General features: G+C 41.7%; 20 protein-coding genes, 4 long non-coding RNA genes and 4 pseudogenes across 28 annotated transcripts; 14 read left to right on the top strand and 14 right to left on the bottom strand.

The window, feature by feature from the left end:
- Positions 1-2,589: 2,589 nt before the first annotated feature.
- LOC130703076 (cytosolic iron-sulfur assembly component 3-like) lies at positions 2,590-5,078 on the bottom strand. The gene is made up of 8 exons (XM_057524697.1): positions 5,048-5,078; positions 4,846-4,982; positions 4,669-4,773; positions 4,182-4,243; positions 3,920-4,119; positions 3,708-3,860; positions 3,035-3,649; positions 2,590-2,981 (listed from the first exon to the last, which is right to left on the bottom strand). The coding sequence occupies exons 1-8, from the start codon at positions 5,076-5,078 to the stop codon at positions 2,746-2,748; spliced, it is 1,539 nt and encodes a 512-aa protein (XP_057380680.1). The 3' UTR covers positions 2,590-2,745.
- Positions 5,020-9,415, top strand: LOC130702884 (protein HBS1-like). The gene is made up of 14 exons (XM_057524498.1): positions 5,020-5,186; positions 5,254-5,322; positions 5,394-5,482; positions 5,548-5,815; positions 6,984-7,130; positions 7,210-7,342; positions 7,416-7,664; positions 7,739-7,968; positions 8,034-8,053; positions 8,134-8,344; positions 8,416-8,595; positions 8,667-8,866; positions 8,950-9,227; positions 9,313-9,415. The coding sequence occupies exons 1-13, from the start codon at positions 5,144-5,146 to the stop codon at positions 9,202-9,204; spliced, it is 2,094 nt and encodes a 697-aa protein (XP_057380481.1). The 5' UTR covers positions 5,020-5,143; the 3' UTR covers positions 9,205-9,227; positions 9,313-9,415.
- Positions 9,416-12,026: 2,611 nt separating this feature from the next.
- Positions 12,027-14,058, top strand: LOC130702882 (transmembrane protein 205-like). Its single transcript, XM_057524497.2, has 4 exons — positions 12,027-12,395; positions 12,475-12,677; positions 13,109-13,266; positions 13,403-14,058. The coding sequence occupies exons 1-4, from the start codon at positions 12,082-12,084 to the stop codon at positions 13,703-13,705; spliced, it is 978 nt and encodes a 325-aa protein (XP_057380480.1). The 5' UTR covers positions 12,027-12,081; the 3' UTR covers positions 13,706-14,058.
- LOC130702880 (E3 ubiquitin-protein ligase HERC2-like) lies at positions 13,900-34,048 on the bottom strand. Its single transcript, XM_057524492.2, has 70 exons — positions 33,911-34,048; positions 33,425-33,846; positions 33,126-33,357; positions 32,908-33,056; positions 32,679-32,850; positions 32,465-32,612; positions 32,119-32,397; positions 31,869-32,054; positions 31,594-31,790; positions 31,107-31,534; positions 30,778-31,001; positions 30,511-30,714; positions 30,187-30,430; positions 30,030-30,116; positions 29,460-29,960; positions 29,207-29,386; positions 28,944-29,124; positions 28,621-28,833; positions 28,420-28,558; positions 27,836-28,338; positions 27,479-27,764; positions 26,811-27,410; positions 26,515-26,752; positions 26,195-26,450; positions 25,845-26,116; positions 25,535-25,777; positions 25,063-25,472; positions 24,722-24,996; positions 24,559-24,652; positions 24,352-24,487; positions 24,167-24,280; positions 23,902-24,107; positions 23,645-23,846; positions 23,405-23,575; positions 23,143-23,325; positions 22,987-23,079; positions 22,800-22,921; positions 22,575-22,736; positions 22,016-22,516; positions 21,695-21,947; positions 21,494-21,633; positions 21,343-21,421; positions 21,217-21,267; positions 21,022-21,134; positions 20,720-20,890; positions 20,429-20,639; positions 19,964-20,368; positions 19,705-19,896; positions 19,465-19,632; positions 19,260-19,346; positions 19,009-19,197; positions 18,786-18,935; positions 18,542-18,704; positions 18,354-18,474; positions 18,085-18,200; positions 17,794-18,011; positions 17,519-17,720; positions 17,245-17,438; positions 17,049-17,168; positions 16,879-16,926; positions 16,618-16,800; positions 16,495-16,532; positions 16,319-16,408; positions 16,077-16,240; positions 15,790-15,976; positions 15,439-15,646; positions 15,097-15,368; positions 14,525-15,027; positions 14,399-14,450; positions 13,900-14,276 (listed from the first exon to the last, which is right to left on the bottom strand). The coding sequence occupies exons 2-70, from the start codon at positions 33,822-33,824 to the stop codon at positions 14,043-14,045; spliced, it is 14,553 nt and encodes a 4,850-aa protein (XP_057380475.1). The 5' UTR covers positions 33,825-33,846; positions 33,911-34,048; the 3' UTR covers positions 13,900-14,042.
- A 3,621-nt stretch (positions 34,049-37,669) lies between these two features.
- Positions 37,670-38,845, bottom strand: LOC130703075 (FK506-binding protein 5-like). Its single transcript, XM_057524695.1, has one exon. It carries the CDS (start codon positions 38,843-38,845, stop codon positions 37,670-37,672), a length of 1,176 nt encoding a protein of 391 aa, XP_057380678.1.
- A 1,500-nt stretch (positions 38,846-40,345) lies between these two features.
- LOC130702881 (NADH dehydrogenase [ubiquinone] flavoprotein 1, mitochondrial-like) lies at positions 40,346-42,467 on the bottom strand (annotated as a pseudogene).
- A 596-nt stretch (positions 42,468-43,063) lies between these two features.
- LOC130702883 (tribbles homolog 3-like) lies at positions 43,064-45,312 on the top strand (annotated as a pseudogene).
- Positions 45,313-45,524: 212 nt separating this feature from the next.
- On the bottom strand, positions 45,525-51,595 carry LOC130702975 (sodium-independent sulfate anion transporter-like). The gene is made up of 5 exons (XM_059495347.1): positions 51,428-51,595; positions 51,174-51,335; positions 46,367-46,507; positions 46,144-46,289; positions 45,525-46,056 (listed from the first exon to the last, which is right to left on the bottom strand). The coding sequence occupies exons 2-5, from the start codon at positions 51,301-51,303 to the stop codon at positions 45,991-45,993; spliced, it is 483 nt and encodes a 160-aa protein (XP_059351330.1). The 5' UTR covers positions 51,304-51,335; positions 51,428-51,595; the 3' UTR covers positions 45,525-45,990.
- LOC130702974 (vitellogenin-2-like) lies at positions 46,963-49,520 on the bottom strand. The gene is made up of 9 exons (XM_057524600.2): positions 49,059-49,520; positions 48,838-48,983; positions 48,654-48,779; positions 48,398-48,535; positions 48,025-48,333; positions 47,760-47,952; positions 47,529-47,695; positions 47,271-47,473; positions 46,963-47,207 (listed from the first exon to the last, which is right to left on the bottom strand). The coding sequence occupies exons 1-5, from the start codon at positions 49,117-49,119 to the stop codon at positions 48,106-48,108; spliced, it is 699 nt and encodes a 232-aa protein (XP_057380583.1). The 5' UTR covers positions 49,120-49,520; the 3' UTR covers positions 46,963-47,207; positions 47,271-47,473; positions 47,529-47,695; positions 47,760-47,952; positions 48,025-48,105.
- Positions 50,323-50,971, top strand: LOC130702976 (L-threonine 3-dehydrogenase, mitochondrial-like). Its single transcript, XM_057524603.2, has 3 exons — positions 50,323-50,501; positions 50,589-50,689; positions 50,757-50,971. Exons 1-3 carry the CDS (start codon positions 50,372-50,374, stop codon positions 50,787-50,789), a joined length of 264 nt encoding a protein of 87 aa, XP_057380586.1. The 5' UTR covers positions 50,323-50,371; the 3' UTR covers positions 50,790-50,971.
- Positions 51,596-54,785: 3,190 nt separating the features above from the next.
- On the top strand, positions 54,786-56,115 carry LOC130702950 (uncharacterized). Of its 3 annotated transcripts, none has more exons than XR_009004481.1 (4): positions 54,786-55,001; positions 55,061-55,192; positions 55,628-55,667; positions 55,757-56,115. It is a non-coding gene; the product is annotated as an uncharacterized LOC130702950 (long non-coding RNA). The 3 variants fall into 3 exon arrangements; XR_009004480.1 differs by having other exon boundaries at positions 55,491-55,667; XR_009004479.1 differs by having other exon boundaries at positions 55,277-55,667.
- Positions 56,116-56,240: 125 nt separating this feature from the next.
- On the bottom strand, positions 56,241-56,761 carry LOC130703074 (bystin-like). The gene is made up of 2 exons (XM_057524694.2): positions 56,552-56,761; positions 56,241-56,472 (listed from the first exon to the last, which is right to left on the bottom strand). The coding sequence occupies exons 1-2, from the start codon at positions 56,653-56,655 to the stop codon at positions 56,268-56,270; spliced, it is 309 nt and encodes a 102-aa protein (XP_057380677.2). The 5' UTR covers positions 56,656-56,761; the 3' UTR covers positions 56,241-56,267.
- Positions 56,762-57,427: 666 nt separating this feature from the next.
- LOC130702943 (sodium-independent sulfate anion transporter-like) lies at positions 57,428-63,776 on the bottom strand. Its single transcript, XM_057524572.2, has 6 exons — positions 63,609-63,776; positions 63,355-63,516; positions 58,552-58,692; positions 58,330-58,475; positions 58,078-58,201; positions 57,428-58,008 (listed from the first exon to the last, which is right to left on the bottom strand). Exons 2-6 carry the CDS (start codon positions 63,482-63,484, stop codon positions 58,001-58,003), a joined length of 549 nt encoding a protein of 182 aa, XP_057380555.1. The 5' UTR covers positions 63,485-63,516; positions 63,609-63,776; the 3' UTR covers positions 57,428-58,000.
- On the top strand, positions 62,264-63,944 carry LOC130702948 (L-threonine 3-dehydrogenase, mitochondrial-like). Its single transcript, XM_057524579.2, has 3 exons — positions 62,264-62,684; positions 62,772-62,872; positions 62,940-63,944. Exons 1-3 carry the CDS (start codon positions 62,555-62,557, stop codon positions 62,970-62,972), a joined length of 264 nt encoding a protein of 87 aa, XP_057380562.1. The 5' UTR covers positions 62,264-62,554; the 3' UTR covers positions 62,973-63,944.
- Positions 63,945-65,906: 1,962 nt separating this feature from the next.
- Positions 65,907-67,090, top strand: LOC132087964 (uncharacterized). 2 transcript variants are annotated; one of them, XR_009420973.1, is made up of 2 exons: positions 65,907-66,501; positions 66,684-67,090. It is a non-coding gene; the product is annotated as an uncharacterized LOC132087964 (long non-coding RNA). The 2 variants fall into 2 exon arrangements; XR_009420972.1 differs by having other exon boundaries at positions 66,558-67,090.
- LOC130702936 (NADH dehydrogenase [ubiquinone] flavoprotein 1, mitochondrial-like) lies at positions 66,658-68,704 on the bottom strand (annotated as a pseudogene).
- A 659-nt stretch (positions 68,705-69,363) lies between these two features.
- Positions 69,364-71,387, top strand: LOC130702939 (tribbles homolog 3-like; annotated as a pseudogene).
- A 1,005-nt stretch (positions 71,388-72,392) lies between these two features.
- Positions 72,393-77,891, bottom strand: LOC130702944 (sodium-independent sulfate anion transporter-like). Its single transcript, XM_057524573.2, has 4 exons — positions 77,724-77,891; positions 77,470-77,631; positions 72,666-72,806; positions 72,393-72,588 (listed from the first exon to the last, which is right to left on the bottom strand). Exons 2-4 carry the CDS (start codon positions 77,597-77,599, stop codon positions 72,413-72,415), a joined length of 447 nt encoding a protein of 148 aa, XP_057380556.2. The 5' UTR covers positions 77,600-77,631; positions 77,724-77,891; the 3' UTR covers positions 72,393-72,412.
- Positions 76,380-77,222, top strand: LOC130702947 (L-threonine 3-dehydrogenase, mitochondrial-like). Its single transcript, XM_057524578.2, has 3 exons — positions 76,380-76,800; positions 76,888-76,988; positions 77,056-77,222. Exons 1-3 carry the CDS (start codon positions 76,671-76,673, stop codon positions 77,086-77,088), a joined length of 264 nt encoding a protein of 87 aa, XP_057380561.1. The 5' UTR covers positions 76,380-76,670; the 3' UTR covers positions 77,089-77,222.
- An 889-nt stretch (positions 77,892-78,780) lies between the features above and the next one.
- On the top strand, positions 78,781-104,488 carry LOC130702946 (small ribosomal subunit protein uS13). Its single transcript, XM_057524576.1, has 6 exons — positions 78,781-78,790; positions 103,601-103,634; positions 103,782-103,967; positions 104,033-104,134; positions 104,190-104,281; positions 104,340-104,488. Exons 2-6 carry the CDS (start codon positions 103,632-103,634, stop codon positions 104,413-104,415), a joined length of 459 nt encoding a protein of 152 aa, XP_057380559.1. The 5' UTR covers positions 78,781-78,790; positions 103,601-103,631; the 3' UTR covers positions 104,416-104,488.
- Positions 81,317-84,524, bottom strand: LOC130702940 (E3 ubiquitin-protein ligase HERC2-like). Its single transcript, XM_057524570.2, has 11 exons — positions 84,326-84,524; positions 84,027-84,258; positions 83,811-83,959; positions 83,582-83,753; positions 83,368-83,515; positions 83,022-83,300; positions 82,772-82,957; positions 82,598-82,702; positions 82,361-82,536; positions 81,887-82,300; positions 81,317-81,802 (listed from the first exon to the last, which is right to left on the bottom strand). The coding sequence occupies exons 2-9, from the start codon at positions 84,218-84,220 to the stop codon at positions 82,519-82,521; spliced, it is 1,251 nt and encodes a 416-aa protein (XP_057380553.1). The 5' UTR covers positions 84,221-84,258; positions 84,326-84,524; the 3' UTR covers positions 81,317-81,802; positions 81,887-82,300; positions 82,361-82,518.
- LOC132087996 (uncharacterized) lies at positions 88,945-116,116 on the top strand. Its single transcript, XR_009421045.1, has 6 exons — positions 88,945-89,119; positions 89,176-89,307; positions 89,560-89,599; positions 89,675-89,834; positions 91,178-92,176; positions 116,104-116,116. It is a non-coding gene; the product is annotated as an uncharacterized LOC132087996 (long non-coding RNA).
- Positions 100,948-102,920, bottom strand: LOC130702937 (hydroxylysine kinase-like). 2 transcript variants are annotated; one of them, XM_057524567.2, is made up of 8 exons: positions 102,650-102,920; positions 102,429-102,586; positions 102,234-102,366; positions 102,069-102,176; positions 101,860-102,005; positions 101,582-101,795; positions 101,291-101,508; positions 100,948-101,219 (listed from the first exon to the last, which is right to left on the bottom strand). In XM_057524567.2, exons 2-8 carry the CDS (start codon positions 102,582-102,584, stop codon positions 101,028-101,030), a joined length of 1,167 nt encoding a protein of 388 aa, XP_057380550.1. In that variant the 5' UTR covers positions 102,585-102,586; positions 102,650-102,920; the 3' UTR covers positions 100,948-101,027. The 2 variants fall into 2 exon arrangements, with proteins under 2 accessions (XP_057380550.1, XP_057380551.1); XM_057524568.2 differs by having other exon boundaries at positions 101,860-101,981; positions 102,650-102,918.
- On the bottom strand, positions 104,332-106,119 carry LOC130702938 (endophilin-B1-like). Its single transcript, XM_057524569.2, has 8 exons — positions 105,922-106,119; positions 105,709-105,850; positions 105,519-105,647; positions 105,326-105,450; positions 105,165-105,266; positions 104,992-105,105; positions 104,717-104,932; positions 104,332-104,663 (listed from the first exon to the last, which is right to left on the bottom strand). Exons 1-8 carry the CDS (start codon positions 105,982-105,984, stop codon positions 104,547-104,549), a joined length of 1,008 nt encoding a protein of 335 aa, XP_057380552.1. The 5' UTR covers positions 105,985-106,119; the 3' UTR covers positions 104,332-104,546.
- Positions 107,436-108,313, top strand: LOC130702949 (large ribosomal subunit protein P1-like). The gene is made up of 4 exons (XM_057524580.2): positions 107,436-107,590; positions 107,728-107,893; positions 108,073-108,159; positions 108,222-108,313. Exons 1-4 carry the CDS (start codon positions 107,513-107,515, stop codon positions 108,233-108,235), a joined length of 345 nt encoding a protein of 114 aa, XP_057380563.1. The 5' UTR covers positions 107,436-107,512; the 3' UTR covers positions 108,236-108,313.
- LOC130702945 (uncharacterized) lies at positions 109,195-110,752 on the top strand. Its single transcript, XM_057524575.2, has 3 exons — positions 109,195-109,496; positions 109,602-109,836; positions 109,902-110,752. Exons 1-3 carry the CDS (start codon positions 109,306-109,308, stop codon positions 110,010-110,012), a joined length of 537 nt encoding a protein of 178 aa, XP_057380558.1. The 5' UTR covers positions 109,195-109,305; the 3' UTR covers positions 110,013-110,752.
- On the bottom strand, positions 112,039-115,865 carry LOC130702935 (uncharacterized). Its single transcript, XM_057524566.2, has 16 exons — positions 115,678-115,865; positions 115,372-115,613; positions 115,197-115,308; positions 114,934-115,130; positions 114,766-114,875; positions 114,543-114,700; positions 114,322-114,419; positions 114,147-114,252; positions 113,974-114,080; positions 113,833-113,905; positions 113,633-113,769; positions 113,449-113,573; positions 113,233-113,374; positions 113,045-113,165; positions 112,892-112,983; positions 112,039-112,333 (listed from the first exon to the last, which is right to left on the bottom strand). Exons 1-16 carry the CDS (start codon positions 115,754-115,756, stop codon positions 112,259-112,261), a joined length of 1,974 nt encoding a protein of 657 aa, XP_057380549.1. The 5' UTR covers positions 115,757-115,865; the 3' UTR covers positions 112,039-112,258.
- Positions 116,117-117,503: 1,387 nt separating the features above from the next.
- Positions 117,504-118,665, top strand: LOC130702953 (uncharacterized). The gene is made up of 4 exons (XR_009004484.1): positions 117,504-117,715; positions 117,769-117,850; positions 117,958-118,019; positions 118,081-118,665. It is a non-coding gene; the product is annotated as an uncharacterized LOC130702953 (long non-coding RNA).
- Positions 118,666-134,597: the final 15,932 nt, after the last annotated feature.

The following is a 134,597-nucleotide window of genomic DNA, read 5'->3' as shown; positions in this document are numbered from 1 at the left end:
CGAGCGCCAACGCTACGTGCGTCGCATCGAGGAAAGGACGACCGCGCTAATACGCCAACTGAACGCAGACCTTTTCGCCGAAGATTAGGGATGCGCAGTAAATACCCTGAAGTTAATTTTGGACCCGGACCCCCCGAAACGTCATCCTCATCTTTACAACTGGTCCTCAGACCTGTGGGACACAGCTCGAAAACGACAGAGGCGCGACCCTAACATCCAACACTAAGGACCACAGCAAGAAAAAAAGGGGGCGAAAAGGACACTGAAAAATTTTATATACTCCCACCCCAATAGCAATGTGTATATTCCTTGTAGTCTAGGACTCTCTCCCTAAACTTTTCCACCTTCACATTATATTCACTATCCTAACGCAACAAAAATAAACACACTAGAATGCATACGCTACCACTAATTATTCATTGTAGGACATACATACAGAAAAAAAAGGTTACGGCGGTGTTAGAAAATTAAAATAAGCTTAAACTAATAAAAGAAGCGGAGAAGAAGAAAAAAAAACTGAAGAAAAAAAATGTCCCTCGCGTCTTGTCGTTCGTAGATATAATTTTTTTGGCTAAATACAACATAAAGGAATATCAGTTTGAGGTAGCTCAACAACGCCTTAGGCGAGCATTGAACCAAGACTCCCGAGACGTAGTCAAGGGCTATGCCTATAAGCCATCTAGCCATATAGCAAGCCGACTTCAATAACCAAAGCAATGTTAAATCGAAACATGATAACTAAGACTTAAAATATTAAATGATAATCAACCCACAATGCATTAATTAGGAATTAGTTTACCTCACAAACTCAAGAGGAATCTACCAGTAAATTTCCAGTCAAGGTCACCGCGTGAACCAAAACTAAGACTCCCGAGTCGCAATCGGAAAAACATGCCAATAATAACAACAATCTAAGATGGCCGACGACGATTCACGCTGGCCATGGTTGCCCTCTGCTAAACGTGTTCGCCGCGACTGCGAAGACGATGACGGCATCCTACAAGAGGCTTCCAGCACCGCAACTACGGAAGAAAACGCTTCCAACACTACAAGAAACAGATGGGAAGCCCCGCGTAGGAAGACGGCGATGTATCCAATAATACTGAACACTCTGTGAAATTATTTACCCCTATACCGGAAAAACAAGTTTCCACGATGCCCTATATACGTATTTTTACTCGCTCGCATTCATCTGCAGCTGTTGAGAAGCCGACGAGAGATCGTGGACCTTTTTACATTTTGTTTACACATTACTCTACATCACCCCTGCTGCACACAGGGTAAACACGGAATAAAATTTGACTTTTTACTTAACACATGCACACTTACACCGATTTAAAACAAAATGTCCGCCAGAAATAATAAAATGGAAGTCACTACAATGCCCGCATGACAGGCTTTGCTATCTAAAGTTCTACTATGCTACTATTTATCCATTTCTGACAAGAGTAGCGGAGCAGAAAATTTGAAAACAAAGCATCCCATCTGAGCATTTATCAGAGACTGAGAAGCAGCAACCGAATTTCGAGAACAGCCAAGAACAACCAATGCAACACACCTCTGGAGCGACTGGAACAGCAATACGTGCTGCAATGGTTATCTGCCAGACGAATTCTCTTAAAGCGATTCCTATTGGTTGAAGGGGCGTTTTACTCATAAAAAGAGGGTGTATTCCTATATCGCCAATCCTAGCATTCTAGAAGGACTGGTACAGACTTCAAAAGAAAAGTTCGTTTTTAAAAAATGTCTGCAGAAGGCCTTAATGACACACACGTGTGCAGTATCTATATATAAAGCTTTGACATTGAATACCTCCTGAGACTAGACTTCCAGGAACGTAAAGCATGGACGTTCCATTATCGTATAGTCGTTAAACGGCTGCTCTGACCTTGTCTAAAAACGGAGGGAAGGCTTTCATTTCACAAAGCACAAGTTCCCTTTGGACTTCTCTATTCTTTAACTCTTGGCTAGCCTATCAGGCAACCTATGGCAGTAATAAAACTTGTTAATTTGTAGTAAAAATTGGCTAGCAGCATAAAGCACAACCGGAAAATATAGCGTTATCAGAGCTTAACCGTAATTAAACTGAAACACTGGACAAATAGAATCTGGAAAATTCACAAGTGTGTCCAGCTGGTTACCCTAGAAAGCTCAGACTGGAATTCAACTAGCACAGGGGTCCTAGATTTTAGTGCAGAAAAAGTTTTAAATGGCCAGAAAGCTTTTATTATGAGTGGGGGGAAAAAACCGGATCTGCTAGCTCTGATTAAATGCCGGTATACAGATTCGCATAGATTCGATTAATAAGTGAAGTCAGTTAAGCTACATCTACATCTGGGCTAAAGATGGTAACTGAAAGAAGATAGTGGACTCGAAAGAGAATGATTCCAACAAAGCCGAAACGGAAGGCATTCATCAGAGGAGTCCATCTTCCAAATCCAGCGGCGGCGTCACATACAGTGGCTTCTTACAAGAAGATATAAAAATATTTAACCTTTCTCCACAATATGCCATAGACAGCAATATGGCCAGCCATTAGGGTGTACGAGAAGTTTCTAGTTTGTAGTAACCATACGGCAAAACCAAATGTACCTAGACTCTGCCCCTATATTACGCGAATACAACAATGTAATATAGATTTTCAAAACGCTGTTTAAACGCCAACACTATTTGTTGTGAATAGGATTGTCTGTCAGTTACTTGATCACTTCAAAAAATTAAACAGACACACTAACAATTTGTTTGTTACCACTTCACAGTTAAGGCATTTGTTGACTTTTGTACAGCGTGATAGCTGGTTCTCAACTTATTCAGGTGTTCCTCAGGTGACGCCTTACCAAGCCAGACATGATTTAATTTATTTACTCTAACGTCATCGACTTGTCGGTGCTCAAGCTTAGCATGAAGAGCCTCCATGTTAGCTGTGAGTGTCTTCGTTTCCATCAATTCTGTCCGCAATTGTGCTCCGCCATTTAAACAACCTAAAGATTAAAGTGTTACTAAATGTTTACTCAAATGTAGGCTGAAAACTTACCGGATGGACAGGCCATAATTTCGACATAATCATATGTACGTTTCTTTCGCTTCATTTTTTGTACAAGGTTTTGAATATTTCGGAATCCGTTGACAATAGCCACACTTAAAACGTGCTCTCCATCTTTTTCAACGAAAGCTTCTCGGATGTCCGAATTTTTTAGTGGCTGAAACTTAACATGTCCCAGTGTCATGCCGTAAAGCTCCTTGGCAGCAAAACGTAGAACATGTTCGGCATAACCTCCTGAACCAGATCCAGACGGTACGCTCCATGATGTATCCGTTGTACCACCCAGAGAATCAATTTGAGATGGACTTAAGTCAACGAATTCTATAGCTAATTCTTCCAGTATCTGCTCGATTTCTACGGGAGTTATAACAAAGTCGACATCTTTGCTTTGTTGGTCGTCGCGAAAGAAGTCACTTCTCGAAGCCTCCAGTTTTTTATCGAAGCATGGCATAATCATGACGACAGCCAGACGAGAAGCACTCGTTTGAAGTTCGTTGGGCAGTACATCTTTGATAAGGACGCCCGCTATTTGCTGTGGAGACTTGACCTCGCTAAGATGTGGCAAAATCCAATTTCCATGAGTTTTCTCGGCGTAGCATATCCAGCCTTGACGTAAAAGATATGTCAGTAAATCTGATATAACATTAGAGTAGGGCTATGGTACCAGGGCAAGCAGATGCAAGTACAGGAATCGAAGTTGAATTGGTTGATTGTTCTCTGTATCGATGGACAAAGTCCTGTCCACACTCAAGTAAACACAGGTCTGAAAATGATTCCACATCAAATACTTTTGCGGCGCCCAGTTGCCTAAAAAGAGCTACGTTCCATTAGATCATTTTTGAGTTTTGGACAACAATCTAATAGACAGAAAGATACTTGAAAGTTTGGCTCTTGCTTCTTCAGGAGGTATCTGAAACTTGTTTGCAAATGAAAGAATAGGTTGGCATGAGAGTCCCACTACAATTTTATCAAAGGATCTGCTGGGTGATGATAGCTCAATGTCTTTACATAGCTTCAGGAACTCCATATGGTTTTGTTGGCCAATCAAAACACTCTCAGCCGATGTTATACAACCACTATAATTTAGAATAGTATTATTACACCTACAACTTTAATTCTACTCATCATTAAAAATCACCTGCAGGCCAAACAGTCGTTAAGTGTTATTTGTGCTTTTTGTAATTTTTCAGGTCTTCCCTCCTTAAAAAAAAAATAGAAAAGTAACATTTTTCATTCTGATTTTTTGTTGAAGATTAAGCAGAAATGCATGCTAAATTATCATTAAAGTATGAAATCATGAACTCAATCCAAAACTGTTACTTATTTTTAAAAGAGAAAAGTATTCACTTCAATGTAGATAAATTAAAATGTATCTTAAATGACCTATAACAATGGAATTTGTCTAACTGCACATAGCCCAAAATTTGGGTGCACCAATACTCTTTGCAGGCGTTGGTCTTCTTTCTACCCTTAAGGAAGTTTGATAAATTGCTCAAATTACATAATCTAACTGATGGAAACGTGTGACATAACCAAACACTTTACGGTTGACCAGAATATTGGTGTCATCTCACATAAAAATAGATTAAACTAAACTGCTAAAAATAAAATTATATGAATTCCACCTTGTTCAGTTGCGAGTAAGAGCCATCATCCCCAATTTGGATTTTGGCACTTCCTGAAGATGTAACTTGTCTAGCATTTTGTGTTTTAGCTGGCTTGATGCACTCCTAAATAAATAAATTTGCATAATTTCTTTTAGGTATTTGGAACCATTTTTTGCCTCATATTTGAAAATATACTTGTGAAGGAGTTATGAAGTCATCCAAGTCTGTCAACTGTATAACACTGCTAAATCTTGAACTGGTGGCCATGCTGTTTGATAGTTTGTTGTTGTTCAGTTTCGCTGGCTGGCGTTGCTCATTTGTTTTTTCGCATGCTGTTTAGTATATGTCTGCTACAAGATCCACAAGAAGAAATTCACTATCGTAACGTCTTGATCACATAAGAATTCCTTGGAAGGAATAGTTTTCATCCTGATAATTTGTTTTTAATAATTCAATTTATTTCAATTATCCTCAGACGATTCACCATAACAGTATGGCTAGACATAGGAATATTCGAACTATGAATTACGATGAAGGTATAATTGGCATAGTTTTAAGTAATGTAAATACCATTTACATTCATTGTTAACACTTGTATTCTAGAGTATGATGGGTATGATGACGTCTATGGCCATTCTGTTGAAGATGATTATGCCTCCTCGCCCAGCATGCGTAATTTTCATAATTCAACACTTATATCTTATTACAATTGTGCTGTTTACAATGTTGCTTGACCTATGCAGAGCACTTCCTTTATGATAGAAGTCAAGAACATCAGATGTCTGCATATATTCAGTCAGATATTCCAGAGGAAGATGAACTGATTACAGATGTACATTCCAATATCCTTTCTTGAAATTTTCTGTAAACAAAAAATTAATAACTTTGTTATATTAGGAATCCAAAAATGGAAATGATGTTGGTGCACCTTCTAGAATACCCCCCTTAGGTGAATTAGAACAAGCCCAATTGTATTCCTGCCTTGATCTTCTTCGTGACAGAATGGGGGATGCACTTTCAGAACAAGCTGGCATTGATGCCATTCTAGCATGTAACTTTGATGCAGAGAAGGCTCTTGACCAACTGTTGAAGACTTCTGTTGCTTCCTCATTAAGCAAACCCACAAAATCAATCGTCAAATCAAAACCAGCGCCTGTGATTCAAGGTATTAACATTGGGGTACATCAGGCTCTTACCATTTTTTGTAATCAGTCTACCATTTATCATAAAAAGTCATTTCTATTTAATATTTCAGACTCTGTTAGTGATTGCTAGATATCATGTAAATTTTTATAGTCTAATGTTTACATGATTCATTTCTTGTTGATTTACATTGAATTAATCGTTTCTTTTTACACGTTTTATTTTTCTATATGTTGGTTGGGGCGTCTTCTCGTGTCTGTTTTCCTTGGGATGCTGTTCAATAAGGTAAGATATCACATCTAGTTTAAGTACAGAAAAATTAAGCATGAGTCAACTTGCCACGCTTCATTTATCAAAGAGAAATCCAACTTTGCAGAGGCCGACTCCTAATCCTATAGCGCCTTTTAAACAGGGTTCAATAGTTAATACAGGGAATGGTCAGGTTCTTGCTAAACCAAAGTTAGCTGATTTGGCAAAAATAAGCTTAGGTCAACCGAACCAGTCTAAAAGCCTAGGGACAAGTATAACTCGTCCTTCTTTATCTGAGTTGGCAAGAGTAAATTTGCAACCACATAGTCGGCCGGGGGTGCATGCGCCTCGCCTTCATCGACCATTAGCCAACCAATTTCCGAACAGCCAACCAGAAATTCAAAGCGTTGAGAGGAACTTTGATTTGGCCTTGGCGTTGCGAAGCAAATGCGCGATAGCTGAGGGACGGAGAAACGTCCAGTCAGCTAGAACTGCAGAAATCCTTCCGAACTTACCACTTGTAGTCGACTCTAGTCCACTGGATATGGCACTAATTTGCAAGCAAGCATCGCCGTTAGGGCGCGTAATGGCCACAGACGGCCAACACTCTAAAACTCTCTTTCGTAGATTTGATCGATCCGTGATGACATCTAACGCATCATTACCTTTAAAACCATTCGATTTTACGACCCCTTCGCCGGATGATGTTATTAAAAGTCGCCTCCGTGTCATTTAAACAGCCCCCTTCTAAACTCGTCTTACACATTTTTTAATTTTTTTTCGTCTTCAATTATTCTTCGTCGGAACCAAGTCTGCCCCTTTTTGTTGTTAAGTGATGTTGATCGTCAATACAGAGCTCACTTTTTCAGCCCATCGTATCCCATTTGGTATTGATCGTACCTTAAGCTTATCGATTTCGTTTGATCCTCAACGGGTAATAGTGGAAAAAATCAGAGGATCAGAGTTTCGAGATGGAAAGACTCCAGTGAAAGTCGTGTCTGCAAAGAAAGTTGTTGCCACCGGGTTTTCGTTGCCCTCGACTAGCACCGAAGCCAGCAGCTCAGCCGACCGCCAGCCAACAAAACAAGGTTGTATTATTATGAATGCGACCTGTTGTTGTACGAAAATGTTAACATTTTTCTTCTCTAAAAACATGCGGATGCTCAGAATCGGCCGTAGAAGAAACTAGTCGACAGCTGGGCTACCTCCGAACTCCAGGCGCCACTCCACGTTCCACATCTCCGGCAGATCGAGAAGCTACACCTTCAGCTACACCTTCGGCCACTCCCAAATCTCAACCGTAATTTTCAACTAATCGTATATTTTGGTTACTAATTAATTGTTTATTTATGTGTAACTCACTGCGTGTGCAGTCGCACGCGCGAGAGTCGCGTAGATGTTGCCAGCGAGTACGTGAAGGAGAGAAGTGGGACCAAGGCATTGCTCAACTTAGTCGTCGTAGGGCATGTCGACGCAGGCAAATCAACGTTGATGGGCCACATGCTATTTCGCTTGGGACAAGTGTCTTCCAAGCAAATGCACAAATACGAACAAGAGTCTAAGAAACTTGGCAAACAATCTTTCATGTACGCATGGGTGCTCGATGAAACTGGCGAAGAAAGGTCAGTGTTAACCGCTAGAATGTCTTTTTACAAACTTAAAACAGAAGTATCTGAATGTCTCCGTTAATTACTAGATCGCGTGGTATCACGATGGATGTGGCCCAGTCACAATTCGAAACCGAAACCAAATCCATAACGCTTTTAGATGCGCCCGGCCACCGCGATTTCATACCCAATATGATTTTCGGAGCAGCTCAAGCCGATGTCGCCCTCTTGGTTGTTGATGCCACTACCGGCGAATTTGAAACGGGCTTTGAAAGTGGAGGTCAGACGAGGGAGCATGCCCTTCTTGTCAGATCCCTCGGTAAGTTTACTTTTCTTACCTATTTTAACAGGGCTTTAAAACTAACGGATTTTTTATTATCGTAGGCGTCAGTCAGTTGGGAGTGGTAAATAGCATTAGTTCCGGACTTTCTTTTATTGTATTTGGATTTTTTTAGGTCAAGTTCTAACTTTCAATGTTGATCAGGTTGTAAACAAATTGGATATGGTCGGTTGGTCTCGCGATCGTTTCAATGAAATTGTAGCTCGTTTGGGTGCCTTTCTGAAGCAGGCTGGCTATAAAGAACAGGATGTGTTCTACGTGCCAGTGTCTGGACTAACTGGAGAAAACTTGACAGTTTTGGATGAACCCAAACTAACTGAATGGTACAGTGGACCAACATTGCTTCAAGCTATCGGTACAACTGTGCATATCAATTCATCAAAAATTTTTTTCGTTGTTTTACAATTATTGATGTGCTTTGGCTAGACAAGTTCCGGCCACCAGAGCGTCCATTGGATCGGCCCGCTCGGCTCGTGATAAGTGATATTTTTAAAAGTGTTGGTGGCAGCTCGGGTTGTTGTTTAGCAGGTCGTCTCGAAAGTGGCATGATGCAAACTGCTGATAAACTTCTAATAATGCCGCTAAATGAAATTATTCAAATCAGAAGTAATACTTTTTAAAAAATCCTTTTTATTATTTGATTTTTTATTAATTTTATTTTGTTTTTCGATATAAAGATATTGCCATTAACGAGGTTTCAAAGGGGTCGTGCTTTGCCGGTGATCAAGTTGTTTTGACTGTGAGTGGTGCAGATCTAAGTGATGTTGGCCTTGGTTCTGTCTTGTGTGACCCTAGCCAACCGATTAAAGTAACCTCACGGATTCAGGCGCGTGTTGTGATATTCAATATTGACATACCAATCACGAAGGGTTATCCGGTACGAACAAGGAAGACAGACAAATTCTTTTTCGCAAATAGTTTTTGTAATATTTAATTTTTGTTTTTTGTTTTCACCCCCAGGTGGTCATTCATTATCAATCTCTGTCCGAAGCAGCTACGATCAGCAAATTGATTGCACAGATTCACAAGAGCACGGGCGAGGTGGTTAGAAAGCGGCCTCGATGCTTAACCAAACAAACCAGCGGTCTGGTGGAAATCGAGATTTCCCGACCTATTTGTATGGAACTCTATAAGGATTATAGAGAATTAGGTCGATTCATGATCCGAGCAAACGGTACAACCATCGCTGCAGGCCTCGTTACCGGTATTCTGTGAACGGGCTGTCTTTCGCCATTAAGGTATTTTGCGTGGGGTACTACGTCATTCTGTTAAGGATGTTTGCTTCGTTGCTGATTTATTATGTTTGTTATTTTCTTTTTACAGATTGGATAAGAGGTCTGTTTTTTTCCCATTCGGGCAGTGGTGTTGCGTTTATCTTTTGTTTTTGCGCACTGGTCTCAATATATGAGAGAAGAGGTTTCCCTAAGCATTTACTTTTTGTCTTGTGTTCTTTTGATTGTCAATCGCTGCATCTTTTTATGCTAATTGAAACATTTGTTAACACTCGCTATTGGCCGGAGCCCAGGTGCAATTTATTCATGAGCTGCGTCTTTTCGAGTCGATTTGCAAATTATTATCATCACACCGAATTTTCCAATCAGTTGTGTACATAGCCAAGCTTGTACGCGTGTGGCTTCTAAGCAAATAAAGCAAATCCCGTGGTTTCTCAATGTAGTGACCAAATTGTTTGTCCGTTCGTGAGTCCAATTCGTTTCAAAAGAAAAAAAAACGGTTCCTGATAAATCGACTTTCTGAACTGAAAATTCGAACAGGAAGTAAAAGTAAAGGCGTGAGATCTGGATTACACTTGTGCTTTTGGGTATTAAAACCAATAACGGTTTTTAAAAACACTCACGATCTATTATTATGTAAGCTTCAAGGATTTATTTAGTGTGACAGTAAAAGTGTTTTCGTTTCCTGGCGCTGGAAAACAGAGTAGAAACACGTTCTGGGACGTCAGAGTTTTCCACGAACACTCGAATCGTTTTTGAAGAGAACCTCTTAAAATTAAACCGCACAGAAATTTCGTTAAGGTTTTGAAGCTTTCCTTATAAACACAGTAGCTTTCATCACCGATGTGCTTAACGTGAAGTAAATGGATTTTAAATAAAGACAATGAAGTGCAATTGAAAGTGTGATTTCTTTCAATTTCCCTACTATCAAAGTCAACGAATGAATTCGAAAAGAAAGAAACACAAAAATTGCGTTAATCCAAAGCGATATTTTTTTTTGCTTTCCGAATACGAGTAGAGCCTTTCTATTTTTGGTTTTTGTTGCTACTCGCCGAAACGCGTTGAAAATCGCATAGATAAAAGCGTTAATTTCTTTCGTCTTTTTTTCAGTACGCCGTCCTTGTACGGGCAACGCCCTTTCAAAGCCATTTGACAAGTCGAAACAAATGAGCCAAACTTGTACGTTTTCTTTTTTACGACGTGTTGAATGCTTTCAAATCGACCAGACAATTGCCATTGTTTTTCTGCTTTGCGCCACCATACAAAACAGATGCCAAAATCAAACGATTTGCATTTGCACAGCTGCATGTCCATTCCTTGTTTATAGTACATCCCCCCCTCGCCATTTTAATTCCTAGCCACACTGAATATATTATATCCGGATTTGCTTCTTTTGGGGGGAACTAGAAATACCAAAACCGGGGGAATTACAAATCAGAGAGTAGCTCAGTTTTGGGACGGGCATTGAGTGACTTTGACGGTTAGCGAAGTATAATAGGCTAGACAGCCGGAAAGATATACGGGAGCTATAGACTTACCGACGACGCTTGGGCGACGGAAACAGTGAAATGATCCATAGATTATGGGGTATCCGGTAGCTTTCCCAATCAAGCAATGTCTCCATCCCGTCTGCCTTTCCGCTTATCACGCCCTCCTAACGTCTGCATGCATAAATAACCTAGAAACCCAATAACAAGTTGCGTTTTCATTTCTTTCAGATCCCTACACTTAATGTAATCAATAACGTATCAAAAAACGTAGGGCAGCGTGTGTGCGTAACACTTCTATAATTCAAAGAAAATTCAGCAACGGGTTGTTTTGTTTTTGTTTGTTTTTCGCGCTACGTGGTGGCGATCACGCATTCCTGATTGCATCACGCGGTGGCTTTTCTAGTGTGCCGTGTGTGATCGTGAGGGTGCGTTTGCCTTGGCCAATCAAAGTTGGAATCTAACCAAAAAGAAGTCGAAGACGCGAGAAGCGAAATTTCATGATAATTGGATACGAGCGTGCGTCAATTGATTATCTGTTAGCCTTATGCAGCGCGACGAGGTGTTATGAAAACACAACCACCAAAAAAAGAAAAGAAAAAGAACTTTCCTGTTTCTTTTCGCAGCACCACGTCATGTACCACAACTTAGACTAACAAGGAATCTTGCAAATCAGCAACCGGACTTGAGCACAGAGTGACGGCTACCGAAACACACAGCCATGAGATCAAATGGGATGTCTGTTGCTGCTCTTGGCCACAGTCCAGCGGGTTGGGCCATGTGACTGCCCCTGACTGATGGTTTGGCTTCGATTTTTTTTTTTTTTTTTTCAAAGAAAGCTGTGCACACCGTAAAAGCACTTGCTTTCGTGTAACGTTTTGGCCACTGTCCCAAAACGCCACATGACTTTAACACCAACTTGGAGTGATTCTCTCAGTTTTAACACGAGGGAACCTGCGTCACTAATTGTGTCTCTGCACTGCAATGCTTGTCGAAGATAAAGCATTCGGAAAAAATTACTGTTATCACTCGCTTTTTTTTTTATTGTTCGGGAAAGGAGAAAAAACACAGATCCACTGTCTGTTGAAATTGGATCCGTTTAACAAAAAAAGAAAAAGAAGGTATTTCTTTCTTTTTTATCTTGTTTTTGTTTCACCTTCGTCTAATTGCGTCAGAGAGAAAGAGAGAGAGAGAGAGAAAAAAAGAAGTAAGCGATTGGATGGCCGAGAAGCATTGGAAATCGAAGAAAGGGCGGGGGGAAAAGATATATTTTTTTTTTTTTTGCCGGTATAAAGAGTGGAGTGACTTGAGCCGTTTGGTTCATTTTACAGTCATTTCACAGCGCAAAGCCGAGAAAAGAACGTTCGAAAACCATGTGCCAGATCGTGAGTGGCAATCGGAGTGACGTCGAAGACTTGCCAACGTCACTCCCGGCACGCCGACTCATGCGTAGGCCTCACTTTGTAGGAAGCAATTCCAAGGATATTATGCTCTGTCCGGTGATGGGCAAACTCGCTCTGCCGCCCGACGAGTTCGAGAAGAAGAGGAAAACCGGCCCGTCCGTCCCGCCGCCCATTCCGTTTTTAGCCAAAGAGGAGAAACATTCTTGCTTGATTTGTTCCCACTTTGTCGAAGATGCATCGCCTTCGCCTACCAACACCGAAGTCACCGTCGTATCAGTTTTCAAGTAAGTACCTCGCAAAACTTTAGATCACATTTCATTCCAGATATGTGCGAATTAACGTGATATTTTTTTTCGGGGGCAGGGTACTTCGCCGATCAACTCAGCCGGCTCATTTCCTCGTCATGTCTACAGTCATAGCCTTGGCTATGATTTTTTATCCGGGTAAAACGAGCTTCGTGAAGCTTGATATTCAAACGCCCGTCGACTCTACTTTATGGCCGCTTCTCTATCTCTCGTCTTTCAGCATATTGTTCGGAGCCCAAATGTGGATGACGTTCGTTTCAGGTACTAGTCCCATGATTATTTGTCCATTAGTAAGATATACGTTGTTTTTCCTTTTTATTTTGGGATTAAGTATTTGCTTAGCCCCATCTTCCTACTAATTTAAATTCGTCAATTTAATTGGTATTCAAATGTTCAGCCGAGAAGACAAACTTTAGGCTAAAGTTACGTAACACAGAAAATTGTCGTTTTTTTTAAAATTAACTTTTGGGAACTTAAATCCATTTCTAATTTTGCAAAATGTTGTTTTTTAACTTGTTTATCTATTTACTGGGTACCTGTTGTTAGTTTGATATATATGGCTAAACACGTACTTCAGTACCCTATTCTTTTCCCGCGGTTACGTAACTTAATTTATGACGCGTCTTGTCCCTGCAACTGAACTTTCGCAAGTATTCGCAATCCTACCGGAAAACTTGTTTTTGCTTCCATAGGCCTCGTTCTACTTTTCATTTTGCCTCGTCACACCTTCGCCTGTGTGCAGAGTGCACTTTTTCCAAAGTACATGATTCTCAACGGTGTCACCGCCTTAGCCGTCCTCATCAGCTTCGTACAAACGAAGAAAGTGTGGTCTGCACAAGAGAACTACCAGGTACAAAAAATTATTATTCAAATGCCCTCCCTTATTATTTATCCGCATTGCCAGTCGAATAAAAAAACAAAAACAAATCGATCCAGATGGATATTAACGACATATTGCCATCCATATACAAGCATTTCTTTTCCAGGTTATGGGACTGACGGTGAACTGCTTATGTCCACTTATTGCTCGCATAATTGTGGTCCCAAGTTTACTTGAGCGCATCAAAGCTAAAGTGATTCTGGAAAGAGCTGCTGGACACGGACCGGAAGCCGGACCGAAGCTGACATCAGCCACGGACGCACTGCTGCAGCAGTGCTCCACTTACCGTCGAACGTGTCAACGTTTCCGCCAACTTCACGCCATCGTAGCCATCGTTAACATCGTCACGCTTGCCTGTAACGCCTTCCACTTATACTATCTCGCCTCGAAAATCTCTTTTCATCACTAACTCCGAAAAAAAAAACAACAACAACAAATTGAGCTCTAGCTAACTTGAAATCTACATTTTTTCTCAGCAATTGTTTTTTTTTTTTTTTTTTTTTACTCTCCTGCGCCCATTAATAACTTTGCAACAAAGTAAAAAGATGCCATATAACAAACGACTGGATATTATTTATGCAAATTTTTTATCATATAGGTGTATTGTAGCTTTTTTTTTTTGGGGTTTGTTTGTATTTCGTACGTGACATTAAACACATGCGATAGAAAGAGAAAACAAACTGAACATTTTTTTAAAAACCTAAATAACAAGGAAAATATTTTTCGTGGACGATTAATAAAAAGACTTAGCTTTCTGCTTCATTTTCCGCGTCTTCCTCGTGCGCAGGTGGGTTGTGCAGAACCTCGGGAGCCGCCACACGAGCATACTCGTCATTGTCAATGGATTTACAAAAATGAATTGCATAACTCAGCTTCTCTCGGAGCACAGCTTTACAAGAGTAGCGTGGCATCTTCAGCAGGAAGAAGCACGTGTAGCTTTCCGGTAGGAAATAATCGGCTGGATTATACTTATCAAGAACCTAGAAAAAACAAAAAAAAAAACGTATATAAAAGACGAGACAAACAAAAAGATTGAATAACCAAATTGATGAATTATGAACATTTTTATGAATAATTTGCATATCTGAGATTTGCATATAACCTGAAGAACAAAATCGCGGCCTCTAAAATCAGCTAACGTTCGCGGTAGACGCCTATTGAGTAAGCAGAAATTCAAAAATAATTTTTGATCAAACCAAACCGATCAAAATGAAAACAGTTTCATTACGTTCTGCCCCAGACGAAACGGAGGAAAAGGGATCGCTCTACATGGCTGTACTCTTCCATGACCTCCCAAAACCATCGGACAAGGGCACAATGAGGTTCGATTCCTTTATACGTAGTCACCGATTTGAGAAGAGCCAGCGGGATTTCGGGTGATCCACAGACCATTGCTTCCAATTCTGATCCCGTGAATAAGGAGAGTAGTGGTAACGGTACCACTTGACCTAGCCCTTGGCGGACGGCGCGTACTTGGCCGTCGAATTCGTGCAGCCGAAAATGCAGAGCCAACTTGAGATAGAGATCCCGATTGTCGCGCGTGATACGTCGATGCGCGTGCGGCGAAAGCGCGACGTCGTGGCCGGCGGCTGAACTCGTCGAAAATGGCAAATCCAATTGGCTAAGCGTGAGGTCACCGTCTGCGTCTTTACAGTCGCGGATGTGGCATAACGCCGGCCAATAATGCCGATCAATTTCATTCAGATCAATTAAACTCAGAGGCAAACCAACCTGCAATGCGATTAAAATTAATATTCATTCTCATTTGTTTGTTGTCAATTTTTGTTGATTCAAATATACCAGAGCTTTCCAGGTGGGTTCGGCTAAATTGAGACTCAATGGCGATCCAGTGCGTATGGCGATTCCCATCAGCACTCCCAAGAACTGAAACATTTTCAAGTTTTGCGCTGAATTGGCGCTTGGGTTCAAGATGAAGCAATCCCTGTTGGTTCCTGCTTCTTCCCGGCCATTCGGGGTGAGGATCAGTAGCGGCAGGCTGCCATTTTGTAATTCCTCGCACATCTCGGCTATGCTTTCACTGTAACCGCCTCCGCAATCATCGACGCTTTCTCCTGTAAAAACATTCGGCAAATGGAAATAAATTCTTGAATGTTATGGGGAGAAGAGAGGACTGGGTCGTACCGACAAATTTGACTTTCCACGTTCTGTGAGGCAACATAAGAACATCGTAAGACAATAAAGACAGTTTGTTTGCCATCTGAGCGAAGACGGTGGAATTGGGACCCGCGTTTCCTGATGTTCCAGTAGCTCGGGAACGTCGAAGCGCTATACGATTGAGTTCTACCACTGGACCGTGTTGGCGATCTCTAATCATCGTTGCCTGCACAACCTGGAAATGTACAAAAAATAGCAAAAATTAGCACAGAGTTTGTTTACGTCAACCAGCTTACGTCATCGCATTGCACAACAGTTAGGTGTGTTTGTTAAAAAGCTAAGGCAACAAAGAGGGTAGAGAAGTGCGATGTTGGTTACCTTGCGAAAAGCTGTTTCTTTCGCCGAGGCCATAAGAATTCCTCTAAGTCGGTCATGATTTCCACAAAGGACGCCTTCAGTTTCTTCCATCACACTGCCATCCATTTCCCTGGAGTGCACTGAGACAAGGGGCAACATGGGCAATATTGGGCACACGACTTCGGCAAAGTGATGTAGCAACAGCAGTCTAAGCAAACAATGGAAAAAGAACGATTTAAAATACATAAAAACAAGAGGCACTTCTAAAATATGTGATCCTGATTCTTTTTTTAAAATGAATTCCTTACCGGTTACGAAGAACAGGTATGGGGATATCCTTCAATAAATCATATTGCAAAGGTATGCTGGTTGGAAGTCGGCTACTTCCGGCCACTGGCGTCGTGCATCCTTTGCAAGTACTCCACGCCACCGTGTGCGCAGAACCGCAACTGACACGGTTAATTTTCTTGTTCTACGAACAAAACAAAACAAATAAAAATATAATTTGAGTTCATGTATCCAGTTGTTGGGCATCTATTACTGTGTTTACCTGCAACGCTGCCACAAGACGAGGCTTTTGAATGCCGGTAGTGGTTCCGTCCCCTAGCTGACCTTCATCGTTGTCTCCCCATGTGTAGACCTTTAAGAAAATTACGAGAATCGTCAGGTGACAACACGACATTAAGAATTGCAACACGTGAAGAATAAAACAAGAACAACACGTACCTCGCCTTGGTCGGTGCAGACGACGCAGTGTAACGCCCCTGTATCGGAAAAAAGATCAGCGTCATACTTTAGCGCATAAAGTGGGACAAAAACAAATGAAGGTTTTTTTTTTTGCTTGTTTACCAGTGGAGATGGAAACCACTTTCTTTCCCTGAAGGGCCATCACTTTTTTGGGTCGTCGTACGTGTTCGTCGACACCATGTCCAAGTCGATGATAGTCGCCTTTACCCCAAGTGTAAACTGATCCATTGCTGCTAAGGGCCACTGAAAATTGGCTTCCGCATTCTACTTTAATAACGGACAGACCTTTTGACATTTACCCGAAAAAATCAAAATACAAATTAGACACGGTACGCAACGATGGATAAACAAACATCGCCATACCCGATAGACTTTCAATTTTCGTGGGAATTTTGCAGCCATCCGATCCACCTATTTCGAAACAAAAAATACCCAGTATACAATTACTATCGAAAAAAAAGTAAGTAGGATTTTGCGTTCTTGACCCTAATCACGCGAAAACTGCAAAAATAAAAATAAGAAATATTTGTAACCTCGACCCAGCTTTCCATAATCGCCATCTCCCCATGACCATACAGTTCCACCGTCTTCATCGGTGATGCACAAAGTTTGCGCATCTCCAGATCCGCAAGCCACATCTTTCACGCGATAACCTAGAGTAGTATATTCGCATTAATTGAGTTCCAGGACTCAGAAAAAAAAAAAAAATAAATTCCCCAAATGAATTACCGACTAAGGCTTCGACAAGTTTCGGCTTCAATTGGTCATCTGAATCTCCATGGCCGAGTCGACCATAACGCCCTTTGCCCCACGTATATAATTCGCCCGAAGCGGTGATGGCCGCGCTGTGCGCACCGCCGCAAGCGACGTCAACTACATCTTTGCCACGAAGAGATTCGATGATCCGGGGTCGATCGCAAGGACTACAAAAAAGAAAAAATCCCGCAAATTATTCGATGCAATCGAATAAACAAACAAGACAAAACAAAAAAAAAAAACTTACAGCTTGTTGCCATGGCCCAGCTTGCCATCTTCTCCCTCCCCCCAGCTGTAGACTTCACCTTCGGACGAGAGGGCCAGACAATGTTTTCCTCCCGAATTAACGGCAACTTTCTTCACGAAGACGTGTTGCAACGATTCTAAGAGTGAGGGCATGGTCACACTTTCTGCCCCTCCAATACCCAGACGACCACCGGCTCCATAACCTATTTGAAAAAAACAAAACATTCCCAAGTCATTCGAATTTATTGTTTGAAATTTCATGCAAATTGAATGTACCAGTGGCGTAGACTCTGCCGTCGGACGTGACGGCGAATAGAGTTTGCTCTCCACCAGCTAATTGGATGGGACGAAGGGCTGACAACGCTTCGCAAACCGTTGGTACTTTTACTTTAGCACCCTCCACACCACCGAGCTGTCCACGATGATTGTGACCCCAACCGTAAATCTGTCCACCGCCAACGGCTGTCCAACTGTGAGTCCAATCTTCCGGGTGACTAAAAAAAATCAATAAATATTAATCAAAATGACTCTTGAATTTCGATAAAATCCAAGACATTTAAATGAGACCTGTTCATCCATTGCAACAACTGTTGATCGTGTTCGTGGCTAAATAAAAGCGGGTTTTCGTGATCTGCCGTTATGTTTGTGTCATCACTTTGGATTTCAGAAATTTTCCTTTTCACCTAAAATATTTAAAGATAATTATTAATTGACAATTAAGTTAATCAAAAGATTATTCATCAGTCCTTTCCATCTGTTTTCATTATCGATAGGAAGCTGCCCCTCTCCAAAAAGTCAAAAATCAAAGACAAGTGCAAGAATTTCGCGGTTCTTACATCAGCCGTAAACGATTCCGGTAGCCGCGTCCTTTGCATCAGTCCAGTAGCCGCTCTAGCAGCAGCGCAATATCGTCGGAACCAAGACCAGCGTGATCCGTCATTGGTGCAAATAGGTAAACTAAAACCAACATGATAATCAAAATATTATGATGACGGTTTAAAACGGTGAAAGGGAATTATCTAACCGATCGAAACGAAGGTCACACGCCAGAGCGATCAACACTTGAAAGAATGGACTGTGCAACAGTTGCTGTCCTCCACGAACCGCAGCTTCTTCGTACTCGTACTGTTGCAACAACATTTCAGGCAGGTTTCTCAACAGTTTTCCCAACGTTCCATGATTTATGTCTTCAATTAAAAAAATCATTTCACCATCAAAATTACATCTTTCTAGCATAACCAAAAATAATTTTTTTTTTTTTTTTTTACCTTTTGGTGACATCATTGTCGACGACACTGAAGTTCGAACAGCAGAATTCTCTGATGATTCAGAATTCGCGGACGCGGGTGCGTCACATGTTCCCGGTGTGGAGAGTATTCTACGCAAACGTTGTAGAGCCCACATTCGATCTTTGGGAGCTAATGACAACATTAAAAATATATATTTCTCAAAACCCCATTTTCCAAATATAAATAGATTCAAATGGCATACTTAAAGAGCCGCTTCGTTGGGCACATCCGGCAAGAGCCATGGCCAATCTGGTTGGTAGTCGGCCTTTTCGGGAATCCGATTGGCAGCTGAGGTATTTAATCAAAGGATCTAGCAGACAAGCAACCACCGACACTGAAGGCCGAGCTAATAAAAGCCGCTCGCTTTGCACTTCGCCACTTGCTGCGGCTCCTGCTCACATTTTCATTAGTAAATGATTGAGCAAACTGATGGTAAAACAAGTTCTATTTTACCTGGCGATATAACTGGATAGACGATAAATCTCCAACCCCAGCCATTGACAGAGCCATCACTAGTAAACCGCCATCGTAATTCATTGCCTGTGTTTGGAAATGATGAATGCTTTAGTTAATGCACTACGCGACATGACACGGGACAACGATCCACACATAAACGACTTCTTGCTGATGTAACAAACACAATAAAAGAAAAAAAAACCTTGTACGCGAACTTCCTGGGACCAGTCGGCCCAGTCCCTTCCTGATCGAATGGCTAAAATTCTACCCACTCCATCAGATAAAGTGAGGGGATCGTGACGTTTTTCTGTCGAACACTGTCGATCAAATTCAACTCGCAATGATTCCGCACCAGGCAATACCACGTGGCCTAAAATAATTAATAAAATTCACATTAAAATGAAGCCAACTGGTTGAAAAAAAAAAAGAAGCAATGAATCACCTGTCAACGTGACGTCATCAGTGTAGGGATGTGACGATTCCTGGACAATAGGTTGAGGGAAACCTAAACCTACTCCAAAGCCAGCCGCATTGAAATGATGAATGCCCGTACCTTCTCCGCTCACCTCTTCCAGTTCGGCTACGCAGAATTCGATCAGCAGTTCACGAACAAACGATTCTTTGGCCGCAGCCGCTAAAACAGAAACAACAACAAATAGTATTAAAAAAGATTTCCAAAATATTATTAAAGTTAACCCCACCAAGAAGGGCGTTTGACAGGGTCGTTCGTGCCTCAGACGATGAATGTTTGCAGTTGGAGCTGAATAATTTCAAGAGCTCCCACAACGCTGCCGTTTCCTTGTGTTTGATCAATTTGATCCCATCAAACTGTTCCATTGACCCTTCTCCATCAATTTCATCCGACGTGGGCTGTGCTGGCCCCGTCTGCGATAGCGAGTCGTCGTTTATCATCGCTCTTTGGCTGAAAATCGCTACAACAGCATCGCGACACAGTTGAATTTGCATTGAATACAAGACGCAATGCAAAGCGCGTTGCTGGGCTTCGACGCTGCTCAGTGATAACAAAGCACGGCTTAGCGATGCGCTACTTTCTTTGGCCGGCTGTACGGAATGACGGCCCATTTCAGTCGAACCTTCAGTCAACCCTGTAAACAAATAAAAGTTGACACTGTTATGTTCATTTCAAAGTCAAATGGGTGTTGTACCAGCTGCGGTGGAACCCAACGGGTCTTTAGTAGTGGGAAACGGAACCGGTTCCGGCGGGGCGACACTTGGAGGTTCCGGTGCTGTCCAAGCCACGCTGTGAGATGATCCACACGCCACTCGAGTGATCTTAATGCCATCTATTCCTTGCACTAATGTAGGACGTCGATTTACGGTGACACTCCCATTTCCTTGTTGACCGTGGTCGTTATCCTGAAAAAAACAAAAAAAAAAACAAAAGAAGATAATGAACCAATAGTTTGGGAGGTAATTCGATGGAGTTGAAGACTTACTCCCCACGCAAACACTTGTCCAGCATCTGTGACGGCCAGACAATGTAACGCTCCAACAGACACTCCAATGACCTTCTTCCCTCTAAGGCCTTCGACTAACGTAGGCCATCGAACATGTTGATCCGATCCATGACCTAAGCGGAAATAATCTCCTTTGCCCCAGGTGTAAACCTGTTTTCAACAAGGGTACAATTATTGCACGCGTCAGTTCGAAGAGGAATGCAAATGCTACAAACAAATGCCAAAACTCCCTAAAGTCCCAAGCCAACTCAAATATTAGCCCGTTAGCAATTATGGCTTACGTGTCCGTTGCAGGTCAATGCAACTGAGAATTGGGCCCCACACTCAACATGACAGACTCCTAATCCGGAAAGTTTGTCCACCAGACATGGAGTCGAGCAACCCTCAGATCCACCTTCATTTAATAGCGAAAAACAGTAAATTAAGTTTGCTAACGATACACCGGAATGATTTTTAAAATGCTAATTGAAAATTACCTCGGCCCAATTTGCCAAAGTCACCATCTCCCCATGAATAAACAAGTCCACCTAAATAAAAAAAAAAAAACGAAAGATTTCGATCAGAAATCGTAAAAATTTACTCATCTAACTAACTGAACCAACCTTCGACTAACGCCAAAGTTTGGGCATCTCTACTGCCACACGAAACCTGGAGAACGCGCTGTCCAAGCAATGCGTCCACCTAAATTTCCAATGGAATTTGCTATAAAACAATAGCTCACATTGCAACGTTTTCAAGATATAAACGTATTACGCGTTTGGGAGTGAGCTGCGTGAGGTTATCTCCATGTCCCAAACGACCGTATTCTCCGAGACCCCAAGTGTATAATTCGCCGGATGATGTGACGGCTGCACTGTGGTTACTTCCAGCAGCCACGTCTCGTATCCGCAATCCTTCAAACGTAAACATTAAATAATAATTTGTAAAACGTGTACTTAATAAATGGCATCACACCATTCAACGCTTCAATGCAACGCGGTGTGTCCAATGACGTAACATCCCCGTGGCCGAGTTTGCCATCGTCTCCTTCTCCCCATGAAAATACTCTGCCATCAGCCGTGAGAGCTAACGCATGGCGTCCGCCCGAATGCACGGCAATCTTCCGAACGACGTATTGTGAAAGAGCAGATATCTGGTGAGGAGTATTGACATTTTTCGAATGACCCAATCCTAGGCGTCCGTTGCTGCCCTCTCCGCAAGCGTAGGCCTACGAAGCCGAAGATTCAATTGCAAATTACAGAAGGACGGTCGAATCGTTGTCCAAATATATCGTACCTTTCCACTTTGCGTGACGAGGAACAGTGACTTTGATCCGCCAGCCACGTTTATGGGTTGTAGGGAAACCATCCAATCGACTGCTTGAGGGACTTTGATTTTGGAACCTTTCGGCCCGCCGAGCTGTTCTTTGTCGTTCAAGCCCCATACGTAGACTCGCTTGGCGCTATTCAATGAGCTCAGCGATTGATTCACTGATTGCTGGCTCTTGCTGAACACGGAATCCGCCTGCAATCGAACGATTGCATTAACGAAAAGCGTTGGCCAATCATCGTAATAATGATATTGAACTACCTGTTCGAATTCAAAATCTGGAGGAAGTAGACGAGCTAGGGCTGCGCTATCGTCAAGCGGCAAGGCATTACCGACGTTTCTTCCGACTAACTGGATGCCGTGGACTTTACAATCTATACCACCGTTGCGGCACTGTTTGATGGCCACCTCGATGAACCGATACGGTTGTTGCATTTGCTGAGGTGATATTAGACTGACCCAAGTATCCTATCACAAGCAAACTAAAGTTAATTTCCAATACATTCAGTGTTCCCCGATAATTTACCTGTAGTCCAACCGAAACAGCAGCCACCTCTTTCATCCCACTCAATGAATCGGATGCTGAAACAATTAGGAGCGAGGGTGTATAACTTCCATCGGCTGGATCGACCAGTACTTTCAGTGAATGGACAACGATATCCGCATGCAATTCCATTCGAATCCAATGCTAAAATGAATTGTGACAAATGATTGAAGTATAATCCCGAGGATAGCCCAACTTCACTTGTACCTTGCCCTGCATTCCGCAACTTTGCCAATAGCTGGAAGTGCGGTCAAGTAACCTGTGCGCCCAGTTCTCACGTGATGAGACCCACAGAGATTTGACGCAGCATTCCCAATCGGTGATCAGTCCTTACAATGAAAAATCAAATATTACATGCTTCTTTTCCCATTCCTTATTTAATTAGACTAGTTACCTGCGTTCGATCGCGTATTGCACACGAAATCTTTAATGGTTGGTGCTGGCTGCACTTTACGTCCAGGTCGACCGGCATAAATTGCTGCCCCTTCTAGAATTGAGCAAAAGAAAAAATAATAATTTAAAAACAACAAGAACATTTAAAACCCAATACCAGGATGACCAATTCTATTAAACGGATGACGGTGTCCAGTGCTGGTAGAATTGAAACACTGTTGGCAAAGATTGAATTCCTCACAAACACGGCAGGAGAATCGCGGCCCTCGGATGGGCATCAGGTCGCATCCGTCACACAAGACGAGCGGATGAGTAACCGCAAGAGAAGTCTCGCCGAGATCTAGTCGATTAATATCGAATTTTAATTCCTTCACACAAAATTTTCAAAAATAAATAGACTAAACTAGAACTGGACTAACCTTGCAATGTAGCGGCTACGGTTGCGCTGTCGAAAGATCCCAGTAAAGGAGACGGGGCGTTGGCGGACACGTTCGATTCCGAAGGCTCAACACGCTCCATTTCGGCCAGCAATCCAGTCCACCGATTTTGCTCGGGGAAATTGACTGTGATGTCGCCATTGCTTTCAACTCCTACAACAACAAAAAATGTGTCTTAATTTAGGACAAGTCCGAATGCGAACGGGCGTAATTAATGATCACCTATGACGACGCCAACACTGCGATGCGTCACGGATCCCCACTTGTACTTTGGCGTACCAACTTGCGCTTTAACGCGAACCCTATCGCCAACGCTAATAATTGGCTTTTGTCCATTTTTAATTGTGGTTGGATTTACAAATCCAAGGATTTCAACATGTATGTATCGCACCCAGTAAGTACCTCCCTTTTGCTGCCATTCAACCTAAAAACATGAAATTTAAATTTTAAATCTTTCTTGCATGCAACCGGGGCAATACCTGAAGATTCAAATCATGTAGTCCGTCACGGTCAAGTTGGACTACGTGACCGACGTCGCCTTCGCCAAGATCATCATAGCTGCGACAACAACGCACGTGCATTCCAATGGCTATATGATCGCGAACGTAAGCGGCGTAGTCGTCGCTACTGGCAAAGTCAGATTGGCGCAAATATGTCGATATGGGTTGCTGGCTTGTTGCTGCGGCTGATAAAAATTCATTAATGATTCGATGACAATTTTCAAATTTCAAATTCTTATCATACCCTCAATTGCGGCGGCTTCCCTTCCGTCCGATTCCATAATATCTGAACTTGACAAATCCGGATTTTCCAATAACCAATTGATGACGGCTTCAATGCTGGATTCTCTTTCACTCCCTGCAAATGCAACACACATGTTCTTAAGAACTTTAAATGGATAATTATAATTTTAAAACGAAAGTTTTTACCCAACGTTTTGAAGGCCATTTCGACCGCAGTCCGCGAGAACCCGATTTCCATGAGTTGTAACATGAGTGGAGACGGTGGGCCTCCATTATTTGGTTTCTCATCTTCGGTTAACTTTTGTTCTTCGGATGGTGGATCCTGTCGATGCAAAACGAAAAGAAAGTTCATTTTGAACTGCAACAATTTCATGGCTATGAATAAGTGCTTACTCGTAGGGGAGACCCTTCTCCTAGTACTCCCACTGTCGTAACAGTCGAAGAATCTTCCATGGGATGGGCAGTAATAGTATCTTGCGGAATTTGGCTAAATATGTGATCCAGTAAGATTTCTGATACTATTAAATGGATAAGGCATGCAATGAGGTGTGTTTACCCAGTCTGAGCAAGGTAGGACAAATGTTGTAGCAAATCCTCTGTGGCTGTTTCAAGCTCGTTTCTAGTTAACGTAGCTTTGACTGGACAAGATAGCCGAGCCTTTTGTAATAAATGATGAAGCAACAATCGATCCGTTGTCGAATGTCCGATATTAGAAGAACGCGGTTGCTGGTCTAACTCGGGTAGAGAGTGCGATTTATGAAGTCCAGTTGATTCCAACGTGGAGAAATTCGTCACGGCTGGCAAAGACGATCCCAGAGAATAAGGGCCCGACTAATGGAATAAAAAAAACATCACATTAAACATTAAAGATAAACCCCATCGAAACGCTTTTCTTACCAAACTAGCAGAGGCAAGGCGGGCAGTGACGAGTGTGGGCACAGGAAAGACGGACGAGTTCTGCACAACGGTCGATGTCTGCGACAGTTCGACAGAGAGAGGGCTTATCAACGCCAATTGCAAGCACTTTGGATGTGATAGAACAGCTCGTGAGGCTTTCAATTGCAGGGCTTTAACGAGCTGTTCCCGCAGCAAGTCCTCATCGAAACCCTCGACTTTCCCCATTTCCTCTGTCGCGGCCGTCAACAACTGTATGAAGAATGCAACGATTTCTTGCGTCAGAGGAACCGAGTGCATTTCCATCAAGCTGGGCGTCGCACGGACAGACGATAAGGGCACAAACACAACGTCCCCCGACGTCTGCAGTTGCACGTGGAGCTGTCCGTTGGGCCGAATGCACATGACAACACCTACAAGGAATGAATCAATGATTATTGAAGATCCATCAACATAAACAAAGGCAGAGCGTTACCCTGGCGGCCATCAGGAGTGACAATGTCACCACCGATCCTAGGCTTGCTAGTCACGCCACCAATGAACGCTAAAGAAGCCGCGTAATAATTGCCGAAACCAGTTCGCAGCAGCAAATGAGTTATCATGTGAGTCCACTTTGGAAAAGCGTACAGATGGCGAAGTAAGCCAACAAGAGCATCGGCAACAGTGGCATTGTAACAGCTCGTCAAAGGAACCTTTGGAACCGTAACTTCAGAATCTGCTACAGACAAAAGTCCATTTTGCATGTTAATGTACAGGAAGGTCTAAACAAAAGAGAAAAGCATCACCTTGGGCTGGCCGATTTTCCGCGTGGGCCAGTTCGAGAACGACATCGGGTTTGGAAAGCAAAACATGTTCAGCTAAAATGTCCACCAACTGGCACAAGAATTCTTTCTGTTGTTCAACAGTGCCGGACCAGTCTGGCAGTAGTACACGTAATAAGTCGATGGCTTGAAGTTGGGCCGTCAGTGGAAACGAGGTCTCCTCGCACGCTGGATCACCGCCACCAGCTTTGATCAGTTTTGTAAGCAATTGCAACCACAACGGCGAACAAAATTCTCTGCAGAAATCAAACGACAACGTGAGTTGCAAACAAACAACCTTTTTATGATACGTGAAGCGGCCGATGTGTACCGACCTGTGTAGGATCGTAGACTGGCTGCCTAGCGAAACGGACGCGATGGTGCGGATGAAAGGGAGCTCCGTCCACTGAGTGTCTTGCAATTGTTTGTGCACGTGGCGATTCTCAACGCTCGCCCGCCACGTTCTTACAGTCAATGCCAATGCGTTTTCATTCGAAGACGGACGCGTAGCAATTTGAAGAAAATGCGACAGCAAAAAGGTGTCGCAAAGCGTAAGTAATGTGTGTCGTGGATTTTTGGTATCGCAAAGGCCTTCAAATAAATAGCAGATGCTCATTAAGGATCAATTCAAAAACAATAATTTTCTGTTTCATACTTGTTGTTTGCGGAAAGCATTGGTGAAGGTGTTCATTGGTTTCATGTTGGGGGCTAATCGCATCCAGCGTTTTAGCTGCGGGACATTGAGGAGTCGTGGGATAGGCCAATCGCAAATCATATTTATCTTCCCTGCCCATCCGATACGAGTTGGTGGCTCCGTTGTACCACTGCACTCGCACCCATCCGTCTTCGCCAAGATCCCCAATGACCCGGCCTTCTCCAGGCGGAGTGCCATCCTAAAACGAACATGTTAGCATTAATTTTTAAGCATTTGCGTGACATGTTACGCAATACTTGATCTCCCCATTTCCAGTCGGGTCCTCTAACGACGCGGGCACCAATTTTCATCATGGCAGCAGCTTCGGCGCCACTTAAAGCGAGCGTTGCCAAACAGTCATTACCGGTTGATGTCACTCCTTTGCGACGGCTGACTCCTTCATCCAAAATAACTTGGACGTTGGACATGTCTGGCATCTGGGATGGGAAGGCCAAGTGTTTGCGCAAAGCGAAAACAATGGCCGGTATGCCGAGAGCGACGAGCACATCGGCTTCCTCGCCAGACAACGCGGCTGAGCTGACTATCGATAGCAGGAAGGCGACCATCCTACTCTTCTGATGGTACTCGATGTCCAAGCTTTGGCTCCTACAATCCCACACGATGGCTTGAAGTTGTTTCGCACAGAAACGAAGGAGCATTTTGCGAAGGGCAGATAAGGACATTTGATCCTGGATGGAAACGAAACGAGCAGGTTCCAGGGGTGATATCGGGCCGGCTTCGTTACATCCGAGGAAACCGACGAACAGACCAACTAAGCTGCTGTCGTTCAGCCTGTTGGCGTACAAGAGGCGCAAAAGGGTACGGTAGCCATTCAGACGAAGATTGGCTCGTCTCACCTACAAGAATTTGCACATTTCCATCGAGCGCATGTTTAAAAATGTAATTAAATAAGAGACGCATTTACCTGACAGCCTATTGCTCTGCGTACGGTTTCTACGTCGGTAATTTCCTTGTTGCAAATAAACGTCACAATGTCGTTGGTTAACGAAGGATCTAGTCGATAATCGTCTCCTTTATTGGATTCGGTTGAAAACACTTCGCGGCTCGTGTTTGTCGAAGTAGCCGAATCTTCACAAACCACAATAGAGTGCCAGTAAGATTTGATCAATTGCCGAAACCGCGAAGAATTGCCTGTCGGGGTTCCTGACTCTTGCGATTTCACGACTGGTTTAACTTCATAAAGAAGAAATCTTAACAATAAAACAAAATATATCGATTATTTAAAAACTGTAAAGCCCCAGACAAGAATGAACATCAATACCTGCATTTATCAATTACGGGACTGCAAACTTCCTTGTGTGATTGGTCTATTTTTTGGCGTTCTTGAAAGAGCTGCCACTTTAATCGCTGAACGGCCTTGAACAGCGCCATAATTTCAACGGGCAGCGCGTTCGTTTCGGCCTGTGCTTTGTTAAAAACCAGACTGGCCACACCGTGATGATAGAGCAATACGGCGATCAACAGCCAGCCAACTTCCTCCAGCGGATGATCCTGATCCAAATTGGGTGGACCCACGAGCAACTGATTTTGAACGACTACGGATCGGAATGATCGCAACGGCATATCTTCCATCTCGCAAGATTTCTCTGCCAATTGATACAACCACAATTGCAAGCGTTCGAATTCTGTTTTGGGAGGATCCAGAGTCTCTTGCGGAATCGATGGAGCATCGCCAGGAGTTGATGCAACGGACGGAGGGCAACTACTTCCACAAGTCCGTACGTCCCCTTTCTCTTCGTTGAAAGGATCAGCCGGTAATTCTTCCTAAATATGAAAACACGTGGTTTATTTAGGGTAGTACGTACGAGGATACTTCAACGATTCAAACTTGGGGCAAAGCTGTACCTGCAAGCCTCCTTTTAAAAAGGCCGCGTTTAACCATTCAGAAGAGTTATCCATGGACGATTGCAACGAAAGCGAACGGATTAATTTACGGCAATTAGCGCCGATCAAGATACTCAAATGGAAGGCCAAGTCTCTGAAACTAAGCACAGAATTTTTGTTGATATTGAAGACAGGCTTTGGCGATTTAATTTTTGAATTAACCTTTCAATAGCGGCAGCGCTAGCCAATGGGACGGAAGCGTGGCAACTGTCTTTCTCCTTGTCTTCGTCTTGTTCTTCTTCTTCAAGCGTTCCGACGCAAAAGCTTTGCAGCAAGGTCTGGGCCGATGTTGAATGGCACGCACTCGCGAACGCGTCAGTCGCATCAGAACCAGCCCATCGAATGAGAAGGTCCGCACCGCAAGGAGCTATTGTTCTATGAAGACACAGAACAGAACCATAATACTTGTCAATAACGCAATAAGCGAAACAACTTATAAACATTTACTATTCAAATTTGTAAATACGACAATGTGCAATACGTACTTAAAATCTTGAATATCATAGATTTTGCCGTTGATGATGAGCCACAGTCCCCCATCTTTATTATGGTTTTCGAACTCTGCCCGACGAATCACTGGCAGCGTTTGAAGCTGTTTTGGAACTGCGGGACGATGTCGAGGAGTGTCACTCGACTGAGAAGGTTCTCTGGCAGTTGTCGGCCAAGCTGGGACAAAGAAAATACCAAAGTTGTAATCCTGGTCAATTTATAGGCGGATACAAACAATCGAGGAAGACATTTTGCTTACCAAAGATGCCCGGCCATGACATGATTTCTTTTTCTACAAATTGTTCGGGTAGCTGTCCGGCCACTTTATTCAAGAGAACAAGTATCGAACTGAGTTTGTCCAGAGGCAAATACAAGTGATGTTCGGGACGCTGTTGTTCTAAAAGGATGAGACCGATAACGAATTCTGCCAACAGGATACCTGGACGATACAAAACGAAATGTATCCCAAACATCCAAATGTAATTCAACAGAAAAATTATGTCTTTACTTACCTACAACACTACTTCGAAGAACAGTAACCAAGCTACCCACAATGCTGGGCCGTTGACCCAGCAAAACTGAGCAAGCCTCGAGATTTTCAGTCGCGTATTCACACAGCCAAGCCACATACTTAAACAATAGACCACTGGCTGCATGATTGAAGGACTCCTCAGAATAGAGCCGAATCATCAGCAACCTTTGAAATTGCAGCAACAACTGAAGACTGGGATCGTTGGCAACAGGTGATGGCTCTTCGATGCAACACCCTATATTCCTCAACGTGACAAGCGATTGTTGGCTAAAATTCTTTAAGAGCTGGCGGACGAGCTGCGGTAGCGGAACACTGGTGGATGTCAACGTATGAGAACCACCTTCAGGAGAGCGCAGTTTGGCTTGGTTAGCAGCATCGTCCATTGCTCGTTGAGTTAATGGATTACTGCCGACCTGTGTTTGAACTCTCCATACCGCATCATTGCCAAGCCGTCCGTTCATCTCGAGATCATTGGCTTCAACTGAATGATAAAATAAAATGAATTTCAACCTTTAAAATATTTCACGCATGTGAAATTTGCACCGTTTACCTTGCAGCGATGCCTCAAAGGCTGCTTCCAATCCACCATCGGCCATCATTGAAGTCACCAGTAAATCCGCCATGAAGCGTCCACCGCCTACATAGAGCCAAACAAAGTATGAAATAATCAAAGGGTAAAAACGGAATACACAAACTGATATACATACAACTGTCGTATTCATCATTTCGTTGTAGAAGCGTAGCTAATGCTAAGGCTCTTTCAGACGCAGTAGGCAGAAGAAAACTCCAGGCTAGTTGAAGTACGCCTTGAGCAGTCACCTGTAAGGCTCCGAGATTTGGATTGCCACCTGCCAAAGCAATGACGTGATTTTTCAGGCGCTGCAGTACCGCCAACGAGCAACCGTGATGTCCACCATCGGCTTGCTCTCCATGACTCAAAAGCCATTGAAACTAATAAAATTAAAGGCACTCATTAGCAACGCGCGGTGGCATAAGCGCTAATGTGCATATATTAATGCGAGTGTTAATACTTGAAGCTTGAGTATGTTCAGTGAAGCCACGGCAATGCACTCTACATCCTGTGGGGGTGGCCAATCGGATAGCGGATCCAAATTGACACAGACACGGTCCAATAAGAGCTCCAACATCTCAAAAGTTTCGTTGGTAGGCTCTAAAATATAGGGAAGATACTCCATTGAAACGGGTTTTCTGCAAGTGCTACCCCAGGCAAAAATCTGTAAAGGAAAAACATTTAATTTTTTTCGATTTTGGTAGGCTACTTTTTCTAACTCACTAACCTCGGTGCCATCTGTGGAAATCCCTTGAAAAGACGAGTTTAGTTCGGCAATTGGAGTCACGTGGATTGGCCAACGATTTTGAAAGGCGGAATTCCACGACTGGCTCATATGTGACGCCGGCGAATTAGGGAATTTTCCGGATGGAAACCAACCAAAGACCTGACCATTTTCAGTACGGATGAGTAGAAGCTTGTAGGCCGTCTCGACCTGTGCAATTCTTCGTCCTATGAAATAACATAGCATAAATATCTTTATTTCCTTGCAACCAAAGAACAAATCAAAACCAAAAGAAATGTCAGATATATATTTTTAAATAATCCATTTCTCACCCTCAAGGCCTTTAATTGACATGGCTCCCATATGATGCATCCAGCGTTGCTGATTGAACGGAGCTGGGCAGACGTACAGTACACCTTTGTCTGTTAATCCCACTATGCAACAGTTACAGTTGAACGGGTTGCACTGGTCCAATGGAAGTAGCCAGACCCTTTGTATGTTATATTGCAACAAAGCTTCGACGGGGCTTTGTTGCGTAGCGGCAGCACGACTAATGTGGCTATTTTGGCTCCCAAATGCTTCACTGAGATGAAAACAGTGAACACTTCCCGCCTCGGTGACAACAACGGCATGATCGGAGCAGCAGTGTACGTCCACAATCCTTTGTGAACATATATTCCCAAATAACATGGCTTGCTGCATTTGACCGCCTGGCTGGGCCCCCCAAATGTAAATATCCCCGTCCTCAGACAGGGCAACGCTAGTTATAAAGAAAAATGAGATTATGAAGAAAAACAGAGAAAAAAAATTTCACGTTACCCATATTCATGTGCACAACTAATTCGAACAATATCTTGCTCTGGGATGATCATCATTGGAATGTCTTCGCTGTCTGCCATCCAAGACCATGTGTAGACCTGCCCAGCATGCGTTAGGATAACACAGACAAAAGCGCCGGCCATAAAACTAATTTCCGCAACCGAAAAAGCGGAAAAACTTTTGAGAATTCGGATAGTCTAAATGAACAAAAAAAATAAATAAAAAAAAATAAGTACGTGTGATAAACTGCGGAATTTCACGTAACGCTAACTGACCGGTTCTGGATCGGTGTAGCCGATAATGTACACTTTGCCATCGCTGGATAGAATTAATAGGCCAAGGGCAGTGCAGATCATTTGTTCGATTGTGATTGAAAGTTTGTGGACCTCGGCGTAACGATCTGTCGTCGTCAAGGCATTTAAATCCAATCGAATTAAAGTGTTTTCAATGACTGTTCGATCCTGAACACGAAAAAGTAAATTGTCATGAAACGTAAAATAAATTCGGTGAAACTGCAAATAAAACCGATAGTGGTGGATGAATAAATGGAGCTGCTAATTGATCCAAGTGAGCCAAAATAAGCACAGCTGCTTGATAAAGGTCAACGTCGACATCTTTGTCACCGTCTTCGGATTCAGGCGACAAGCTTGCCTGTCTTAAAAGACAAGCCGATGGACTAGTAGCATATTCTTCATCACTGTATTTTTCGGAACCCCCCGTCTGCTCTTGCTGTACTGCGCTCCAACGGCGGAGCGTCAGAATTAAGGGAGCAATCGCAAGACCTCGATTATTTGAACGGTTGTCCTTCAGAAAAGAAAAGGAAATCCTTTAGTAGAAGGATCTTTTCTACTTAACGCTACTGGTAAATTACCTGACCACTTTCCTCCACGTCCCATAATTCGAGCAGAAGGTGTATAGCATGTAAAACACAGAGGAGGCTTCCACGTTGTATGCTGACTTCTAAAAGAAGTTGTAGCGCCACATGTCGATCCCGTAGAGGAATGGAACACGAACTTTCTCTAAATAAGACGAGGAGTTTTCATAATTTTACTTGGTAGGAAAATTTTAAAAATTAAAATCCGTACTCGAAAATTATGGAACGCAGAAATGAGACAGATTTGTTGAGTAATCTGAACCAGAGGTCATATGTGCTATTATCCTTTTGATGTAGAAGACGAAAGATAGACGCGGGAGGTAAACCGCGAAGTGATTCTAGTGCATGAATCAGCAACTCAAAACAGGCATCTCCGTCTTCGCCTATTGCAAAACAATGTGTTAAACGTTTTGGCGGCTATACTAGAATCTGATGTATACCTGATTGCCATGCGCGACGGAAAAATGCAAATAGAAAATTAAGTGCAGCATTAGATCCTACTTCAGTTAAGGTGGTGACAATTGTGTGAGGTGATGACACAGGATTTTTACTCTTCTCTGATGAAATGCTGCCTACTTCTTCATACACCCTTGCATTTACATTCAATCGCTATTAATACAAGTGAAAAGAAAACAAGACTAAATGGAAAAACTACTACCATTTTCTCTGAACATTAGATTTATCCAGTTCGTTTTTATTCAGATTTCCAATCCCCCGAGTTCTTGCATCCTCTGAGTGGCGAACTTTCCTCACCTCTTCTATGTGTCGACGGAAAAGGGTGAGCTGTTTCGTTAAATTTTGAAGATTCAAACTGCTCTGTGAAGATTTGATGCAGAGATCCTCTAACTGAATCTCGAGATTCTTTCTACATTCTATTACATCGCCCAAACCTAGAAGTAAAAGGTGAGTAATCTTCAACCGGCAAATAATAATGTAATAAATGTAAGTCAAACCAACCAACATCCTTGTTCCATGTCCATGCATTGAGAAATTTTATAACTGGTTTCTCAATATATGAAGATCCAATTGAGTTTTGGGACACGCTTTGACATTTTAACTCACATTCCCCATCACAGCATGCACAAGGGAAATTTCCACTTGGACTTCTTATTGTTTTGTTATTGGTAGCTTCAACCAACAGATTAATCTGATCAGATGTTAGTATCCCATTTTTCACTAGTTTGTTCCATGTTTCATTTAAAGACTGCCGTTCAAGTAGTAACTGGAGATCAAACTTTATGCCAAGATCATGGCTGCTTTGAAGTGTACTGTTTAAGTGTTTTTTAGTGCTGAAACGATTGCCAAACGATCCTTTTGAAAAGGCATTTCGCTGGGATGACAAAGGACAAGACGGCATGCTCGTTTTGACACCTTTCTTTCTAAAGAAAAAAAAAAATGTCAATACTAACGATAACCCTAATTTAATCACTACACCAAATTTACCAACGATCATAGAGCAATATGACATTAGGCTGGGAACTGATTTGAAATATTCCGTTACTTATAGCTATCCATACGTCTATTGTCTAAACATAAAGTGATTTTTTCATAGTTTGAACACAAAAAATTCTGTATTTTTTAAAGAGATGTGATGCGATTAGGTACGTCTGCTAGTCTCCGGCAGCGCCTGGTTGTCAACACAAACTCCATCCGAAAACGGACCCTAGTCCTGGTGCAATCTATTGCACCGCAGCCTTTCTTGCCTTAACAAATATTTAAATTTTTAAATGTCTAAACAACGACGGTTTAGATTTCTAAATCGATCCTACTTCTGTTTTATCATTTATTTTACTTTTTTTCCTTTACAAATTTGTTGCTCATGAAACTGAAAAGAAGAAAAAAGTTTCTTTTTACCTTCTGCTCAACCAAACCGCATCTAAGAAAGAAGTACCTCATCGTATGGTATCCGTAGCATTTTTCCTATAGTGTTATACTGAATATCCGCGATTATACTGCTTCTCGGTAAATAGAAGAAATGCAGTTTTACTTCACTTAACGTGCATATCATCATTTAGAATACTATCTGCAATGTAGTTACTAATGTTTAAATAATTAATTAATTAATTATTAATGTTTTTTTATTAATGTTTATCGTGTACTTGATACAAAGACGATGAAGATGAAGAGCAAGAAGCTGGTGGCATCAGTTATCGTATAATAACAGAAATATACAACTAAACAATCTGAAAAATACGTGTATTTTCGAAAACAGATTGAAAATTAAAACAAAAAGTGCATTAAACGATTTCTTACGAAATTCATTTTTTGACATTAAAAATGAAAAAAAAATGTTTCGTCACGCTTTATCGTGCGCTACCGTTTATCTTATTCACCCTATTTGTGGATTAAACGCCTGCTATTTTATTTAATTTCAATAGCCTTGCATTCGTTTCAATTCATCGTTCAATTTCATAGAAGAGGGAAAACGCTTGATACTAGTTCAACACAAACATAAAGATGCATATCTTAAGAATTCTGTCATTACTATATTTTTTTTTTAAAGGAAGAAAGGAGGGTAGCTGTTCTTTCAGCATTCGCTTCACTGGCGCTATTTTGTCACCGCCAGCTGGAAAAGTTTGTAGATCGCCATGTTTGCAAAACTTCAGATTGGACTGTTACACCTGTACTAGCCTACTAACTTGTTGCAACCGTGGTAGATTTGGTTGGGACGATTTCTTTGAAAACTAGTCGAGTTAAGAATGTACATAAAACGGATATTTTTTTTTTTTTGAGGAAAAATGTTGAAAAATGTAATCCAGCAAGGGTACTAGGGAATGGAAAACCCGTGTTAACGAATACCCAACTAGAAGTCTGATGCACGAGCAAATGTAAAACGCAAGGGCACTCTTACACCTGGTGCTGGACGCACACGAGCTGGGACTATTGTGAACCAAGTTCGACTAGGATTCGGCAGCCTATAACCAGATGGGGAGAATATTGCATAGGTAACTTTAAACGTAGACTGTTATACGTTTATGAAGAATGTATAAAACGTGTTTAATGGAATAAAAAAATTTACAAAAAGCGATTTTTCATTTCAGGACCTTGCACTAAAGATGGGTCGGACTATTACTGGTGCAGGCGTGGATCGGCTTACGACTAGCTTGATAATTGGGACTATTGCTCACCGGAAGTGGGACTAACGCGATTCGCGTTCAAATGCAAGCCGGGACATCCGTGCGTCAAGCATGTCGGAAAAGAATACTACTGGTGTTACGTCGAATCCAATCATTTCAAATGGGATTGGGATTATTGTAGCCCGCCTTACGATCTGCATGAATTGATGGACGACTATAGCTTGAATTATGTGGGCAATTTCAACGTGCCGGACGAACAAGACTTGCATCGGAGTTGTCAAGTTAGGAGCAAACGCTCTCCGGGAGATTGGCCGAGCTATCCTTTCCTTTACCGAATTTTAGCAGGTGGGAGGATTTTACCTCAGGAACGGGACATCAACGAAGGAACTGGTCTTGACGGGATAGAAAGTAGATCGCTGCGCAACAGTCGAGAAAGACCAACTATTAACCAACGACTTCAGATTCCCATACATGTGGCGCGAAACCCAAATGACACTCCGTGGATATCAACATCGGCTAATTTTGAACTACAAGATTGCACAATTCAAAGGAACGTTGAAAATTGGAACACGCGGCAATAAACAAAAATTCTACCACTTAAAGTAAGTAAGAGATTTCGTTTAAAAAATTTGTGCTAACGGGAATTAGGGTTCTACATTTTTAGAAAAAATTGGAGGTTTTAGACTCTAAAAGTTTTCGAGCTATCCCAGAAAGTTTGTTTTTAATATAGAAACAAAAATTCTACCACTTAAAGTTTTTCGTTTAGATATCAACATCTGGTTACCATTGAATGATTCGTCGTTCATTAAGATAAAAAATAATTAATTTTTTCCTATAAATTTTATCCCCCATAAACATTAAAACTCCGTAAGGCCGTTACAAGATTGCACAATATAGTCTGGCAAACGCAGCGTATTAGGAACGTTGAATGTTGTTATTTTGTGTTTTATTTCGTCTGCTGGGTGGCTGACATATATCGTCTGCCACAATATTTGTGTTTTTATTTACAACGTTGATGAAAAAAATTAAATTTTAAAAATTAAATTACCGACATTAACAACAGGATTACTAACGGAGTTCTGATAATTCAGAGAATAATCAAATAATATTTAGTTACTATAGAGATTAAAATTCTTTATATTACTGTAAAAAAATCATCAAAATATGTATCCCATCATTTTATTTTCTCTATCTGGTTACCATAGATGTCCGTTACCTTTTTTAAACATGCTGGAAGTCAGGGCTACAAATCTATATATTTTTTAATCTAGCATCTCAATCAACGTACTGTTGTGAATTTGGATGACTATCGCATCATCGGAATGTACTACTATCATCTAATATGCAGGCACTTAATTATGCGCGTAGATGGAACGAAGTGTTAATCTATTGGGCAGTACCTTCCCAGGCAATCGTTAACAGCAGAAGATACTATTTCAATCGATACACAAATCGAGTGGAGGTTATAGAAATTTTTAATCCCAATTACTGCAGAGAAGGTTGCAACGAACAAAGACCAAAGGATGAAGATTTTTCCGATGAGGATCGCTCCTATGGCGGAGGTTACCCTAATCATGTATAGGTTAGATAATTCCGAATTGGCAAGGTTTACTCAATTAGTACCATTATGTAACTAACAATGAGATGCAATCGAGTTACTGCGCTATTTAGAAAGAGACTTAGTCGGAGAAAGTGTTCCCTAAAACTGTGAACCCTATGTTGCTTACAAAAAATTATATTTTGGTGGAACGAAAAGATGCGTTTTTTCGTTAAATAAATCAGATACGAAACTAAATGACATTTTTTCTTGTCCTTTGTGAGTTAAGCGAAATAAGCCTTAATACGTTCCCCAACCAAATCCCCCCCCCCAAACCCAACCAAAAACAATTGAAGCAACAATTTTTTTTGGTATTAAGCAGTGCATTTTCAAATTAAAACCAAAACATGATACATTCAAACCGCATTCATACTCACACACACACACACATGCACAACTCGCAATAATTTTGACTAGGATATTTACATCAAAGGAATACACATTAACACACACAGTCACTCTTACAGACATACAACAGAATTTAGTGAATGCACGCTATTAATAATTTAGGCCAATTAAAGGACAATTTCATCGCCTCGAACGTTTCTCGTCAGGAAGAGTTGCTGTAGCATCCTCTTCTCGCTTACGCTTAGCCACTGTTTGGGACGGTCCAGGATAACATCTTACGGTCAGTATCTCACCTTTAGCCTTAGCCAAAGCCTCAGCCACAGCCTTAACCTCAGCCAAAAGCTCAGCCAAAGCCTCCCGCTGAGCCTTTACCTCAGCCCAAGTCTCATCCTCATCCTCCAACTCCTCCTCCAGCTCATCCAACTGCTCCCCCATTTCCTCCAACTCCTCCTCCAGCTCTTCCAACTCTTCCGCCAACTCCCCCTTCAGCTCCTTCAACTCCTTCTCCAGCTGCTCGTCATCCTTAGCCAAAATCTCACTACAATTCTCAGCCGAAGCCTTAGTCTCTTCCTCTTCCTCTTCCTCCACATCCATATCCTCATCACTAGCCTCAGCCAAATTCTCATCTCCAGCATAAAGTAAAGCTTGAGCCAACTTCCTCACCTCATCATCCACATCCACAAGTTCAGCCTTAAACACAAACTCAGCCCAAGCGTTAGCCAAAATCCAATCCTCATCCACATCCCCATCCTCAACCTTAGTTAAATTCTCAGCCAAAGTCTCAAGGAAAGCTTTAGCCGCCTCCTTCACATCGTCATCCACATTCATAGACTCCGCCTTAATGATAAACTCAGCCCAAGCCTTAGCCGAAGCAACACCCTTAGCATCAGCCAGAGCCCAAACCTGCTCATCTTCATCCTCCTCTTCATCTTCGACTACATCCCCATCCTCAGCTTTAGCCAAATTTTTATCTCGAACATCAAGGAAAGCTTGAGCCAAATCCTTCACCTCATTGTCCACAAAAACAGGCCCAGCCTTAAGGACAAACCTAGCAAAAGCCTTAGCCATAGCCCAATGCTCCTCCTCATTGATATCCCCATCGTCAGCCTTAGCCAAATTCTCAGCCAAAGTCTCTAGGAAAGCTGTAGCCTCCTCCTTCGCCTCCTCATCCACATCCACAGACTCAGCCTTAACGATAATCTCAGCATAAGCCTTAGCCATGGCAAAAGCAACAGCCTCATCATGAGCGAAAGGCCAAGTCTCCTCTTCTTCCTCCTTCTTCTCTTCAACCTCCGTCTTCTCTTCCTGCTCCTCCACGTTTCTCTCTTCCGGTTCCGGGAACACAGGTAAATACATCTTCTTATTAGCTTGTGAATAGGTTGTTTAAAATGTGAGTTTGAATATGATAAGTAGGAGAGGTCTGCCTAGCTACTGGTTAGGTAGTTCAGCAATTTGACTTTGCTACTTTTCAAATTCAGGTAGACGATTGTTGTAATGCATTCCGCATGGCGCTCAGGCCATGCGCGACTGTTCATTCTTGAGAAGGCCAATAAGCCCTTGCCCGTGCAGTCTGTACACCATCCGGCGGACTTTAATTCAAATTGCTCATAGTCCGCCTTGGCTCGGCTCTCCCGCCACTCGCTTCCCCGTCAATAGGGGGTGGGATGGCCTGCGTGAGCAAGCAGGCCACCATTTGGGCAATTTGTACTCAAGAACGCATTGCAGACCAGGCAAAGCCTGGGTTGGGCATGCTGCAGCCAGTCTCACCTGAAGCGCGCAGGTTCGTCTTGAGACTAGCCCCATTGCCGCAGCATTAATGCTGCGGCCTAGGCCCATACCTAGGGAAAAAGAAAAAAAAAGTTTTTTAAATATTGCTCATTGGAATTTAGTCTACTTAAAATGTACGGCTAATACTTCCCGTTGGAGCGGCAGCAATCGTGTTTTTCGCCGCTTAATATCTTCGGTTATCCTCGCCAGGTAAAATATCGGGATTTCGGCGTCTTCGGTCCTCCTAATAGAGGAAAAACAGTCGTGCATTGACGATAAAGTTTGGGAACTTCCGTTTTCGGCCATCAGGTGGCACTTTCCAACGGTGTTGTGTTCTATGTTTTCGCCTGCTATTGTTTTCTTTTTCTTTTCATGCCATCAACAGCAGGCAATGCAACACCAACAGGCACTGCAAAAATAGGCACTGCAAAAACAGGCACTGGAACAACACGAACTGGAATGACACGCACTGGAACAAGACGCACTCGCACTGGAACAACACACACTGGAACAACAGGCATTGCAACACCAACGGGCCTTACGGCATCAACAAACTGCGACGCACCACAGTGGCTAACCGGGGTCGGCCGGAATTTCACCCAGTCACCATTATACTGCCAATACACAGCCTAGTAGCTCAGGGGTAATATTCTAATCATTATTTTTTTTAACCTCCTTCTCTTGTCTTGTTTCATAATTCAGGGATCGATGCTGATGACAACGGCTAAGTTTCCTTCCCTGTTAAGTCGGACTATTGTGGTGGAGTTCTGTCGACTTTGTTCTTGAAAATGACACTTTGACGAAATAGGAGTAATCGTAGTATCTCTTAACTTTTATGCCATGGTAGACTCTTTGATCTTCATTCATGCACTACATAATCAACCAGTATGATATATTTCAGCCGACTATGAGAAAATGCACCAAAGCATCAGGTAGTTCCTTTAATTATATTGTATCCGTCCTAAATTGACATTAACATTGATGATAGTTTTCTTCAATCGAGACATTCTTATGTGGTTGAACCATGGCTGACGTTCACTAGGTTCATATGAACCTATGGTTTCTAAAACAGCTTCTACTTTTCTCCCATTTATTTTTTACAATTTTTCAAGCAGCAACCGTTTGAAACTGCTGACGTTCGGCAAAACTCTTCATTCGAGCTTCGATTTCGGGGCGGAAGTGCCGGATGAGACCTTGAACGGGCCAAGCAGCACCGTCTCCCAAAGCACAAATTGTATGGCCTTCAATTTGCTTGCTTAGCTCCCATAGCATATCGATTTCTTCTGGTTTGGCGTTACCCTCAACTACGAAAAATTGAAATCCATTGATACAGAAAGCGATTAGAAAAAACAAATAAATAGATAACATTTTATAATTATTTTGCCACGTTCTTACCAAATCGATACATGATTTTGTTCATCCATCCGGTACCTGCGCGACAAGGTGTGCACTGGCCACAAGATTCGTGCTTGTAAAATTCAATAAGACGAGCGATGGCTCGGATGACGTCAGTCGGCTTGTTCATCACAATTAGGGCAGCTGTGCCTAAACCAGTTTGCGCAGCTACGAGGGCGTCAAAATCCATCAACACATCATCGCAAACTCTAAAGAAAATATTTGTAGAACTATGACTGACGAACGGCGGCTTTTTGTTCAACATACTTGCGGGGGATCATGGGTGTGGAGCTACCTCCGGGGATGACAGCCAACAAGTTGTCCCATCCACCAATCACACCACGAGCGTGGCGTTCGATCAATTCCTTTAATGGGATGGACATTTCTTCTTCAACGGTGCACGGGTTGTTGACATGACCCGAAATATTGAAAAGCTTCGTACCGGAATTTCTGGGGCGGCCAAAGCCCACAAACCAATCTCCACCTCGCCGACAAATCATCTAAATAGGTTTTCCGAATGAGTTCATATGCAATTATAAGAATTTATGACAAGCTGCGTACCGGGGCGACCGCCACCGTTTCTACGTTGGCGACGGTAGTGGGGCAACCAAAAAGACCAATATCGGTTGGGAAAGGGGGCTTCAGGCGGGGTTTACCTTGCTTGCCTTCCAAAGATTCAATCAAAGCAGTCTCTTCACCACAAATGTAAGCACCTATAACAGACCAGTTTTAGAAACTTATCGTTGCTGTAGCTATTTTGGGAACATACCTGCACCACGATGAACAAAGACATCAAAATCATATTTTGCCAATTCATCCTTGCTTATAGGCCTCATGGATTGCGACCTGTACATTAGTTCCTTCATTGTAAAACTCGCCACGAATGTAAATGTAGGCAGCGCGGGCTCCCATGGCCCGACCGGCGATGAGGCATCCTTCGATAAGCTTGTGAGGATCGTGACGCATAATCTCACGATCTTTGCACGTTCCTGGCTCGCCTTCATCAGCGTTGACAACAAGGTATTTCGGTCGACCATCTGAAGATTTATTCATGAAGCTCCATTTCATGCCGCTTGGAAAACCAGCCCCTCCACGTCCACGTAGGCCAGATTTTTTCACTTCATCTGTTTTAGTTTACATTGCCATTAACTGAAACCAACTCTTAACAACATAAATTCTCTTACTGGGTTCATATTCACCAGTTTATGTTATCACATTCTATAAAATTTCTAACAAGAACTTTAGTTTGCTTACTCAGAATCCAATCAACTCCTTTCAATAAGATTCCTTTCATTTTGTACTAGTCACCTCTTTTCAGGGCTCCTTGCAATTTCCAATCATGGCAACCATAAAGGTTGGTGAAGATACAGTCTTCATCTTTAAGTGGCCCAAATTTTGTCTGCATTCTGACAAAAGCAAAGGTCATGGTGAATGGTAAACTTGGATAACATTTTTAGCATCAATGTTGTTTCTTTTTTTACCTTAGCAGGAGGGGCAGTAGTGGTAGTATTGTATCGAGTTGAAACAACACTCAATGACTGCACACCTGAAATTAAGTAATTTACGGGTAAACATCCATCACGTAAAGGTACTGTACATGAAGTTATGCATAGCTTCAGGACAAAATTAAAATTTAATGCGTTACCGATTATCTTAAGAATTTTTGCTATGAGACATTCATGGCATGAAGAACTTACTTAGATTTGGTCTCGTAAACAGGCTCAACTTTGTTAAAGCCATGACGAAAAAAAAATTCACTCTTTCACGAAAAAAAAATCACTCTTTACCAGACCGTGAATTGTTGGAGACTGTTGGAGGCGACCGTCGACTGCAACGGTCGACGTTCGTGAATACACGTTGTTAAACCAACCGTTAGATGGCGCAAAAGCTGTTTCAAACGTCCGCTAGAAAAAAAACCGTTATTTTTCCCGCCTATTTGACAAATTGATATTCTAGAATTCTGGTTACATATCGACGTCGTCGACAGAATCTTTTTTGCGAGCAATCTACATCCTGAATAAATAAGTGAGAAATGAAACGTAAATGTCAAAAGGTCGAAGATGTAGCGTGGTGATCGTTTTGACCTCTGCATTGGGTCCAGATCAGTCGTTATGCAAATGAAAACGTAAGACGAGTATAATGAAGATGTTTTTCATCTCAAAATTTAGAAAGCATTGACTAGATGCGTTAGCAAAACTTGATCCTGATTTGGGCTTTGAGTAAATGACTTTCTACTCGTCAAACAATTGTCGGCATAATGAAATTGGCCGCAACGCTAGGTGTCGTGCAAATAGGAAAAGGGGCGTTTGCGTTCTCCTATACCCTACAGCATTTTCGTTTTATTTTTATTTTATTTTCCTTTTTCGAAGCAACAGTCTCGTTTTAGGTGGATGTGTGCACACAAACAGGATATTCTCAGCTAGTACTTTGGCAACTTCAGTTTTCTTGTGCTGTATGCCTTTTCATCGACTTCCAAGTTTTCGATAATATTTTGGGTTTTGAATTGTGTGCATAGAAATTTAACCATCTCCTTGGCATTTGTTTGTGTGTTCTTACACGTGAAACGAGAAAATATTTGTTATAGAAATGATTATATAGAACTGTATTTAGATCGTTTGGAAAGCATTCATCTTGACTTATCACGAAGAAAAACTTTAAGCAAGAAAACAAAACAAAATGCCGCTCGATTGCGGAGCTACCGTGGTGAAATACGTCCTGTGTCTGTTCAACTTTGCCCTTTTTGTGAGTATTGGCTTTATGGGAACGTTAGAGACGTGATTGGGTTACCAGATTCTAATGGATACAACTGTTTATGGGATGTAGTGGGCTGGAGCCGCTGTTTTAGGAATTGGGATCTGGTTAGCCGCCGACCAGAATTCTTTCCTCACTCTGATCAAATTTACTCAAGCTGAAAATGTGCAGGTAAAACAGACATCACTAGCAATTACAACTACCTCCATCTGTCTTTCGAAACTTACATTTTTCTTGTATTGGCACAGAATTTGGTACAGCCAGCGGTTATCACTCAAAGTGCCTACTTGTTGATTGCAGCTGGAGCTTTCATTTTCATCGTCAGTTTCCTGGGCTATTGTGGCGCTGTTAAAGAATCTCGCGTCATCAACATCCACCACGACCGAGTTGTTTCATTTGCCATTAGCAACCATGCAGGTGGCTCGACTGACTCTGCCCCCCCTCAATATCGAGCTGGCCCAAAGGAAACCATTACAAACGGCCATTCAAAAATCAGACGACGTATCGGCTGACACCACAAATGGAAATGTGATTGAAGCCATCCCACCGACGCCCCTCTCGCCGCCGACGTTCTTGTCCAAAATCCCAGCCGCGGCCCCCGAAGTCTCCCCCGCTGAAATCCTTCTGTTAAACGAACGTTATTTACTGCTGGAATGAATCGAAGGTGCCGTGTCTCCTCAAAGTCAACCACTGCGTCGCTGCATCGACACGGTCACAGAAGAGACCTACTTTTGCCGCGAATGCTCGACATCGCCTACGACGGCCACGTTGCTAGAGGCTGATCACCGCTTGAGGGATTCCGTTGTTGTGACGCCCGTCTGTCACGTCATCCATGCCGAAGGAGATGCGCACACGCCAAAGCTCTATCTCCTCTCGCCAGCCTCGTACGGCGATTTACATTCGTACTTGAGATCGAAGCGCAGATTGAAAGAGAACGAAGCGAGAAATCTATTTCGCCAAGCCGCACAGGCAGTGTTTGATTGTCATAAACACGGAGTCGTGCTAACCGATTTAAAGCTCAGACGTTTCGTATTTGCCGATCCACAAAGGTAATTCTTAAAAAAAAAAAAAAAAAAACAGTTGTGAAATTTCGAGAAGCTAATTTTGATTTCGATTTTATAAAAAGGTCCAAATTACGATTAGAGTCGCTGGAAGAAGCGATTGTGCTGGAACGATCGGATTCGGACGACGGCGTTTGGCGGAAGCACGGATATCCGGCTTACGTGACACCGGAAGTGTTGTTGAGTCGCGGCGCCCGCTACTCTGGCCGTGCAGCTGATCTTTGGTCTCTGGGCATCATCCTCTACACGCTGCTCGTCGGCCGCTATCCGTTCCAAGACTCGGAACCATTCGGACTCAATCAATGAAGTGCGGGAAGTGCAAACTAAATGCAGAATGAGTGGTTCGATTTAGTCAGTGGTTGACTGCAGATGAATGTGTCACCCACAGCTAAATTTGTTGCTTACAATCTAGCATGTTTTCTTTTTGCCAATGTTTGTTAGAGGGCTAGGCCAGTAGCCAACCTCTTACATTTATCTTGACGTAAATTTCCCATCAGAGCTTATTTCTGTTGTCACTCTATCGCACAGGCGATGGCAATTTTCTTTCGTTCGTTCAGCTACGCTACTGATGGCGATTGTAATGCATTGTACAATATGCAGGATGATACAAAATATTGAACACTTTGAATCGGTTTGTCCGGCCAGTACGTGCTTGCTGTGATCGTCAGAGTAAGCAAGTAATAACAGCTGACAAGCAAAATGTCAATGCCCAATATACATTTTGCATTTGTCTCTGAACTTGTTTCAAAATCCTTGCTGACAGGTTGTCATCAACAGATTCATCATCTGCATCGATTCTCTTTGTAGTCTATTTGGCAATATTAGGACATTAAATACCTCTAGTCAATATGCACACAAGTTCTCTTAGCCTGTTTGATTTTAAAGGCAATTGCCTTGACTCGACCTTTATTCACTGCAAATTCTTCGTCTAGTATTGGACCATACTTTTCTGTTTGAAATAGTAACAGCCTACAACTGCTTTCTAACCACTCTTCGCCCCCCACCCCCACAGAAAAAGACAAGACAATTTTGTTAGGAGGTTTAAAGCAGTGCATTTTGAAACTAGAACCAAACTGTGATATATACAAACAACATTCAAACACAAACAACATTCACAACAAGAATTTTGAAAAGATTATTCATACCAATGATACACTCATTTGCACACACACATTCACACAATTTTGCCAATACACGCTTTTACTAATTTAGGGTAATCAAAGGGGAACTTCATTTTCTTGAACGTTTCCCGTCAGGAAGGGTCGCTGGAGCATCTTCCTCCCGCTTGCGTTTAGCAACTAGTTGGGACGGTCCAGGATTGAGATGTGTCTCTGAAACAACCGTTGCTGTAGTCTTAGGCAAATTAGTATCGTTAGTTAGTCTTATTTGCTCGCATCTAGGCTTAACCACAATCTCAATCCAAGCCTCATACATAGCTTCAATCTCCTCCTTCTCATCCATATTCTCATCCCCAGCCCCAATCTCAAGCCAAGCCTTAGCCAAAGCTTTTCGTACGCTGTACATGAACTATTCCATGGCAGTGAACACTAAACTGCGATGCGGTATGATAAGAATATACTCGGTCATTGGGTTCTTTTTTTTTTTTTTAAACAAAATATTTACAGACAGATAAGAAAACATTTGAATTCTTCATTCCACCAGTATGAATCTTTTTTTTACCTTGATTTTATGGATTTTAATCCGTGGACGAGCCGTGCTGTATAAGAGCATGCCAAGATTGATAGCCGTGCCAATCAAAATGCCTTGCGACAGACCGACAAAGACGCAAAAGACGAACGTAAAGCCAAAAGGCACTAAATCAATTGCTGCGTTTCAACCAGTTGAAATTAGTCCAACGTGTGGGGGATTTCGATCGTAGTAAAAAATAAATCGTTTCACTAACTTTTTGATTTCCAAACCATCTTGACTAAGCTGACTTCCACCATGAAAATAACAGCGGAAATGATGACGGCTGCCAAGCAGCTTTTTGGAATGTAGAAAAAATAAGGCGTCAAAACCGTAATGGCCAGAAGAACAAGAGCACCTGAATAAATTCGAACAGATTTTTCTTTAAAATAAATACCCTCAAATAACGAGGTCAAGTTTCAGTTACCAGTGTAGAGTCCGCCGAAAGGCGTCCGGGCTCATTCTCATTCGTTGCGCTTCAAGCAACTATTCTTGCAACCGGTGTAACTCTAATGGATTAATACAAACGTCTAATATTAAAATATTAAATTTGCATCGCAAATAAATTGCTTACACGGAAGGTAGTCAGAATGAAATTGAGGACTTCCTTGTTGGTTTCGTCTTCAATAATACCAATCAGTTCTTGCAATTCTATCAAGTTGGGCTTGGCGCGAAACAGGGTCGAAATGGCAGCAACTCGAATCTCTGTAGTTTCTGTCGTGTTATGAATGATGGGCATTATAGCTGACAAGAATTTTTCACGATTAGAAGCGGCCAATAACTGGATGGTAATGATCACATGAGGACCAATGGTCCTTGATGCAGAACCGCTTTTTGTATGAGGAACAAGACGCTCGATAGCCGGTATCAATTTGCTGTTACGAAGTGCAATCAGCGACACCGTCATTTCCCGATGGGTCTTTGCGGCCTTAAAGGCGTCGTAAAGTATGCGAGCATATTTGTTGATGGTATCTGCCTTGCAAGGACGTTGTGTGTTTCCGCTGCAAGTAACACCAATGAGATGACCAAAAGCCAAAGTAATTGCACCTCTTAGTTCCCTATTTAAAAATTCAATTGACAGGTGAGAGCCACAGTGTATAATTTAAATCAATTTCTTTTACTTTGGCTTGATACTAGAGCTGCTCTTGAGGAGATCCTCCCAGTTGGCTAGGAGCTTCTCAGATGGCATACGCAGGTAGTAAGGTATGAGTGCTACTGTACGTTGAGCTTCGATGTCGGATATTTATCCCCGAGGATCAATCCTTTGATCATCAAAGCTGCAGGATTTGTACCCGTCAAAGGAAGAATTTCAACGTACAAGTTCCTAGATAATTACACAATCAGCAAATTTAAATTAGTATGTGGTAATAGTTTTATACTTGAGCTCATCGTCTTTTTCGATGCATTTCCATACAGCCACTAAGCTTTCCAAGCTCATGGCGGACATTAATTGAATGCAATCCGAGGTAGAGGAATCCGTCAAAACTTCTTCATTGAGAGGTGACCATCCAATGACACTATTTAGCTTCGTGAGCATCGGAACAGCCTATATTTAAACCAAATGCATTTTGTATTTACATATTTATCGATAATATTTAAAGTTCCTTTACTTTGCTACGAAGAACGAGTTGTGATTGGGGCTCCTCCGGATGGAAATAATCTTGTTCGCGAGTCAAATCAATACCATCAGCTGTTGGAATTGGATTCCTGAAGGTGTAGCGAAGATTGGCGTAGTGCTTGGTCAGACCGGGAGCGACAATGGGTTTAGTGAGAGGGCTCAACGATTTAAGCAGCAAGGTAGTGCTGCATTTCATTTTTAAAACAATGATTATGTTAGACTATTGGTTACAACAACGTGGATAAATGGTGTAATACTTAGCCCTATTGTTGAAGGGCGTTCCCGTTGGAGGGTACAGCTGAAGAGCCTGATGGCCCAATGACGAGATTGATTCAGCTTTAACCGTATTCACTGGCCGTTCCACGACTGAGCTTGTAGTAACTTTGGGTCGTGGCTAAAAGGTCGTTCTGCGCAGTTCCGCCGCAAGTAGTGGTTTCAACAGTATTGAATCCCATACTTGGGATATTGGTACATTCTCTCTGTGTGCGTTGCTTGAAAAGCAGGAAGCGACCTTTTCCATCATCACTAAAAGAATAACTTGTATTACATGTACCACTAATAGTGTCCTGCAAATCCGATAAAGGTTGGTTACGATTGATATCATGATATTTGCACTATAGTCCACTTAACCTCAACAACGCGCATGTATGCTGTTTCTTCTTTACCGATATCTCCGATGTAGAAATCCATCTGCAGGTTAGTTGCCAAGGCTTTCTTGAAGTTCACCGACCATTCGGCATCCCACGAATCGGTATAAAATCCGGTAATCTGATCAAACAAGACAAAATTGCAAATGAATAAACCTTGACAAATTTTAATTTATCGTTATCCTGTCCTTAGTTTTGAATTACGTTATTAAACCGAAAATAACAAATTGTTTTATTACTTTTCCATTTAATAAGGTGAGTTTAAGCGGTTTTTCTAATGATGCGAGATCGAGCTTCTTCAGAAACTTGATGGTGTTGAACGGCGTCTCGGGTCCATTGTGTATTCCCAAGGTCAGATCCGATAGCTATTATTCGAAAATTTATTACTAGGATTGGTAAACTAAATTTTATTGTTTGCCTTACTTTTAGAGTAGCTATTCCCGGTTGTTTTTGGATGATGAGGTTGCCACGAATCCCAAAAGAAGAGCTGAACAATGTCGGCTCACGAACACCCGTCATGGTGTACGCCTGGTAACTGTACTGATATTCTTGCCCATCTTCAAACAAACCTGTGATACATGAATTATTAAATGCCATTAATCAATGATAATAAAAGGTAAGAATAGTAAAAGTTTTGCAAATACCTTCTGCTTTGCAGCGAATGGTAAGGAAGAGCACGAGAATTAACACGCTCAACCGTGCCATAGTAACTCGTGAATGTCTGTATTATCGTCTAGTAGGGAAGAGTCAGACAAACACTGCAAACAGAATTTTCCATCGGACTCGTTTCTAGATTGGCGTTGCTCAGATTCGTTTGCCCCATTGAAACAAAGGTCATCGATACAGTTCATCGAATGTGAAACAGGAAACTTTTCCTGATCAGAACAAAAACCCAAAGATCAAAGTTTGCTGGCACTCTTCATTCGTCAAGAATCAAGTACTTGAGGAAATCATTACAACACAAGGGTCAATCAATGCCACCCTAACAAATAACATATATACTGGTAAAATTCTTTCGGCCATGTTAGCAGTATACGTAATGGACGCGAAAGAAAGATGATGTTAACTGAAAAAAGGGGCTTTCTGTAGGCTGTGGTCGTGGCCTCGTGGTTGAAAGTGTGTTTCGCAATTGTTTATTTTCCACTGTTCTTTTATTGTGCTATGTCGACCACCATACCATACCAGCCTAGCCAAATAAAGAGGACGGGTGAGGTTCTTTGGCGCGAACTCACAATGGCGCTAGCGGATGGTGGTAGACAAACATGGATAAAAGAACAGTGAAATGTACTCTGATTGCCGGAAAACTATCGATTACAATTAGTGTTGGAATGCCAGAGCTCAGATGAAGATCGAAAGCATCCACGCTCTAATGTATTAACGCTTGCACCAGCAAACGCAATTCTTTTGTCGAACCTTTCAAAATGAACAGTATTTCCATTGAAATTGTATGATATCTATATGAAGAGAAAAACGTTTGAAAACAAACGTATTGTTTCAGAGGCCTACGAAAAGAACATTGCTTGTTGAGGGTTTGCCAAAGTGCAACCCTCGTTACACAGCCGAACTTCCTAATGAGACAACTATGCGTCCTTTTCATAACGAAGAACACTCCTGTTGTAAGAGACGAGCCCCTTGCATTTGGTTCTATCCTATTGGCAACTGTTTACACCACCAAGTAAAAGCAAAGATGCAACCGTCACAATCTCGTGATATGCGTTCCTCTGCTAAAAGGACTTGGAGTACATAAAAAAAAAAGTATTTCGAGAACGTAGTTGAAAAGTGTAGATGGAAGCCAAAAAACAATATCAACTAAAATTACGCAACGGCTGTATAGCTTCCCGCTAAATAAGTCAAGACGAGAGTGTTCACAGACGTATTTCGGATCAGTCGAGACCGACCGTCTGATACGGTGAGAAGTATACCTGAAACTGTGCGAAACAGCATTTACAATTCCGCTATGGCACTCCAAAGATTGCAAATTCAACATTGTCGAGTGTTTTCTAGTTTGATCAATAACCAATTTAATCTTCGACGAAATCAGTCTGTTTTGGCAACACCTGACGAAAATCCCAGGATTTTAATCACCGGTAAGTTTTGCACATTCATCAGTTAAACTAACAGTTTTATACGTTCAAATGTTGAATTGAAAATAAATATTTCTTAAATGAATTTAGGTGGACTGGGTCAACTTGCAACTGGATTGGCTAAAATCCTACGTGAAAAGTATGGCAAAGACAATGTCATCATATCCGACATTCTTAAACCATCGAAAGAAGTAGTCGAAGCCAAATTCAATTCTTCATTCCACTACTATGAATATTTTTTTTTACCTTGATTTATAGGATTTTAATCCGTGGACGAGCCATGCTGTATAAGAGCATGCCAAGATTGATAGCCGTGCCAATCAAAATGCCTTGCGACAGACCGACAAAGACGCAAAAGGACGAACGTAAAGCCAAAAGGCACTAAATCAATTGCTGCGTTTCAACCAGTTGAAATTAGTCCAACGTGTGGGGGATTTCGATCGTAGTAAAAAATAAATCGTTTCACTAACTTTTTGATTTCCAAACCATCTTGACTAAGCTGACTTCCACCATGAAAATAACAGCGGATCTGATGACGGCAGCCAAGCAACTTTTTGGAATGTAAAAAAAGTAAGGCGTCAAAACCGTAATGGCCAGAAGTGCAAGAGCACCTGAATAAAACAGATTTTAATTTAAAATAAATACTCTCAAATAAAGAGGTAAGTTTTCCGTTACCAGTGTAGAGTCCGCCGAAAGGCGTGCGGACGCCTCTGGCGGCATTAACGACCGTGCGTGAAAATGCGCATGTCACTGGAAACGATGACGCAAACGATCCTAAAATGTTGCTAGTACCGATGGCGATCATCTCTTGACTGACATCAATGCGACTCCCTTTGGCTATCCATTTGCAATTCCACGTAATCCAGACATGATTCAAAGAAAAAAACATAACATCATCTCCGTATGGCAGCTGCTTTGATTGACCCTACCTAAGGATTTGGCAATCGCAATCGATTCAATTACGGTGACCAGTGGAGAAATGTAGAGCGAAGAGCCTAGATTTTTGCAAATGTCCACAAAAGAGTATGTCTTTCCGTCTGCCTCAAACGAAAAGGGCGGCGCTCTGAATGGAGAGAATCCGCTAGGAATCTCACCTAAATGTATACACGTTACCTATTTAAAGTTAAAATTTGCTCGTTTGCTGACTAAGAGCTGCGGCACTTTTAACAAAATGAGATGCGTTGCTTTTTAATAGCGAAATAGTTTGGTCTTCTGTTTTTGCAAGGGATTCATTTAACTAGAAATATATTGAGATGTGCGTTTTTTTTCTTTTGGTTTACTAACTTTCTTAACCCCCGCCCTATAGCAGTGAAACACAAGACAATTTTGATAAGGTGTTTAAAGCTGTACATTTTAAAATTCCAACCAAAGTGTGGTACATACAAACAACATTCATTCTCACATACACACACACATACACAACAAGTAATTTTGACTAGATGATTTGTACCAAATAAATTACACACTTGCACACACACTTGCACACACACATTCATACGCAATTTTGGAAATATAAGCTATTCTTAACTTAGGCTATTAAAAGGAAAATTGATAATTATAGTTGTAAAAGCTCTGCCGACACCATGGGGGCATACCATATTCTGGGTCAGTCTTAGGCAGCGGCGGTCGAACCGGACGTTGCGACAGCGGAACTGGCCTACTCGTCAGGTCCTTGGATGGAAGCAAACCCTCGAATAGGCTGCTATGTAGGTTTTTAATCTCCGCCTTGGTCTGTGCCGCTGAACGTCCAGCTGTAGCCTTGAAGCGGACAGGGTCTTTGTAGTCCTTGAAATTCAGATCCTTGAAGCGCTTCTGCGCAGGAAGGGTTGCTTGCGCATCCTCTTCCCGCTTCCGCTTGGCCATCGAGTCATTGGGTAATTCTCGGGATGGTGATTGGCACGGCAAGCCAGGATCTGATTTCGGCAATGATGGCAATGGTGATCGGATATGACAGTCTACCAAGGGCTTTGGCTTATCAGTCAGCTGCTTTGGTATTCTTGCTGGTAGTGGAAGCTTACCCCCAAACAGACTGGCGTAAAGACTGCCCGCCTTGGCTCTGGCCGCTACCGCTGGATCAATGACAGGTGCCTGCAAGAGATTAGGAACTTTAGTTTTTGCCACATTATTATCATTAGCGAGCCTTTGCTTAGTAATACGCCCAACCCGTTTCGGCTTAGTTTGTAACTTGTTTATATCGTCTAATGATAATAATGGTGGAAGCCGAATGACTTCTTTTGAATTGGTTCCCTCAAAACGTTTCTTATATACAAAAGGTGATGGTGCGTCATACCGCTTACGCTTAGCCGGCAAGTCGTTAGGTTTTGGAGTATCAATCAGCGGCATTGGCTTATTAATAAGCTGCTTTGCTTCTGGTTCTGGTTTCGTTGCTGGTTTTAGAACCTTATTGCCGAACATAGCGCGATGGAGACTTGCAATTTTCGCACTGGTCGCTAACACCTTACGCATTTGAGGTGCAACGGGTGCCATTTTCTTATCAGCTTATTAATCGAAGGTATAGAATATGAGTTTGAGTTTGTGGAGTAGGAGAGGTCTGCCTAGCTACTGGTTAGGTAGTTCAGCAATTAAACTTTGCTATGGAACCTTTTTTGTTGTCGTATGTGAGTTAGGCGAAATAAGCCTTAATATCCTCCCCAACCACCACCCCCCCCCTCCAAACCAACCAAATAAAATTGAGACAAGACAATTTTTTTAGGTATTAAGCAGTGCATTTTCAAATTAAAACCAAAGCATGATACATTCAAACCACATTCATACTCATACACACACACATCAAGCAATAATTTTGACTAGGATATTTACATCAAAGGTATACACATTCACACACACAGTCATTCTTACAGAATTTCGTGAATGCACGCTACTAATAACTTAGACTAACTAAAGGAGGATTTTCATCGTCTTGAACGTTTCTCGTCAGGAAGAGTTGCCGTCGCATCTTCTTCCCGCTTACGCTTACCCACTGGTTTGGACGGTCCAGGATTGGCAGGTGTCTCTGAAAAAACAATAGCTTTAGTCACAGCCAAATTATTACCGTTATTAAGTTTTTGCTTAGCCTCAGCCTCGGCCTTAGCCTCAGCCAATAGTGCTTGCAGAGCTCGCTTTCTCTTGGCCTCCAACACGTTCCTCTCTTCTTGTGATTGTTCCCGTGCCACCCGTATGCGTCTAGGTCTTACGTCCCTGTATGTTTCTTCCACAGGAAGCAATTTTCCCGGTGGTAGCTGGCGCATCGTATCAGGTTCTGGTTGCGGCAGCACAGGTATCAATATCCGTTGTAGCCGATTTAGATCAATCGAAACTGGTAGATATGGTCGAACGGTTGCCATTTTCTTGTTAGCTGGTGAATAGGTTGTTTGAAATGTGAGTTGAATATGGTAAGTAGGAGAGGTCTGCCTAGCTATTGGTTAGATAGTTCAGCAATTAAACTTTGCTACTTTTCAAATTCAGGTAGACGATTGTATGTAATGCATTCCGCATGGCGCTGAGGCCATGCGCGACTGTTCATTCTTGAGAAGGCCAATAAGCCCTTGCCCGTGCAGTCTGTACACCATCCGGCGGACTTTAATTCAAATTGCTCATAGTCCGCCTTGGCTCGGCTCTCCCGCCACTCGCTTCCCCGTCAATAGGGGGTGGGATGGCCTGCGTGAGCAAGCAGGCCACCATTTGGGCAATTTATACTCAAGAACGCATTGCAGACCAGGCAAAGCCTGGGTTGGGCATGCTGCAGCCAGTCTCACCTGAAGCGCGCAGGTTCGTCTTGAGACTAGCCCCATTGCCGCAGCATTAATGCTGCGGCCTAGGCCCATACCTACGGAAAAAGAAAAAAAAGTTTTTTAAATATTGCTAATTGGAATTCAGTCTACTTAAAATGTACGGCTAATACTTCCCGTTGAAGCGGCAGCAATCGCGTTTTTCGCCGCTTAATATCTTCGGTTATCACCACCAGGTAAAATATCGGGATTTTGGCGTCTACGGTCCCCCTAATAGCCCAATTGCCGCAGCATTAATGCTGCGGCCTAGGCCCATACCTAGGGAAAAAGAAAAAAAAGTTTTTTAAAACGGCTCATTGGAATTAAGCTATTGAAAAAGTACGGCTAATACTTCCCGTTAGGGCGGCAGCAATCGCGATTCTCCCCGCTTAATATCTTCGGTTATCGCCGCTAGGTGTAATATCGGGATTTCGGCGTCTTCGGTCCTCCTATATATAGTAAAAGCAGTCGTGAACTTACGATAACATATTATTATAACTTCCGTTTTCGGCCACCAGGCGGCACTTTCCAACGGTGTTGCGTCCTTCGCCTGCTATTGTTTTCTTTTTCTTTTCATTTTCAGTATATTTTCCAAGTTTTTTTTATTTATATTGAATTTTTATTTCGTGTATGTGGAAGATAAATGACAAGAATGTTATTGGTTGGTTCGGATTTAAGCCTTCTTTCTTTGGCGTAGTGTGAGTTGGAGCAGCCGTCGGCAAATGTGAAAAACCCCGTAAGACAAAACGTTGTATTTCTTTTGTTTTGATGAGAATAATTTAAAAAGTGTTGCAGTTTTTTGCATAGACCATGTAAAACAACAAAGCCATGCTCTTATGGTATTGACAGCAGACTGCTGCGTTTATGAAAATTGCAAGCATAATGTTGAAAGAAAGAGGCTGCAATGTGACCCTTCTCCTGACACAGGTATTAAGTTTCATTTTGTTAAGTAGTTTAGGAAGTTTTTTCTGTTTTTAACTAAGAAACTACCTGTTAAATATATTCTAACAGAAGCTACTGTGTAAGTGAATTAATATTGAGTTGTTAAATGACTCATAGCAATCCAAAATCGATAACAGGATTCCCATACAGGGAACTCAAGTACCAATGCCGATGTAAAATTATGAGAAAAATGTATAGCATTTGCTTTTATTTTCACATTTCAGTGGTATTAGAGAAAGCTAGAAGTAGAAGAAAAACCTAATTAATCATTCTTCTGTATTAGTCTGATTTGCCAGATTTTCCTGAGCCAATAGCTAGAAACAACATCGAACCTCTCAACTAATGTTTTCGTTCTTTATTTCCCTTACGCCTGATCCTTTTGATCTCTGCCTTCTTTCCTCCTTGTGTCAAAATCCCTAGAAACCATCGTCCTTCCTGCACGCAACACATTCAAATTTGGGTTTGTTTTGTTTATGTTTTTCATTTTTTGTATTTTGATTGTCAATAATTAATTTTAATAATAATAATTTTTTTTTTCTATTTCAACAGAATTCCCGCAGCTAACATATCCGATGCCTGGTGATATTTAGTCTTGGTCTTCAGATTATTATATTTCACTAAAAAAAATGGCAGCTACGTCACTTGCCCTTAAACATCTGAACACAGGACGGCGGGGTTGGTTTTCCCAAGGCTTGCTTTCGGTATTCCGTGTTCTTCGTGATGTTGTTTCTCATCAAATTGCATACATATGTGCCTTCTCTCTCCTTTTATTTTTAATATTAGCCTTAGCCATTAAGATATGAATGTAATTTTATGGCTGACAGTTTTGAAGGGATAGCGAAGAGAGGTATCTTATGTTTCTTTTTCATTCCGAAGTGCTTTGGAAATAGAGAACATACACCAACCTACCTGGTTTTTCATTTATTGTTTTCATTAATTTTACGCTATTTTTCATACTTCTGGTTTTATCCGCAGAAACGGATGAATTTTACATTTGTGTGTAGTAGAGACGATGACTAAAAGGTAGGATATCGAATTTATTGATCGCTCTATGCTTGTATTAATCAACCATTTCTTCGTCTCTGCAAGCAGAGTGCAACAGTTCACGGCGGATTTCTGGTGTCAACGTATGGTGTTTGTGAACAGTGATTAGCTGAGGCAATGCCTCTTTCTGTTCACTACTACGCTCCGCTTTGTATCGCTGACAAAACGTCAACAGCGACTGATGCCACAAAACGGGCATTTCCCTTGAATCGAGCTGAAATCTGTAAAAAAAAAAAAAAAATTTCAAAAACGTTAACTAACGAGTTTTATCGAGTTTGCATTCGACAAGAAAATACTCACGTGAAGAAATGGTGAACAGCTGCATCAACTACACGATACGGCAAAGCGTACTTTTTGTCGAAAAAGATCCGCAGGAAAATTGAATTCAATCCACCGTAGTTCATTTCAGCTAGCTTTAATATGGCCGCAGCAGAGTGTAGGACAGGAATGGAGCATCGCGAAATGACGGAGCCCACAATGATAGCTTCTCTTAAGGTGCAGGTGCCACTCTGGGATACATAATTAGAAAGAAGAAAAAAATGTAACTATTTATATTCATTCTTCCATAAAACGGCGCATTCCTGGTAAAGCAACCGTCAAAATAGAAAAAGAAAAAAAAAATAAGGAGATTGATTTTGCATTTCTCCCAAGAGGTATTTCAACCCAAGTTACCCAAGCGCCAGTACGTACCGTAATCTGCCTATTCAGCTCCACAGTGTCTTACTTAGTACACCTGCCATTACGTGTCTTAGGCGAAACTCAGGAAACGACCATTGTGACTATTACTCATGCAACAGGGACAATTATCTCGTCTTGCACACAAAATCTAGATTTCCTTTTTTTCATTGTATTACACTCACGACAGGGTGAGTGGTCGTCAACATTTCAAAACGACCTTCGCTTGACAAAGTACCGAGAAATTTGGCATACAGCTGGTAGCTATGCAAGAGGGCCACCAGCGGCACATTTCACAAGATACTGCAAGTTAACCTTTCACGGCCATTTCCTTCTAAATTCACCTGAAGTTCGTTTTTTTTTGCCCTTCTTTTGTGTTATTTTCGTGCAGCGTTACATATCGCGAAAAGCTAACTCTATTCGTTTCATTCCTTCCGTCACGATGATTTTGAAAATAAAAGATAAGAAACATGAAAATCGAAAACAAACGAGACGAATTCGAAAGACGGAAGTTATCGGAAACAAGATAGACGTCATGCTGCCAAGGTTGATGTATGTGATGCTATCGTTGTTTCGTATTATGCGCACCACATCAAGATTGGGGGGTGGGGGTTTCCGTTTTTATATTTACTCACGAGATAAGCAAATTTCACGCTGCGTGTGCAGTTTCTACACAATGTTGACACTCGTTTGTTGGGATAATTGGCTATTAATAAGTTCGACACAGATAGCAGACGAAGACGGCAAAATATTTAAAGAACAATTCACAGCGCTGTGTCGTGATTATCAACTCGTACGACGGGCGGTACTTGGTCCGTCCCGCTATTTCCATCGACGCTCGAAGAGAACTCTAGCGACGTGTGCTCTGCCACGGGAGGGTTTTTGTTTGACAATGGGTCAACAGATATACATACATCACGTGTAGAAATATCCCTGAGCAAAATTTGCATATCTTCACCTTCGTTGAGCATGTGAAAATCACACCCCATACGGGACAAAATGAGCAAAACTTCAGGTTTGAGTCGGGTCAAAATGAGTTTGTGCCCGTGTTTCTGTAGCCTCTTGATCATGTTGTCAAAGCCCTGTGTATAAACGACATTTGGGTTTGGTTAGGGGAATGATTATATCATTTTTTTAAAGTGTCATTTTACGTAAGCCGTGGTAAAATCCGCTGCGGAGACGTGGCTCATGTCGATCACTACGATAATACCAGGATATAGCGCCGAAGCTTTTCGTACGCTGGACATGAACTATTCCATGGCGGTGAACACTAAACTGCGATGCGGTATGATAAGAAGAAACTCGGTCATTGGGTTCTTTTTTTTTTTTTTAAACAAAATATTTACAGACAGATAAGAAAACATTTGAATTCTTCATTCCACCAGTATGAATTTTTTTTTTACCTTGATTTTATGGATTTTAATCCGTGGACGAGCCGTGCTGTATAAGAGCATGCCAAGTTTGGTAGCCGTTCCAATCAAAATGCCTTGCGACAGACCGACAAAGACGCAAAAGACGAACGTAAAGCCAAAAGGCACTAAATCAATTGCTGCGTTTCAACCAGCAGAAGTTAGTCCAACGTGCGGGGATTACGACGGTAGTAAAAAATGAATCGTTTCACTAACTTTTTGATTTCCAAACCATCTTGACTAAGCTGACTTCCACCATGAAAATAACAGCGGAAATGATGACGGCTGCCAAGCAGCTTTTTGGAATGTAGAAAAAATAAGGCGTCAAAACCGTAATGGCCAGAAGAACAAGAGCACCTGAATAAATTCGAACAGATTTTTCTTTAAAATAAATACCCTCAAATAACGAGGTCAAGTTTCAGTTACCAGTGTAGAGTCCGCCGAAAGGCGTCCGGGCTCATTCTCATTCGTTGCGCTTCAAGCAACTATTCTTGGAACCGGTGTAACTCTAATGGATTAATACAAACGTCTAATATTAAAATATTAAATTTGCATCGCAAATAAATTGCTTACACGGAAGGTAGTCAGAATGAAATTGAGGACTTCCTTGTTGGTTTCGTCTTCAATAATACCAATCAGTTCTTGCAATTCTATCAAGTTGGGCTTGGCGCGAAACAGGGTCGAAATGGCAGCAACTCGAATCTCTGTAGTTTCTGTCGTGTTATGAATGATGGGCATTATAGCTGACAAGAATTTTTCACGATTAGAAGCGGCCAATAACTGGATGGAAATGATCACATGAGGACCAATGGTCCTTGATGCAGAACCGCTTTTTGTATGAGGAACAAGACGCTCGATAGCCGGTATCAATTTGCTGTTACGAAGTGCAATCAGCGACACCGTCATTTCCCGATGGGTCTTTGCGGCCTTAAAGGCGTCGTAAAGTATGCGAGCATATTTGTTGATGGTATCTGCCTTGCAAGGACGTTGTGTGTTTCCGCTGCAAGTAACACCAATGAGATGACCAAAAGCCAAAGTAATTGCACCTCTTAGTTCCCTATTTAAAAATTCAATTGACAGGTGAGAGCCACAGTGTATAATTTAAATCAATTTCTTTTACTTTGTCTTGATACTAGAGCTGCTCTTGAGGAGATCCTCCCAGTTGGCTAGGAGCTTCTCAGATGGCATACGCAGGTAGTAAGGTATGAGTGCTACTGTACGTTGAGCTTCGATGTCGCATATTTTATCCCCGAGGATCAATCCTTTGATCATCAAAGCTGCAGGATTTGTACCCGTCAAAGGAAGAATGTCAACGTACAAGTTCCTAGATAATTACACAATCAGCAAATTTAAATTAGTATGTGGTAATAGTTTTATACTTGAGCTCATCGTTTTTTCAATATTTCCATACAGCCACTAAGCTTTCCAAGCTCATGGCGGACATTAATTGAATGCAATCCGAGGTAGAGGAATCCGTCAAAACTTCTTCATTGAGAGGTGACCATCCAATGACACTTTTTAGCTTCGTGAGCATCTGAACAGCCTATATTTAAACGAAATGCATTTTGTATTTACATATTTATCGATAATATTTGAAGTTCCTTTACTTTGCCACGAAGAACGAGCTGTGATTGGGGCTCCTCCGGATGGAAATAATCTTGTTCGCGAGTCAAATTAATACCATCAGCTGTTGGAATTGGATTGATGAAGGTGTAGCGAAGATTGGCGTAGTGCTTGGTCAGACCGGGAGCGGCAATGGGTTTAGTGAGAGGGCTCAACGATTTAAGCAGCAAGGTAGTGCTGCATTTCATTTTTAAAACAATGATGATGTTAGACTATTGATTACAACAACGTGGATAAATGGTGTAATACTTAGCCCTATTGTTGAAGGGCGTTCCGGTTGGAGGGTACAGCTGAAGAGCCTGATGGCCCAATGACGAGATTGATTCAGCTTTAACCGTATTCACTGGCCGTTCCACGACTGAGCTTGTAGTAACTTTGGGTCGTGGCTAAAAGGTCGTTCTGCGCAGTTCCGGCGCAAGTAGTGGTTTCAACAGTATTGAATCCCATACTTGGGATATTGGTACATTCTCTCTGTGTGCGTTGCTTGAAAAGCAGGAAGCGACCTTTTCCATCATCACTAAAAGAATAACTTGTATTACATGTACCACTAATAGTGTCCTGCAAATCCGATAAAGGTTGGTTACGATTGATATCATGATATTTGCACTATAGTCCACTTAACCTCAACAACGCGCATGTATGCTGTTTCTTCTTTACCGATATCTCCGATGTAGAAATCCATCTGCAGGTTAGTTGCCAAGGCTTTCTTGAAGTTCACCGACCATTCGGCATCCCACGAATCGGTATAAAATCCGGTAATCTGATCAAACAAGACAAAATTGCAAATGAATAAACCTTGACAAATTTTAATTTATCGTTATCCTGTCCTTGGTTTTGAATTATGTTATTAAACCGAAAATAACAAATTGTTTTATTACCTTTCCATTTAAGAAGGTGAGTTTAAACGGTTTTTCTAATGATGCGAGATCGGGCTTCTTCAGAAACTTGATGGTGTTGAACAGCGTCTCGGGTCCATTGTGCATTCCCAAGGTCAGATCCGATAGCTATTATTCGAAAATTTATTACTAGGATTGGTAAACTAAATTTTATTGTTTGCCTTACTTTTAAAGTAGCTATTCCCGGTTGTTTTTGGATGATGAGGTTGCCACGAATCCCAAAAGAAGAGCTGAACAATGTCGGCTCACGAACACCCGTCATGGTGTACGCCTGGTAACTGTACTGATATTCTTGCCCATCTTCAAACAAACCTGTGATACATGAATTATTAAATGCCATTAATCAATGATAATAAAAGGTAAGAATAGTAAAAGTTTTGCAAATACCTTCTGCTTTGCAGCGAATGGTAAGGAAGAGCACGAGAATTAACACGCTCAACCGTGCCATAGTAACTCGTGAATGTCTGTGTTATCGTCTAGTAGGGAAGAGTCAGACAAACACTGCAAACAGAATTTTCCATCGGACTCGTTTCTAGATTGGCGTTGCTCAGATTCGTTTGCCCCATTGAAACAAAGGTCATCGATACAGTTCATCGAATGTGAAACGGGAAACTTTTCCTGATCAGAACAAAAACCCAAAGATCAAAGTTTGCTGGCACTCTTCATTCGTCAAGAATCAAGTACTTGAGGAAATCATTACAACACAAGGGTCAATCAATGCCACCCTAACAAATAACATATATACTGGTAAAATTCTTTCGGCCATGTTAGCAGTATACGTAATGGACGCGAAAGAAAGATGATGTTAACTGAAAAAAGGGGCTTTCTGTAGGCTGTGGTCGTGGCCTCGTGGTTGAAAGTGTGTTTCGCAATTGTTTATTTTCCACTGTTCTTTTATTGTGCTATGTCGACCACCATACCATACCAGCCTAGCCAAATAAAGAGGACGGGTGAGGTTCTTTGGCGCGAACTCACAATGGCGCTAGCGGATGGTGGTAGACAAACATGGATAAAAGAACAGTGAAATGTACTCTGATTGCCGGAAAACTATCGATTACAATTAGTGTTGGAATGCCAGAGCTCAGATGAAGATCGAAAGCATCCACGCTCTAATGTATTAACGCTTGCACCAGCAAACGCAATTCTTTTGTCGAACCTTTCAAAATGAACAGTATTTACATTGAAATTGTATGATATCTATATGAAGAGAAAAACGTTTGAAAACAAACGTATTGTTTCAGAGGCCTACGAAAAGAACATTGCTTGTTGAGGGTTTGCCAAAGTGCAACCCTCGTTACACAGCCGAACTTCCTAATGAGACAACTATGCGTCCTTTTCATAACGAAGAACACTCCTGTTGTAAGAGACGAGCCCCTTGCATTTGGTTCTATCCTATTGGCAACTGTTTACACCACCAAGTAAAAGCAAAGATGCAACCGTCACAATCTCGTGATATGCGTTCCTCTGCTAAAAGGACTTGGAGTACATAAAAAAAAAAGTATTTCGAGAACGTAGTTGAAAAGTGTAGATGGAAGCCAAAAAACAATATCAACTAAAATTACGCAACGGCTGTATAGCTTCCCGCTAAATAAGTCAAGACGAGAGTGTTCACAGACGTATTTCGGATCAGTCGAGACCGACCGTCTGATACGGTGAGAAGTATACCTGAAACTGTGCGAAACAGCATTTACAATTCCGCTATGGCACTCCAAAGATTGCAAATTCAACATTGCCGAGTGTTTTCTAGTTTGATCAATAACCAATTTAATCTTCGACGAAATCAGTCTGTTTTGGCAACACCTGACGAAAATCCCAGGATTTTAATCACCGGTAAGTTTTGCACATTCATCAGTTAAACTAACAGTTTTATACGTTCAAATGTTGAATTGAAAATAAATATTTCTTAAATGAATTTAGGTGGACTGGGTCAACTTGCAACTGGATTGGCTAAAATCCTACGTGAAAAGTATGGCAAAGACAATGTCATCATATCCGACATTCTTAAACCATCGAAAGAAGTAGTCGAAGCCAAATTCAATTCTTCATTCCACTACTATGAATATTTTTTTTTACCTTGATTTATAGGATTTTAATCCGTGGACGAGCCATGCTGTATAAGAGCATGCCAAGATTGATAGCCGTGCCAATCAAAATGCCTTGCGACAGACCGACAAAGACGCAAAAGACGAACGTAAAGCCAAAAGGCACTAAATCAATTGCTGCGTTTCAACCAGCAGAAGTTAGTCCAACGTGCGGGGATTACGACGGTAGTAAAAAATGAATCGTTTCACTAACTTTTTGATTTCCAAACCATCTTGACTAAGCTGACTTCCACCATGAAAATAACAGCGGATCTGATGACGGCAGCCAAGCAACTTTTTGGAATGTAAAAAAAGTAAGGCGTCAAAACCGTAATGGCCAGAAGTGCAAGAGCACCTGAATAAAACAGATTTTAATTTAAAATAAATACTCTCAAATAAAGAGGTAAGTTTTCCGTTACCAGTGTAGAGTCCGCCGAAAGGCGTGCGGACGCCTCTGGCGGCATTAACGACCGTGCGTGAAAATGCGCATGTCACTGGAAACGATGACGCAAACGATCCTAAAATGTTGCTAGTACCGATGGCGATCATCTCTTGACTGACATCAATGCGACTCCCTTTGGCTATCCATTTGCAATTCCACGTAATCCAGACATGATTCAAAGAAAAAAACATAACATCATCTCCGTATGGCAGCTGCTTTGATTGACCCTACCTAAGGATTTGGCAATCGCAATCGATTCAATTACGGTGACCAGTGGAGAAATGTAGAGCGAAGAGCCTAGATTTTTGCAAATGTCCACAAAAGAGTATGTCTTTCCGTCTGCCTCAAACGAAAAGGGCGGCGCTCTGAATGGAGAGAATCCGCTAGGAATCTCACCTAAATGTATACACGTTACCTATTTAAAGTTAAAATTTGCTCGTTTGCTGACTAAGAGCTGCGGCACTTTTAACAAAATGAGATGCGTTGCTTTTTAATAGCGAAATAGTTTGGTCTTCTGTTTTTGCAAGGGATTCATTTAACTAGAAATATATTGAGATGTGCGTTTTTTTTTTCTTTTGGTTTACTAACTTTCTTAACCCCCGCCCTATAGCAGTGAAACACAAGACAATTTTGATAAGGTGTTTAAAGCTGTACATTTTAAAATTCCAACCAAAGTGTGGTACATACAAACAACATTCATTCTCACATACACACACACATACACAACAAGTAATTTTGACTAGATGATTTGTACCAAATAAATTACACACTTGCACACACACTTGCACACACACTTGCACACACACATTCATACGCAATTTTGGAAATATAAGCTATTCTTAACTTAGGCTATTAAAAGGAAAATTGATAATTATAGTTGTAAAAGCTCTGCCGACACCATGGGGGCATACCATATTCTGGGTCAGTCTTAGGCAGCGGCGGTCGAACCGGACGTTGCGACAGCGGAACTGGCCTACTCGTCAGGTCCTTGGATGGAAGCAAACCCTCGAATAGGCTGCTATGTAGGTTTTTAATCTCCGCCTTGGTCTGTGCCGCTGAACGTCCAGCTGTAGCCTTGAAGCGGACAGGGTCTTTGTAGTCCTTGAAATTCAGATCCTTGAAGCGCTTCTGCGCAGGAAGGGTTGCTTGCGCATCCTCTTCCCGCTTCCGCTTGGCCATCGAGTCATTGGGTAATTCTCGGGATGGTGATTGGCACGGCAAGCCAGGATCTGATTTCGGCAATGATGGCAATGGTGATCGGATATGACAGTCTACCAAGGGCTTTGGCTTATCAGTCAGCTGCTTTGGTATTCTTGCTGGTAGTGGAAGCTTACCCCCAAACAGACTGGCGTAAAGACTGCCCGCCTTGGCTCTGGCCGCTACCGCTGGATCAATGACAGGTGCCTGCAAGAGATTAGGAACTTTAGTTTTTGCCACATTATTATCATTAGCGAGCCTTTGCTTAGTAATACGCCCAACCCGTTTCGGCTTAGTTTGTAACTTGTTTATATCGTCTAATGATAATAATGGTGGAAGCCGAATGACTTCTTTTGAATTGGTTCCCTCAAAACGTTTCTTATATACAAAAGGTGATGGTGCGTCATACCGCTTACGCTTAGCCGGCAAGTCGTTAGGTTTTGGAGTATCAATCAGCGGCATTGGCTTATTAATAAGCTGCTTTGCTTCTGGTTCTGGTTTCGTTGCTGGTTTTAGAACCTTATTGCCGAACATAGCGCGATGGAGACTTGCAATTTTCGCACTGGTCGCTAACACCTTACGCATTTGAGGTGCAACGGGTGCCATTTTCTTATCAGCTTATTAATCGAAGGTATAGAATATGAGTTTGAGTTTGTGGAGTAGGAGAGGTCTGCCTAGCTACTGGTTAGGTAGTTCAGCAATTAAACTTTGCTACTTTTAAAACTGAGATAAGACGATTATTGGTAATGCATTCCGCATGGCGCCTAGGCCATGCGCGACTGTTCATTCTTGAAAAGGCCAATAAGCCCTTGCCCGTGCAGTCTGTACACCATCCGGCGGACTTTAATTCAAATTGCTCATAGTCCGCCTTGGCTCGGCTCTCCCGCCACTCGCTTCCCCGTCAATAGGGGGTGGGATGGCCTGCGTGAGCAAGCAGGCCACCATTTGGGCAATTTATACTCAAGAACGCATTGCAGACCAGGCAAAGCCTGGGTTGGGCATGCTGCAGCCAGTCTCACCTGAAGCGCGCAGGTTCGTCTTGAGACTAGCCCCATTGCCGCAGCATTAATGCTGCGGCCTAGGCCCATACCTACGGAAAAAGAAAAAAAAGTTTTTTAATATTGCTAATTGGAATTTAGTCTAGTTAAAATGTACGGCTAATACTTCCCGTTGGAGCGGCAGCAATCCCGTTTTTCGCCGCTTAATATCTTCGGTTATCACCACCAGGTAAAATATCGGGATTTCGGCGTCTTCGGTCCTCCTAATAGAGGAAAAACAGTCGTGCATTGACGATAAAGTTTGGGAACTTCCGTTTTTGGCCATCAGGTGGCACTTTCCAACGGTGTTGTGTTCTACGTTTTCGCCTGCTATTGTTTTCTTTTTCTTTTCATGCCATCAACAGCAGGCAATGCAACACCAACAGTCACTGCAAAAATAGGCACTGCAAAAACAGGCACTGGAACAACACGCACTGGAACGACACGCACTGGAACAACGCGCACTGCAACAACAGGCATTGCAACACCAACAGGCCTTACGGCATCAACAAACTGCGACGCACCACAGTGGCTAACCGGGGTCGGCCGGAATTTCACCCAGTTACCATTATACTGCCAATACACAGCCTCGTAGCTCAGGGGTAATATTCTAATCATTATTTTTTTAACCTTCTTCTCTTGTCTTGTTTCATAATTCAGGGATCGATGCTGATGACAAAGGCGAAGTTTCCTTCCCTGTTAAGTCGGACTATTGTGGTGGAGTTCTGTCGACTTTCTTCTTGAAAATGACACTTTGACGAAATAGGAGTAATCGTAGTATCTCTTAACTTTTATGCCATGGTAGAATCTTTGATCTTCATTCATGCACTACATAATCAACCAGTATGATATATTTCAGCCGACTATGAGAAAATGCACCAAAGCATCAGGTAGTTCCTTTACTTATATTGTATCCGTCCTAAATTGACATTAACATTGATGATAGTTTTTTCAATCGAGACATTCTTATGTGGTTGAACCATGGCTGACGTTCACTAGGTTCATATGAACCTATGGTTTCTAAAACAGCTTCTACTTTTCTCCCATTTATTTTTTACAATTTTTCAAGCAGCAACCTTTTGACACTGCTGACGTTCGGCAAAACTCTTCATTCGAGCTTCGTTTTCGGGGCGGAAGTGCCGGATGAGACCTTGAACGGGCCAAGCAGCACCGTCTCCCAAAGCACAAATTGTATGGCCTTCAATTTGCTTGCTTAGCTCCCATAGCATATCGATTTCTTCTGGTTTGGCGTTACCCTCAACTACGAAAAATTGAAATCCATTGATACAGAAAGCGATTAGAAAAAACGAATAAATAGATAACATTTTATAATTATTTTGCCACGTTCTTACCAAATCGATACATGATTTTGTTCATCCATCCGGTACCTTCGCGACAAGGTGTGCACTGGCCACAAGATTCGTGCTTGTAAAATTCAATAAGACGAGCGATGGCTCGGATGACGTCAGTCGGCTTGTTCATCACAATTAGGGCAGCTGTGCCTAAACCAGTTTGCGCAGCTACGAGGGCGTCAAAATCCATCAACACATCATCGCAAACTCTAAAGAAAATATTTGTAGAACTATGACTGACGAACGGCGGCTTTTTGTTCAACATACTTCCGAGGAATCATGGGTGTGGAGCTTCCTCCTGGGATAACAGCTAACAGATTGTCCCATCCACCAACCACTCCACGAGCGTGACGCTCGATTAACTCTCTCAGTGGGATGGACATTTCTTCTTCAACGGTGCACGGGTTGTTGACATGACCCGAAATATTGAAAAGCTTCGTACCGGAATTTCTGGGTCGACCGAAACCCACGAACCAATCTCCACCACGCCGACAAATCATCTAAATAGGTTTTCCGAATGAGTTCATATGCAATTATAAGAATTTATGACAAGCTGCGTACCGGGGCGACCGCCACCGTTTCTACGTTGGCGACGGTAGTGGGGCAACCAAAAAGACCAATATCGGTTGGGAAAGGGGGCTTCAGACGTGGCTTGCCTTCCAAAGATTCAATCAACGCAGTTTCCTCACCGCAAATGTAGGCACCTGTAACAGACCAATTTAAAAACTTATCGTTGCTGTAGCTATTTTGGGAACATACCTGCACCACGATGAACAAAGACATCAAAATCATATTTTGCCAATTCATCCTTGCTTATAGGCCTCATGGATTGCGACCTGTACATTAGTTCCTTCATTGTAAAACTCGCCACGAATGTAAATGTAGGCAGCGCGGGCTCCCATGGCCCGACCGGCGATGAGGCATCCTTCGATAAGCTTGTGAGGATCGTGACGCATAATCTCACGATCTTTGCACGTTCCTGGCTCGCCTTCATCAGCGTTGACAACAAGGTATTTCGGTCGACCATCTGAAGATTTATTCATGAAGCTCCATTTCATGCCGCTTGGAAAACCAGCCCCTCCACGTCCACGTAGGCCAGATTTTTTCACTTCATCTGTTTTAGTTTACATTGCCATTAACTGAAACCAACTCTTAACAACATAAATTCTCTTACTGGGTTCATATTCACCAGTTTATGTTATCACATTCTATAAAATTTCTAACAAGAACTTTAGTTTGCTTACTCAGAATCCAATCAACTCCTTTCAATAAGATTCCTTTCATTTTGTACTAGTCACCTCTTTTCAGGGCTCCTTGCAATTTCCAATCATGGCAACCATAAAGGTTGGTGAAGATACAGTCTTCATCTTTAAGTGGCCCAAATTTTGTCTGCATTCTGACAAAAGCAAAGGTCATGGTGAATGGTAAACTTGGATAACATTTTTAGCATCAATGTTGTTTCTTTTTTTACCTTAGCAGGAGGGGCAGTAGTGGTAGTATTGTATCGAGTTGAAACAACACTCAATGACTGCACACCTGAAATTAAGTAATTTACGGGTAAACATCGATCACGTAAAGGTACTGTACGTACTGTAGTTATGCATAGCTTCAGGACAAAATTACAATTTAATGCGTTACCGATTATCTTAGATTATCGAGACATTAATGGCATGAAGAACTTACTTAGATTTAGTCTCGTAAACAGGCTCAACTTTGTTAAAGCCATGACGAAAAAAAAATTCACTCTTTCACGAAAAAAAAATCACTCTTTACCAGACCGTGAATTGTTGGAGACTGTTGGAGGGGACCGTCGACTGCAACGGTCGACGTTCGTGAATACACGTTGTTAAACCAACCGTTAGATGGCGCAAAAGCTGTTTCAAACGTCCGCTAGAAAAAAAACCGTTATTTTTCCCGCCTATTTGACAAATTGATATTCTAGAATTCTGGTTACATATCGACGTCGTCGACAGAATCTTTTTTGCGAGCAATCTACATCCTGAATAAATAAGTGAGAAATGAAACGTAAATGTCAAAAGGTCGAAGATGTAGCGTGGTGATCGTTTTGACCTCTGCATTGGGTCCAGATCAGTCGTTATGCAAATGAAAACGTAAGACGAGTATAATGAAGATGTTTTTCATCTCAAAATTTAGAAAGCATTGACTAGATGCGTTAGCAAAACTTGATCCTGATTTGGGCTTTGAGTAAATGACTTTCTACTCGTCAAACAATTGTCGGCATAATGAAATTGGCCGCAACGCTAGGTGTCGTGCAAATAGGAAAAGGGGCGTTTGCGTTCTCCTATACCCTACAGCATTTTCGTTTTATTTTTATTTTATTTTCCTTTTTCGAAGCAACAGTCTCGTTTTAGGTGGATGTGTGCACACAAACAGGATATTCTCAGCTAGTACTTTGGCAACTTCAGTTTTCTTGTGCTGTATGCCTTTTCATCGACTTCCAAGTTTTCGATAATATTTTGGGTTTTGAATTGTGTGCATAGAAATTTAACCATCTCCTTGGCATTTGTTTGTGTGTTCTTACACGTGAAACGAGAAAATATTTGTTATAGAAATGATTATATAGAACTGTATTTAGATCGTTTGGAAAGCATTCATCTTGACTTATCACGAAGAAAAACTTTAAGCAAGAAAACAAAACAAAATGCCGCTCGATTGCGGAGCTACCGTGGTGAAATACGTCCTGTGTCTGTTCAACTTTGCCCTTTTTGTGAGTATTGGCTTTATGGGAACGTTAGAGACGTGATTGGGTTACCAGATTCTAATGGATACAACTGTTTATGGGATGTAGTGGGCTGGAGCCGCTGTTTTAGGAATTGGGATCTGGTTAGCCGCCGACCAGAATTCTTTCCTCACTCTGATCAAATTTACTCAAGCTGAAAATGTGCAGGTAAAACAGACATCACTAGCAATTACAACTACCTCCATCTGTCTTTCGAAACTTACATTTTTCTTGTATTGGCACAGAATTTGGTACAGCCAGCGGTTATCACTCAAAGTGCCTACTTGTTGATTGCAGCTGGAGCTTTCATTTTCATCGTCAGTTTCCTGGGCTATTGTGGCGCTGTTAAAGAATCTCGCGTCATCAACATCCACCACGACCGAGTTGTTTCATTTGCCATTAGCAACCATGCAGGTGGCTCGACTGACTCTGCCCCCCCTCAATATCGAGCTGGCCCAAAGGAAACCATTACAAACGGCCATTCAAAAATCAGACGACGTATCGGCTGACACCACAAATGGAAATGTGATTGAAGCCATCCCACCGACGCCCCTCTCGCCGCCGACGTTCTTGTCCAAAATCCCAGCCGCGGCCCCCGAAGTCTCCCCCGCTGAAATCCTTCTGTTAAACGAACGTTATTTACTGCTGGAATGAATCGAAGGTGCCGTGTCTCCTCAAAGTCAACCACTGCGTCGCTGCATCGACACGGTCACAGAAGAGACCTACTTTTGCCGCGAATGCTCGACATCGCCTACGACGGCCACGTTGCTAGAGGCTGATCACCGCTTGAGGGATTCCGTTGTTGTGACGCCCGTCTGTCACGTCATCCATGCCGAAGGAGATGCGCACACGCCAAAGCTCTATCTCCTCTCGCCAGCCTCGTACGGCGATTTACATTCGTACTTGAGATCGAAGCGCAGATTGAAAGAGAACGAAGCGAGAAATCTATTTCGCCAAGCCGCACAGGCAGTGTTTGATTGTCATAAACACGGAGTCGTGCTAACCGATTTAAAGCTCAGACGTTTCGTATTTGCCGATCCACAAAGGTAATTCTTAAAAAAAAAAAAAAAAACAGTTGTGAAATTTCGAGAAGCTAATTTTGATTTCGATTTTATAAAAAGGTCCAAGTTAAGATTGGAGTCGCTGGAAGAAGCGATTGTGCTGGAACGATCGGATTCGGACGACGGCGTTTGGCGGAAGCACGGATATCCGGCTTACGTGACACCGGAAGTGTTGTTGAGTCGCGGCGCCCGCTACTCTGGCCGTGCAGCTGATCTTTGGTCTCTGGGCATCATCCTCTACACGCTGCTCGTCGGCCGCTATCCGTTCCAGGATTCGGAACCATTCGGACTCAATCAATGAAGTGCGGGAAGTGCAAACTAAATGCAGAATGAGTGGTTCGATTTAGTCAGTGGTTGACTGCAGATGAATGTGTCACCCACAGCTAAATTTGTTGCTTACAATCTAGCATGTTTTCTTTTTGCCAATGTTTGTTAGAGGGCTAGGCCAGTAGCCAACCTCTTACATTTATCTTGACGTAAATTTCCCATCAGAGCTTATTTCTGTTGTCACTCTATCGCACAGGCGATGGCAATTTTCTTTCGTTCGTTCAGCTACGCTACTGATGGCGATTGTAATGCATTGTACAATATGCAGGATGATACAAAATATTGAACACTTTGAATCGGTTTGTCCGGCCAGTACGTGCTTGCTGTGATCGTCAGAGTAAGCAAGTAATAACAGCTGACAAGCAAAATGTCAATGCCCAATATACATTTTGCATTTGTCTCTGAACTTGTTTCAAAATCCTTGCTGACAGGTTGTCATCAACAGATTCATCATCTGCATCGATTCTCTTTGTAGTCTATTTGGCAATATTAGGACATTAAATACCTCTAGTCAATATGCACACAAGTTCTCTTAGCCTGTTTGATTTTAAAGGCAATTGCCTTGACTCGACCTTTATTCACTGCAAATTCTTCGTCTAGTATTGGACCATACTTTTCTGTTTGAAATAGTAACAGCCTGCAACTGCTTTCTAACCACTCTTCGCCCCCCACCCCCACAGAAAAAGACAAGACAATTTTGTTAGGAGGTTTAAAGCAGTGCATTTTGAAACTAGAACCAAACTGTGATATATACAAACAACATTCAAACACAAACAACATTCACAACAAGAATTTTGAAAAGATTATTCATACCAATGATACACTCATTTGCACACACACATTCACACAATTTTGCCAATACACGCTTTTACTAATTTAGGGTAATCAAAGGGGAACTTCATTTTCTTGAACGTTTCCCGTCAGGAAGGGTCGCTGGAGCATCTTCCTCCCGCTTGCGTTTAGCAACTAGTTGGGACGGTCCAGGATTGAGATGTGTCTCTGAAACAACCGTTGCTGTAGTCTTAGGCAAATTAGTATCGTTAGTTAGTCTTATTTGCTCGCATCTAGGCTTAACCACAATCTCAATCCAAGCCTCATACATAGCTTCAATCTCCTCCTTCTCATCCATATTCTCATCCCCAGCCCCAATCTCAAGCCAAGCCTTAGCCAAAGCTTTTCGTACGCTGTACATGAACTATTCCATGGCAGTGAACACTAAACTGCGATGCGGTATGATAAGAATATACTCGGTCATTGGGTTTTTTTTTTTTTTTTTTTTAAACAAAATATTTACAGACAGATAAGAAAACATTTGAATTCTTCATTCCACCAGTATGAATCTTTTTTTTACCTTGATTTTATGGATTTTAATCCGTGGACGAGCCGTGCTGTATAAGAGCATGCCAAGATTGATAGCCGTGCCAATCAAAATGCCTTGCGACAGACCGACAAAGACGCAAAAGACGAACGTAAAGCCAAAAGGCACTAAATCAATTGCTGCGTTTCAACCAGTTGAAATTAGTCCAACGTGTGGGGGATTTCGATCGTAGTAAAAAATAAATCGTTTCACTAACTTTTTGATTTCCAAACCATCTTGACTAAGCTGACTTCCACCATGAAAATAACAGCGGAAATGATGACGGCTGCCAAGCAGCTTTTTGGAATGTAGAAAAAATAAGGCGTCAAAACCGTAATGGCCAGAAGAACAAGAGCACCTGAATAAATTCGAACAGATTTTTCTTTAAAATAAATACCCTCAAATAACGAGGTCAAGTTTCAGTTACCAGTGTAGAGTCCGCCGAAAGGCGTCCGGGCTCATTCTCATTCGTTGCGCTTCAAGCAACTATTCTTGCAACCGGTGTAACTCTAATGGATTAATACAAACGTCTAATATTAAAATATTAAATTTGCATCGCAAATAAATTGCTTACACGGAAGGTAGTCAGAATGAAATTGAGGACTTCCTTGTTGGTTTCGTCTTCAATAATACCAATCAGTTCTTGCAATTCTATCAAGTTGGGCTTGGCGCGAAACAGGGTCGAAATGGCAGCAACTCGAATCTCTGTAGTTTCTGTCGTGTTATGAATGATGGGCATTATAGCTGACAAGAATTTTTCACGATTAGAAGCGGCCAATAACTGGATGGAAATGATCACATGAGGACCAATGGTCCTTGATGCAGAACCGCTTTTTGTATGAGGAACAAGACGCTCGATAGCCGGTATCAATTTGCTGTTACGAAGTGCAATCAGCGACACCGTCATTTCCCGATGGGTCTTTGCGGCCTTAAAGGCGTCGTAAAGTATGCGAGCATATTTGTTGATGGTATCTGCCTTGCAAGGACGTTGTGTGTTTCCGCTGCAAGTAACACCAATGAGATGACCAAAAGCCAAAGTAATTGCACCTCTTAGTTCCCTATTTAAAAATTCAATTGACAGGTGAGAGCCACAGTGTATAATTTAAATCAATTTCTTTTACTTTGGCTTGATACTAGAGCTGCTCTTGAGGAGATCCTCCCAGTTGGCTAGGAGCTTCTCAGATGGCATACGCAGGTAGTAAGGTATGAGTGCTACTGTACGTTGAGCTTCGATGTCGGATATTTATCCCCGAGGATCAATCCTTTGATCATCAAAGCTGCAGGATTTGTACCCGTCAAAGGAAGAATTTCAACGTACAAGTTCCTAGATAATTACACAATCAGCAAATTTAAATTAGTATGTGGTAATAGTTTTATACTTGAGCTCATCGTCTTTTTCGATGCATTTCCATACAGCCACTAAGCTTTCCAAGCTCATGGCGGACATTAATTGAATGCAATCCGAGGTAGAGGAATCCGTCAAAACTTCTTCATTGAGAGGTGACCATCCAATGACACTATTTAGCTTCGTGAGCATCGGAACAGCCTATATTTAAACCAAATGCATTTTGTATTTACATATTTATCGATAATATTTAAAGTTCCTTTACTTTGCTACGAAGAACGAGTTGTGATTGGGGCTCCTCCGGATGGAAATAATCTTGTTCGCGAGTCAAATCAATACCATCAGCTGTTGGAATTGGATTCCTGAAGGTGTAGCGAAGATTGGCGTAGTGCTTGGTCAGACCGGGAGCGACAATGGGTTTAGTGAGAGGGCTCAACGATTTAAGCAGCAAGGTAGTGCTGCATTTCATTTTTAAAACAATGATTATGTTAGACTATTGGTTACAACAACGTGGATAAATGGTGTAATACTTAGCCCTATTGTTGAAGGGCGTTCCCGTTGGAGGGTACAGCTGAAGAGCCTGATGGCCCAATGACGAGATTGATTCAGCTTTAACCGTATTCACTGGCCGTTCCACGACTGAGCTTGTAGTAACTTTGGGTCGTGGCTAAAAGGTCGTTCTGCGCAGTTCCGCCGCAAGTAGTGGTTTCAACAGTATTGAATCCCATACTTGGGATATTGGTACATTCTCTCTGTGTGCGTTGCTTGAAAAGCAGGAAGCGACCTTTTCCATCATCACTAAAAGAATAACTTGTATTACATGTACCACTAATAGTGTCCTGCAAATCCGATAAAGGTTGGTTACGATTGATATCATGATATTTGCACTATAGTCCACTTAACCTCAACAACGCGCATGTATGCTGTTTCTTCTTTACCGATATCTCCGATGTAGAAATCCATCTGCAGGTTAGTTGCCAAGGCTTTCTTGAAGTTCACCGACCATTCGGCATCCCACGAATCGGTATAAAATCCGGTAATCTGATCAAACAAGACAAAATTGCAAATGAATAAACCTTGACAAATTTTAATTTATCGTTATCCTGTCCTTAGTTTTGAATTACGTTATTAAACCGAAAATAACAAATTGTTTTATTACTTTTCCATTTAATAAGGTGAGTTTAAGCGGTTTTTCTAATGATGCGAGATCGAGCTTCTTCAGAAACTTGATGGTGTTGAACGGCGTCTCGGGTCCATTGTGTATTCCCAAGGTCAGATCCGATAGCTATTATTCGAAAATTTATTACTAGGATTGGTAAACTAAATTTTATTGTTTGCCTTACTTTTAGAGTAGCTATTCCCGGTTGTTTTTGGATGATGAGGTTGCCACGAATCCCAAAAGAAGAGCTGAACAATGTCGGCTCACGAACACCCGTCATGGTGTACGCCTGGTAACTGTACTGATATTCTTGCCCATCTTCAAACAAACCTGTGATACATGAATTATTAAATGCCATTAATCAATGATAATAAAAGGTAAGAATAGTAAAAGTTTTGCAAATACCTTCTGCTTTGCAGCGAATGGTAAGGAAGAGCACGAGAATTAACACGCTCAACCGTGCCATAGTAACTCGTGAATGTCTGTGTTATCGTCTAGTAGGGAAGAGTCAGACAAACACTGCAAACAGAATTTTCCATCGGACTCGTTTCTAGATTGGCGTTGCTCAGATTCGTTTGCCCCATTGAAACAAAGGTCATCGATACAGTTCATCGAATGTGAAACAGGAAACTTTTCCTGATCAGAACAAAAACCCAAAGATCAAAGTTTGCTGGCACTCTTCATTCGTCAAGAATCAAGTACTTGAGGAAATCATTACAACACAAGGGTCAATCAATGCCACCCTAACAAATAACATATATACTGGTAAAATTCTTTCGGCCATGTTAGCAGTATACGTAATGGACGCGAAAGAAAGATGATGTTAACTGAAAAAAGGGGCTTTCTGTAGGCTGTGGTCGTGGCCTCGTGGTTGAAAGTGTGTTTCGCAATTGTTTATTTTCCACTGTTCTTTTATTGTGCTATGTCGACCACCATACCATACCAGCCTAGCCAAATAAAGAGGACGGGTGAGGTTCTTTGGCGCGAACTCACAATGGCGCTAGCGGATGGTGGTAGACAAACATGGATAAAAGAACAGTGAAATGTACTCTGATTGCCGGAAAACTATCGATTACAATTAGTGTTGGAATGCCAGAGCTCAGATGAAGATCGAAAGCATCCACGCTCTAATGTATTAACGCTTGCACCAGCAAACGCAATTCTTTTGTCGAACCTTTCAAAATGAACAGTATTTACATTGAAATTGTATGATATCTATATGAAGAGAAAAACGTTTGAAAACAAACGTATTGTTTCAGAGGCCTACGAAAAGAACATTGCTTGTTGAGGGTTTGCCAAAGTGCAACCCTCGTTACACAGCCGAACTTCCTAATGAGACAACTATGCGTCCTTTTCATAACGAAGAACACTCCTGTTGTAAGAGACGAGCCCCTTGCATTTGGTTCTATCCTATTGGCAACTGTTTACACCACCAAGTAAAAGCAAAGATGCAACCGTCACAATCTCGTGATATGCGTTCCTCTGCTAAAAGGACTTGGAGTACATAAAAAAAAAAGTATTTCGAGAACGTAGTTGAAAAGTGTAGATGGAAGCCAAAAAACAATATCAACTAAAATTACGCAACGGCTGTATAGCTTCCCGCTAAATAAGTCAAGACGAGAGTGTTCACAGACGTATTTCGGATCAGTCGAGGCCGACCGTCTGATACGGTGAAAAGTATACCTGAAACTGTGCGAAACAGCATTTACAATTCCGCTATGGCACTCCAAAGATTGCAAATTCAACATTGTCGAGTGTTTTCTAGTTTGATCAATAACCAATTTAATCTTCGACGAAATCAGTCTGTTTTGGCAACACCTGACGAAAATCCCAGGATTTTAATCACCGGTAAGTTTTGCACATTCATCAGTTAAACTAACAGTTTTATACGTTCAAATGTTGAATTGAAAATAAATATTTCTTAAATGAATTTAGGTGGACTGGGTCAACTTGCAACTGGATTGGCTAAAATCCTACGTGAAAAGTATGGCAAAGACAATGTCATCATATCCGACATTCTTAAACCATCGAAAGAAGTAGTCGAAGCCAAATTCAATTCTTCATTCCACTACTATGAATATTTTTTTTTACCTTGATTTATAGGATTTTAATCCGTGGACGAGCCGTGCTGTATAAGAGCATGCCAAGATTGATAGCCGTGCCAATCAAAATGCCTTGCGACAGACCGACAAAGACGCAAAAGACGAACGTAAAGCCAAAAGGCACTAAATCAATTGCTGCGTTTCAACCAGTTGAAATTAGTCCAACGTGTGGGGATTTCGATCGTAGTAAAAAATAAATCGTTTCACTAACTTTTTGATTTCCAAACCATCTTGACTAAGCTGACTTCCACCATGAAAATAACAGCGGATCTGATGACGGCAGCCAAGCAACTTTTTGGAATGTAAAAAAGTAAGGCGTCAAAACCGTAATGGCCAGAAGTGCAAGAGCACCTGAATAAAACAGATTTTAATTTAAAATAAATACTCTCAAATAAAGAGGTAAGTTTTCCGTTACCAGTGTAGAGTCCGCCGAAAGGCGTGCGGACGCCTCTGGCGGCATTAACGACCGTGCGTGAAAATGCGCATGTCACTGGAAACGATGACGCAAACGATCCTAAAATGTTGCTAGTACCGATGGCGATCATCTCTTGACTGACATCAATGCGACTCCCTTTGGCTATCCATTTGCAATTCCACGTAATCCAGACATGATTCAAAGAAAAAAACATAACATCATCTCCGTATGGCAGCTGCTTTGATTGACCCTACCTAAGGATTTGGCAATCGCAATCGATTCAATTACGGTGACCAGTGGAGAAATGTAGAGCGAAGAGCCTAGATTTTTGCAAATGTCCACAAAAGAGTATGTCTTTCCGTCTGCCTCAAACGAAAAGGGCGGCGCTCTGAATGGAGAGAATCCGCTAGGAATCTCACCTAAATGTATACACGTTACCTATTTAAAGTTAAAATTTGCTCGTTTGCTGACTAAGAGCTGCGGCACTTTTAACAAAATGAGATGCGTTGCTTTTTAATAGCGAAATAGTTTGGTCTTCTGTTTTTGCAAGGGATTCATTTAACTAGAAATATATTGAGATGTGCGTTTTTTTTCTTTTGGTTTACTAACTTTCTTAACCCCCGCCCTATAGCAGTGAAACACAAGACAATTTTGATAAGGTGTTTAAAGCTGTACATTTTAAAATTCCAACCAAAGTGTGGTACATACAAACAACATTCATTCTCACATACACACACACATACACAACAAGTAATTTTGACTAGATGATTTGTACCAAATAAATTACACACTTGCACACACACTTGCACACACACATTCATACGCAATTTTGGAAATATAAGCTATTCTTAACTTAGGCTATTAAAAGGAAAATTGATAATTATAGTTGTAAAAGCTCTGCCGACACCATGGGGGCATACCATATTCTGGGTCAGTCTTAGGCAGCGGCGGTCGAACCGGACGTTGCGACAGCGGAACTGGCCTACTCGTCAGGTCCTTGGATGGAAGCAAACCCTCGAATAGGCTGCTATGTAGGTTTTTAATCTCCGCCTTGGTCTGTGCCGCTGAACGTCCAGCTGTAGCCTTGAAGCGGACAGGGTCTTTGTAGTCCTTGAAATTCAGATCCTTGAAGCGCTTCTGCGCAGGAAGGGTTGCTTGCGCATCCTCTTCCCGCTTCCGCTTGGCCATCGAGTCATTGGGTAATTCTGGGGATGGTGATTGGCACGGCAAGCCAGGATCTGATTTCGGCAATGATGGCAATGGTGATCGGATATGACAGTCTACCAAGGGCTTTGGCTTATCAGTCAGCTGCTTTGGTATTCTTGCTGGTAGTGGAAGCTTACCCCCAAACAGACTGGCGTAAAGACTGCCCGCCTTGGCTCTGGCCGCTACCGCTGGATCAATGACAGGTGCCTGCAAGAGATTAGGAACTTTAGTTTTTGCCACATTATTATCATTAGCGAGCCTTTGCTTAGTAATACGCCCAACCCGTTTCGGCTTAGTTTGTAACTTGTTTATATCGTCTAATGATAATAATGGTGGAAGCCGAATGACTTCTTTTGAATTGGTTCCCTCAAAACGTTTCTTATATACAAAAGGTGATGGTGCGTCATACCGCTTACGCTTAGCCGGCAAGTCGTTAGGTTTTGGAGTATCAATCAGCGGCATTGGCTTATTAATAAGCTGCTTTGCTTCTGGTTCTGGTTTCGTTGCTGGTTTTAGAACCTTATTGCCGAACATAGCGCGATGGAGACTTGCAATTTTCGCACTGGTCGCTAACACCTTACGCATTTGAGGTGCAACGGGTGCCATTTTCTTATCAGCTTATTAATCGAAGGTATAGAATATGAGTTTGAGTTTGTGGAGTAGGAGAGGTCTGCCTAGCTACTGGTTAGGTAGTTCAGCAATTAAACTTTGCTACTTTTAAAACTGAGATAAGACGATTATTGGTAATGCATTCCGCATGGCGCCTAGGCCATGCGCGACTGTTCATTCTTGAAAAGGCCAATAAGCCCTTGCCCGTGCAGTCTGTACACCATCCGGCGGACTTTAATTCAAATTGCTCATAGTCCGCCTTGGCTCGGCTCTCCCGCCACTCGCTTCCCCGTCAATAGGGGGTGGGATGGCCTGCGTGAGCAAGCAGGCCACCATTTGGGCAATTTATACTCAAGAACGCATTGCAGACCAGGCAAAGCCTGGGTTGGGCATGCTGCAGCCAGTCTCACCTGAAGCGCGCAGGTTCGTCTTGAGACTAGCCCCATTGCCGCAGCATTAATGCTGCGGCCTAGGCCCATACCTACGGAAAAAGAAAAAAAAGTTTTTTAAATATTGCTAATTGGAATTTAGTCTAGTTGAAATGTACGGCTAATACTTCCCGTTGAAGCGGCAGCAATCGCGTTTTTCGCCGCTTAATATCTTCGGTTATCACCACCAGGTAAAATATCGGGATTTTGGCGTCTTCGGTCCCCCTAATAGCCCCATTGCCGCAGCATTAATGCTTCGGCCTAGGCCCATACCTAGGGAAAAAGAAAAAAAAGTTTTTTAAAACGGCTCATTGGAATTAAGCTATTGAAAAAGTACGGCTAATACTACCCGTTAGGGCGGCAGGAATCGCGATTCTCCCCGCTTAATATCTTTGGTTATCGCCGCTAGGTGTAATATCGGGATTTCGGCGTCTTCGGTCCTCCTATATATAGTAAAAGCAGTCGTGAACTTACGATAACATATTATTATAACTTCCGTTTTCGGCCACCAGGCGGCACTTTCCAACGGTGTTGTGTCCTTCGCCTGCTATTGTTTTCTTTTTTTTTTCACTTTCAGTATATTTTTTATTTTCGTTGTTTATTAATTTTCTATTCCGTGTATGTGAAAAGTAAATTACTGGAATGTTATTGTGTGGTTCCAATTCAAGCCTTCCCTCTTTGGTGAAGCGTTAGTTGGAACGGCTGTCTTACCAATCGTGAAAAACGTCGTAGCACAAAAGGTTGTATTTTTTTATTTTGACATGTGTCTAAACTAAAAAGCGTTTCAACTTTTTACATAGATCATTTAACGCAGCAAAGCCATGCCCTTACGTATAGACAGCAGTAGCAGTATTGGCTGCTGCATTGTTCTTTGCTGAGTTAGTTTTTGTTTCCTGTGATTGTGGGTAGTGAGATTTAACGGTAAAACTTCCTTTTCATGTTTGCTTTGGTGGAGGATGAGTGGTCCTATTTTGGCTTTGTTTACAATTGTATTCGCCACTCCCTTGATATTGTCTAATAAGTTGTATGAAACACAAATCTTAGAAATGTTAAATTTAATAGTTATCTTGTTGTGCTAATGTTTGAATTTTGTTACAGTTCTAGCGAACCATCCACAAGGGCGCCATATCTGTTCGATCCATGACTAACGGGACAATAGAGCCAGAGCTGCAGAGGATTAATGCAATAAGCATCCTAGTATGTGCAGCAACAACAGCAGCAGCAGCAGCGATAACAAACTCAGCAACATCAAGCATCATAGTACATCTGAACTTTTATGCCACAGTAGAAGTTTTGATCTTTATTCATCCACTGCATAATCAACCAGTATGATATATGTCACCTGACTATGAGAGAATGCACAAAAGCATTAGGTAGTTCCTTAATTATATGGTATCTGTCCTAAATTGCCATTTACATTGAAGATATTTTTTTCTCGAATCAAGACATTCTTAGGTGGCTGAACCATGGCTGACCTTCAGTAGTTATGAACCTGTGGTTTCTAAAACAGCTTCTACTTTTCTCCTTGAAAATGAAGGGGATACTTGTCCACCACTTAAGAGGAAATTTAACAACAAATAGATGTGTAATAATGTTCTCATCAAACTAAACATTCTCAACATACAATTAACAACAATGATGTAACTGATTCATTGAACTAGAAACAAAAAAAAGCCTACCAAAACAAAGAACAGATTTTGATATGTAGATCAGGACGCACGGAGATGAAGCGGCTTTAACCACATAAAATGGTGATTAACACGAAAGATTTTAAAACAACGATACTTTTAAGTGTTAACCCTACAAGGTCACACTTGATTTCACATTAAACCGCAGGACTTTACGTTTCTACGTACTATTGCACTGAAGATTAAAAAAAAGGAGTTGATCTTTAACTTGTGCGTGGATTCCAAAATTTAATGAATTTACTGTGAACTGGTTTCCAGTTGATGAGATTCTTTCCGAGATTTTTCGGTGAGCTTTTTGGACTACAACAGATACTATTCCTGAGCTCGGAACGGCCTTCAAATTTTCGATACAGTTTGGTCTTCGTGGCTCTGTTTTTCTTCGTAATTTTCACGAGGAGTCAACTAGAATACGACGACGTAAGGCAACAAAAACAAAACATTAAATATCCTCCCTTTAAAATCAAAATATGAATATTATGATTTTACCAGTAAGTTGGGATCTGGAAGATGATGAGAAGTGCGGAAACACTGCGGAAACATTGGACTGAGCAATTCTTCATTGATCTTTTGGCCTGATACGCCTCGCCTTTCAACGCTTAATCTAACAATCCGGCTGACCACTTGGGCAACAAGAACTGTCAGAAGAAATCCAAGAGGTGCGTACCACATAAACGATACACGATATAGTGGGAAGTAATCATCTGCTGGCGTGACTCCTGTTGGCAAGGCAGAAGGAGAAATTGTTGAAAGGTACTGCTCAGTTGTGGAATCAATTGTTGCGTTCAAGAACTCGGCGCAGCCATCGTTTCTTAAAGGAAGACGTGGAATGGGAGGCTTCGGACCACCAAATCCAATCCACAAACTGAATGCCAGTCCAGTAACCAACCCAGTAAGGGCTCCCTGCAAATTAAGTTGTGTTAAAGTGAAGTTAGGAATCAGTGGCTTGATTGATAAATAAACCTTTTGTTCGACGACCGTTGAAAACATCCCGATGGTGAAGAGGGCAAGTAGCGGTCCACCCACGACACCAAAAATGGTTAAAGAAGCTTGCAAAACACCACCTAGATATTCAGCGACAAAGGCAATAGCTATACTGATCCCTCCATAAAACAAAGCGACTAGTTGGGTAACCCACGCTAAACGAGTGTCAGATGTTTTCTTGAAGCAACATGGCTATGCAACATTAAATTATTTTACCGTTGCGGGAGAAAAATTAGTTAGGATAACACGGACACAAGCGCCGGCCATAAAACTAATTTCCGCAACCGAAAAAGCGGAGAAACTTTTGTGAATTCGGATAGTCTAAATGCACAGAAAAAAAATTATAAGTACGTGTGCAAAACTGCGGAATTTCACGTAACGCGAACTGACCGGTTCTGGATCGGTGTAGCCGATAATGTACACTTTGCCATCGCCGGATAGAATTAATAGGCCAAGGGCAGTGCAGATCATTTGTTCGATTGTGATTGAAAATTTGTGGACCTCGGTGTAACGATCTGTCGTGGTCGAGGCATTTAAATCCAATCGAATTAAAGTGTTTTCAATGACTGTTCGATCCTGAACACGAAAAAGTAAATTGTCATGAAACGTAAAATAAATTCGGTGAAACTGCAAATAAAACCGATAGTGGTGGATGAATAAATGGAGCTGCTAATCGATCCAAATGAGCCAAGATGAGAACAGCAGCTTGATATAGGTCAACGTCGACGTCTTTGTCACCATCTTCTGGTTCAGGCGATAAGCTGGCTTGCCTTAGAAGGCAAGCCGATGGACTAGTAGCGTATTCTTCATCACTGTATTTTTCGGAACCCCCCGTCTGCTCTTGCTGTACTGCGCTCCAACGGCGGAGCGTCAGAATTAAGGGAGCAATCGCAGGACCTCGATTATTTGAACGGTTGTCCTTCAGAAAAGAAAAGGAAATCCTTTAGTAGAAGGATCTTTTCTACTTAACGCTACTGGTAAATTACCTGACCACTTTCCTCCACGTCCCATAATTCGAGCAGAAGGTGTATAGCATGTAAAACACAGAGGAGGCTTCCACGTTGTATGCTGACTTCTAAAAGAAGTTGTAGCGCCACATGTCGATCCCGTAGAGGAATGGAACACGAACTTTCTCTAAATAAGACGAGGAGTTTTCATAATTTTACTTGGTAGGAAAATTTTAAAAATTAAAATCCGTACTCGAAAATAATGGAACGTAGAAATGAGACAGATTTGTTGAGCAATCTGAGCCAGAGGTCATATGTGCTATTATCCTTTTGATGTAGAAGACGAAAGATAGACGCGGGAGGTAAACTGCGAAGTGATTCTAGTGCGTGAATAAGCAACTCAAAACAGGCATCCCCGTCTTCGTCTATTGCAAAACAAGGTGTTAAACGTTTTGGCGGCTATATTAGAATGTGATGTATACCTGATTGCCACGCACGACGGAAAAATGCAAATAGAAAATTAAGTGCAGCATTAGATCCTACTTCAGTTAAGGTGGTGACAATTGTGTGAGGTGATGACACAGGATTTTTACTCTTCTCTGATGAAATGCTGCCTACTTCTTCATATACCCTTGCGTTTACATTCAATCGTTGTTAATACAATTGAAAAAAACAAGACTAAAAGGAAAAACTACTACCATTTTCTCTGAACATTAGATTTATCCAGTTCGTTTTTATTCAGATTTCCAATCCCCCGAGTTCTTGAATCCTCTGAATAGCGAACTTTCCTCACCTCTTCTACGTGTCGACGGAAAAGGGTGAGCTGTTTTGTTAAATTTTGAAGATTCAAACTGCTCTGTGAAGATTTGATGCAGAGATCCTCTAACTGCATCTCTAGATTCTTTCTACATTCTATTACATCGCCCAAACCTAGAAGTAAAAGGTGAGTAATCTTCAACCGGCAAATAATAATGTAATAAATGTAAGTCAAACCAACCAACATCCTTGTTCCATGTCCATGCATTGAGAAATTTTATAACCGGTTTCTCAATATATGAAGATTCAATTGAGCTTTGGGACACAGTTTGACATTTTAACTCACATTCCCCATCACAGCATGCACAAGGGAAATTTCCACTTGGACTTCTTATTGTTTTGTTATTGGTAGCTTCAACCAACAGATTAATCTGATCAGATGTTCATATCCCATTTTTCACTAATTTGTTCCATGTTTCATTTCAAGACTGCCGTTCAAGTAGTAACTGGAGATCAAACTTTATGCCAAGATCATGGCCGCTTTGAAGTGTACTGTTTAAGTGTTTTTTAGTGCTGAAACGATTGCCAAACGATCCTTTTGAAAAGACATTTGGCTGGGATGACAAAGGACAAGACGGCATGCTCGTTTTGACACCTTTCTTTCTAAAGAAAAAAAAATGTCAATACTAACGATAACCCTAATTTAAGCACTAAACCAAATTTACCCACGATCATAGAGCAATATGAAATTAGGCTGGGAACTGATTTGAAATACTCCGTTACTTATAGCTATCCAGACGTCTATTGCCTAAACAGAAAGTGATTTTTTCATAGTTTGAACACAAAAATTTCTGTATTTTTTTAAGAGATGTGATCCGATTAGGTACGTCTGCTAGTCTCCGGCAGCGCCTGGTTGTCAACACAAAATCCATCCGAAATGGACTCTAGTCCTGGTGCAATCTATTGCACCGCAGCCTTTCTTGCCTTAACAAATATTAACTTTGTAAATGTCTAAACAACGACGTTTTAGATTTCTAAATCGATTCTACTTCTGTTTTATCATTTATTTTACCTTTTTTTCCTTTATAAATTTTACTGCTATTTGTTGCCCTTGAAACTGAGAAGAAGAAAAAAGTTTCTTTTTACTTTCTGCTCAACTACGCCGCATCTACGAAAGAAGTACCTCATCGTATTGTATACGCAGCATTTTTCCTATAGTGTTATACTGAATATCCGCGATTATACTGCCTCTCGGTAAATAGAAGAAATGTATTTTTACTTCATTTAACGCGCATATCATCATTTAGAATACTATCTGCAATGTAGTTACTAATGTTTAAATAATTAATGAATTAATTATTAATGTTTTTTAAATTAATTTTTATCGTGTACTTGATACAAAGACGATGAAGATGAAGAGCAAGACGCTGGTGGCATCAGTTATCGTATAATAACAGAAATATATAACTAAACAATTTGGAAAATACGTGTATTTTCGAAATCATATTGAAAATAAAACAAAGTGCATTACACGATTTCGTATGAAATTCATTTTTCGATACTAAAAACGAAAACAAATGTTTCGTCACGTTTTATCGTGCCCTATCGTTTATCTTATTCACTCTATTTTGCGCTTTATCCCGTTCTTTCACGGCGATGTATGGTAAAACAAATTCGCTCGCTTTTCCATTTGTCATTTCGCATTACCCTTGTCTTAGTCGAGAAAATATGTTCCAACATTGTGGACTAAACGCCTGCTATTTAATTTAATTTCAATAGCCTTGCATTCGTTTCAATTCATCGTTCAATTTCATTGGAGAGGGAAAACGCTCGATACTAGTTCAAGACAAACATAAAGATGCATATTTTAAGAATTCTTTCATTACTATAATTTTTTTAAAGGAAGAAATGAGGGTAGCTGTTCTTGTAGCATTCGCTTCACTGGCGCTACCTTGTCACCGCCAGCTGGAAAAGCTTAGATCGCCATGTTTGCAAAACTTCAGATTGGACTATTATACCTGTACTAGGCTACTAACTTGTTGCAACCGTGGTAGATTTGGTTGGGATGATTTCTTTGAAAACTAGTCGAATTAAGAATGAACATAAACGGATATACTTTTTTTATAGAGGAAAAATGTAGAAAAATGTAATCCAGCAAGGGTACTAGGGAATGGAAAATCCCTGTTAAAAAATACCCAACTAAAATTCTGCATGAGCGAATGTAACACGCAAGAGTGCTCTTACACCTGGTGCTGGACGCCCAAGAGCTGGGACTATTGCGAACCAAGTTCGACTAGGATTCAGCAAAATATAACCAGATGGGGAGAATATTGCCTAAGTAACTTTAAACGGGGACTTATATATTCATGAAAAACGTGTGAGACGTGTTTAATGGAATTCCCAATTTTTACAAAAAACGATTTTTCATTTAAGGACCTTGCACTATGGGCTAGAAAGTAGATCGCTGCGCAACAATCGAGAAAGACCATCTATTAACCAACGACTTCAGATTCCCATACATGTGGCTCGAAACCCAAATGACACGCCGTGGATATCAACATCGGCTAATTTTGAACTACAGGATTGCACAATTCGGAGGAATGTTGAAAGGCGCTACAGGTATAATAATAATAGAGATGTCCATCAACTCTATCTGGTTACCATAGATGTCCGTTACCTTATTTTTTTCCGATGAGGATCGTTCCTATGGCAGAGGTTACCCTAATCATGTATAGGTTAGATAATTCCGAATTGGCAAGGTTTACTGAATTAGTAACATTATATAACTAACAATGAGATGCAATCGAGTTATTGCGCTAGAAAGAGACTGAGTAAAAAAAAGTGTTCCTTGTAGCAGTGAGCCCTATGTCGCTTACAAAAACATATTTTGGTGCAAAGAAAAGATGCTTTTTTCCTTAAAATAAATCAGATATGGAACCTTTTTTGTTGTCGTATGTGAGTTAGGCGAAATAAGCCTTAATATCCTCCCCAACCACCACCACCCCCCTCCAAACCAACCAAATAAAATTGAGACAAGACAATTTTTTTAGGTATTAAGCAGTGCATTTTCCAATTAAAACCAAAGCATGATACATTCAAACCACATTCATACTCATACACACACATCAAGCAATAATTTTGACTAGGATATTTACATCAAAGGTATACACATTCACACACACAGTCATTCTTACAGAATTTCGTGAATGCACGCTACTAATAACTTAGACTAACTAAAGGAGGATTTTCATCGTCTCGAACGTTTCTCGTCAGGAAGAGTTGCCGTCGCATCTTCTTCCCGCTTACGCTTACCCACTGGTTTGGACGGTCCAGGATTGGCAGGTGTCTCTGAAAAAACAATAGCTTTAGTCACAGCCAAATTCTTACCGTTATTAAGTTTTTGCTTAGCCTCAGCTAATAGTGCTTGCAGAGCTCGCTTTCTCTTGGCCTCCAACACGTTCCTCTCTTCTTGTGATTGTTCCCGTGCCACCCGTATGCGTCTAGGTCTTACGTCCCTGTATGTTTCTTCCACAGGAAGCAATTTTCCCGGTGGTAGCTGGCGCATCGTATCAGGTTCTGGTTGCGGCAGCACAGGTATCAATATCCGTTGTAGCCGATTTAGATCAATCGAAACTGGTAGATATGGTCGAACGGTTGCCATTTTCTTGTTAGCTGGTGAATAGGTTGTTTGAAATGTGAGTTGAATATGGTAAGTAGGAGAGGTCTGCCTAGCTATTGGTTAGATAGTTCAGCAATTAAACTTTGCTACTTTTCAAATTCAGGTAGACGATTGTATGTAATGCATTCCGCATGGCGCTGAGGCCATGCGCGACTGTTCATTCTTGAAAAGGCCAATAAGCCCTTGCCCGTGCAGTCTGTACACCATCCGGCGGACTTTAATTCAAATTGCTCATAGTCCGCCTTGGCTCGGCTCTCCCGCCACTCGCTTCCCCGTCAATAGGGGGTGGGATGGCCTGCGTGAACAAGCAGGCCACCATTTGGGCAATTTATACTCAAGAACGCATTGCAGACCAGGCAAAGCCTGGGTTGGGCATGCTGCAGCCAGTCTCACCTGAAGCGCGCAGATTCGTCTTGAGACTAGCCCCATTGCCGCAGCATTAATGCTGCGGCCTAGGCCCATACCTACGGAAAAAGAAAAAAAAGTTTTTTAAATATTGCTAATTGGAATTTAGTCTAGTTAAAATGTACGGCTAATACTTCCCGTTGAAGCGGCAGCAATCGCGTTTTTCGCCGCTTAATATCTTCGGTTATCACCACCAGGTAAAATATCGGGATTTTGGCGTCTTCGGTCCCCCTAATAGCCCCATTGCCGCAGCATTAATGCTGCGGCCTAGGCCCATACCTACGGAAAAAGAAAAAAAAGTTTTTTAAATATTGCTAATTGGAATTTAGTCTAGTTAAAATGTACGGCTAATACTTCCCGTTGAAGCGGCAGCAATCGCGTTTTTCGCCGCTTAATATCTTCGGTTATCACCACCAGGTAAAATATCGGGATTTTGGCGTCTTCGGTCCCCCTAATAGCCCCATTGCCGCAGCATTAATGCTGCGGCCTAGGCCCATACCTAGGGAAAAAGAAAAAAAAGTTTTTTAAAACGGCTCATTGGAATTAAGCTATTGAAAAAGTACGGCTAATACTTCCCGTTAGGGCGGCAGGAATCGCGATTCTCCCCGCTTAATATCTTCGGTTATCGCCGCTAGGTGTAATATCGGGATTTCGGCGTCTTCGGTCCTCCTATATATAGTAAAAGCAGTCGTGAACTTACGATAACATATTATTATAACTTCCGTTTTCGGCCACCAGGCGGCACTTTCCATCAGTGTTGTGTCCTTCGCCTGCTACTGTTTTCTTTTTCTTTTCATTTTTAGTATATTTTCAAGTTTTTTTTACTTATATTGAATTTTTATTTCGTGTATGTGGAAGATGACAAGAATGTTATTGGTTGGTTCGGATTTAAGCCTTTTTTCTTTGGCGTAGTGTGAGTTGGAGCAGCCGTCGGCAAATGTGAAAAACCCCGTAAGACAAAACGTATTTCTTTTGTTTTGATGAAAATAATTTAAAAAGTGTTGCAGTTTTTTGCATAGACCATGTAAAACAACAAAGCCATGCTCTTATGGTATTGACAGCAGACTGCTGCATTTATGAAAATTGCAAGCATAATGTTGAAAGAAAGAGGCTTCAATGTGACCCTTCTCCTTACACAGGTATTAAGTTTCATTTTGTTGAGTAGATTAGGAAGTCTTTTCTGTTTTTAACTAAGAAACTACCTGTTAAATATATTCTAACAGAAGCTACTGTGTAAGTGAATTAATATTGTGTTGTTAAATGACTCATAGCAATCCAAAATCGATAACAGGATTCCCATACAGGGAACTCAAGTACCAATGCCGAGGTAAAAATTTGAGAAAAGTCTTCTTTCCTTTCGTCTTCTTTCCTCCTTGTGTCGAAATCCCTAGAAACCATCGTCCTTCCTGCACGCAACACATTCAAATTTGGGTTTGTTTTGTTTATGTTTTTCATTTTTTGTATTTTGATTGTCAATAATTAATCTATACTCTATAAAACAACAAGGAAATTGGAGGTGGAGCCTATCACGCTGTGCATTTGTTGTGATTGGCTGGCGCCAAATCCGCCGTCTGCTTGGTGGGATGGGGTTGTGGAAAACTAAACTGCGGGTGAAATTGCGGAATCGGGTAATTTTCCAGTCTACGGGCTTGGCGGTCAACGACACGTAAGCTGACGAGCAGGGCGTTTTATTATTATTATTCTAATTAATTTTATTAATTTTATTAGTTTTATTTATTATTTTTATTGGCCACTATGGCAGGCGTTTTGGCGGGCAGAGAGGGGGTCGACGGGCAACAACGGCGGGTTTCTTGGGAAGCAAAGTGGGTTGAAGGACAGAGGCAAGAAATAAGTGGACAGGCAACTAAAGCGGGTATTTTGACGGGCAGAGACTGTACAATAGGACGGATAAATGCAATTTATTAGTCTACGGGCTTGGTATAAAACGGGTGGGCGCTACAATAGGTAAGCGGACGGGCAGAGACTGTACGGTTGGAGGCGGGCAGCTACAGCAGGTTTTTTTGGTGGGCAAAGGGGGTTGACGGGCATAGACTATTCGACAAAAGACGGGCAGAGGGAAAAAGTGGTTGGACGGCAACTACAGCGGGCGTTTTCTGGGCTGGGACTGCGAGGGAAAGACAGGCAAAACAAAATGAAAAAGTCAATGGGCCACTATAGCAGTCGCTTTGGCGGGCAGCAAGTGGGGTGACGGGCAGAAAGTGGAGTGACGGGCAGAGAGGGGATCGACGGGCAGCGAGTGGGCTGAGGGGCAGCGAGTGGTTCGATGGGCAACGAGTGGGTCGACGGGAAGTGCGTGGGCCGACGGGCAGATGAGTGGGTCGACGGGCAGCGAATGGGCCAACGGGCAGCAGGTGGGTCGACGGGCAAAGAGGGGGCCGACGGGCAGCGAGTGGGTCGACGGGTAGCGAGTGGGTCGACCGGCAGCGAGTGGGTCGACGGGCAGTTAGGGGGCCTACGGGCAGTGAGAGGGTCGACGGGCAATAACAGCGGGCTTCTTAGCGGGCAGAGGCAAAAACTGAGTGGTCGGACAACTATAGCAGGGGTTTTGACGGGCCGAGACTGTGAGGAAAAGGTGGGCAAATGCAAAAAAAAAGGAAGATGTCCCCTAGCAGGCATTTTTGCGGGCACAATGTGAGTTGACGGGCAGAGTGTGGGTTGACGGGCCGAGAGGGGGCCAACGGGCAAAGAGTGGTTTGACGGGCAAAGAGTGGTTTAACGGGCAGAGAGGGGGTCGACGGGTAACTTCAGCTGGGTTTTTGGCCGGCAGAAAAGTCAGTGATGGACGGGCCGAAACAGGGAGTGGGTCGGCGGGCAAGAAAGGGGAACTCCTAATTTGTAATAAGAATTAAAATTAGACAGGTGAAAAATAGGCGTGGTCGATTTTCCTAATAATAGCGTTAATTACGCTAGCGCCACCTATACCCCGGCCCTGGACGGGCCCAAAGTTACTAGTTTTAATAATAATAATATTTTTTTCTATTTCAAAAGAATTCCCGCAACTAACACATCCGATACCTGGTGATAGTTTTGATCTTCAACTTACCACATTGCACTAAAAAAATGGCAGCTACGTCACTTGCCCTTAAACATCTGAACACAGGACGGCGGGGTTGTTTTTTCCAAGGCTTGCTTTCGGTATTCCGTGTTCTTCGTGATGTTGTTTCTCATCAAATTGCATACATATGTGCCTTCTCTCTCCTTTTATTTTTAATATTAGCCTTTGCCATTAAGATATGAACGTAATTTTATGGCTGACAGTTTTGAAGGGATAGCGAAGAGAGGTATCTTATGTTTCTCTTTCATTCCGAAGTGCTTTGGAAATAGAGAACATACACTAACCTACCTGGTTTTTCATTTATTGTTTTCTTTAATTTTACGCCATTTTTCATACTTCTGGTTTTATCCGCAGAAACGGATGAATTTTACATTTGTGTGTAGTAGAGACGATGACTAAAAGGTAGGATATCAAATTTATTGATCGTTCTATGCTTATTTAATCAACCATTTCTTCGTCTCTGCAAGCAGAGTGCAACAGCTCACGGCGGATTTCTGGTGTCAACGTATGGTGTTTGTGAACAGTGATTAGCTGAAGCAATGCCTCTTTCTGTTCACTACTAAGATCCGCCTTGTATCGCTTACAAAACATCAACAGCGACTGATGCCACAAAACGGGCGTTTCCCTTGAATCAAGCTGAAATCTGTAAAAAAAAAAAAAATTCAAAACGTTAACTAACGAGTTTTATCGAATTTGCATTCGACAAGAAAATACTCACGTGACGAAATGGTGAACAGCTGCATCAACTACACGATACGGCAAAGCGTACTTTTTGTCGAAAAACATCCGCAGGAAAATTGAATTCGATCCACTGTAGTTCATTTCAGTTAGCTTTAATATGGCCGCAGCAGAGTGTAGGACAGGAATGGAGCATCGCGAAATGACGGAGCCCACAATGATAGCTTCTCTTAAGGTGTAGGTGCCACTCTGGGGTACATAATTAAAAAAGAAGAAAAAAATGTAACTATTTATATTCATTCTTCCATAAAACGGCGCATTCCTGGTAAAGCAACCGTCAAAATAGAAAAAGAAGAAAAAAAATAAGGAGATTGATTTTGCATTTCTCCCAAGAGGTATTTCAACCCAAGTTACCCAAGCGCCAGTACGTACTGTAATCTGCCTATTCAGCTCCACAGTGTCTTACTTAGTACACCTCCCATTACGTGTCTTAGGCGAAACTCAGGAAACGACCATTGTGACTATTACTTATGCAACAGGGACAATTATCTCGTCTTGCACACAAAATATAGATTTCCTTTTTTTCATTGTATTACACTCACGACAGGGTGAATGGTCGTCAACATTTCAAAACGACCTTCGCTTGACAAAGTACCGAAAAATTTGGCATACAGCTGGTAGCTATGCAAGAGGGCCACCAGCGGCATATTTCACGAGATACTGCAAGTTAACCTTTCACGGCCATTTCCTTCGAAATTCACCTGAAGTTCATTTTTTTGCCCTTCTTTTGTGTTATTATCGTGCAGTGTTACATATCGCGAAAAGCTAACTCTATTCGTTTCATTCCTTCCGTCACCATGATTTTGAAATAAAAGATAAGAAACATGAAAATCGAAAACAAACGAGACGAATTCGAAAGACGGAAGTTATCGAAAACAAGACAGACGTCAGGCTGCCAAGGTCGATGTATGTGATGTTATCGTTATTCCGTATTATGCGCACCACATCAAGATTGGGGCGGGTTTTCCGTTTTTATATTTACTCACGAGATAAGCAAATTTCACGCTGCGTGTGCAGTTTCTACACAATGTCGACACTCGTTTGTTGGGATAATTGGCTTTTAATAAGTTCGACACAGATAGCAGACGAAGACGGAAAAATATTTAAAGAACAATTCACAGCGCTGTGTCGTGATTACCAACTCGTACTACGGGCGGTACTTGGTCCGTCCCGCTATTTCCATCGACGCTCGAAGAGAACTCTAGCGACGTGTGCTCTGCCACGGGAGAGTTTTTGTTTGACAATGGGTCAACAGATATACATACATCACGTGTAGAAATATCCCTGAGCAAAATTTGCATATCTTCATCTTCGTTGTGCATGTGAAAATCACACCCCACACGGGACAAAATGAGCAAAACTTCAGGTTTGAGTCGGGTCAAAATGAGTTTGTGCCCGTGTTTCTGTAGCCTCTTGATCATGTTGTCAAAGCCCTGTGTATAAACGACATTTGGGCTTGGACAAACTATCGGTCCGAAATGAATTATTTTAATTTCAAGGAATAGCTCTTAATATGAGCTTTCTATTTCTGTAACATTAAAAGAAGGATTTCCGTAACCAAATAAGTTCTGGAACGAAAGATTTTTTGTCGTCTTATCGTTTGGGTCTATCACATCTTTGGGTTGCAAAACTTTGCAAAATTAAATTTTTTATATTTTTTTGCCATGGAAATACTGCTTTAAGTTTTTCGAAAATCGAAAGCCCTTACAATGGGCTATTCATTGCAATTAGAATTATTCTTTTTAGACCAACAGTTTGTCCATTAATAAATATTGTCGCGGGCAAAATGGACACTTCCTCAAACACGAATAAGTTTATTCCGATATGCTTCACTTTGATGAATTTTCACCAATAATGGTAACCCAGTTAGTTGCTGCAATAACGATCTCAGACAATCTACTGTTTAACCACTACTAGCTAAGACACAACCTGTAGTTGGTAACACTTTATACACTATCGATTAAGATCCAACTCACATCCTTAACACTCTATTTTCAACTATCTCCCAAAAAACAACTACACTGAACAACCGAAAGAGTAGTTACTACGTTCTTTAGACTTGAGAAAGATAATTCTAGGTAAACATGAACAAGGTTTTTTCTTGGTACACTATAACAAAACAACACAGCAACGTTTTCCACGCAATGAACACAAAGGTCCACCGTGACGTCGGTTTTACTAAAAGCATGACATTAACATTACGAAGTTATAATCGCGACATTACTCCCACCACCGAGATTGATCGTCCCGATCAATCGTTAATTCCCAGGCGAGATATGGGTTGCGCATTGCGCCTTGATCTCAGATTATCATAAATCACACGTTGTTTTTTACTTTCTCTTTGAATGGATAAAGGTAATGTTGTTTTCAGTTTTACGTTCATCTGTAGATTTCCTCGACGATCGTTTGGCTGTCGATTCACAAGTAGCATCTGAAGGGATCCGTTCAATTGCGCTCTCATCTGTCGTGTCATCTGAAGAGTCTTTGGCAATTCTAGCTTCATCTGTAGCGTTTGCCCCAAGCGATTGATCATCTGATGCATCTGTAAAATCCATTTGGGTAGAACGGGTGTCATTTCCACGTGAAACATCTGATGATACTGAAATAACCTCTGGTTCTTTCCTACCTTTATTTTTCTTTGCAGTATTTTTCTGAAGAAGGGTTTTTGAATTTAAACATTGCCGCTTATAGAATGGTTTCATCTTTGATACATGAACACGATCGCTCACTTTACATCTTCCCCGCCGCAGTTCAACTATATAGTTGAGATCACTGCAATTCTTTAACACTTTGAATGGTCCATGATAACGATGTAGTAGTTTCTCTGAACGACCTTTCTTCCGGAGTGGTCTATATACCCATACTAGATCGCCTACAGAATAGTTAGTGTGGCGATGATGAGCATCGTAGTTTTTCTTTTGGCGGGTTTGTACTGTTAACATTCGTCTCTTGACCGTCTCCCGTGCGAATGTTAATCGCTGAATCAGTTGTTGTAATTTGTTTGCATCAGATCCATCTAAGTAGATAGGGTTCGGATTGTTACCCAACGCTGCATCTATGGGAAGTATGGCTTCCCTACCGTATAGCATAAGGAATGGGCTAACACCAATGGACTCATGTCTGCTAGTGTTATATCCAAACGTGGCAAAATCTAACGCTTCATCCCAATCATCATGAGACGAATTCGCGAACATAGATAACATTTGTGGAAAAGCGTGATTACATCGTTCAACTAGACCATTGCATTGTGGATGATAAGCCGTGGTCACCAAATGATTACTTTGTAGGGCTTTGAAGAGTTCTTCGGCAAAATTAGAAACAAAACATTGTCCCCGATCTGTAATCAGGTTCAACGGCGCCCCATGCTTCAATACGATGCGGTGAACAAAAAAATTCACCACCTGTCTTGTATCTGCTGAAGGTACCGCACTTGCAATGACAAATTTCGTGAAATAATCCACGGCAATTATGATGTGTCTATTTCCCGATTTGGAACGTGGAAAAGGTCCTAGTAAATCAAATCCTATTTTTTCAAAAGGTTGTTGTGTTCTGATAGGGTTTAGAAAACCAGCGGGGGCTTGTGAAGGTTTCTTTTTGCTTTGACAGTCCATACAGGTTTTAACGTGTTCAACAATATCTTTCCGCATGCTTGGCCAAAAATAACGTGACTCAACTTTATTGATGGTACGAGTTCTGCCAAGGTGACCGGCGGTTAAGTCATCGTGACAAGCTAATAGAATCTCCTCTCGAAGTGAAAGTGGTATACAAAGGCGGTAACGAGCTGTACCATTTTGTATATGTTGTCAAAACAAAATCCCATCTTTCAATGTGAAGTTTTGCGTCATTTTTTTTGGTTCCATCCGATCTCTTGTTGGTTTACTTTCTTTCAATCCAGCAATTACGCCACCCCACTCCAGGGATTGTAAAGATTCAATTGATTGATTTTTGCTTACATCAGGTAACAATAACATCGGTATTTCTTTTTCCTCTTCCGGCTTCGCAACGGGTTGGCGTGACAGAGTATCTGCGTCAGTATGTAGGCGTCCACTCCTGTGAAATACAGTACCTGTCGAAAGTTTCCGGACAGCCGAGAGCGACTTATGGAAAAACCGGTTTTTCTTTAAACTCTTAAAAATATACTAATCATCGGACATAGATGATTCTGAAAATGTAATTTTTCCTTAAGATTAGTTTTATACATGATTTTTTGGGGGGAATTTTTCTTTCGCGGGAAAGGCCCTTTAAAATAGCTGGCAAAAGTTTCCGGACAGTCGAGAGAGCCAGTAGCAAATGGGGCTACTTTGGCTCTCATGTACGCGACGATAAATGGGGCTACGAGGGCGTTTTTGGGCTTAAAAAAAAGCATTATTTAAACTATAATCTAATATGGGATTTTGCATATCATGCCATATGCAGAATCACTATAATTTTGAGTTAAAAACGGCAAATTTTTATTCCAAGGATATTTGCGCTATCTTCTCATCCCGCATAGTTGCCGATTTTCCTATTCCTCTACATAATAAATCGGAGCGGAAAATTTTTTTTACAGCCTATAGCGGCTGCTGCTGCCGCCGTAGCGCCCTTGAATATTTTCCGCTCCGATTTAAAAAGTAGATAAGTAGGAAAATCGTCCAAGTAAAGTAAAAAATATATAGATTTGTAGCCAGTTATCTCAGCTACATAATAGTATTTTTTTTGGGTGGGTTCGGCAAAGTTTAATATGTGCTATGAGTAAAAAACCGGAGGTACCCCAAGTTGTTTCAATTGCCAATTCTACTCGGCAATTGAAACAGAGCGTCTGGGCAATTGAAACGTGGGTTTTCCCATAAAAGAGCTCCCGGTTTTACGAAAAAACTAAAATGACGATATCTCAGAATCTGGGATACGTATTTTGATGAATTTTTTACAGTAATATAGAGAATTTTAATCTTTATTTTTTAAGATGTTTTATAAGTTTCTATAGTAACTAATAAAATTATTATTTAATATTAATATATAATATATATTAATTATTAATAAATATTATTTAATGAATTTTAGTAGTTTTCTGAATTAGGTTCCGAACACCGTTAGTAATCCAAAGAACGGTTAATAGTATGGAGATCAAATTTTTATAATCGAATATTGCATGTCCAGCCTTACATCATAATTGTTGTTAATGTCTTTAATTTAATTTTTAAAATTTAATTTCTTTCTTCAACGTTGTAAATAAAAGCGCAAACATTGTGGCAGACGATAAATGCCAGCCACCCAGCAGACGAAATAAAACACAAAATAAACAATAATTGAAAAAAGAGCTCTGCTAATACGCTGCGTAGGGAACACTGTGGCCAGACTACAGTAAAGGAGACGCGCATACGGAAGGGTCGCAATTGGAACAAGGTGTTCCAATTGCTCCGACCATGGGTCTTCTCGGAGTTTTAATTTTTATAGGTGATAAAGTTAAGCTAGAAAAAAATTAATGTGATCAACTTATAGCTTAATGAATAACGAATGATTGGAGACCTTTTTTAATGATTTTCTCCATCGTTTTCAGTGTGAAAACGAAAAAATTGTCTGCAAAAAAACAACAAATGGACAGTCAAAAAACAATTTTCTGGGATAATTCGAAAACTTTTAAATTCTAAAGCCTCCAATTTTTTCTAAAAATGTAGAACCCTAATTCCCGTTAGTTAAAATTTTTTAAACAAAATCTCTTACATACTTTAAGTGGTAGAATTTTTGTTTCAATTGCCGCGTGTTCCAATTGCGCCCTCCCTCCTCTATATGTGACGGCTACATTACTCCTTCCATGAGTCACCGGGTTATTTAGTTTTTTGTAACATGTGTACTAGAAGATGGTGTGTTCGAACTGGAATTATCTTGATTCTGGCAGTCGCGAGCAAGATGTCCAGATTTTCCACAAGTATGGCATTTTTTCTTAAAGTTAGGACAGTTTCGAGCCATATGCCCCGTCTTTTGACATGTGTAGCATCGTACATTTCCCTGGGTATTTCTCGAATAATGATTTTGAAATCTCCCCTTCGGATAATCTCTTTCTTCTCTCGAGTCCGACGGTTGATAAAATCTCCTGCCTTGATCCCGAAAGAATCGGTCATTTTTTTCCACTTGTTGTTCGTATATTCCGGTAAGCATTTTCTCCATGTTCGTAAATCCTGACGAAAAATCACTCTTAACTCCCGTAATGACTGTCTTCAATTGATCGTGAGTGATTACCGATTCAATCGCAGTTTTTAGTTGATCCTGCGTCACATAAGCATGGGGAGTCGTATTTGAACTATTCATAACCATAACAGGTGATGCGGAATCAGAAGTGGAGTTTAGTACTCTGGCCGACCATTCTCCCCTGTTAGCCATGTGAGATGCTTGCGAATGGAGCTGTAAAAGTTGGTATAACGCTTTTGTGTCGGTTAATCCTGGAACTATCAACGGATATACTCGTTCCATAAGAGTGGGTTTTATACCGCGCAAAACATGACTGATCTTCATGCTCTCTGTCATGTGTGGATCGATTTTCGAACACAGATAGGCTACGTCAAAGCAATAGCTCATAACCGGTTCATCAACTCCTTGATACCGACTTCGAAGTTGGATCTCTAAGTTATATTCATAGTTGGGGTTTTTGAAAGCGTTCAATAACTCGGTTTTCAATTCTTCATAGTTCGCAGGTACAGGTCGAAGACTGCGATACCACTTTCGGGCTACCCCATCTAAAAATAGTGCGAAATCACGCATTCGGCGCACAGGGTTCCATCAGTTACGATCAGCAATTTGTTCAAATGTTGCAATCCATTCTACTACATCTTCCCCTGGTGTTCCACTAAATATCGGGGGATCGCGTTCCCTAACTCGTTCTTCTTCAACGTCTGGTCTATTTCCTCTTCTCGACATCTTTGTTAAACGATGTACTAACACTAACCAATAAGAAAAATAAATTGAAGATGTGAAAGATTATTTTAAGAACGCAAGGTTGTGAGTGGTTCTGTTGGAATCAGCGACAAACGGGATCACGTGAGGTTGTAGAATCTGGTTGTGTGGCGTCGTTTACCCTGCATCTCCACCAATTTGTCGCGGGCAAAATGGACACTTCCTCAAAGACGAATAAGTTAATTCCGATGTGCTTCACTTTGATGAATTTTCACCAATAATGGTAACCCAGTTAGTTGCTGCAATAACGATCTCAGATAATCCACTGTTTAACCACTACTAACTAAGACACAACCAGTAGTTGGTAACACTTTATACACTATCGATTAAGATCCAACTCACACCATTAATACTCTATTTTCAACTAACTCCCAAAAAACAACTACACTGAACAACCGAAAGAGTAGTCACTACGTTCTTTAGACTTGAGAAAGATAATTCTAGGTAAACATGAACAAGGTTTTTTCTTGGTACACTATAACAAAACAACACAGCAACGTTTTCCACGCAATGAACACAAAGGTCCACCGTGACGTCGGTTTTACTAAAAGCATGACATTAACATTACGAAGTTATAATCGCGACAATATTTTATTTTTGGACGGTTTATGGGAGGAGGGGAAACTATGAAAAACCGAAAACTTTGGGCCCTTCGTTTAGGCATTTTTTTTGGCTTATTATACGCTATCGATGTAATATCTAGATTCCTTGTGTCATGAGAAATGTTTTGGTAGGCATTAAGCAACCAAAATTAATCAAATTAGTTAAAGAAATACTAAATTACGAACAACCAATCACAGTAGAGAAAACGGATGCCATTATTTTTAGGCGGAATTTTTAAAATTTCCATTATTATCAACGTAAAATAAGTTCAAAAACAGTTTTACGATTCCAAATTTGTCTTATGGTATAGGCTTATCGTTATAATAATACAAAAGGAATAGGAAAGCTTTTTCATTTGGTTTATTTTTAAATTCGAATTTTTACAGTCATTTATTAAACTACTTACATTCATGGTTCACTGGAAACAAAAAAATCGCTTACCGTCGAGTCCAAGGGGTTATCGTAAAAGATGTCAGTGTTGATTTCAGGAATGTTTTGTGATTTTTTATTAGTAATTTTATGATTTGGGCCTAATTTGAAAATAGAAATCGATGCAGACGACACATGCAGACGACACAAGCAGACGACACATCAACAGTTTGCTTTCTTTCAGTGGTGGTTGCCACTGGCGTCACAGCTGGAGAGCCAATCACAGTGCGAGAATCGTGTGCCGTTTAGAACCCGAACGGTCGAGTCAACTCGCGGAGACCATGTTGGCTAAAAACGATCGGATCGCGATCAATTTTTTGGGATCGCCGATCCAATCTCCGATCTTCTCAAAAGATCGGATCTCCGATCAACTTTTGATCGCGATCGCGGCAAGTCTGGTGACACCCATCATAGTTCCGGAATTTTATTTGATAATCATCAGGTTGCTAATACACAGCCCCGTAGCTCGGTTACTATTCTAATCATTGTTTGAATATTGCATTTAATTTCTTATGTGCTTGTTTCATAATTTAGCGATCGTACGTTGAACGACTTGGGCCAAAGACAGACTTGCCGCGATCGCGATCATCGATCACCGATTACGATTAAAAAAACGATCGCCGATCAAATCTTTACATTTTGATTTTGATTTGATCGGCGATCAAAAAACTCGTTGATCGACAGCGATCATTTTTGCGATTGAAGTCAGCGCCACCAAACGTAAAAACTTATGATTCATATAAATTTTTGCTGAAAAGTTTTGCTGAGGATGCTGTTTATCCTTTTTTCGCAGCAGACGCCTTTTTGGTCGCCATTGACTTGAAATGGTGACAGTTTAGTTTAAATTTCCACCACTAGATTTCGCCCCAAAATGATCGCAATCGCTGAAATTTTATCGCCGATCAAATCATTTTGAAAAAATCGAATCGCCAATCAAAATCAATCAGTGATGATTTGATCGGCGATCAAAATCGAAAAAACAATCGCAACGGCAAGTCTGGCCAAAGAAATAAAAACGTTGCTGTATATTTAGTCATTTTCCTCCCAAAGAATGAAAAAATAGTACGCTTATTTATTTAATATTTTTCATAAACACTTATTGTAGTCTTCTATGATCAATCGCCATCGTTTGTATAGTTCATCTTTTGGATATTCCCAAAGGGCTTTAAGACACTGCCAACCGTTCTGTGATGTAATCAACAAGTATGGGTCGGGATTTTGAGAAAAAGAGTAGGCACCCAATACAAGTGATTGGCAAAATCTTGCGGAAATGCAATCCTAGCGATGTCAGTTTACAAAATATTGATTTAAATATATATTATATAGCTATATTCAGCATACGCGAATACCTTTAATAAAACAAATTCTTCGTCAGGAATCGCTCGCAAACGATTGTAACCTGCCAAGACGTGACCAGGCGCGTCAAGCATATCCATTGTTTTGCACTCTATCATCATGTAGCAAATAGCGATGGCTATTTCAAATACGTAATAGTTGAAATGGACATCTCCAAAATCCAGAATACCAGATATCACATATTTGCCAGGTTGATTTTCATCTGGTTTCACTAGAAAAAAATTTTAACGTGCATAGTGTTGGTTAATGTCTAAGGAATTTCAACACCAGGATCGGCAGAAAACCTAAGATGTTCTGTTCATTGAAATCCCCATGAATAGGACCAGATTTGAGCTTTTGAAGATGTGGGAGAACATGGGATTTGAAATTATCGATGACTTCCATTGCTAATTCATGTTTATGGTCATCTTTTATCACATAAATAAAATCACATAGCTTAGGAACTGCACTCAAATTCCATATCCTGTCAACTCCTTTGAGACCATCATGTACAAATCCCTGTATAACCAGTAAAAGCAATTACAAAGATAACCATATCTTCTAGAAAACATTTTGCCTTTACCATCAAAGCTAGGTCAGTTTTGGCAACAAGCTCTCCGACCTGAAGAAGAAGATCCTTTGTGTAGGGTACACTATACAAGATATTCCCAGGGAGAAATGACAATAGACGCACAATGTGCTTGCCTGTAACGTGGTTTCCATAAAAAGCTAATTATGGTTGTTAACTAAAGAGTCTGTAGTGTAGTTTCTCTATCAAATAGTATATCAAACCATTGTTTTCAAGAAAGAGACTCTTTGCAGGATTCTCCAACTGTTCTAGAGACATGAATTTCCCTTCAATATTTTTTATTGGTTTTGGGCAAGGTAAACCATTTTTGTCTTAAACAAAACTATTATTAGTATAGAGTGTTAGCTTGTTTTTATGAAAGAAAATACCTAAATAAACCATCATTTTGTGTTGAGCATCAATCAAATTACATGCTTTTGAATCAAGGGAATTCGTTATTTTCAAAACATACCCATCAAGGCACACATCTTCTGTATCAGGTAGACAATTATGTTCTTTTACCTGAAAATAAGCATACATTTATTAACATATGTGAGCTAAAATAAATCAATATGGCTATTGACCATTATGTGAAAATTCCTGTCGTCATAGCTATTGAGTTCTTCAACAGAGATCACTTGAAGGTTGTACAATTTCAAAAGCAAGTCTTGTATAACTTCATTTGGAACATAAGGTTTGATCTGTTGTCCTGGTTTCAATAAGATTTCACTTCTTTCCATTGCTGCAGATATGAAATAGATTTCAATTACAGCAATGAATTCAAATAATCACTTTGTTTACGTACCGGTAGGACACCCCAAAAGAGACTTGATTTAACGCAATTTATATTGATTGGTTTAAAGAGAAAAACATGCGACAGAAAAAATAGCGGAATTTTGATGTAATTGCTCCATGCGCCCTCCTGTCATGATGGGACGGCAACTTCGGGTGTTTCATTTTCCGTTTCATTTTCTATATGATTTTCCTCCTGTTAAAAAAGCCATATGTTGGAATGTAAAGCAGGAACCGATTATAATTTTCGTTCGTTTTTCTCTGATAAAATCTCTATGTGGTAATAAGCGCTTTAAAAGTTTTACTTCTATGTTTTACGTAAATAAGTAAATTACATTGTCCGTTGCCAGGTCACGGCCCCGATTACCTGAGACCCGTTAACGGCACCAACTTGCCCAAAAAACGCCCAATCGGCCCACCACTCGGGTACCAACCCTATACTTTTTAAGCGGTTCGGTTCGAATTACCCGGTGTAACCGATACGATATATGAAAGGTGACACCTAGATAGTGTAAGACCCATTGGAGATGGATGAAAAAAGTTTACTGTAAGCCCGGGTTGAACACCGATCTCGTAAATTATCGAGCACCTGGCTGGATTCGAATAAGGTTCACATGCGGGGTATGTTGCCTCCAGAACCACAAAGCTATATGCGCTTACAAAGTACGGGTAAAGCAGCGGTGTAATGGCGATAAATAGCCGAGTTTTGGAACCGGTATCTCTTTTTCCTGGCACCGATTGAGACCCGAAAGCTGACCAAAATGCTCATGGACAGAAAAAAAGATTACCTGAAAACCCAAAAAACCAAACCGAAATCCACAACCGATCGGCCAAAAAGCTACTGGATTGACGCGGGGCCGAGCCCTACTCTTACCCCTTTGCGGCAGCGTACCGGTGCCAACATTAATGTGGCAACATGGCATCCCTGACTTCTTTCATTTCGAGTCCAGCTCGTTTCGTCTTTGGTAAGCTGGTGAATCGGATAAACTTCCATCATGGTGAGATTTATTATTCAGCAAAATCTTTAACATCGTAATTTTCCCGCTATTAAGGGATAGATATAGTGGTTGATTATATCATTCTGCTTTATTTGGGCTACAAATTGTGATGTATTGAGTGTAATTTCTGTGGATCTATGCTTGCAGTCGCTGGTACTTCCCGAGAAATTCCAACACATTTTGCGTATTCTCAATACCAACATCGATGGAAAACAGAAAATCATGTTCGCCGTCACCTCGATTAAAGGTGTTGGTCGCCGTTATGCCAATGTTGTCCTGAAGAAGGCCGACATCGATTTGACTAAACGCGCCGGTGAGCTGTCAGAGGAAGAGGTGAAATAGTTTTAATCCGTCGAATTTATAGATCTGTAGCAAATGTATTTGATTGTGTCATATAGGTTGAGAAATTAATCACAATCATGGCAAACCCAAGACAGTACAAGATTCCTGACTGGTTCCTTAACAGGCAGAAGGATATCAAGGATGGCAAATTCTCTCAAGTAAATCTTCAAGTAAATTGTTCTGCTGCATTAGTTAATTTTGTTATGCCATTAGGTCACATCCAACATGCTTGAGAATAAGCTTCGTGAAGATCTTGAGAGGCTTAAGAAGATTCGTGCTCATCGTGGTCTACGTCATTACTGGGGGTATGTTTGTGGGCTGGTTCGATTATTTTCCTGATCTTAATTTTCTATCATATTACAGCTTGCGAGTTCGTGGTCAACATACAAAAACAACTGGTCGTCGTGGACGCACTGTCGGTGTCTCGAAAAAGAAGTAGAAAGTTTCTCGCTGTTTTCGAGTATTTTTCTGTGGAATATTGATACATCAGCCAATACATTCATGGAAACCAATTACTATATGTATTCCCTTTTTTTTTACAAATTTAATTCTGATATTGAAATATTTACATTAACATGTTGGATCAAAAAATTCCAAGTAACTAGATGGAATTTTCCCTGACTGCTGTCCACGTTCAGCTTGCACATAATCGGGGTCGGTCGGAAACGTGCTTACCACATCTATAATCTAAGAATTTAATTACACTTTAATTCTTAAATTATAATCGAAAAAACGACTACCTCGCCAGCTATTAATGATAATTCAGTTGCATCCTGGCTGTCGTAATCGCAAATGACACGGGCTTTTCTACGTTCTGGTAATCCAAGAGATGTCGGGCTGTTTAAAGTAATATCTGTAGTGCTCACTTGCAAACTCAGGGAGCCCAATTCCTTCTGAAGTTGTTGGAGAGTTGCACTGCAAGCCAAAAAATACCTTGCTTGAGCTGCTGCAAAGTCCTTAATAGATTTGGGTATTTAAATATTTGAACAAAAAGACTGATGACTAGTTTCCTTACTTGGAGATGTTTACAATGAGATGTGTGTGCAGGTCCAATGCCCTCAAGCAGCAGTCTAGTTACCTCAGACTGTCGATCAAATTCAACCTGGGCTAAGTTTACTTCTTGTTCTGCCTAAATAATAAAAACTAGTGAAAAATAATACAACTGAATAAAGCATAATTTATCAGTACTATTTGTTGACTAGATTGTGTCTTGGATTTCCTTAGGCGATTTTTTGCAGCATCCAGATCCAGGCGCTTAGATTCAAGTAGCTTTCTTTCTCTTAATATTGACTACCAGACAACATATTCAGTACATATTTAAATATGAATGGATATACAACATTACTCACTTTTAGGTCACTTTCCATGAATCTTTTTAAGGGATCCCCAAATACTTGTGCAGCAGAAGCTGCAAAATCACGTTCAAGAGCTCCCAATTTCTGCTGACATAGTCCAACTTTCAGCAAAGTACTCCCTGAAAGTAAGAAAAAAGCAATTATGTCAAGAGAGGAAACTAAATGTGATGAACTATGTTAATCTGACCATATAAGGTGCCAGGCCCTAAATCATTGCCAGCCTCAACCATATCTACTCCCAAGTAATCCAAATTAGAGAGACGTGCTAATCTCCTTCTCTCAATTTTGTCCATCAAAAAATCTTCCACTCTATTTCCTAAATATAAATGCAATTAATTGGCTTAAAATTGGGTGCAAAAGATAGATAAATCAACAACCTGGGTTAGGTGTGAGAACTGAATCAACATCCCTGATTAATTTTTCAGTCCAGGACTTGGTTAAATCACATCTTTGAGAAAGATTTTCAAAGTGAGCATCTAGCTCTGTTTTTTCAGAGGTACCCAACTTTTCTTCAGTAAACTAAAAATTGTAAACAATGTATATTGACATTCATATTACTTGATAAAGCAGAAATGATGTTAGTAACATACTTGAACTGCGCGAGTAAATAAAGTTCCCGCATCTCCCACAAATTTTTTAACGTTAAATTCCATCGTTCTTTATCTCTTCTGAGCAATTTCTTGTACTTTGACACTCGATCGCTTAAGCGCGCTACGACTCTTCCGTAAAAATCTGTCTTTGCTTTCCAACAAGTGGTGGTTCGTTCGCCTGTGTTTTTACGTGCTGTGTTCCTCACTAAATTTAGGACACCTAGCGGTTACCGAAATCTTTTCTTTTGTTGGAACTACAACGCTAGCTCTGCGCTAGCTAACCAGTTTAAGCGTATGACATAGATTGGAACACAAAATCTTTAAATGGCTTGTCAGTCGAACATGTTAACTCACAAACCGTTAGAATTAGGTATTCTTTTTCACATAAATAGTAAAAGGTGTTTCAGTAAAGATTTTTCAACTTCTAACTGTAGGAGCATAGGGATCAATTAAGATGTTTAAGGTTATCAGCTCGATTTTGAAAAGATTAGTAAATCATAAGGCAAATGATTGGAGAAAGACGGAAGACCAATCTCGTGAGTTTCGGTACTCAATAAAAAAGCCAACGTTGAACCGTGATATTCGCATCGCAACAGAAGAAACCTTTGTTTGAATTCGCGCTATGGTTATAGTTATCGTCTTTTTAAAGATTTGGCGCTGCGATTTAACGATAGATAATAGACTGAGCTAATTCCAGCATTCTCTAAATTAAGCGAATCTGCATTCTAAGAACTGTTTTTTATTTTTTAACAGTTGTTCCTGTGTCTTGTTGATGTTGTGGATATTAGACTCGTCGGAACACGAACGGCTGATGAAAATTTGATTGAAGAAATTTGCGGACCGGGTTTGCCAAACAAACAAGGGACACTCTATTTCTGCGAGTTTCCTGCCTTTCCCTCGTAGGTCTACAGTAAATTTCGATATAGGCAATCATGCCATGTAAGAGGTAGCAGAATGTTTAGTGTAGTATTCGATATGTTGCATCGATACGAGAATTTACAGCAATGTTAAAAATTTTGTTTATGCTTTTCACCATCGGCAATTTTATGGTTCAGTTCGCTATTTCTTATCGACTTAAAATAACATCAGCACCTGATTAATACATCACTTTCTCTTATTTTTACAATTATTCGACTAACTGCATGGCGGGAATAGCTAGATCTAGATAGATTAGCTGCCATAAATTTAAAGCATGGCATTTATGCTCCGCCCTTAAAGTTAACAAAAACCATTTCATTCAAATAACTACATACTTAATGGAAAACAATTCAAGGAAAATATTAAATAGTTATAGATTAATACCAATTACCAATTGCTTTACAGATAATACATTTTAAAAGGATTTTGAAGAATTTTTGCATTTGCGAGAAACTTGTACTGGGTACTGATTAGTACATAGTACTCCACTAGCCGGCTTCCCAAAAGTTGAGATTTGCGCCACCAGAGCTAGTAGAGGCTTCTCTTCCTTCTCTGCTTCAAGCAACACGAGTTACAAGTTTTTCATTCTTTTGCTTGTTCTCGTTCTTGCGAGCTAAGGTCCTTGTGGCGACTTGCACTTATCTAAAAACATCCTCCGAAATTCTTCATTGAAATGGCTGATCATAGTAAAGACGAACTCGCCTGTGTCTACGCTGCTCTCGTTCTTTTGGACGATGACGTAGCCATTACGGTAAATATAGTTTTTGTTACTTTTTATTCCTACTGTTCCGGAACATGGCGCTGAGGTCCTAATGTTTCACTGCCTCGTTTTAACTCTGTCAACGTATGTGGTGCACGTTTTGATTATGTTCTATCATTTTGTTGTAGGCCGAAAAGATTCAAACAATCTTGAAAGCTGCTGATGTTAAGGTGGAACCTTACTGGCCAGGCTTGTTCGCCAAGGCTTTGGAGGGCTTGAACCTTAAGAGCATGATCACCAACGTAGGATCGGGAGTTGGCGCTGCCCCAGCTGCCGGTGGAGCTGCTGCTGCCGGTAATAATTTAATTAATAATGTTGGAGCATGAGTGGTAACATGATGATAAACGGATGGTTCGCTAAATATTCGTATGAACTACATTGATTATAAAACTCCTCGCAGTCTGACGCTAGTCACAGTACTTAATACCATAGTCCTGAAAATTGTTTTTAATTGCTTTTGTATTGTCTTACAGCCCCTGCTGCTGCTGCTGCCAAGGAGGAGAAGAAGGAAGAGAAAAAGAAAGAAGAGTCTGAGGAGGAAGATGATGACATGGGCTTTGGTATGTTTTTTGTCATATTTCTAGATTTGTTCATTATTCTAAACTATGTTTTTGTTGTGCAGGTCTGTTTGACTAGAAGGATTCCAGTCCACTTCTGTTTTGCCTTGACATTGATCATTTTGTGTCATGCAAATACACCAGAAGTTCCATCAAATTTGTTGTCTAGCTGACTTAACTTATTTTTAAGGTTCATATTGCAAGGCTATAGTTTGCTTTAAAAAAAGCAATGATAAGCATGGCACAGCAATTTGATTGCATGTCTGATTCTTTAACTTGGAATGTTAACATTGAAAATCCATACTTTCCTATTGAATTTGTTGGCTATGCTAGTAGGAAGTAATTAAAACGATTATTATGGATGGATACGTCTGCCATACGGTTGCATTACGAAGGAAGGAAAACTAATACCACCTTACGTTAAATGTTGTATATAAATTCCGAAACGTAGAAATAAGTGTAGTCCTGCCCAGTTAATGCTATCGTACATCAAATCTCAACCAGATCATTGAAAGAAACTTCAGAATCCTCACATAATTAAGGCTGGTTTTCAGTCCCAGCTTGTTGCATAGCGAATTGTAAGTTGAAATAGAATAAAATTGCTGCAGCGCAGATTCTCTAGTTAATAATTTAAAATGTCTGAATTACTCCTGCGATTGATTCTGTACGGATTATTCAATCTAACAGGAAAGATGAAATTGCTGGGGAATTGGTTTCCATACTAATTTAATGGGTACGCCTATAATGGAGTGTAGTATACGTCCTATTAAAATCATTTGAGAGCAATAACACTTAAGGTAACTTATCCATTCGATTATAGAGTATTTTTATCGTAACTCACAATACGTTTGTTCGATTTCTGCGCTAGAACAATGCTCCGTTTCCCAACTCGGTTGCTGTAAATTTTTTAATCTTGTAGTTAGTCACGGTCATGGAGGTTTGAAAGGGGAAATCGGTCACACGCCTTGCACAGCTATTTTACATATCCGTGACATGGTATCGTTATAAATATACAGGTGACTGGGTAGATGCGCTTTGAGCTCACTGCAGTGAAGGCGACTGTCTTGTTCCAGCAAGTCGTAGCCCAAATACCAAGCCACTGGCTCACCATAATTGTAATTCCATTACTGTTCTAAAGACGGACCTAGAATGACCAACCAGCACTCGGATACTAAGCTCTCCCGATCTTCTGCCGGCGTCGATCATTACGCCGTAAACCAGGGTGTACCAACCGATCATGAAGATCATTCAGTGGATGTCGTTCCTCTCACAAGCCATTCCATTATGGAAGAACCTCTGAGTATCAAGGAAAAAGAAATTAATTCAATCCCAGTTACAGCGTAAGTATAATATTTTTTTCATTTGAATTCACTTGCGAACACGATAAACAGCTTTGACAAAGTTCTTCTCCTACTTGTTTAAAAACATAAATTAAAATTTTTCAGGATGGTGCTTGGCTTGGGCGCTGCTGTGTGCTTTCTCTTGTTGGTCGTATACATAGTCGTGAAAGTTCATTTTTGCAAAAAGGAAACGCCAAAAGCCAACAAAAGCTCGAAAGTTAGTCACATCGCTCTAAAAAATCCTCCTTCAACTATCTCACCTGTACATCCGATCGATACGTTTAACAAGAACTGGTATGCAGATGAACAAGTTCCAGATCAAATGCAATCAGAACCAAATGTAAGGCCTTAGTCTTATTTACATGACAAAAATAATGTTACAGAAAACTATTTGTTTCTTTACAGTTCTCTCGAGTTCACTCAATAGACTTCTGCCATAAGTCTTCTGAACCACCATTGACTGACAGTGCATCGAAAGCTCGCTTGACGGCTGCCAAATTTCTACCGAGGAATTAACCAACACAAGTTTTAGTCCGTGGAAATGCGCCAATGTTTTAATTATATTTCGGTAAATGTCAACGGACAATGGTTAATAGATTTCTTAATCGTGGTCCGCTTGTAAAAGAAACCTGTACAGAAATGGCATAGAATCGTGAGTCTCTGCATCTTTTATTGAAGACTTTTTTTTTACTGTCCCCTTACTAATTGGCTCATTCGCGCAAAAAATTCTATTCCTCATCCCTTTTCTGTCTACATAAGCCATTAAAAAAAATAGACAAAGTCTCGTTAATAAAAGAGGAGGAAAAGACGTAAAGTAGGTATAGTGGATGCAGAGAAAAAAAAGTCTGGTGAAGGCTACTGCAACTCACGGCTCTTTTTTGTTAAAATGTTGCTTTTACAATTTGGATAGCCTATATATTTATCGGATGCTATCGATCAAAATCCATTTTATGGTATGGACCAAGTGTAAAGATAAACATAGTTGATGCCCGCACGTTACGTAAGAGAAATACATTTTTAAGTCGGAGACGTTTTTATTGTAGAGTCCCACTTTGAAGTTTGATTGCAGTTTTGCTTTGACTGCACAAACTATCATTTGGGGAATGTATAGAACAGTGAGCACCAACGCTTTTTCTCTTTTGTAATCCACCTTCCACTCGCTTTCCGTGTATTTCCTGTTTTCATTTTCCTATTGCAATTTTATCAAATACTTCCTCTACCCCAATAGTTGATTGATTTGTAGCCTATGTCGCACGCGAGCTATTTGTATCTAAATTCATTCCTTATTCATAAATCGTAATGCGCATGGGGAAAAAAATGTATGCCACTTTTGTCTACCTGATTTAGGTTCCGGCTTTTTAAATTCCAGCAAACAATGTGTGATGCAAGGATAGTGCATGGTTTTCCTTGGTATCGAAATTAAATCCAAAACATGCAGGGAGGTCACAGTTTTATTTTGAGTTGACGATGCACGCAATAATGAAAAGACTAGCATCAGACTTTGTGGTTGGTTGTTCAAGGAAGCCAGTTTTTGACATTTAAAAAATATTTTGGCATCATTTCACTCACTAGAAATACAGAGACTTTGGCGTTTTTTGAACAGGGAAAAGATTCAAAACAATAAAACTTAAAAGCATTAAGCTGTGCGATAGGATTTTCCTTAGTCTCGAATGCAAAACTTGTGTAGCATTTCACGACAAATATTTCGGGAAAAGCGCGAAGGAATGGATAAAATTTCAGATTATGGACACGTCCATTCCGATATACAGGCCTTTAGTTGCACCTCTCAATTGTGTTGCACGAATGGTATTGAGAAACTTCTACAGCCCTGCATGATAACCGTTACACGCGTTACGTTTAGATCTGTATTGGGTATCACGCGAGAAAGGTGTTCCACATTCGATTTAGATATATTGCCATGGCACAATATACTCTTTTGCCTAGCAATTCGACGTGAGAAGTTTAATTTGTTAGAGCCGTTTTGATGATCCAAGGGCTGTGGAACGTTTTGAGACATTTCGAACATGTCCAATAGACGTTTATTTGGGTTCCTCTGAGAAACCTAAATTATTTCCTAAAAAAAAAAAGAAAAAACTTTTTTTTTTAAATTTTGCATTGTTTCTTTTCAAATCTTTGGCCCACTTTATTTTTATCATTCTCCGCTGAGTACATAACATGGGTTTGCGCTACCTACCGTGAAAAAAAAAACACAAGAGTCTGGATATTCCGCGACATTCTGTGGGATTCTTGTGATTTTCCATTGCCCACCTAAAATTCTGGGAGATTCTAGATTTTGTCCAGGGTGTGCCAAGAATTCTGCGAATTGCCAACCACTTGTTTACCGACTCATTTTTTTGTGTAAAAGCCTTGACATACTACAGATTCAACTTCAATTCAACGAGTTCTTATAGAGCACTCATGTCGAATAGGTGCTCCTAACGACGAGTTCCTATGTTGAATAGGCAGTTTCGCTTCATAATGACCGAGCCTGATCGTTATACAGGCGTTGATTATAGGACAACTGATAGTTAAAGATGCTCCAACATTGTAAAATATTTTATTCGTTCGTCTGTCGGAACTAGTAGTGCATCAGGCCGTTGAAATTATGGCTGGCTAAAATTCGCTATTAACAAGTCATGGATAAATTGAATAACAAATTAAAAGCAGTGAACATGCAAATAAAACGTGTTAAAAACTAAAAGCGTTGGGTCTTGGGTTTAGAACGGTTAAAGGAAATCCGGATATTTTTCGTCACTCTGCGGTTAGACACGATGAAATTCCTGTATATATTCTCGTATTGCTGGAAAATAGCTAAACAGATAGCGGATGAAACTTTCCTGCAATTGCAGCAAAATAAAAACCTTTAGGTAACTAATCTTAAGTTTTTGAAATAGTAAAAAAAAAAATCATGTAGGCGAACTTAATTACGAATATTAATGTAGTGAACGCTTAACCCTTTCGCTACCCCGCTGTGTTAACCAAACTCACGCATGATGCCATGATAAAACACGCACGCATTCCCTGTGTGCCAAACAGAAATTGCCGCTTTTTTTTTGCGTCACGTTCGTGGTCTCATCAAACACATAATCATATTACCAAGTTCATTGCTACTTCTTTCAGAATTGTCGAAACATTTTTGTCCAACTATTCAAAGCAGAAAAATTTGGAAGTGTTTGGGCAAGCTGAGGCAAGCTCATAATTTCACACCCGGGGCAAGAATATCCTGTGCCCACCGGTGGTACACGTGACTCTCAAAGGTTCTAAATGCCGTGAACCACCGATGGTGCATGCGGCACACAGGGCTAAATGAGCGTGTACTACGGTTGGTACACGTAGCAGCGAATAGATTAACGATGACAGAAAATCATTCTAATTGTTTAAAACACTGGACTGACCGAATCGGCTTCAATCTCCTCATACGTCCTTAATGCAGACGACTTGTTGGCAGAGTAACCGGGTTTGGATTTGATCCATTCGCGGGCAATACCTAAATCATGAACGACATGAGTTACAAAAAAGAAAATCAAAAAACAAAACAAGGGCAATACCAATAAAAGCAGGATGTGTTTTCAAATCAAAGGCCGCTTTGTAAGGTCCCAACATGGACAACGTCTTTACGTTGCTCCGCGGAGTTAAGGATAGCAGCGAATTCGTATCTGGAACAAAGGCCTAAGAGGGAAAAAGTGTAACGCTGTAACTATTAAAAAAAAACATTGATCACTAAATGTCTTAAAACCTTTTGGTACACTAGGCAACTGGACGTGTCGATAACGTAGCGATTTAACATGGACGCGTTATCCAACGAATCTCGACGGAACTCTTCGAGCTCAGGAAATGTTGACATAGCCATCAATGGTTTAAGCCCAAGCGTGCTATACCTGTTATTAACAAAGGCAAACATTGAATTTTGTATGCACGGAACAGCGGATTAGACGACATCAAAATCGCTTACTTGCACAGGAGCTGGCACAGGAGTGCAACTGGTACTGGAGAAGTGGAAAACAATGCTGCATAAACGGTCACTGGCTGGCAAAATGTACGGAAGGGCAGTTCAAATTCGCTTTCAACATCAATTAGCTGCGTACGAAAATTGTCGGATTACTTTTAAACTTTTGCTACGTAAAACCAGCACTTACCCAGAGATGAAATAAAACCGACCTCAGGACCAACGAATGATCATTGGAGGACATCAAGGCCGTGTTCAAAAGGCGTTCGGCAAAACGTATAACTTCACTGACGACATAGACACCTTCTACCAATTTGTCTATGTTTTCTAAAACGGCGATGGATAAGGAATTGAAATTTACGTCATACATTCAAACATCAGTTGACTCACCCCCTGGCGCTGCTTCGTTTGATTTGTGAAATAATGCCTTAGCCCGTGAAGCAGGTCCAAACTTTTCAATAAGCTAAACAATAATCAACAACATTTAGCACTTAAGAATAATAATGAGGAAATAATTGAATTATGGAATACCAAATTCTGAATCAGCTGTTGACAAGAATGAATGATTTTTATCCTGAACGGCGTATGACAGGAATGAAATAAGTCCTCCAAAATCCGTAAAAAGTTTTTGTAGAGATCTGTGGTAGTTTGAACAAATCATTAATAAAATCCTGTATCTATAAACTTATGTGATGCAGTGAAACCCGTGTATGGAAGAAACGGAATCTGCGTCAAAAGTTGCAAAATTTGGTCACTGAATTGGATTCCATCCCATACGCGGAGATATTCCGATAGAAAATTGTAGACAGCCTTATGAATAGATTCAAAATAAAAGGCATAAACTATTTAGACAGCGATGAAAATATCTGTGAGGTATACTATTAGCTTTCGACCCGTGCATTCCTGGAACTCTTTGATTCTGTCCAGAAGCAATGTCTTTCCTTCTCTGCCTTGAGATGGGGATTTTTCGATGAACTCTATTGTTTGTTCATTCAGTTTTTTGTGCGTTCACATAAATCACAAAATTTTTTTTAAACAAATAAAATAAAAATATAAAATTAATAAACATGGAAATGGAAAGTAACTATACGACAACCAACCGTAATGAAGAGTAAGATAAAGCCACTGAGATAACTGTCCATCCATATGCGGTGTAAAATTCAAGAACAGCGCATAGTGATGTTCTCTCTTGTTTAGTAGCGATCCAATATGGTTAGGCAGTCGAAGTGTGCTTATCTTATTGAGTATGTCCTCCAAACTACAGAATTGGACACACTTGCCATGATATATGGAAAACTAACATAAAAATTGGAAATGCATCACCTATGTAACTGGGACAAAGGCACAATCTTCTGGAAGTCAACTTCCAAGGATGATTCCAGGTAGATATGCTGGACTCTTGGTATAATTTCTAGTCTCATCTTTTTGGTGGCCTGTTTCAAAACTAAAGTTAACAACAATGAACAACTACCCCCCACAAAATAATTTTACCCTCTTTTGCTCGCTATCAATGAAGAATGTAATTTGGTTGGTGTTCTCCACATTTTCTTTGATACGCTCAGAAAGTGCAAAAAGACCAGCACACATGGAGAATGGGGCTTTTGGAAAAGAAACAACATTGCTTTGATATGGGACTGCTTGTGGAACTAAATCTGGACGAAGGGATTTCAACCGACCTAGGAGACCAGCTGTATACAAAAACAAAGTTGTAAACAGTTTGTTGGGGCATAATAATGGTAATGTATTTTATTTACCTAATGGTTTGGTGAGTCCAACTATATTTACATTCCTGATAATCCTTTCTATTTGAAACTTGTACAACTTGGGTGTTGCAATCATGTAGAGTAGATGGCAAATGTATGCTTGCTAAGTAAAACAACACCATTTACATCTTTTGGCAAACCAGGACATTCCAGAAAAAAATTATACATATTTAGAGATGAAAATTAGCTGTAGTAGAGGGTTAAAAAGCTTTGCAAGATCAGCTAGAGATTCCACAACACCATACTGAACAACAGCAGTTAACCACTTTATCCGTTGCATGATGATCATACTATTTCTCTTCTTTGCATGTTGACATAGAATCCAAGTTGCCACTCTAGCAGCATCCATAGATCTCAAAGGACCACTAGGTACCAAGTCTTCTAATCTTACAGGGGAAGACGAAAGGACTAAAAAACAAACAAAAAATTGGAGAAAATATAAATGCATGATATACATAAAACTTTTTCTTACGTGTTTTCACTATTTCTTTTTCTGTCATTTTGTTGCCAAGAGGTGATTCTTCGTCACGTCGATCTTCACTATAAGACATGTTGTCTATTGATTTAAAATAACTTGTTGGCTGTTGTGACCATAACAAACCCAAACGTTTTGGACGCCAAAACTTCGTTTTCAAGCCAACTGATCGGTATGTTTCCCGGGTCCAAATTAAACCACCGCTGCCAAATTTTCGGTGGAAGCTATTACCATGGTGTATTAGTAATGGCGAGACATACTCTTCGTTATAACGGCCTATCTCGGCTGAAGCCTATTTGTGGTCCAGGTTACCTATAGTGAGAGACGCTTAGTGGCCGATATTATAATTATCAAAATATATCAAAATTAACTTCTAACCTTTGTGTAGTTATATTATCGTATTTTTATGTTTACTTCGTATAGAATGTGGAAGAAGTGGGAAAAAATTTTGTTTGTACTTGTCGCTCCTTAACAAAATAAAAATCAACAAAACTTTTTAGCTTTCCACTGTTTGGTAACTAATATAGAATTGAAATGTGTGGAAAAACAGTGGAAAGTGGAACCTAGCGCCGCACGTGGCCAGTTTACGTTACGAAAGGAGAAAAAAGAAAGATTTATACTGGGTTCGAACTCGAGACTCCCGTACTGCAATCGAATGTTCTATTCATTACACCACTGTATTTGTAATTACTCCCCTACCGCGACACTAGTACATCTCCTCCTTTGCCATTCAGTGGTTGGCGAATGATCTAGTTCCTAAGTCGTTCCGATGGTGGCGTTGGCTATAAGTCTCCTCAATTAGGCCACACCCACCTCCTCTGAAAACAGGCTTCATTCGAGATAGCCCTTAAAATGGAGAGTTGTCTCACCATTACTAATACACCATGCTATTACCATAGATAAAGACCTCTGGTTCGTTATCTGCTATGCTTTTAGCCCTATCCCTACCAGACTTGCCGCGATCGCGATCATCGATCACCGATTACGATTAAAAAAACGATCGCCGATCAAATCTTTACATTTTGATTTTGATTTGATCGGCGATCAAAAAACTCGTTGATCGACAGCGATCATTTTTGCGATTGAAGTCAGCGCCACCAAACGTAAAAACTTATGATTCATATAAATTTTTGCTAAAAAGTTTTGCTGAGGATGCTGTTTATCCTTTTTTCGCAGCAGACGCCTTTTTGGTCGCCATTGACTTGAAATGGTGACAGTTTAGTTTAAATTTCCACCACTAGATTTCGCCCCAAAATGATCGCAATCGCTGAAATTTTATCGCCGATCAAATCATTTTGAAAAAATCGAATCGCCAATCAAAATCAATCAGTGATGATTTGATCGGCGATCAAAATCGAAAAAACAATCGCAACGGCAAGTCTGATCCCTACTGACGCAGAAAAAGCCAAATGCTTACTCTGGTTACAGTGCCTCTCGCGGACATAGGGAAGAACTACATGACATGAACGCCAATAGAAATAGGGTTAAGGTTTGAGGGACTTTTGGCGGATGTTCAAAACGAATATATGTTTATATGAAAACTATTCCACTATTATTAACAATACGATAAATTATAATTATACGAATAGCATTAAAATCTTCAACTAAATTTTATGTAAAGTATCAATAACAAAAGAGACTAGAAGGTCTTTATCTTTACCTATGACCAGGGTCTGCTCTTCGTAAGACGTTACGATAGTGATTTTCTTCTTGTGGATCTTGTAGCAGACATATACCGAACAGCATGCAAAAAAACAAATGAGCAACGCCAGCCAGAGCAGCTGAACAACAACAAACTATCAAACCAGCATGGCCACCAGTTCAAGATTTAGCAGTGTTATACAGTTGACAGACTTGGATGACTTCATAACTCCTTCACAAGTGTGTTTTCAAATATGAGACAAAAAATGGTTTCAAATAACTAAAACAAATAATGCAAATTTATTTATTTAAGAGTGTATCAAGACAGCTAAAACACAAAATGCTAGACAGGTTACATCTTCAGGAATTTCCAAAACCCAAATTGGGGATGATGGTACTTATTCACAACTTAACAAGGTGGAATTCATATAATTTTAGTTTTAGCAGTTTAGTGTGCAGAGTTAATCTATTTCTATGTGAGATGACACCAATATTCTGGTCAACAGTAAAGAGTTTGAATATGTTACAGGTATCCATCAATTAGATTATGTAATTTGAGTAATTTATCATGCATTTCTGCTTAATCTTCAACAGAAAATCAGAATGAAAAAATATTACTTTCCATGTTTCTTTTAGGAAGGAAGACCTGAAAGAGTGCAAAAAGTGCCAAAAACACTTAACAACTGTTTGGCCTGCAGGTGATCTTTAATGATGAGAGAATCAGAGTTGTAGGGGTAATAATACTATTGTAAATTATAGTGGTTGTATAACATAGGTTGAGAGTGTTTTGAATGGCCAGCAAAACCACATGGACCCTGAAGCTATGTAAAGACATTGAGCTATCTTTCCCCAGCAGATCCTTCGAGAAAATGTTAATCAAATTTACTGACATTTCTTTTACGTCAAGCCTGGATATACTACGCCGAGAAAACTCATGAAAATTGGATTTTGCCACGTCTTAGCAAAGTCAAGTCTCCACAGCAAATAGCGGGCGTCTTTATCAAAGATGTACTGCCCAACGAACTTCAAACGAGTGCTTCTCGTCTGGCTGTCGTCATGATTATGCCATGCTTCGATAAAGAACTGGAGGCTTCGAGAAGTGACTTTTTTCGCGATGACCAACAGAGCAAAAATGTCGACTTTGTTGTAACACCCGTAGAAATCGAGCAGATACTTGAAGAACTGGCTATTGAATTCGTTGACTTAAGTCCATCTCAAATTGATTCTTAACTGACTTCACTTATTAATCGAATCCATGCGAATCTGTACAGCGGCATTAAATTAGACTTGCAGAACCGGTTTTTTCCCCTACACTCGTAATAAAAGCTTTGTGGCCATTTAAAACTTTTCTGCATTAAAATCTAGGACCCCTTTGCTAGTTGAATTCCAGTCAGAGCTTTCTAGGGTAACCAGCTGGACACACTTGTGAATGTTCAAGATTCTATTTTTCCAGTGTTTCAATTTAATTACGGTTAAGCTCTGATAACGCTATATTTTCCGGTTGTGCTTTATGCTGCTAGCTAATTTTTACTAGAAATTAACAACTTTTATTACTGCCATAGGTTGCCTGATAGGCTAGCCAAGAGTTAAAGAACTGAAAAGTCCAAAGGGAATATGTGCTTTCTGAAATAAAAGCCTTCCCTCCTGTTTCAGACAAGGTCAGTGCAGTCGTTTAAAGACTATACGACATGGAATGTCCATGCTTTATGTTCCTGGAAGTCTAGTCTCAGGAGGTATTCAATGTCAAAGCTTTAGATATAGATATTACACACGTGTGTGTCATTAAGGCCCTCTGCAGACATTTTTTTTCAAACGAATTTATTTTCAAAAGTCTGTACCAGTCCTTCTAGAATGCTAGGATTGGTGTTGTAGGAATACACCCCCTTTTTTATGAGTAAAACGCCCATGCAACCAATAGGAATCGCTTTAAGAGTCTAGCTGATCCAGTCGCTCCAGAGGTGTGTCGCATTGGTTGCTCTTGGCTATTCTCAAAATTGGCTTGATGCTTCTTAGTCTCTGATACATGCTTAGATGAGATGCTTTGCTTTCAAAGTTTCTGCTCCGCTACTCTTGTCAGAAATGGATAAATAGTAGCATAGTAGAACTTTAAATAGAAAAGCGTGTCATGCGGGCATTGTAGTGACTTCTATTTTATTATTCTTGGCGAACATTTTGTTATACATCGGTGTAATTGTGCGTGTGTTAAGTAAAAAAAGTCTCATTTTGTTTCGTTTTTACTCTGCGTGCAGCAAGGGTGATGTACAGTACTGTGTAATCAAATAGTAAAAAGGTCCACGATCTTTCGTCGGCTTCTCAACAGTGGCAGATGAAAGCGAGCAAGTAAAATACGTATATAGGGCATCGTGGAAACTTGTTTTCTCCGGTATAGGGGCAAATAATTTCATACAGTGTTCAGCATCATTGGATAGAAGAAATGACAATCTTAATTATACAAAAGAAAAATTCAGGAAACGATATATCGTTGGGCAAAGGGAAATTGAAAATCCACGTTAAAAATTTGACGGCGGAAAAAATGAGCCGTGAAGGTTAATACACAAGTTTTCATTTTCATTGTAAGTTCCAATAAGGGCGAACGCGGATAGAACAATTAAGAAAAAAAAAGGAAATCGAAATACGAGCAGGTAAAACAGGCGCTTTTTGGGGGCTAAAGGGTATAATTTTCCTAAATCCTACACACTACGTAACACAGTTGTTAATAGCTCAATGATAGAGGGCGCAGCTGTGATGCTAGAGGTCTGAGATTCGGCTCTTCGGTATGAATGAATAATTCATCTGTTAACGAGGATGCTAACATACTAATTACACAAGGTGGCAGACATTTAATATTTAACAATAATAATAGGGAACACTAAAGCAAAACGACGCAAAATTGTGTTTTTATTTCTAAATCCAACATATGGAACAGGAGAAAAAGTGAAAAGAAAATGCCGGCTAGAAAGGATGTGACTTATGGTAGGGAAAAAACGGCTCGCTTCAAACAAGGGAAATTTGTCCCAGACGTGGGAGGTTGGGGAAATAGGCCTATATTTTTCCTTCTGTCTTTAGTGAAAGGGCGGCTAGTCTATCAATATATCTTTTGGTAAGTTTTATTGTTTACAAAGGAGGGAGTAAAAGGGGAGGAAAAGAGAAAAAAAACTTGTTCGCAAAATAATAATTATGCAGTAAATATATAAATATAATAATCATACAGTAAATATAGAAGAATAATGTCTTGAAAATGTAGAAGAAACTTTTGTTTTTCTCCTAGTATCCCTAGTGCACCATCCCTCCAATGGCAAAAGGTAAGCATCTATACAGAAGTAAGCAAAATAGGAATGAAACAACATTGAATTATTATTACCAAACTATTTATCGCCTATAAATATTTCTGTTTGCTTGACTTAGTCGCATGGCCAGCTATGGCACTAGCCATGCAGCAGAGAAATAAAGGACTTCATTTCTACAACAAGGCATTTGCTTGATTATATGATGACGAAAGAGTTAGTATTGATAAAACAACATCGTTAGGGAAGAATTTTGAACGGAAATTAAAATTGCTGATTATGCCGGTGCGAATTTCATTTTCCTGGCAACTAGCCTCCTTAACGTTCTTTTATTTATTTCCGTCCTTCATAGCAAGCCTTTTAAATGGGATGCGGAAGTATACCAAAATGTTGCGCCCTCGTGCATATGAACCGAACATTCAATGACTCCATGACCACTCGAAGACATAACATTTTATGCCACATCCAACTCCTTATAGTGCTTTGTAACTTCTTTGTTGCTTTAAATAGAGAGTTGCTGCATTATTGGCCTCCTATAGTTTTTCTTATCTACATAAAGAATATTTGACTATTAGGAACATAAACCTGGAACATAGAAATACTTGTGAGTTAAGTGAGTTGATCTTGCTGTTTATTCTGCTAAATTCATTATCTTACAAAACAATGACGGATATAGCGTCGATAGTAGTTGCAGCGCAAATGAAAGGTCCATTTCCGTATGTCCCACCTAATACAGCATTTATATTTACCCCAGCAAAAGATTTGCCAGCAGGCATTTATATCAAAGAATTTATCGGAAATGTATCGGGAGATGGAACTGATAAAATTTTGGTCGAGAATCATTCACTACATCAAATCAAAATTCCTAGAAACACTACATTAGGCGTAATTGAAATAATTGATAACGTTATCAGAAAAATTTCTCTAGCGAAATTAGAAGATAATCCTAAAGCAGAAGCTGAGCCAGTTTTAATCACAGAAGTAGACTCTGAATTTCAAGCACCGCTCTCAAAATTATTAGATGACTTCCACGACTTGTTCGCGTCCAAAGATTCAGAACTAGGAAGCACGAACCTTATAACACACCATCGATATACAAGGACGAGACCCCATTCGACAACGCCCATACAGAGTAACGAATAACCAAAGGAAATTATTAGATGATAAAATACAAGAAATGCTTGATGCAGATGTGATCCAATATTCGCATTCTCCATGGGCTTCACCCGTGGTTTTAGTAGAAACGAAGTGCGGAGAAGTAAGGTTTTGTGTTGATTATCGCAAATTAAATGGTATTACAAAAAAAGATTCATTTCCTATCCCTAGGATAGACGAAACTTTAGATAAACTATACGGAAAGAAATTTTTCACAACTCTCGATTTAGCTTCAGGTTATTGACAGATTCAAATCGATGATCCGGCTATAGAAAAAACAGCGTTTGTAGTAGAAAACAACCTCTACGAATTTAAACGAATGGCATTTGGCTTGTACAATGCACCCGCCACATTCCAACGACTAATGAATTATGTACTGAGAGACGTCTTAGGACGTAAAGCATTAGTTTATCTGGATGATGTTATAATCTTTTCGGATACCTTCGAAGATCATTTACGTGATATTCGTGAAATTTTTGAATTATTACGGAATGCCAATCTAAAATTAAAGCTTAAGAAATGTCAGTTTATTAAACGCTCAGTAAATTATCTAGGTCACGTAATATCGACCGATGGCATTAAACCTGATCCGAGTAAAATCGATAGAATAGTGCATTATAAAACACCGACTTCAGTCGATGAAGTCAGATCATTTCTCGGATTAGCCGGATACTACAGGAGATTTATTAAGGATTTTGGATCCATTGCTAAATGGATCTTAGCCGGAATCCTTTTAACTAGGGACCCGAAGAACAAATTGCTTTCGAGAAATTGCACAAATCTCTAGAACACCACCGGTTTTTGCTTATCCCAATTTCAATGAAAAATTTATACTTTTCACGGATGCTGCGATTACGGCATCGGAGCAGTGCTATCCAATATTCAAAATGGCCACGAACATCCCATAGCCTACTCCAGTAGACAGTTAACAAAAGCAGAATCGAATTATAGTACGACAGAGAAAGAAACCTTAGCGGCCGTAGATGCCATCAAGCATTTTCGGCATTACCTATTGGATAAACCTTTTGAAATTATCAGTGACCATCGTCCCTTGCAATGGCTTAAAGAACAAAAGGATAATAATGGTAGATTAGGAAGATGGGCTATACTACTGGCCGCAACGAATTATGAATTAAAATATAGACCGGGCCGTGTTCATCAAAACGCAGATTGCCTGTCACGCTTGAAAGTAGTTTTTATAAATATATATTTCGTCTTCCCATACGAGGGTCACCAGGTTGTGATGGAGGGAGCCGCTGAGTGCTCCAGGGACGTCTCCGAGCGGGGAACTAATGGTGCAGTTTGGGCACTCCGCTTTTAGGGTTACTTCTTCGAGACGGCAGTTAGTCATCCTTTCCGTGGTGGTCTGTAGCCAACTCGGCTCTACAAACGGGTATCCTTCCAGGGCAAAAGCGTTTGGGCCGACGATGTCCATGGCCTTTCCACGGCACTGCCGCGAATCTCTCATCCGTCGACATGCTGCTGCGTCTACTTCAATAAGTTTGCGGCTGTACGACACTTGGTTCCACTGCAGGAAGTCTTTGTAAACCGTTGTGGTCACTTCCCACATGCTGCATATGTGTCCCGCGAACCTTTTGACTTCTGGGAGCGAGGAGTAAATAGCGTACGCCACCGGTGTTGGTGGTGCGGGTGCCACTTCGTATGCACACTCCTTCTCTTCCATTTTGAGGAACCCTAGATTCACTGCGTTGTCACAGTTGCATACGGTGATGTTGAAAGCAGCCGCGGGGTTAAGGGCGAAAGGACGAGTAGGGTCACCACAAAAAATCTAGGGTACAAGACATGACAAGGGTTGAGAACACAAAACAAGAAAACAATTCCTACTCTACTTAATCAAAGGGTAATGAAAAAAATGGTGGCACAACTGGTTTATACGAGGGTATACACGAAATTGGGGATGCTACGTCTACTGTTCTAATTCTACCGTGTTTTGATTATTCAAAGTTGGGTTGGGGTCTGAGGACGTTTCGGGGTCGGAGGCCGGGGTGGCGTTCAGGTAAGAGGGGTATGGCGGGGGTGAGGGAAAGGGAGGGATAGAGGGTTGTCGACGCTTGCACTATCTCTTGGGCTGAGATTTCTTCTCTGGCTCCTTCGATCGGCTGGGACCACCTGTGGAAGTCTATGAGGTCCGTTTCATCGAGGTCAGGGTGCTCTTCGTCGGCTGGGATTGGGAGTTCCAACTCTCCTGTGGGGTTAGCGGCTGGGGCTTGTCCACGAGGGGCTGCGTGTTCGACGGTCGGCTCTTCCTTCCAGATCATGGATTCGTACAGTGGCTTGATGGGGTTCATGTGGACTCGTTGTGTTTGTTTACCTGGGCATTCTTGGATTTCCACAGTCTGGTTACTGTTTACCTTGATTACCCGGTATGGTCCTGCGAATCGTGGAATAAGCTTCTTACTGGTAGCAGCCATCGGAGTCCTAACGTCGATGAGGACCTTATCCCCGACTTTGAAGTCATATTCCTTGGCACGTTTATCGTACTGCGCTCGCTGTTGCTCTCTGGCTTGGGCTAGATTATCCATAACCAGGAGGAAGGCTTCGTGCAAGCGTTGCATGGTTTGACTTTTGTAATCGGAGGGCGTGATAATGTTTGTTGTTGGGGCCAGCAGGAATGGGTCGATAGGCATCGTAGGGTCACGACCATGATTGAGAAAATACGGAGTTTCCAAAGAGGAGGAGTGTACGGAGTTTCTGTAGGCGAATGCCACTGGTCCTAACATTTCTTCCCACTTCGCGAATCCTCGGTCCATGTATTTCCGTAACATTTCTACGACTGTTTTGTTAAACCTCTCCGTGAGGCCGTTAGTCTGGGGGTGATAGGCGGTTGTTTTCAGATGTTTGATTTGTAGTTTGTCGCAGAGCGACGAGAAGAGTTCGGAGGTGAAGTTTGACCCGCGGTCGGTTATAATCACTCTTGGGGGGCCGTGATATAAAATGATTTTGTCCATCAGGGCCTTACTCGTCGTCAGGGCGGTTTGGTCTGGTAGCGGGATGACTTCCACCCATTTTGTGAAATAGTCGGTGATGACAAGGATGTGGTTGTTCCCTTGCAGAGAGTGAGGCTGAATGGGCCCTAGGAAATCCATTCCCAGTACCTCAAATGGTCTTGACGCAAGGTCTAACGGGTTCAGAAAGACTCGTAGACTGGATCGTCGTTGGAGGGCGCAGGATGCACAGGCCAGACAATACTCTTTGACGTCGGAGAGCATCGTCGGCCAGTAATACTTATCCCGCAGTCGTAGGACGGTCCTTTGGTAGGCTAGGTGGCCGGAGATTGGGGAGTCGTGGAACTCTTGAAGCAGAGGTTTTCTTAAGTTAAGAGGGACTACCACTTGTTGTTGGGCGAAGGGTCGTCTCTTTTTGGATGTTGGTTCGTTCCGACGGAACAGCACGCCGCCAGAGATCGAGTATAGGTCGATTTCTTTCGCCCAGATCTGCGTGTTGTTTTCTTCACTGAGAACTCCGTATTCTAGGTATTTCTTGATGTCGTTGCAGAGAGCGTCTTGCTGTTGCTCGATCGACATGGCATCGTCAGTTTTCGGGAAGGCTGAACCGCATTGACGGGGATCCGCGATAAAAAGACAGCGTTTTCGTGTACTCTACCAGGGCGGTACCTGATGGAGTATTTGAGGTTGGCCAACATTATGGCCCATCTTCCGAGCCGGCCGGTTTCATCTTTGAAGGTTTGTAACCATTGTAATGGTCGGTGGTCGCTGACGATGACAAAGGGCTCGTCTTGAAGATAGTGGCGGAAGCGTTTTTTTCCCAAAAATTACTGCCGCAGCCTCCTTCTCGATGGTTGAGTAGTTCACTTCAGCTTTGTTCAGGTGCCGGCTTGCGTAAGCGATTGGCTGGTCCTTCCCTTCATGTAGCTGGGAGAGGACGTCACCTAGCTCGTAATCGCTGGCATCCGTGTAGATTAGGAATTCCTTCGTGAAGTCTGGATAAGCCAGGATGGGTTCTGTCGTGAGGCAATTCTTAAGGAACTCGAAGGCCTTCTTCTCTTCGGTACCCCACACTATCTTTTCTTGCGATTTTGCTTTTGTCTGAGATAGTAATGGATGGGCAATAGTGGAGAATCCTTTGATGAACCGGCGGTAATAGGAGGCTAGCCCCAAAAAGGACTGCAACTCCTTGACGGTTTGGGGTCTACTGTAGGTAGTTAGTGCTTCTACTTAGCTGGATCTGGTGCTACACCTTCCGCTGAAATGACGTGGCCCAAGTATTGCACGGACCTCGCCAAGAATTTGCATTTTGACAGTTTTACCCTGAGGTTGGCTTTCTCCAGCAATGCGAAGACCTTGCCTAAGTTCTCCATGTGTTCGTCTAGATACACAAGGCAGGTCTTTCCGATTTCTTCTTGCAGGGTGAAGTTCATTAGTCTCTGGAAAGTTCCGGTGGCGTTAGTGAGTCCGAATGAGAGGCGGTTCCATTCGTACAGGTTATTCTCCACGATGAAGGCGGTCTTCTCTTTTGAAGCTTCCTCAATCTCTATCTGCCAGTAACCGGAAGCTAAATCCAGGGTGGAGAAGCATTGCTGGCCGTGTAACAGGTCTAGCACGTCGTCGATCCTTGGTAAGGGGAATGAGTCTTTCTTTGTAACCGAGTTCAGCTTCCGGTAGTCTATACATAGTCGGTCGTCTCCTGTCTTCTTTTTTACAAGTACAATTGGTGCGGCCCAAGGAGAGAGTGACGGTCGTATGATGTCATTCTCCAGTAATTCTTCGATGATCTTCTTCGACACTTCCTTTTGACAGGGTGATGCCCGGTAAGGCCTCTGGCGGATGGGTCCCTGCCCTTGGGTGTCGATTACATGTTTTACCAATCCTGTATTGCCTAAGTCGCTGGTTTTGAATGCGAAGATGTGCTGGTTCGCCAAGAGCAGGTTGCGCAGACTGTTCTTGACGTCTTCGGCGACATCAGGCAGGGCGGCGTCGAGAACGGCAGGGTGAAAGACAGGGAATTCGGCGGAGCAAGAGGCCACGTAGGTACGTGGTTTGACAGTCACGTACCCTAGGATCGTGTAGGTTGATGGTGCAGTTGGTCTCGTTGATTAACACGATGCGAAACAATCTATTCTTCAACGGCGTCGAGACGAAAGGATCCAATCGGAGTCCGGGAGGTAGACGGGAGTCTTTGACGAAGAAACAGGCATTGTCGAGAGATAGCTTGAAGTCACTATTCTCGCTCTCCACCACGCATGCGGATGATGGAGGTACTTTAATTCGATGGGCCGCCATCATGTTCGGCTGGTCTTCGGTCTGGAGTTGATCAGACTCCTTCACACGGTAGACGCGCCTTTCACGACCGTCGATCACGAACTTATGTTTGTAAAGAGCGTCTAAAGCTAGAACGCAATCTTCCATAATTCCTTGAACGACGATGAACTCTTGCTGGAAGGGTTCATGGGGCCTCTCGTCCTCGACGAGAAGGGTTAATACTACTGTTCCCTGGCAGATCAGGGGCCTGTTGTTTATGTCAAAGAGGTCGACGGCTACCTCCTTTGAATGTTCCATATTGGTTCCTTGCTTCTGGAGTTTGTCGAACAGTGTACTGCTGACGGGACTCTTTCCTGCTCCGCTATCCACTAGTGCTCGGAATGAGCAGTGTCCTACGTATAGATTGAGTCTTGGGGTGGCTGGGGTGCCGGATACGGCCTTGACGAATTGTTGGGGCTTAGGGTATCCACCGAGGGGCCCAACATGCTGATCGGTGGCGTCTAGTTTTCCGCCTTTAACCGCAGAATGCCCGGTCGAGCTGAGGGCGCTTCTGCCGTATGCGATGGTGGTGGGGGTGGAGGGTTTTTGATCATGGGGCAGAAGCTGTGGCGATGCCCAATTTCGTTGCAACGGCTGCATTTGTCGTTTCGCTGTAGGTATCTGGCGATGCAATTCTCCGTTGTATGACCTCCGTACGTGTTTTGAAACTCACACAACACCGCTGTCCTCCTGAAAGCTTCGGGCTGCGATGCGATGGGGTCTCGTGATTTGGCTGTTTGTTGTTGTTGTGTCAACTGGCGTTGCAAATTGGTCAATCGATGCTGTAACTCTAGATTTTGGTCGGAGGCGTTTCTTTCAATTTTCGTGTTAAGCTTTTCTATAGCCTCCAACACTCCTGCCAGCTCGGTGTTACGGTTGCTTGGAATGTTAGGGGACGCATACGCAGCCTGGATGCGTACCCTCGCTTGGCCTTCTTCAATCGCCATTGCTGCTAACTCTGCTTTGTCGATAAGTGTTTCGAATGAGTGAAACTCCTTGTGTTTTAGCCGGGGTTTAAGTTCATATTGGAGGCCTTCGATGAATTTGTCCATCATCATTTGTTCCCGTGATGCTGCACTCCCGGCGTCTAGGGTACCTTCCATAGGGTAGGCTTTGTAAAACGCCTTCCGTATACGGTTGGCGTATCGTCGCATGTTCTCTTCGGGTTCTCTTTTCATGTTATGGAATTCTACGCTCCTTTGCGACCTTGTCTCGGTCGAGTGGAAGAGTTTAAGGAGCCGTTCTTTGACTGCTGCATAGTCTTGGGAACGGATGGGATTGCCTAGTTTGAAGTTGTCAAATTCCTCCGCGGCTTCCCCGTAGAGTTTGGACCGCATGAGGCGTAGTTTCCTCGCCTCTTCGAAATTGCCCAAGTCAAGGGTGGCCTCGAGATGAGCCACCCAATCGTCAAAGCGGCCGGATCTTTGCCTGTCGCAAAAGATGGCCACCGAACTGAATGCTTGCATGGCCTGCTCTTGTTGGGCTAGCCTAATCTTATCTTCTATAGTTATGCTGGCCGCGGTTGATGACTGGGGGTGGCTCTGGTTTGGTGCGTACGTCGATCCTTGAGCACCTCCCCAGTGTGGGCGGGGTGGGCCGTCTATCGCTGATTGGGCGTCTAGGGTGGTTGACGTGATGATGCCGTGGGGGAGGTAGGTCCGTGGTAGTGCTGACGTCATCCGTGGTGTCGTGGCTGTGGCACCGATAGTAGGGTGGCTCCGGGCGTTTTCAGACACTCGTTCGTTGTTGGCTGTTCTGGTGCGGTGTAATTACCCTGCGTCATTCGTGACCGGGATAAAGCGGTGTTGACCGCGGTGTGTATTTCGACGCCTGCCTCTAGGAGTCGGGTCAATTCCTTCTCACACGTGTCCACCAAATTCCCTTGAAATTCTGTCGATCGTGAGTCTATTGTAGGGCTGTATGTTGGCAACACCGGCGTGAATGACACCTTCCGGTTAGATGACGTCTTTCCCGATGAAGGGTCAGACAGGGTGTTCACGGGGGTTGGGTGTAGGGCGTGGTGATGTGGCAAAGTGGGAGATAAGATGGGGGTACTAGTGGACGTGGGTTGTACGGACTTCTCTCCAACGATGCTAGAGGTGAACGGTTTCGGGGTGTGGTTCGTTTGTCCGCGCGCCGGCAGCTCGAGGTTGTGATACAACACTCCTGGGGAGCCGGTTCCTGGGGTGTTGGCCTCCGAAAGGTCGACTAATTTGCCTTCGGCTACGTTGAGAGGTTGCTGCGGACTCGTCCTGGTGGGTGGCGGCGGGGCGTCGTTTCCTGAGTCCGTTGAGAGACTGTTGTTGTCGTATGACCCTGGTCGAATGGGCGTGTAACCCGTCCGCAGATCTAAGAACTCAAACACGTGAGCAGTGGTGAATAGATACGGGTGGATATCGAGTAGAGCTAACAGCGCAGCTCTGGTTTGGTCAGGGTCTAGCTGCCTTCGGTGATTGGCTTCCAGGTGATGCTGAAGCTCGAATATAATTTCTTCCTCCGGGATGTCTTCTATTGGAGTGTTCCAGTATTGACTGCCTGAAGGGTCTTCTTCTTGTAAGAGAGTGATTGCCTGGCGTAGCAGTTCCCTTCGTTGCTCTTCGGTATCTGACGCGTCCTTCAATAGAGGCCGGGCGATGTCCAAAAGTCTATTTTTTCTTGGAATCTTTAGGGTTTCTTCTCCGGCGCGGTCTTCAGGAATGTCGGGCTGTTGGGTGGGCGCGGACGGCTGTGGGTGTGGGGTCTTGGGTCGGGCTCCTAGGCGTCCCCACACGGCTTTGTTTGCGTGCTCTTGTACTTCTTGCGAAGTGAAGTCGTCGGTCTCTGGGTCCGTATCAGTCCTGCAGCTTGCGACGAAATCCTTTAGTTGGTCTTCAATGTATTGTTGGTGTGTGGCGGGCTGATTTTGTCCCGTCCCTCTCCTGAATGAAGGGGAGGTTTGGCGGAAAGACTTCCCCCCAGCGTTTGAAGAGCGGAATCCTTTTTTCGAAGCTCGACCCTCCTTTTGACATATCTTCGGGTGTTGTAGAGGAGTCGTTCGGCAGTTGAGGGGCCTCCTGGCGGTCGGCGGAATGTTCCTTATGAGAGTCGGCGTGATTCCGGAAGTCTGCGGGAGGTTCCGGGAGTTAGCGTGATTCGGCATGATTTCGGGAGTCTGCTTGTGCTTCCGGGAATTAACGTGATTTCGGGAGTCTGCGGGAGCTTCAGGGAGTCAGCGTGATTTCGTGAGTCTGCGGGAGCTTCCGGGAGTCATCGTGAGTCGGTGTGATTTCGGGAGCCGGCGTGGTTTCGGGAGTTGGTGTGAGGTCTTCGTGATGTGTTGTGTGGTGCATAGGTAGGGGTGGGGGTTTTCAAATTAAACGACCCGCACGTTCAGTCACGCTTGGCGTCCAATACCCACCACACGTTTCGTCTTTCGGAGTCGCGTGCAGTGTGTAGCGTTCGCGGCTCGTTTCGGAAGGGCAGATCTTTGGTAGCGGGCACGTCGGTTTTCGAGCGGCGAAGTCAGGGTTCGACTTCGCTGCCACTAGATGCAATAATCGGACCCAGTCACGTCTGACGCAACTGGGGGATTAAAGCACACAAATAATATGAACAATACTGACAACGGTCAGGTTAGTTTCTTAAATTTAGTATTCTGGTTCGGATGGGTGGTACACAAATGAGATTCGGTTAGGATCCGCCAGCCAGTCACGTCGGCTGCACGGATATGAAGAGAGCAATGTCAGACAGTTACGAAGGATAAGGATGTGAGAGTACTTACATGTGAGCCATTGCTCTAGCAGAGCGGAGATGTCACGACGCAGTATTTGGACGAACGGCGGCAGTCAGTGGCGTCGGCAGTACAGCGGCGGCAGCGGCGTCGGGCAGTACAGCGGCGGCAGCGGCGTCGGGCAGTACAGCGGCGTCGGAGGTGCGGCGCGACGTTGGAAGTACGGCAGCGGCGTCGGAAGCACGGCAGCGGCGTCGGAGGGCGCGGTGGGCGGCGTCGGGAAGAGGGCAAGCAGCGTCTCGGCTGGGTATCCGTAGCGGTAGATTAAGGAACACGGTGGATGGGCGTTGGGTCACAGTGTATTCACTTTTCCGGTCAGGGTTACACTACACTTAACACTAGCTAACAAATGCACTTTTACACAAAGCAACCTACACTCCAATGTGGCTAAACGCTGCTACACCACTGCACAACTACATGGATGGCAATGTGTGGGAAGACTAAAAAAAGGCAGAGCTCAGGCGTGGGTTTTATACCACGCTTTGGGCTTGATGATGCTAAAGTTAGCGTGGGGATGCTAAAGTTAGCGTGGGGACGCTAAAGTTAGCGTGGGGACGCTAAAGTTAGCGTGGGGACGCTAAAGTTAGCGTGGGGACGCTAAAGTTAGCGTGGGGACGCTAAAGTTAGCGTGGGGACGCTAAAGTTAGCGTGGGTAATAAAATAGAAAAGAGGATCAAGAGGGGAAGCGAGGTCAACTGATAAGGTTGGTGTCGTTGACTCCTCGGTCAAGCGGAAAAGACAATAAAAAGGGAAGTCGAGTAAAAGGAGATCAATGAGGGTGAAAAACAACATGAACAAGTATACGAAATACTTAACTAAATTTATTTTTAACTTTAAGTTTCTCTGGAGTCCTTACATGTGAATTAGTGAATTCGAAAATTTTTCGAAAATGAAACACCCTAAGCTACCCCCATTCTTTAATAAAGAAAATTTGCCAAGAGATGAGAACACAACGGGATCTTATGAAGAGACAAATGGAACACCATGTAAGGAATAAAATTGTGGAGAAACCACAAGTCAGGTAAAATTCTAGGAAGAAGACTGGAGCAACCCATCCCAAAACAGTGATAATGAGAGAGCGACAGTCAAATCTAAAGGAGAAAGAGAATACGATGAAGAAGAATTTGACTCCAAAATAGTGACCAAACGAGTAATCCAAGGCAACAACTTAACCAGTCACGCAGCTGTTGCATTAGATACAACCTAGTTCATGTTACCCTGCATGTAAAATTAATATAGGATAAGAAATAAATGTTTTGTAAAAATTAAATAAGCCATTTATGTAATGAATTAACACCATCGGCCTTTCAAATGGAAAAAGAATATTAACCGACGCTCTTACGCAATATATCTCCTACGGGATTGGAGGCTCATCGTCCCTATAGAAATAACGTGAAGGAATAGGACTATCCCTAAAAAGAAATAGGACAAGTGCAATGGAGAAATAGAACTGTCTTAAAAGATTTTAAAAGTCAGTGCTACTTCTCCCAATCCTATTTCTACAAGAGAAATATGACTGAAACTTTTCAGTCCTATTTTCCAGTTCTATTTCGCTTCCGTCCTATTTTACCTCCAATCGGCAAGGTTTAATAACATGGCAATTGGCGCAAGTGTGACCTTACACACGAAATAGATAAAAACAAGCTATCAAAAATATTTCCTTGCCCCCCCAACTTAACCGCCTTAATTGTTACTGCAAGTTATGGACATTACGAAACTGTAGATGTATTACTAAACAATGGCGCAAAATACGAAGTACAAAACGGCCTAGTAAACTACGCCCAGGATTAAATCCCGTATGACCAAATCAAAAAATAGTTCAGAACTGAAATATAACATAACGATGGAAAGGGCTTTAATTATTCATTCGGGTCCAGAAATCAACCGAAAGAAAAGAAAAAGTTCCATGAAACCACCGCCGGCAGAGAAGACAGAAAGATGGGAAGGTTCATCATTACAACTTATCCCGAAAATGCTGCTAGAGTGTGGTTAGCTCGGTAAAGATAAAGTCATTGACACAAATAACCCAGAACTGTGTTTCTTGGATGTAAGTAATTTTCGTGTACGCAGTTTAATAGTGATTTTGACTAAGTCCTTAAAAAGAAAAAATATAGACCACATGCCTCTTAGTAAAAAAAACATATACGTGTTATCTATGTTTGTATAGTACGTGAAGGATAAATTTCTTCTTTTAGATAGGGGAAGGGGTGTAACGAGCCAAAACTGCTTTCGTTATGCTTGGCGGCAGTTACGCCACCCATGAAGGGGATGTGACGCGTAGTGTAAAAACTACGTCACTACGCATTGATTTGAATCGCTCTAAGTACAGTATCCTGCACAAACAGAAGAACACCCGATTTAATTTGAAAAAGCCTTCTATGGGCAGAATATATTGTAACGTGCGATCACGGGAGTAACTGTTTATTTGAGGGTTTTAACCAACACGGCCAACTACACAAGGCATAGCACTAAAAGGGTAAGATAAAAAGGGAAAAACTGCTTACACTAAGGGCAAAAACGCACAAGTTAAAGAAGGTACACTAACACGACTAACTCACGACTGACCAGACTACCCACTCCTGACTACTCTGCCCGGGTTTTTCATCGTTCGCATCTTCCGCCCATCCAAGGCTAAAGCGATCGGATGCAGAAAGACGACCATTCCCGACGGATGGTGAGTCTCCCCGTTACAGCTATAACGGAGGGTGTGAACGGGCGTTGAAGCTCTCTCCCACGCCACTCTCGTATTTCTCGAACTAGCAAGAAACCATTCGCTACATCCCCCTACTCAGCCTGCGACTCGTCCCGATCGCATTGTTCCGCTAGCAGAAACTAGACGGGCGTAGGCCTAGACCCAAATAACGTAAATGAAACAAATGCAAAACACTACCCCTAACAGCAGGAAAACTACACATCAAATATCGGGCAGACTACATATAAGGGAATAAAATGGGTAAGCATAATAATAACGACACGAAGCGAGACGAAACAGAGTTTTTCTGTATTTGGAGGGTCGAACTACAGTCGTCCTTCTACGTCGGCTTCGTGTACAGCTAGTCGGCCTTCTAGTTCGACTATGCGTTGGGTAACGCTGGCGAGCGACAACTGATATCCACGCCAGCTGAAAAATAACAATATCCCAAAGCCCAGCAACAACCCGACTATCGCGACAACTATTTCGTAGGGATAACGGAGCCCGACGGTACGGTCGACCTCCGTAGCCACTCTTGCTTTCTCTTCTTCTTCAATCACGCGCAAGTGTTCACCCATGAGTGAAATACGGCTCTGAAACTTAGCGCGGCGCGATAGTAGGAGCTTGTCAGGCGCATCATTTTTTTCGCCGGGCGATGAAGTTTCCTCTTCGGCAGTCTCCGATAGAAGTGGACCCAAATTTTCGAGCTGCGTCATAGTCGGTAGAGTGCTGTTGCTGAGTGCATGTTTGACATTTTTTCTGAAGCTTGCTTGAAAAATCCAGTCGTCCGTGTGCGCTGAACACGACATTGGTACCTCGAAGACATCAAACGCTTCCCTCTTAATAACGGTGTTCGGTCTCCCGCGGTCGTGTGGACAGGTGAACGTTATAGACGTCTCTTGCGTCGTGGAATAACCCCACCTGCGGTGACCTAGATACACCGTTTGTTGGCCTCTCCAGGGCGAAAGCTTAGTTTTGCAGTGAAGGCGGCTTCGCACCTCGTCCTTCAGAAACAGCGCCATTGCGCAACTTGACTCCCGGTGTTTCCTATTTACTGCTCGGCTGATTGGGCAGATGGACGTAGGGGAAGTCACACA

This window comes from Daphnia carinata, chromosome 5 (genome assembly GCF_022539665.2).
Source record: "Daphnia carinata strain CSIRO-1 chromosome 5, CSIRO_AGI_Dcar_HiC_V3, whole genome shotgun sequence".
NCBI classification, from domain to species: domain Eukaryota; kingdom Metazoa; phylum Arthropoda; class Branchiopoda; order Diplostraca; family Daphniidae; genus Daphnia; species Daphnia carinata.
This window is presented reverse-complemented; position numbering and strand designations above follow the sequence as displayed.

Bases quoted from the DNA above. Each gene is read 5' to 3' on its own strand.
- LOC130703076 (XM_057524697.1), bottom strand. From the start codon at position 5,078: ATGAAAACTATTCCTTCCAAGGAATTCTTAT. The intron at 4,774-4,845 runs GTATATTTTCAA...TTATTTATTTAG, and splicing joins ACTTCATAACTCCTTCACAA to GAGTGCATCAAGCCAGCTAA. The intron at 4,120-4,181 runs GTGATTTTTAAT...TCTAAATTATAG, and splicing joins AACGACTGTTTGGCCTGCAG to TGGTTGTATAACATCGGCTG.
- LOC130702884 (XM_057524498.1), top strand. From the start codon at position 5,144: ATGGCTAGACATAGGAATATTCGAACTATGAATTACGATGAAG. The intron at 5,187-5,253 runs GTATAATTGGCA...CTTGTATTCTAG, and splicing joins AACTATGAATTACGATGAAG to AGTATGATGGGTATGATGAC. The intron at 8,345-8,415 runs GTACAACTGTGC...TGCTTTGGCTAG, and splicing joins AACATTGCTTCAAGCTATCG to ACAAGTTCCGGCCACCAGAG.
- LOC130702882 (XM_057524497.2), top strand. From the start codon at position 12,082: ATGTGCCAGATCGTGAGTGGCAATCGGAGTGACGTCGAAGACTTGCCA. The intron at 12,678-13,108 runs GTACTAGTCCCA...TTGCTTCCATAG, and splicing joins GTGGATGACGTTCGTTTCAG to GCCTCGTTCTACTTTTCATT. The intron at 13,267-13,402 runs GTACAAAAAATT...TTTCTTTTCCAG, and splicing joins CTGCACAAGAGAACTACCAG to GTTATGGGACTGACGGTGAA.
- LOC130702880 (XM_057524492.2), bottom strand. From the start codon at position 33,824: ATGCCGTCTTGTCCTTTGTCATCCCAGCGAAATGCCTTTTCAAAAGGA. The intron at 30,431-30,510 runs GTATTAACACTC...TAATTTTATTAG, and splicing joins TGAACATACTCAAGCTTCAA to TTTCAATGGCTTTTGAGTCA. The intron at 24,653-24,721 runs GTAAACACACCT...TCACATATTTAG, and splicing joins TCCTACCTTGCTCAGACTGG to CCAAATTCCGCAAGATACTA.
- LOC130703075 (XM_057524695.1), bottom strand. From the start codon at position 38,845: ATGTATTTACCTGTGTTCCCGGAACCGGAAGAGAGAAACGTGGAGGAG.
- LOC130702974 (XM_057524600.2), bottom strand. From the start codon at position 49,119: ATGGCACGGTTGAGCGTGTTAATTCTCGTGCTCTTCCTTACCATTCGC. The intron at 48,984-49,058 runs GTATTTGCAAAA...CATGTATCACAG, and splicing joins CATTCGCTGCAAAGCAGAAG to GTTTGTTTGAAGATGGGCAA. The intron at 48,334-48,397 runs GTTAAGTGGACT...TCGGATTTGCAG, and splicing joins CATACATGCGCGTTGTTGAG to GACACTATTAGTGGTACATG.
- LOC130702976 (XM_057524603.2), top strand. From the start codon at position 50,372: ATGGCACTCCAAAGATTGCAAATTCAACATTGTCGAGTGTTTTCTAGT. The intron at 50,502-50,588 runs GTAAGTTTTGCA...AAATGAATTTAG, and splicing joins TCCCAGGATTTTAATCACCG to GTGGACTGGGTCAACTTGCA. The intron at 50,690-50,756 runs GTAGTCGAAGCC...CTTGATTTATAG, and splicing joins TTCTTAAACCATCGAAAGAA to GATTTTAATCCGTGGACGAG.
- LOC130702975 (XM_059495347.1), bottom strand. From the start codon at position 51,303: ATGATCGCCATCGGTACTAGCAACATTTTAGGATCGTTTGCGTCATCG. The intron at 46,508-51,173 runs GTAACGGAAAAC...GAATTTATTCAG, and splicing joins TTTCGGCGGACTCTACACTG to GTGCTCTTGTTCTTCTGGCC. The intron at 46,290-46,366 runs GTTAGTGAAACG...GTTGAAACGCAG, and splicing joins GATGGTTTGGAAATCAAAAA to CAATTGATTTAGTGCCTTTT.
- LOC130703074 (XM_057524694.2), bottom strand. From the start codon at position 56,655: ATGAACTACGGTGGATTGAATTCAATTTTCCTGCGGATCTTTTTCGAC. The intron at 56,473-56,551 runs GTGAGTATTTTC...TTTTTTTTACAG, and splicing joins GCTGTTCACCATTTCTTCAC to ATTTCAGCTCGATTCAAGGG.
- LOC130702948 (XM_057524579.2), top strand. From the start codon at position 62,555: ATGGCACTCCAAAGATTGCAAATTCAACATTGCCGAGTGTTTTCTAGT. The intron at 62,685-62,771 runs GTAAGTTTTGCA...AAATGAATTTAG, and splicing joins TCCCAGGATTTTAATCACCG to GTGGACTGGGTCAACTTGCA. The intron at 62,873-62,939 runs GTAGTCGAAGCC...CTTGATTTATAG, and splicing joins TTCTTAAACCATCGAAAGAA to GATTTTAATCCGTGGACGAG.
- LOC130702943 (XM_057524572.2), bottom strand. From the start codon at position 63,484: ATGATCGCCATCGGTACTAGCAACATTTTAGGATCGTTTGCGTCATCG. The intron at 58,693-63,354 runs GTAACGGAAAAC...GAATTTATTCAG, and splicing joins TTTCGGCGGACTCTACACTG to GTGCTCTTGTTCTTCTGGCC. The intron at 58,202-58,329 runs GTAAAAAAAAAA...ACCGCATCGCAG, and splicing joins TTAAAATCCATAAAATCAAG to TTTAGTGTTCACCGCCATGG.
- LOC130702947 (XM_057524578.2), top strand. From the start codon at position 76,671: ATGGCACTCCAAAGATTGCAAATTCAACATTGTCGAGTGTTTTCTAGT. The intron at 76,801-76,887 runs GTAAGTTTTGCA...AAATGAATTTAG, and splicing joins TCCCAGGATTTTAATCACCG to GTGGACTGGGTCAACTTGCA. The intron at 76,989-77,055 runs GTAGTCGAAGCC...CTTGATTTATAG, and splicing joins TTCTTAAACCATCGAAAGAA to GATTTTAATCCGTGGACGAG.
- LOC130702944 (XM_057524573.2), bottom strand. From the start codon at position 77,599: ATGATCGCCATCGGTACTAGCAACATTTTAGGATCGTTTGCGTCATCG. The intron at 72,807-77,469 runs GTAACGGAAAAC...GAATTTATTCAG, and splicing joins TTTCGGCGGACTCTACACTG to GTGCTCTTGTTCTTCTGGCC. The intron at 72,589-72,665 runs GTTAGTGAAACG...GTTGAAACGCAG, and splicing joins GATGGTTTGGAAATCAAAAA to CAATTGATTTAGTGCCTTTT.
- LOC130702940 (XM_057524570.2), bottom strand. From the start codon at position 84,220: ATGCAGTTAGAGGATCTCTGCATCAAATCTTCACAGAGCAGTTTGAAT. The intron at 82,958-83,021 runs GTTTTATTTGCA...TTTCGTGTTCAG, and splicing joins TTATTCATCCACCACTATCG to GATCGAACAGTCATTGAAAA. The intron at 82,703-82,771 runs GTCAGTTCGCGT...CTGTGCATTTAG, and splicing joins GCTACACCGATCCAGAACCG to ACTATCCGAATTCACAAAAG.
- LOC130702937 (XM_057524567.2), bottom strand. From the start codon at position 102,584: ATGGAAAGAAGTGAAATCTTATTGAAACCAGGACAACAGATCAAACCT. The intron at 102,367-102,428 runs GTCAATAGCCAT...GCTTATTTTCAG, and splicing joins ACAGGAATTTTCACATAATG to GTAAAAGAACATAATTGTCT. The intron at 102,006-102,068 runs GTTTGATATACT...AACCATAATTAG, and splicing joins TCTCTTTCTTGAAAACAATG to CTTTTTATGGAAACCACGTT.
- LOC130702946 (XM_057524576.1), top strand. The intron at 104,135-104,189 runs GTAAATCTTCAA...TTATGCCATTAG, and splicing joins AGGATGGCAAATTCTCTCAA to GTCACATCCAACATGCTTGA. The intron at 104,282-104,339 runs GTATGTTTGTGG...ATCATATTACAG, and splicing joins GGTCTACGTCATTACTGGGG to CTTGCGAGTTCGTGGTCAAC.
- LOC130702938 (XM_057524569.2), bottom strand. From the start codon at position 105,984: ATGGAATTTAACGTTAAAAAATTTGTGGGAGATGCGGGAACTTTATTT. The intron at 105,851-105,921 runs GTATGTTACTAA...TACAATTTTTAG, and splicing joins TATTTACTCGCGCAGTTCAA to TTTACTGAAGAAAAGTTGGG. The intron at 105,451-105,518 runs GTCAGATTAACA...TCTTACTTTCAG, and splicing joins AGGGCCTGGCACCTTATATG to GGAGTACTTTGCTGAAAGTT.
- LOC130702949 (XM_057524580.2), top strand. From the start codon at position 107,513: ATGGCTGATCATAGTAAAGACGAACTCGCCTGTGTCTACGCTGCTCTC. The intron at 107,591-107,727 runs GTAAATATAGTT...ATTTTGTTGTAG, and splicing joins ACGATGACGTAGCCATTACG to GCCGAAAAGATTCAAACAAT. The intron at 107,894-108,072 runs GTAATAATTTAA...ATTGTCTTACAG, and splicing joins CGGTGGAGCTGCTGCTGCCG to CCCCTGCTGCTGCTGCTGCC.
- LOC130702945 (XM_057524575.2), top strand. From the start codon at position 109,306: ATGACCAACCAGCACTCGGATACTAAGCTCTCCCGATCTTCTGCCGGC. The intron at 109,497-109,601 runs GTAAGTATAATA...AAAATTTTTCAG, and splicing joins AATTCAATCCCAGTTACAGC to GATGGTGCTTGGCTTGGGCG. The intron at 109,837-109,901 runs GTAAGGCCTTAG...GTTTCTTTACAG, and splicing joins AAATGCAATCAGAACCAAAT to TTCTCTCGAGTTCACTCAAT.
- LOC130702935 (XM_057524566.2), bottom strand. From the start codon at position 115,756: ATGTCTTATAGTGAAGATCGACGTGACGAAGAATCACCTCTTGGCAAC. The intron at 115,131-115,196 runs GTAAATAAAATA...TTTTGTATACAG, and splicing joins TGGACTCACCAAACCATTAG to CTGGTCTCCTAGGTCGGTTG. The intron at 114,081-114,146 runs GTTTCACTGCAT...AAACTACCACAG, and splicing joins TCCGTTTCTTCCATACACGG to ATCTCTACAAAAACTTTTTA.